At 32.6% G+C, this 144,179-nt stretch overlaps 10 protein-coding genes and 2 pseudogenes across 11 annotated transcripts; 6 read left to right on the forward strand and 6 right to left on the reverse strand.

The window, feature by feature from the left end:
• Positions 1 to 4,115: 4,115 nt before the first annotated feature.
• Positions 4,116 to 7,996, forward strand: LOC146932359 (serine/threonine/tyrosine-protein kinase HT1-like). Its single transcript, XM_085704017.1, has 4 exons — positions 4,116 to 4,234; positions 4,417 to 5,672; positions 6,126 to 6,581; positions 7,347 to 7,996. Exons 2-4 carry the CDS (start codon positions 4,878 to 4,880, stop codon positions 7,617 to 7,619), a joined length of 1,524 nt encoding a protein of 507 aa, XP_085560143.1. The 5' UTR covers positions 4,116 to 4,234; positions 4,417 to 4,877; the 3' UTR covers positions 7,620 to 7,996.
• Positions 7,997 to 15,311: 7,315 nt separating this feature from the next.
• LOC146932360 (serine/threonine/tyrosine-protein kinase HT1-like) lies at positions 15,312 to 17,532 on the forward strand. The gene is made up of 3 exons (XM_085704018.1): positions 15,312 to 15,791; positions 16,019 to 16,474; positions 17,102 to 17,532. The coding sequence occupies exons 1-3, from the start codon at positions 15,465 to 15,467 to the stop codon at positions 17,381 to 17,383; spliced, it is 1,065 nt and encodes a 354-aa protein (XP_085560144.1). The 5' UTR covers positions 15,312 to 15,464; the 3' UTR covers positions 17,384 to 17,532.
• Positions 17,533 to 19,281: 1,749 nt separating this feature from the next.
• Positions 19,282 to 21,424, reverse strand: LOC146932361 (uncharacterized). Its single transcript, XM_085704021.1, has 3 exons — positions 20,874 to 21,424; positions 20,350 to 20,581; positions 19,282 to 19,846 (listed from the first exon to the last, which is right to left on the reverse strand). The coding sequence occupies exons 1-3, from the start codon at positions 21,318 to 21,320 to the stop codon at positions 19,413 to 19,415; spliced, it is 1,113 nt and encodes a 370-aa protein (XP_085560147.1). The 5' UTR covers positions 21,321 to 21,424; the 3' UTR covers positions 19,282 to 19,412.
• A 7,039-nt stretch (positions 21,425 to 28,463) lies between these two features.
• LOC146932362 (uncharacterized) lies at positions 28,464 to 30,202 on the reverse strand. Its single transcript, XM_085704019.1, has 3 exons — positions 29,864 to 30,202; positions 29,541 to 29,772; positions 28,464 to 29,050 (listed from the first exon to the last, which is right to left on the reverse strand). The coding sequence occupies exons 1-3, from the start codon at positions 30,161 to 30,163 to the stop codon at positions 28,614 to 28,616; spliced, it is 969 nt and encodes a 322-aa protein (XP_085560145.1). The 5' UTR covers positions 30,164 to 30,202; the 3' UTR covers positions 28,464 to 28,613.
• Positions 30,203 to 47,076: 16,874 nt separating this feature from the next.
• LOC146932363 (putative hexosyltransferase MUCI70) lies at positions 47,077 to 50,961 on the forward strand (annotated as a pseudogene).
• A 6,266-nt stretch (positions 50,962 to 57,227) lies between these two features.
• On the forward strand, positions 57,228 to 60,915 carry LOC146932364 (putative hexosyltransferase MUCI70; annotated as a pseudogene). The gene is made up of 6 exons (XR_015008016.1): positions 57,228 to 57,499; positions 57,658 to 58,047; positions 58,406 to 58,509; positions 59,771 to 59,958; positions 60,041 to 60,240; positions 60,555 to 60,915. The product of XR_015008016.1 is annotated as a putative hexosyltransferase MUCI70 (transcript).
• A 2,530-nt stretch (positions 60,916 to 63,445) lies between these two features.
• Positions 63,446 to 65,572, forward strand: EMB2001 (P-loop containing nucleoside triphosphate hydrolases superfamily protein). Its single transcript, XM_085704023.1, has 4 exons — positions 63,446 to 63,899; positions 63,981 to 64,050; positions 64,761 to 64,923; positions 65,015 to 65,572. The coding sequence occupies exons 1-4, from the start codon at positions 63,470 to 63,472 to the stop codon at positions 65,222 to 65,224; spliced, it is 873 nt and encodes a 290-aa protein (XP_085560149.1). The 5' UTR covers positions 63,446 to 63,469; the 3' UTR covers positions 65,225 to 65,572.
• Positions 65,573 to 65,763: 191 nt separating this feature from the next.
• Positions 65,764 to 71,779, reverse strand: LOC146932366 (linoleate 13S-lipoxygenase 3-1, chloroplastic-like). Its single transcript, XM_085704022.1, has 9 exons — positions 71,366 to 71,779; positions 68,995 to 69,269; positions 68,630 to 68,876; positions 68,215 to 68,496; positions 67,985 to 68,070; positions 67,781 to 67,888; positions 67,237 to 67,538; positions 66,828 to 67,094; positions 65,764 to 66,737 (listed from the first exon to the last, which is right to left on the reverse strand). Exons 1-9 carry the CDS (start codon positions 71,727 to 71,729, stop codon positions 65,981 to 65,983), a joined length of 2,688 nt encoding a protein of 895 aa, XP_085560148.1. The 5' UTR covers positions 71,730 to 71,779; the 3' UTR covers positions 65,764 to 65,980.
• A 1,120-nt stretch (positions 71,780 to 72,899) lies between these two features.
• On the reverse strand, positions 72,900 to 81,381 carry LOC146932367 (linoleate 13S-lipoxygenase 3-1, chloroplastic-like). Its single transcript, XM_085704024.1, has 9 exons — positions 80,984 to 81,381; positions 79,062 to 79,333; positions 76,202 to 76,451; positions 75,500 to 75,784; positions 75,330 to 75,415; positions 74,917 to 75,024; positions 74,331 to 74,632; positions 73,960 to 74,226; positions 72,900 to 73,869 (listed from the first exon to the last, which is right to left on the reverse strand). Exons 1-9 carry the CDS (start codon positions 81,360 to 81,362, stop codon positions 73,113 to 73,115), a joined length of 2,706 nt encoding a protein of 901 aa, XP_085560150.1. The 5' UTR covers positions 81,363 to 81,381; the 3' UTR covers positions 72,900 to 73,112.
• A 43,973-nt stretch (positions 81,382 to 125,354) lies between these two features.
• Positions 125,355 to 126,733, reverse strand: LOC146932368 (uncharacterized). Its single transcript, XM_085707753.1, has one exon. It carries the CDS (start codon positions 126,417 to 126,419, stop codon positions 125,355 to 125,357), a length of 1,065 nt encoding a protein of 354 aa, XP_085563879.1. The 5' UTR covers positions 126,420 to 126,733.
• Positions 126,734 to 132,012: 5,279 nt separating this feature from the next.
• On the forward strand, positions 132,013 to 138,411 carry LOC146932369 (putative ubiquitin-conjugating enzyme E2 24). Its single transcript, XM_085704025.1, has 9 exons — positions 132,013 to 132,299; positions 132,815 to 133,662; positions 133,902 to 135,355; positions 135,614 to 135,724; positions 136,043 to 136,477; positions 136,552 to 136,615; positions 137,210 to 137,349; positions 137,503 to 137,814; positions 137,919 to 138,411. The coding sequence occupies exons 3-9, from the start codon at positions 133,913 to 133,915 to the stop codon at positions 138,150 to 138,152; spliced, it is 2,739 nt and encodes a 912-aa protein (XP_085560151.1). The 5' UTR covers positions 132,013 to 132,299; positions 132,815 to 133,662; positions 133,902 to 133,912; the 3' UTR covers positions 138,153 to 138,411.
• LOC146932370 (Pentatricopeptide repeat (PPR) superfamily protein) lies at positions 137,136 to 140,439 on the reverse strand. Its single transcript, XM_085704026.1, has one exon. The coding sequence runs from the start codon at positions 140,391 to 140,393 to the stop codon at positions 138,618 to 138,620; it is 1,776 nt and encodes a 591-aa protein (XP_085560152.1). The 5' UTR covers positions 140,394 to 140,439; the 3' UTR covers positions 137,136 to 138,617.
• Between the last annotated feature and the right edge of the window lie 3,740 nt (positions 140,440 to 144,179).

Here is a 144,179-nt window from a genome sequence, read left to right on the forward strand (position 1 = left end):
TTGTAAAATGGGGAAGAAACTTAGAGAGAAAAATAGAAGAAAAGATATGCAAGTGACAGAGGAGAGAGAAAATCATATGCAGAAAATGTTTTGATTGAGTGTGGAGAGATGTAGGTGTTCTCTTGCTGATGTGGAGAAGATCCAATCCATTTATTTAATCTTAAGGTTAAAAAAAAGCATCTTTGCTCCCTCACTAGATGAGGGACCTATTGGCTCCCTCATGTTAGCTTCCACCATTAACATTTATAGAAAATTAATGGTACAAGAAACTAAGATTAGAAGGTCAAGACATTCTATTGCTCAAAAATAAAAACGGTCAAGACATTCTAATATGTCGGTGGATCTAGTACAAATGTATAGGTTCTGCTATCCTAACTATTTACGAACAACCTTAAAAAGAAAGGACTATTCACAGTCTCCATTTCTCTTAAAATGTCATAAAACTTTAAAAATTTTAATCACTTAAAACTTTAAAACTTGTTATCATTATACAAAAAAAATGAGTTATTAACATAACTCATAAAACTTCATAATTTATTGATGTTGTTACCAAAAAAAACTTTCCAATAACATAATTGACATCAACAAATAACATTGGTAGCCAAGTTTGAGGTAAAATACAAACTTATGAGATAAATTCAACAAAATCAACAAATCCAACAACATAATTAACAAATTCATTAACATATTTAAAAACATGACAGTTTTTATAGTAAAAAATAGGCCGGTTGAGTCTGAATGTTTAATAGGTCGCTTCATTGTCCAATAAAAAAAGTAAAAAACTATAATTAGAGTCACATTCAGGGTTGAATTATATTATTATTAGTTTGTTTATTTTTACATGATTGTGATTATTCTATAGTTTGACAGTATTTTATTTATTGACTAAATTTAATCATATTTAATTACGTTTTGAAATATTTTAAGATAGAGGGTGTCACATGACCATCCCATAGCTAGCTTGATGGGAGCTCAAAGCCCTTGCTTAAATGTCACATTTATCATGTAAAACAACTTCTCGATGGAGAGTACAAATAAATTCATAGAGATTTCCTACTAAATCAATATTGTAGGGCATAATAAACTCATTCAAAACTTTGTCATTCCACAACATATTATATCTTCAATTTATAGGTTTCATATTTCATGGAAAAAATGTGAAAGAATACATTCATTCGATTTGATTGGATTGTGTATGAACTATTTGGAAACATCGAAATTTTGTGATTATTGGTCAATAAGATAGTTTAATAGGTTCTCTGATCAAAATGGTGAATCTATTGGTTTAGTCATGAATTAAATCCAAATTAAAGGACTTTTCTTACGGTTATTATCAGTGGTATATTTTTTCTTTGGTGGTGGCTGAAGTTTGAACCCCGAACCTTGCATATATTATGTATGTCTCTATCAACTGAGTTAAGTTCACGAGGATTATCGGTGGTACATTGATACACTATGCACAACCACTCAGATTTCTAGATGTGATTTTATCAGACGATTAAATCTTTATTTTGATTTGGTGGCATCGTTGTTGTGGATCCTTCTTTGTAATTGACATTTTTTTATCACAAAAATAAAACGATACTCGTTCAAATCGATAGAGTACATTATTTAACATTGCTAAAAACATAAAGGATGAATCTGCGAACAAATCACAACATCTAAGTTAATAGTATACAACAGAAAAAGGCTCACACATAATATGATAAAATTAAAGTGATTGAGATACCTAAGTTTTCGGATTTGTTGGCTTCCAAATCAAGTGGGTTGAAGCTATTGCATTTGTTGATTATGTGACTAGGTGGGTTGAAGTTATTACTTTTAAATGGCCAATTTGAAGATAACGTTGGATTACAAATGGTTGGCTTCAAGGTTTCAATTTTTGATGTGACCGGTGATTGAATAATCGATTATTCAATAGGAACAAATGAACATTGAGGCAAGACATGCATGAAACCAAACAATGTTATACAAGATGACAAACAACACATCGTCACACACAGTCGACGAAATCACGAAGAAAAAACTTAGATCTATGTGAAAATCATTTATTTAGATTGAAATAAAGCGAAAAAGATGAAGATGTGTGATTTCGGGTCAATTTACAACCCCATCGATGAAGAAAATAGAAGAGAAAAAACTAAGACCGGCTTATTAGAGAGAGAAGCGCTACACTCTAAAGTTCTAGTTGACTTTTGTATTTTGTTAATTTTAGCACTGTTTCAACACGATTTATGCTTTTATTAGGGTTAAATATGATTTTAGTCCATATAGAATTGATAACTTCCAAATTTAGTCCTTAATTTTAACAGTTTTTTAGTCCCTGCAAAAAAAAAAAAAAATTTACATGTCATTTTAATCCCGGCTAAAACAAAGTTTGTTTGATTATCCTTAAACTCTTAATTGTTTTGAACGATTTTTGAGTCAAGTTTAGAACATTACGAAAGGTTTATTTCCGAAAATTTAGAATTTTTTTAACATGTAATAAATTAAATATTAATTTTTTTAAACTCTGTACGTAGAAATCAAGTTCTGAGGTAATTTCTTGCGGAGGAACTTCTGTTAATATTCTTAACACGTCTGCAAAACATTGTTCAAAAACTTAAGAGTTTAAACAAAATTAAACAAATTTTGATTTAATAAGAATTAAAATTTAGTGCAGAAACTTTTATAAGGATTAATAAAACTATTAAAATTAAGTAATGACTAAATTTAAAAGGTCCCAATTTTAAAGAGAATAAAAACATAGTTAACCCCTTTTATTACAGGTTCATATATTTATGGCTAAATTGCATTTTTGGTCTTTAACTATTTAGGTAGTATCGTTTTGGTCCCTTAATTAAAATTCGATTTATTTTGGTCTCTTAACTTCTCTCCGTTACACATTTTGATCATTTTCGTTAGTTTTAATTCAAAAACGTTAGATTCATTTTCTTTTGGAATTTTTCTAGGATTCTTGTTGTTGAAGATTGATCGAGATGATTTGGAGATGAAAAAGAGGAGAAAAAGATGAAGAAAACCTAACGTTTTTGAATTAAAACTAACGGAAAAGACCGAAATGTGTAAAAGAGAGAAGTTAAGGGATCAAAATAAATCGAATTTTAATTAAGAGACCAAAACGATACTATCTAAATAGTTAAGGGACCAAAAGCAATTTAGCATATATTTATCATTGGTTGACCTTTAGAAAAAACAATTAGTAGACTTTTTTTGTTGAACAAGCTTATTCCCTGCCCTACCTTACCCCACCAGACTATCCGTTAGGGAGTCCCACAACACAAGAGGTACCCACCTCATCATTATCACCATGTGCATTATTGGAGAATCTACGGTCACCATTTCCAGCGTGTATGATACGACCAAGTAGGTAAGTACCACTTCTCATTCACATTCATTCATATTGACCATTTCCAATATTCTATATAATACTATAATAAAAATAATAATTTAAAAATAGACTAAAATAATCCATGAATTATACTTTAGTGGATAAGAAGTTGATTTATCTGTGAAGTCGTAGGTTTAACGCTCATTAAGCGTTCAAATCAGTTCTGATTCTAGTGAATTATTGAGCTTAACTCAATATAATTTTTTTATTAACAGAAAAAAGAAGGCTAGAACAATATCTTCATCTTCTCTTTATTAACTTATTTAAAAGGGATATTATTTATGCGGTCATCCACCATTCTTTTAGTACACTAACACATAACACATATAGATTATTTTTGTCAATGACACCGTATAACAAATATAATATAAATTATTATTTTTTACTCTTAGTTCTTTTTGATGAATTTTTTTTTTCAATTTTATAAATATTATCAATGATATAACATCCTTATAAAAAAGTTGTTTAGATATACTAAAATCCTCTTTCACCTTTATATATTTCTTTTTTGAAGAATTTCTCTAAATATTTATTTCTTTTTTTGAAGAATTTCTCTAAATATTTAATTTGTTCATATATCCTTTTTTTTAATTGTTTTAGTACTTTATCAAAACAAACATTAGGTGAAATAGTATAAATAAAGAATGAAAAATTCGCTACAAAAATTAAAAAATAAAGAATGAAAAGATATATACTTAAGCATAAAAATATCATATTTTAGTTCCCCACCATCTCTCCCTTTGTGGAAAATATTACTAAGCGCAGAATTTTTCCACCCACTTCTTAGTAGCACGCCGATTTGATTTTTCTCTTCCTCGGTGAAGCCCTCATGTCATGACTCTTGAGGTTAATTATTTATTCCTTTTACGTCATTCTTCAAATTATTATAATTCATTTATATAGTCAATGGATTCAATCATAACATTTTCTGCATTATCACTATCAATTATTATCATTTGATTTTGAAGTTAACATTTTTTTTATTATTATATAGTTTTTGATTAGTTTAATCTGTGTGTGATTTCAAGGTATTTACGGAAGGTGGTGTTTGACTTTGTTGCTAAGAAACAACCTGTTAGTTGTGGAGGTTACGGAAGGTCAAGTCTTTTGATTCAATTTATTCATCAAAATATATGTTTTTGTTACATCTACAAAAACACTTCATGTTTGTTGTCTTTTAATTTTCATTTTCTGGTGAATGGAATTGGATCTATTGTCTTTGATCAATTTATTTTTGCCTGTTTTTGATTGGTTTGAAAGTTTCTCTCATATTATGTGGGAAAAGTTTCATTTTTTATGATTTGAATTTTGTGTCCACCTAGTGTTTGTTGATGGGTCTGAACAAATTTGGTACTTGTCAAGAACATTGTTTGAGAATTGAGGATTACCCTTTTGGTTCTGAGTCTTGTTCTTAGAGAGTGGATTGATTAAGTGTCGTTTTTTATTTATTGCTGCAAGTTTTTTCTTTTGGGAGTTTTGTTCTGATAAGATGGATGAAACTAGTAATTCTTGGTTAAGAAGGACAAAATTCTCTCACACGGTTTGTCACCGATTGGATTATACGAGAATGGGCTCTTTCATTATTCAGCAAGATGCAGTGCTGAATTCGGGTCTGAAATCGAGGACAGGATCATTAACTTCATCAGCATCAGCACCAGCTTCAGCAACAGCAGCATCGGCACCAGCTTCAGCAACAGCAGCATCAGCACCTCCTGTTGTTTCTAAGGTTTCAAAGGTTCAGAAACATCCTTTAACAAATAAGCAGAGATCTTTGTCTCCTTTGCCTGAAACCTCTCTCTCTCAAACCTTTAAGGAAGCCAAGCATGAACAGAAGAGGTTCTCGACTCCTGGTCCAAGAAGGAAAGAGCAGGATACAAGAATCATGGGGAAACTACTGAACAAGGACTCTCAAGTTTCCAAATCTAAATCGCCGCAAAAAAGTCCAATTAGGCACTTTTCATCGATGAGATTCAGTGACAAGTCGAAGAACCGAAAGGACTTGGGATGGACAAAGTATTTTGATCACGGTGGAGGAAAGGTTACCGCAGTCGAAACGGCTGAGGAATGGAATGTTGACCTCTCTAAGCTCTTTGTTGGTCTTAGGTTTGCTTATGGGGCTCACAGTAGGCTTTACCATGGTATGTATGAGGAGGAACCTGTTGCTGTCAAAATAATCAGGGTACCAGATGATGACGAAAACGGAACAATGGCTGCTACATTAGAGAAACAATTCATCACAGAAGTCACACTTTTATCTCGCCTTCACCATCAAAATGTTCTTAAGGTAATCGAATCAAACCCTTTCTCTTTTTTTGTGTAGGCTATTTATTTGCTGTAGAAATAAAAATTAGATGAAGTACACTACCTGCTTGTTCTTATTGTTATTTTCAAGTTTTTTTCACCTCAACCATGATAAGGTTGGCCAAAACTTAATACACATGTCATAATTTTTATCAAAGAACATCACTACAAGCATTTAAAAAGTTTTGTCTTAAGCTTGGTGCGGAACTACTTATTCATGGCATAGTGTAGAATACTTTGTAATAATTATTGGACTTGATTCCTTAGCTTTGTTAAAATAATCGACTGTAAAAACAAAGATACTATTATGTACAGCCTTTGTTGTATATTTTGGTCTAATTATGCAGTTCATATTTCACATCATGTTGAGAAATCTACTATAACAAGGAAGGTATTTTATACATAATTTCTCATATATCTTGATCTGATTGCGCAGTTCGTAGCAGCATGCAGAAAGCCACCTGTTTATTGTGTTATCACAGAATATCTATCGGAAGGTTCATTGAGAGCATATTTGCATAAGTTGGAGGGGAAAACCATTTCTCTGCAGAAGCTAATTGCTTTTTCTCTGGATATTGCTCGTGGAATGGAATATATACACTCTCAAGGTGTCATTCATCGAGACCTTAAACCAGAGAATGTTCTCATTAATGGGGACTCTCATCTTAAAATTGCTGATTTTGGCATTGCTTGTGAGGAAGCATACTGCGACTTACTTGCTGATGACCCTGGTACTTACCGCTGGATGGCACCTGAGATGATCAGACGAAAGTCCTATGGGAGAAAGGTTGATGTGTATAGTTTTGGGCTTATCTTATGGGAAATGCTCACCGGTACAATACCATACGAGGATATGACTCCCATCCAGGCTGCTTTTGCTGTCGTAAATAAGGTATGTTCCTTTGCAATTAAGTCATGTGAATTTGCCATATGAATAGTGAAATCTCATTAATATTTATAACACTATTCTTCATTGCCAGTCAAAGCATTCTTTATAAAACTTACCAGTTTCTTTTGTGCAAAATGCATTGAAAACGTCCACAGCCTTTTTTTAGACATAACTCCATTGAAAAAAATGCTAGTTCATAACCATTTGATGTCATGAAAGAATGTATTTTATAGCAAAATCAAATGCTGTTTTGAGATTTAGCCAAATCCCTGGTGAGATATCTTCATTCCTTTGAAAACAACGCTGGAGTGATAGAATACTGAATAAATTTATAACTCCATACTTGGCATGTATGTATCAACTGATTGAGAAAGAAAAACAATTGTTTGTATAAGTTTATAAAAATTGTTTCTTAAACTAACATGAATTGGTTTATTTGAAATTTTTACTCTTTTTTCCTCGAGTGATGTAGCATTGTTGCTGATAGATTACCAAGAATGAAACTTAATGAATTCTTATGATCGTCAAATATCAGTAATTGTGGGAAAGGTTTAGCTGTTGAACGGTTCATGCCATTTCATTTTTCATTGGCAGTTTACGCATCTTCGTTTTTTGGATAAAAGGAGGGCCTAAACCCAAATTATGCATCTTATTTTGAATAAAAGTTGAAGTTTTTCAGCCATCTATATTATTTTTTTCTTTTGAAATTAAAATGACCCGTTTATGTTTACTTATGCAATTTTAATACTCTTGTGATGTGGTATTCAGAATTCAAGGCCTATTATTCCTTCAAACTGCCCACCAGCTATGCGAGCTTTAATTGAGCAATGTTGGTCCTTGAATCCGGACAAAAGGCCTGATTTCTGGCAGGTTGTTAAGGTGTTGGAACAATTTGAATCTTCGCTTGCTCGTGATGGAACATTGACCCTGCTACAAAACCCTTGTGGCCAAGATCATAAAAAAGGGCTTCTTCATTGGATTCAAAAGCTTAGTCATGCACATCATAGTAGTGGTCCTGTGCCTAAACCAAAATTTACATGAATCTTCTGAGTGTCCTGACTTTTGTAGTACACTAGGTCCATTGTAATTAATATTGAATGGTTTAAATACCAACCCCCTGCAGAAAAAGGTTGTTATAGGTGCAGTCTTTAGTTCTCTTTATAACATTCATATGAGAGTAAAAATGATATGTAGGCCTTGTACATTGAGGTGAAAGCATATTTTATTTTCTCGGTCATGCAAATAACTTACGACAAAGTTATTGCGCTGTGCCGGTAGTAGTAGTTCTTTTTGGGGCAATAGTTATCTGTTTTTATGTTATACAAGCCTATATGGTACTTTACCTTTTATACAGTTTAAGTTTTAATTCTATATTTGTAATGTTACATTCTTTTTATCTGATGCAATGACTGTTGTATTATTGTATACTCAACCCGTGACAGTTAGTTCATAACTGCTTATTTTGCTTTTTTAGTAGCAATCTATCAGAATGGCATAATCAACAATAACATCGATGTAAGACTAAGGTTTAGTTAAGGTTCATGGGTATTAAAGTAATTGGAGGATAATTGACCATGATTAATGCTTTATATTTTTATACTTTTTGAATGTTATGCATGTGACATTAAAGTTAATATTACTGGATTTTTCACTTTTGGGATATGCAGTGTACTTTGCCTCCAAGTTCCAACTACTTGTGGATTCAACCAACATGACAATAAGCTACTATTCTGTTAATCAATGCTAAAATATCATAAAATTCATTAGTTGGTTGTTGTTTTTTTGTTAAACTTTGTGAACGAGTCACATTCATTACGCTTTCCCTTTCACTATAAAGTGCCTGTAAGTGCCTGTATATGTTGTGATGGTATTGGTTTTAAACACTTTTACATGCTTGAGTTAAGTATGTGCAATGAATCTGCATGAGGTTGCATGTGACTTCCAAAATTCTTTCGGATAAAAAGATTTTCGACCAAAATATCATGTAAAGAAAACGAGCTGCTATGTATAATGTTTTATATGAATCTGTTGAAATAAAATTAGATAAAGTGCTCTACATGCTTGTTCTTATCATGTTATTTTTCAAGTTTTCTCACCTCAACTATGATAAGGACATAAGGTTGGCCAAAACATAATACACATGTGTGAGATGTCATGATTTTTATTGAAGAACATCGCCATAAGCATTTCAAATTTTTTGTCTTAAGCTATGTGCGCAACTATTTGTTATTCTTGTTTAATACAATTGGCATAGTATACAATATTTTGTAATAATTATTGGACTTATTATTTAGTTTTGATGAAATAATCAGCGATAAAAATGTGGATATTATTCTGTACATCCTTTGTTGTATATTTTAGTCTAATTATGCGGTTCATACTTCACATCATGTAGGGAAATTTACTATTATAAGGAAGGTGTTTTATAAACGATTTCTCATACATCTTGATCTGATTGTGCAGTTTGTAGCAGCATGCAGAAAACCATCTGTTTATTGTGTTATCACAGAATATCTATCGGAAGGTTCGTTTAGGGCATATATATTTGCACAAGCTGGATATTCCATTAGCTATTGTTAAGTATGATTTCTTTGTACTTATTTCTTTACACTATATTCATAGGTTGGATCGAAGAAAATCTTACCTAGACATAGCCTTCCTTGCATAGCGGGTCTCAAGCCTGGATGAAAGGAGATGATTGTGTTAGGCCTCGACAACCATCATAAAATTTTCTCGAATCTTTATGACATGGACCAAATATATAATAAGAACATAATCGCATGATTTTATCCAAGTACCTTATCCAATTGATTGGGAAAATGCTTGATTGTCGTTGTATATTCATAGTTTGGACTTTGGACAAGATTAAAACGTTAAGTAACAAAAGCAAGAGTTTCCTCTGATTTTACTTAGAGAAGTTATGACTATCGCAACTAAATACACCTTGAAAGTGGTAATTAATCCCTTGCTTTGTTGATCTTATTATAAGTTTCTTTTTTACATTCAAACCCAACAAGATTCTAGTCGATTGATTGGCGGAAACATTTGTTTATTTTTGTTGTTTTTTTTTTTTTTTATTTAAACCTGAATATGTTGCAGCTTCTAATAGAAGAGACCTTCTATCTTGCATGTTTACTTTTGCCTGCCCAAATTTTTCAGCTTTGTATCTTAGAATAGAAGCATGCTTAAATGTGGTGTTTTTTTTACATGTTGCTTCTGTATGATATAAAAGTACTATAAAGACCATGTCCCTAGGACAATTAGTAAACATCAATCTCAACTAGTTCTTTATCTCATCCATTATGTCCCTAGGTATACTGTTATTTTCTATTTGTAAAAATAATCAGTTGGTGCAAAAAGATGCTAAGCCAGCTTGAAGATTAAAATAGTGTATTCATTCCCATCTTGGTTAATAAACCAACAATTTGTTATTTAGCAAGGGAGTTGCAGAGCCCCCTTACATTTGTTTTGTTGCAATCTTATACAAAAGATTTGAATATGTTGGATGTCTCATTTATCCATAATCTTATACACATGATGTTATATCAATTATTTATACCTTGTAACTTTGTCATTTGTAGTTTGTGTTTCTACTTTGTTGAAATTATTTTTGGACTTACTACATGTGGTTCCAATTTTGGAATTTCTTTTTGCTGTGAAAAATGTTTTAAATGTTTTTATAAAAAAAATTTCATTAAAAATGAATCAATTAAAAATGATTATGTGTTGATTAAACAATTTTTTTTATAATAATTCTAATATAATGATTTTTAAATAAGCTAAAAATTTAATTTAAAATGAGTTAAAAATTTAATTATAATTTTGAAATAAAATGATTTTTTAAATAAAATATTAATCTACGTTTGACAGGGGCAATTCCATGTAAAACTTTGAAGTCAGACCGACCCCTGTCAAATCAAGAGAAAGTGTGTCACTCAATCCCAACCATTGCCTTTGACACGAGCAACCCTAGCAAATTGACAAGGCTTTTGACAAGAGTAAATCTCTCATAAATCTTTCAGGGGTTTAACCCCTCGCAAGTTGTGATGACCTTGTTTTGGAGGCATCATACCCCTCGTAAAATGTCTGTCAAATGTTTGTTTCTCAAGGGGTTTTGATGCTTTTCCCAAGGGTTCTGCTCTGCCAATTAACAAATTTTCTTCTAATGAATTATGGAAATGACATGTTGAATCCTGATGAATCTATGCATATACTACTTATAAATTACTATATACAATCTTTGTAGCGCCTCTGGTTATTATCTTGCGAGTTCTGTTGTGAAAAGTTATTTGGTTCATTGTTGTTCATAATTGTGGTCACCGTACAATCAAGGCATCAAATACAACAATCTTAGGAATTGATCATATCTGCGGCCGACAACAGCGATGACAATGTTACAAGCACCAAAGCAAGTAAGTCTTTTTTTCAAATTCAAATTTGAAAAGATTTAAATTGAATATTGAATGAGAGTAAAATTTAGATGATAATACAAATATTAATTAAAAAAATTAATTAAATTAAAATCTATACTATATATAAAGAAAACAACCCCTCTAAGCTCTTTTGGGCAGGATTTTTCTTTTCAAAAATGCTCTCAATTTTCAATACAAATAATACATGTAACAAATAGATAAGAATAAATGTAAATATTAAAATAAAAGTGTAACAAACACAAATGTTCAATTTTTTCCTTTATCATTTAAAAAGTGTAAGAAATTAGATGAGTGTATCTATATTTACCTTTTCATTATCCTGATTATACTCTTAAACAACAACTTTTTCTATAATAAAGATTTTTTTGAAGGAATAAAGATTGTTGGTGGTGTTACTAAAAAAATTTGAATTTAGATTATATTTTTGGTTATATTGTTGGTTTCATTGCAATATATAATCATGGTTAGTTTAATCTATTATAATTTGAAATAAAAAACATTTATATTTTTACTTTTAATCAAAATTAAAATTTCATAAAAAAATAGCGTTCATAATTTTCAAATGTTAGCGCAATAAAAAGAGAAAAAAGACGGGCACTCACATGTCCGTCTTTTCGCTGGTATATGATGAAAGGAAAATGCTATTTATCTAGAAAAATAGCATCAAGAATTTTTCAAGACACATGTGGCAAGTTTTAATTGCATTATTTATTTGTCTATTTCCTATTTTTCAGTCACACCTCCTTGAATTGTGGCAAATAGTGCATTGTGATTGGTTGCTCTTTATTCTTGAAGAATTCTTGATGTTTTTTTTCTAGATATATAGCATTGCTCATGATAAAATACATATACAATGAAATAAAAGAGAAAAAGAGCGGACGGGCATATGTAAGTATTAAAGTATTAAAAAAAGCTCAATATGTATAGATAAGTATTAATTATAGTAGGCATCGATAACTATCAAAATATTGTACCAAGAAAAAATATAAGTATAAAAAAAAAAACTCAATAGGTGAAAACAATAATTGGAAGATGCATGGGACTAACGTAAAATATATACCTGATGGCCTTACCCCTCCTAAAATAAATATCCTTCGATTAGATTTAAACTAGCGACAGACCCGTGCTAAGCACGGGGCCCGTGCTACGTACGGGCTGAGCGTTGAAGTGCAAGTTATGCGTCGAAGCACATTTGCAATGTTATATGCATTGAGAAATAAGAAACAAATTAACGATAAAGTTGACGTTAGTGATAAAAACATTGAAATAATTTTTATTAAATATTATAGCGTAGTAGAATAAAAATATGTCAAAATATTAAATATAGTAAAGATCTCATGTTTTTTATTATATCACTACCAACTAACCCGTGCTAAGCACAGGCCCGTGCTCCGCACAGGCTAATTCGAACCGGAGGTGTGCATCAAAGCACATTGCAATGTTATATGAATTGAGAGGATAAGAAAAAATTAATGATAAAGCCGACGTTAATGATAAAAGGGAAAATTATTTTGACTTCCCTTAAGATTTTCTTAAATAACACAGACACCCCTCCTAATTTTTGAAACACATCAATCTCCCTTCATTTTATCCATTTCAATCACTTTGTAAATATACAATTTAATCAGTCATTTTGGTTTGTTTGTATCAGCTTTCTCTTTTCACAAATAAGTTAAATCAAGTGTTTTTCTCGCAATGGAGAAACAATAACAACATTTATTTTTACCACCAAATAAAATCTAACATCGACAATTACAGAAGAGATCAAAAGAGAATATAGAAATGAGAAATGTTTTGGTGGATGGACATTGTGGTTGATCAATAAAAAGGAAATAATCTTCGATATATCCGTTTTATTACATTAGAGTTTAAAAATTAAACCACCTTGACCCAGGAACAATATGTTGGGGAAAATTACCTACATGAAAAATGGAAAGAAAAATGGTTGAAAATTAAATGAGTTTCATACTTGTATGAAGAAGTTAATTGCTCAAAATAATTGGAATTAACAAAGTTTAAACCATGTTATATTATAAGAGAAGTGCTTGTCAATTTGATAAAAAAAAAAAGGAGATTAGTATTTAGTTAAAAAATAGAGCGGGTGTTTGTATTATTTAAGAAGATCTTAAGGGAGGTTAGTGTAATTATATGTAAAAATATTTAAAATAGTAAATATTTCATTATTGATAAAGATATCGTTACGAGTCCTGTTTATAAATTGTAAAACTGTATTATTTACTGCGTTGACAGTCGATCCATTAATTTTTTTTCGTAGAGGTTCACTTTTCATATTTTTTTGTAACCTGGTTTCGCGCCCGTATATGGGTTTGCTAGGTTGCGCCCGTGATTAGTGAATTTTTGTTAGGATAGATTTGGGTCTATCCACTTGGTCTGATTTATTATGTTGTATCCCCATTTTGGGTTGTACCTAAGTCAGGTCTAATGCCCTCAGACTCTATCTATTTCTTTTTATTTAATATCATTTTTCTTTTGACTAAGTATTTTTAGAAAAGAAGCAATCTTGAAAATGTCTAATTTTTTGAAAATAGATATATGCCTTGTAATAAATATTTTGTAACTTTCTTGAAGTTATGTTATTTTTTTTTTAAGAATGAAGTTATGTTATTTTGTGATTATCAATCAGAAATTATTGAATGTTTTTTTTATTTTCTTAATAAAAATATTTTTCCAATGTTTTGTTAGTATCGAAGTTAACTGTCTCAACCGTATTTTGTTATTTTATTGATAAGTGAAATGTATTTATTAATGTTTTTTTATTAAAATTTATATTTATGAATATTTTTTTAGTCTAAATATGTAAACAATTGTTATTTTTTCATTGGATTATCTACAAAAGAAAAACTCATAGGAAGGTAGTTCTATTGCATCCTAAAAACTATAAAATCATAGGAAGTTAGTTATGTTGCATCGAATAAACTCAATGTCAGATAAAAGCACATGAACATCATAAAAAAGAATTGGTACAATCACAAAACTTATTTTTAGTAAATGTAAATTGAATATATGTTTCGTGTTTAATAAAATAAAAATATATTTTGATATTGAATAAAAAGTTATATATATTTTGATATTCAATCATTTAGAGATTATTTTTGAAAAAGTGGAAACAGTTTTGTGTTTGTTTATCATAATAACAATCAATTCTTTGAAAAAAAATTGTTTGGATACAATTATATAAAATGGATTTTGTGTTACAAAATTATCTTCTTGTTTAAAGTTTTTTTTAAGACTCATAGCAAACCCCGCAGGGCTTATTTGTTATAAATTAAAATAAAAATAATATTGACATTCATTAATTTAGTGATTTTTTAAAATTTTAATAAAAATATCATAATCTATTTTGTGTTTGTTTATGGTAATATAAAATCATTTTTAAAAAATAATATACTGTAGTTTGTTTAGATACATCAATATAAGTCCTCGTGAACTTAGCTCGTAGGAACAATGCATAATATATGCAAGGTGTGGGGTTCAAACCCCAGCCACCACCAAAAAAAGATACATCAATATAAAAGAAACTTTTTGTTGCAAAATCACATCAATTTTTTGAAATTTATGTTCTCTCTCAGCTAAATAGGTTCTTTTATTACAAAAGACACAAAAAGATAAATATAAGTTGAGATTTCAAAATATTAAGATGTGGCAAAATTGTGTTTTTACTGATCATTAACTTTCATAATTAGAGACAGATAATAGATTGTATTTGTTTTTTTAACTCTTTAGATATTTAAAAGTTGAATTATAATAAAATTTGTTTTGATTGGGATTAAGATTAAGTTTGTTTGTTGATTAAGTTAGTGTGTTTTATTGAGTGAATTTGTTTTAATTTGTTTTTAAAAGAGAAAAAATAGGGGGAAGTTGAAGCAAAAGACACAAAATGATATAATTTTGATGACGTGTCATAAGATTAAGAAGGGGTAAAATTGTATTTTTGGTAGACATTAAGTATCATGATTAGAGAATAGAAAATAGAAGATTGTAATTTTTTTAACTCTTTAGATATTTAAAAGTTGAATTATAGGAAAATTTGTTTTGATTGTGATTAAGATTAAGTTTGTTTTTTCTTTAAAAAAGATTTAGTTAGTGTGTTTTATCGAGTGAGTTTGTTTTAATTTTTTTTTAGTGAGAAAAAATAGGGGAAAGTTGAAGCAAAAGACACAAAAGGATATAATTTTGATGACATGTCAAAAAATTAAGAAGGGGTAAGATTGTATTTTTGGTAGACATTAAGTTTTATAACTAGAGAATAGATAGAAAATAAATATAACCTTTCAAAAAAAAAAAAAAGAGGATATATATTTAAGGGAAGTTTCATAGTTAGAGGGAAAGAAGGAATTTTGTTTCGGAAAAAAGTACGAGTATATATAGAGAAGTCTGTTGCACTCTTCAAAATTGTTTGGAATAGACTCTTTCATTGTTCAGCCGCACCAGTATGGCAACAACAATTAAGCACTTTCCATCGATGAGATTCAGCCACAAGTCAAAGTATTTTGATCACCATGGAGGAAAGGTTACTGCGGTTGAAACATCTGAGGATGAATGGAATGTTGACCTCTCTAAGCTCTTTCTTGGTCCTAAGTTTTCTCATGGAGCTCATAGCAGGCTTTACCATGGTTTGTATGACGACGAACCTGTTGCCGTCAAAAATATCAAGGTACCAGATGATGATGAAGACGGAACAATGGCTGCTACATTAGAGAAACAATTCATCACTGAAGTCACACTTTTATCTCGCCTCCACCATCCTAATGTTCTTAAGGTAATCAAATTCAACTGTTTCTCTTCTTTTGTATAGGTTTTTTTTTTTAAATAGAATATAAATATATAAAGAAACTTTGGTCTAATTAGGGATAATATTTTCTACATCCTTTGTTGTATCCTTTGGCTAATTATGCAGTTCATACTTCAGATCATGTAGAGAAATTTACTATTACAAGGAAGGTATTTTGTACATGATTTCTCATATATCTTCATCTGATTGTGCAGTTGGTAGCAGCATGCAGAAAGCCACCTGTTTATTGTGTTATCACAGAATATCTGTCAGAAGGTTCGTTGAGGGCATATTTGCATAAGTTGGAGGGGAAAACGGTTTCTCTACAGAAGCTAATTGCTTTTTCTCTGGATATCGCTCGTGGAATGGAATATATACACTCGCAAGGCGTCGTTCATAGAGACCTTAAACCAGAGAATGTCCTTGTTAATGGTGACTTTCACCTTAAAATTGCCGATTTTGGCATTGCTTGTGAGGAAGCACACTGCGAGTTACTTGCTGACGACCTTGGTACCTACCGTTGGATGGCACCTGAGATGATCAAAAGAAAATCCTATGGGAGAAAGGTTGATGTCTATAGTTTTGGGCTTATGTTATGGGAGATGCTCACCGGTAGAATGCCATTCGAGGATATGACTCCCGTCCAGGCTGCGTTTGCTGTCGTGAATAAGGTACGTTCCTTTGCAATTTTAAGTCATGTGAATCTGAATAACGAATCATCTTTGATATCTATAACATTATTCTTTGTTGCCGGTCAAATCATCATTCTTTATAAAAGTTACAAGTTTCTTTTCTACTCAATGCATTGAAAACGTCCACAGCCTCTTTTCAAACATAATTCCATTGAATAATTTGCTAGTTTGTAACCATTTGATGTCACAAAAGAATATATTTTATAGCAAACCAAATGATGTTTGGAGATTATTATGCCAAATCCTTGGTGAGATATCACCATTCATTAGATGGATAATAAGATAACCAAAGCTTCATGATCATTAGATTGAAAGGAGATATCTTCACCACCAAGGCATCCATATCTTCACCACCAAGGCATCCATACTTGGTATATATTGAGAAAGAAAAATAATTGTTTGTATAAGTTTATAAAATTTGTTTCTTAAACTAACATGAATTGGTTTATAATCATATGCACTTGTTTTCTTGAGTGGTGTAGCATTTTTAGTGATAGATTACTAAAAATATAGCTTAATAATGAATTCTTGTGATCATCAAATATCAGTAATTGTGGGAATGCTTTACATTTACCTATTCTAATAATCTTGTGATGTGGTTTTCAGAATTCAAGGCCTGTTATTCCTTCAAACTGCCCACCAGCTATGCGAGCTTTAATGGAGCAATGTTGGTCCTTGAATCCAGACAAAAGGCCTGAGTTCTGGCAGGTTGTTAAGGTGTTAGAGCAATTTGAATCTTCGCTTGCTCGTGATGGAACATTGACCGTGCTACAAAACCCTTGTGGACAAGATCATAAAAAAGGGCTTCTTCATTGGATTCACAAGCATAGTCATGCACACCATAGTAGTGGTTTTGTGCCTAAACCAAAATTTACATGTATATTCTGAGTGTCCTGAATTTTGTAGTACACTAGGTCCATTGTAATTAATATTGAATGGTTTGAATAGCAACCCAATGCAGAAATAGGTTGTTATAGGTTCATTCTTAGTTCTCTTTATACATTGAAGATATTCAAGTTGCTTACTACTTGAACCAACTCATATTTAGTCTTTTCTTGCATATTTACTACTGCAATTTGGAGGAACATAATTGAGTGGGTGGAGGTAGAAGGTTGATTTTAATTGGGAGGCCATCTACATCTCCTTTGGTTTAGGAAATTGTTAAAATTAGGAAAGAAATTTGATAGTGCAACTAGTCTAGTTTTTTTGGCTACAGTTTGAGATATTTGGTCTATGAGAAATAAGATCATTTAATTCAAGCTGAAATTATGAATGTTGAGATGCTTGTGTAGAGGATAAAAATCAACCACATTGCTATTTTTTTGCTATTTGGTGTAATAATCCCCTGCCATATATTCAATGTGGTTGATCTTCTTTTGTAATAATGAATTAAAGCATCTATTGTATTTGTAATTGATAAATTTTGATTATTAACAAAAAAAAAACTACGATTTTAACACCTTTGTGTTTGACATATAAAATAGACGATACTTAACATAGCAATTTATTTTAGATTTGTTACTGAAAGACTGAACAAAAGGAAAGTGATATATATCTTGAGTTTTACATGAGAAGGTAAAAACAAAGTAGAATAGAACAAAATAACAAACTGCTACTCCTTGTCAATTAACTTTATATTTCTCAAGTCAAATGCTACGTATCGATCAACAAAAATATTTACAGTATATGTCTTATTTGATCTTGAAAATTTGAGCAGCTTATAAGTCTATGTATTTCTTCTTGGCAGTGGAGGCTTAATTCTGGTCATCAGTACTCTGTGAAATATGCTTGTGAAGTCTCTGATGCGGGATGTGAGGTTAGAGGTGGACCCCGTCTAGGGGATTGTTCGGACTCTAGCTTGAGTGTGGAAGTCATGGGCTCCTTCCAAGGTGGTTGTCTTCTCTTGGAAGATCCTTCAAGATCGTGCTCCCACCAAACTTAATCTCCTTAGGAAAGGGGCTCTATTGAGCTCGGGAGGGTCAGCATGTGCTTTCTGGGGGGGGGGGGGGGGGGGAGTATACCGACCATTTGCTTGTGTCTTGCGCTCATCTTTTGTTGGTATGGTATTCTATAACTGGGTGTGGTTAGGGTTGGAGTGGGTTTCTCCTAGGGGTCTTGTTTAGGGTTTTGACTATTTTCTTGGTCCGGGAGTGGGTATGCGGGTGTGTCTGGGTTTGACTTTAGTTTGGTATGTTGTCGTGTGGTCTAGCTGGGACTGACGAAATGATATTATCATTGTTGGTGGCTCTACCTTAGTTGAGCTAGTGGTCGAGAGGGCGAAGGTCTTCTCCTGAAAATGGTTCCTTGAAAAATGCCCTGCTAGCCCGTGCTCCTTCTCCGAGTGGGAGATGCATCCCATCTTGTGATGCTGGTCGGTGGGTGGCGGAGGGGGCAGCGTTGCGGTTCTTCCTCATGTCGTCTAGCTATCCAGATGTTTTTTTTTTTTTTTTTGTGTTTCTCTCTTTTGCAGAGTGAAGCAGCTGCTAACTTGCTTGTTGGTGTTTTTGTGGTCTTTGTTTTTGGTGCATTTTCCAATCTTTTTGTCCTCTTTTTGGTGACCTTTATAATATATATTTACATATATTTTCCTTTAAAAAAATCTATGAATTGCTATAAAATATTTTTACACACTCGTGAAACCCTATTCGATTTAAATCTATTTCAGTAAAAAAAAATAAAAGCGTTGATATTTATCTAGAGAGTTTTTATCAAGAATTGATCAAGAAAAAGTTTCAGCCAATTAAATTTGTTATTGGCCGAAAATTAAAGGAGGCAATGGGGTGTAATTAAGGAAAGGTGTTGAATAATTATATTATCGGGATATTTTCATGATACTTTTCTCGCTACATCTATCAATTTCCAAAAAACAAAGAAAAAACCAATTAACTAAGTTTCCACCTTGACCAATAATAACAATTTACACAACTTTAACAGCAGTATGCACATTAGGAATATTCTCTAATAAATCAACGGTTAACATTGATGCCTTTGGCTTCTGCTTTGGACTAATATTCCTCTCAGAATATCCCAATGAAAGTGAATTTGTTAAAGTGTTCCTTTTAAATGGACCTAACCATTTAGCTTGCATGTATTTATGTTTTCTCCATGGTCCCATGTGCATTTTGTTTTCTTTCAAGCATCTTTTAGCTGCCATACACATAATCTTGATTATGTTGCTTAATCTCTCTGCTTTTCCTACATAAACCTCAGGCAGTTTCCTCACAAGACGGTTATAGTCTTCACTTGCTTTTCCCATCTCAAATTGTGCTCGAAAGTTTAGTTCTATTATCACCCTAATATCTCCTTTCTCTTTGCTTGTATTATACATCACATCCAAAAATGTATGCTCCCCTGCATAATTATAATAGTGTAATTGTTAGGTGTAAGTATATATTACTTAATTTCTTGAAGTTTTTTCTATTTAATTTCAAAATGTAAGGTCCGTTTGTTATAGATTATAAAAAAAATGATTTTGATATTAAGTTGATCACAAAAAGGTTATAACAAATTGATTCTAAATTTGTGCGCATGCGCATAAGTTTTATTTGTCTTGTATCTAAAACCCTAAAAAAATTCCTCTTGGTTGGAACCCACTTAATTACATGGTCAAAAAAACATAACATCTTAGAGTAACTTTTTTTAATAAGAGGTCCTGTTACTTTTGAAAAAAAAATATATACACCTAATACCTAATACATTATTATTAAAATAGCTAATGATCCTGATTAATGATAGGACTACAGAGAAAGGTAAAAATGCTTAGGGTTTTGAAAGGGACTTTAAGGTTAAAATATATCATATTATATGTTGAATGATTCTTTAAAGGTTATAAATTATTAATTAAATCAAATTACCTGATGGAAGATTATGTAAATTTGTCCATTTAGTATTACAAATGGCACTGTTAAAACCAGCATTTTGAAGCTGGCTAGAGACTTGTCTCATAAAACAATGTCGACATGAGCTGACTGCACCACTCTGTCCACTGCAAATGCACTCCAATTTCGATCCATTTATTTTTTCAATTGCTTCTTTCGTTGCATTCCTTATGCTTATTTCAACAGAACTTGTTCTGTATAGGTTGGTCTGCACTAAATCAAAATCAATTTGGTGAACAACTAACACCTCTCAAAAATAAAGCTAACAAATAAATTACGACCCTTTGTTCAAGTGGGAAATCACGAGTTCAAACTCATAACGTATAATATTGACACCTTTTTTATCATGAAGTTGTAAATAATAAAAGTAAAATTAAAGGTTACAAATGAATTATCACAAATCAAGGTTATAATTAATAAATAAAAACCTATTAGCACAAGAAGAAAATAAATAAAGACACAATTAAAAAATATAGATCATAAATCAATGGATCAATTACCTGCAAAAGCTGGAGTTGGTTGTCCCAAAAAAATTTATTCTTTTCATCATTGTTACCTTCATTAACCCTCTCACATTTATCATCATCTTCTTCAACATCCAACTCCATATGATTATCATGATGAAACTCATCACTACTAGAACTACTACCAAAACCCACATCACAATCATCAAGAAATTCAAATTCAACATCACCAAGACTTGTGTCTGCATATTGCTGCAGTTTTTGCCTAGACAATTCCCTACGAAAACCAACAGGCAAATACCTAGTAACACGGGACATAGAGGTTGCACCCATGATTATGTTTGATTCTAATGTTGTGTGTTGTGTGTGGAAAATAGAATGAACAATGAAACTCTTTTTATACAAGATTAGAAAAATCATCAAAGGGTGTGACAATATCTCTCTAATCACCGTGCACATGTAAGAGTGATTTTGGCACAACATGTGGTGATAGGGCCCAATTGGTTATTGATTAAGATTGTTAATTGAGATTTAGAGATTTTAAGATGAGAACATAATCAGCATATTCAAATGATTGATATAGATTAGAGAGAAAGCTAATATTATTATGGTAATATAATAACATACATGTTACAGCATGGATCCACGTCATTTGGTGTGCTATTATTTTTTCCAACCAAAACCATGCTAATCCTCTTGGATATTTGCAGAACCAACGTTGCAACCTTCTTTTAGTCTTATCCCGTTCAAATCGGTGGGGCTTAGTTCTTTTTGTCGTTTAATCCTAATCCAACATTAGTTAATTTCTATAAACAAACTTTTGGTAATAGTTTCTTAATACAAAGAAACGCTCATTCTTTGTACCTGACAGTTTATTCATCTCAAAATTTCGATTATTCCAAATTCTACTAGAAATAAAACGAATCATTGTTTACTTACGGAGTGATTAGTACTTACTTTTCTACATTTCTCATTAACTTTGTTTGAATAAATTATATTCATCTACTATTTTTAGACATTTTCTTTCTAATATTCTCTAACTATTGTTAATTTATTGAATAAAATCAATATACTCTATCTAAATTGAAATATAAGCAAAGATGGTAATTGAAAAAATTGATGCATAACTTGTTGGTTTTTCAAATATGGCTGTGTTTGGTAACAACAAGAAGCTAGCTTATAGCTTGTTGAATTAGCTTATAAGCTTGTTGGATCAAAATTTGACGTGTTTGGTAACAAGCTTTTTTCGTGAGCTTATAGCTTTTCTTGAAAAGCTATTTCAAGTAGCTTTTGAGCTTATAGCTTTTAGCTTCTTATAATTTCTTCCAATTTTAACCTTGTTAATTTAATTTTATTATTTTTAAATAAATAAAAAAACTACCCACTTCCCACGTTTCATGGCCTCCTACAGCAACCATGCTCACAGCTTGCTAGTCACTACATGGTATATTTTTCTCTATTTTTTGTTCACTTTTTTTATGACCTTGCTTGTAATTCATATAATATTTAATGTTAAATAAAATATATAATAAATAATAAATAAATAGTGAAACAAGTTTAGTTAAATAAAATTTGTCGAATAAAAAATGTCAATTGAATTCATAAAGCACATTTATCAGTGTGAAGATGGAAATAATTTCAAATTTCAAATAAATTTGAATATTTAAAAAAATACATTGAGTAAAAAAACTTACATATATAATTTATAAAAAATAAATAAACAAACATATCCTTTTAGTAAAAAAAAAAATATACCCACATTTTATAATTTGATGCAACCAGCATGTTGCACGTTATTACCTTGCTCTATTTTTCTTATTACCTCGTTTTCTTATTATCTTGCTCTTAATTCATATAATATAATTATAATTTTAAATGAAATATACAATAAATAGTGAAACAAATGTTTAATAAAAAAAATGTTAATTGAATTCATAAAACACATTTATTATTTTGGTGATGAAAGTAATTTGAAATAAATTTAAATATTTAAAAAGAAATAAATTAAGTAATTTTTTATGTATATTTATAAAATAAAATGAAAAACATGTCCTTTTATGTCATTTTATTACTTATCAACCACTTCAAAAGCTAATTTTACCAAACACATTATTTTTAATAAGCAAGCTTTTCAGCTATAAGCTATTAGCTATCAGTCATCAGCTATAAGCTAGCTTTTCAGCTATCAGCTAACTTATCAGCTAGCTTATAACTTCTTTTTACCAAACAGAGCCTATATCGTTCCAACATTGCAACATTGAAAAAACCACTTTTGAAAAAATATCAATTAAGGTGGTAAAAGAAGGTTGCAACGTTGGAAAATCACTTTTGAAAAAAAATAATGTACACCCTCCGGTCACTAATATAAGCAAAAATCCACTTTTTAGATACATTCAATTAATGATGTATGTGACATATAATAAAGACCACATACAACATTAATTGAATATATCTAAAAAGTGAATTTTTGCTTATATTAGTGACCGAATGGTGTATATATGGATAAAAATATATCAATTAGGTGGATAAAAATATATCCTTCCAATGTATATGTGGATAAAAATATATCAATTAGAGAGGTAAAAGAAGGTTGCAACGTTGGAAAACCACTTTTGAAAAAATTTAAACAAAAGTGGTATTTTGAAATATATCAATATATCCACTTGGATTGAAATATATTTTTATCCACATATACATTGATTTTTTAAATACCACTTTTGTTTAAATTTTATTTAAGAGAGAGTAGGTCTCATACTTTTTAGTTTAGCCATCTAAAAAAATTTAACGGCATAATTTGTTATCAATATTTTTTATGGTGGTTAAGGTTTGAACCTCGAACTTTACATAAATTATGCATTGTCCCTACTAATTGATTTAAAGGTTTTGTTGCCGCCTTCTAGTCATGTGTAGTTAATTCAAAGGGAAGTTAAAAAGAGAATTTTTATTTTTTTTTAAGTTAAAAAAGAGAGTGATATTAGTTGGACAACTTGACGATGGTGCGCCGCGTCTTACAAAAGAATCCAAATCTTTATCTAAACAATTTTTTTTGACTAATTCATCGACTCCTATACAATATTTCCCTTGTTTTTGTCATGTCTGGTTTAATTAACGATTTTTAATTTATTTCTGATCCATGTGGCTATTAATTAATATGATTCAGATGGCTGTCATAATCATTAATGTATTCTTTTAATCCATGAGTCTTCTTTGGTGGTTTAAACGTGATAGAGTAAGACTCATGAATCATGAAGTAGCCAGGGAAGTTTGTTTTTTAACTATGTTATTTGACCTACGGGTCCAATAAAACAACTTTTATTACGAGGTTTTTAAAATAAATAAAAAATTAATTATATAAAACTTTATAAAATAAAATAAAAAAATTTAATTTTTCTTCACGTTTACCATCTCAACTAGAAAAACATATATAACTTTGTTGTCATATTAATATTTTTAACTAAATTAAACTTTTTTTAGGTCTATTTTAATCTAGAATTTTGAAACTTAAAACTCTAATTTGGGCCGCTTAGTTCTTGGACCAGCTATGTTTTTTGAACAATCATTTTGAAACAATTACATAGGACAATCAACATATTCAAAAAATTTGAGTGTATGTACTGTTTTTAACTTATTTTTTAAGAAATCCAACATCACAAGCAGTTTTGAGAGTCGGCCGTGTACTCTTCCTCTCGCGGCTTAGGGTTTCTAAGATTCCCTAGAGCCGCCGTCTCCTCTACGTTGGTAGTGTTTTTAGATCTATGTGCTAGACATCATTCCCTTTTTCTCGTCATCTTCTTCTATTTGTGTCTGTATTTTCTGTCATGGTAAAATTGTTGTTAATACTTGCTGATCTGTCCAGCCAAATCCTCCTCTAGTGCATCGAAACCTCCTCTCTTTGTCTTCTCCCCATCTTTGTTGTTCTAATGTCGAAAACGTGGTTGTTGTTATTTTGGTCAGTTGTTCTTAGTCTCTTTACATGTTGTTATGTCATATTCTCATTTTTTGGAGTGATCTACTAGCTAAAACTGGTTTATTTGCTAGATCTGGTACTTCAATCTGGTTTGGGTCCATTTGTTAGTCCTTTTGTGTGCGGATCTGGTTTGATTTAGAAGATCCATTGGGGTTGCTGTTTGTTTGTGAGCTGGATTTCTTGTCTATTTTCAGTTTGCAGGTGGCTTGTTTTTGGAAGGAGATGTGTGGAATTCAAGCTTGGTTGTGCGGGTTCAAAGTTAGATGCTAGTCCATTGCTTAATTTCAAGAATTTCACTTTATGGTGGTGGTGTCTCCTTTGTTTCGGTGGTGTTTTTTGATTCTTTTATTTCAGTTGTATGTTTAGAATGTTGTACTGTAATGGGTTATTGCTACCCTCTCTTGTGGGTATTCATTCTTAGCTAGGCTATGTTACCATTATATGCGTGAGATGTACAAGTCAGGAGCAAATCATGTGCTTAAGTGATGTAATTGTAGGATTTTGCAGTAATTCTGTACTTTATCCCAATAGTGGATAGTTTTCTGCACATGTGTAATCCCTAGCTTTTTAGCTATCAATGAATGAAATATCCTCTTTTCGACCAAAAAAAAAATTTGAGTGTTAATACAAGGACCAAAGTTAGAAAGAAAAAAAAAATTGTGTATTCAAATTGTTTTGTATATTTTAATTGTCCCTTTTTTTTAACAGGCTAAAATGAATTATATTATCAAAACCCAAGAAGTCTTCTCGTACAAGAAATGCAAGAGAAGACTTTAAAAAGTTACAAAGTTATAATAGAAATAACAAAAACAAGAACATACGATCACTAGCACAAGGGAACATTAATTTACAACCTTAAGGCAATGAAGAGGATTAAACCTCCAATAAGTGTGGTCAAAATCAAACATAGTATATGTCGATTTTAACCACCTGAAAACATTTAGCCTTAAGAATTAATATCTTCCTCCTTATGTTGGGATATGTGTCTATTATTCTCTTTCCAAATAATCCACACGACAGAAAGCCATATAACGTTAAAAACCACACGTGCGTGTTTTGAGAAGTCTCCTAAACTTCCTCTACCCTTGTTTCTAGTTCTAGAGTGTTCAAGTCTTTGCACTTCATCCTCATAGAGGTCTCATCAAACATAACATCATTGCTTATCACGATTCTTGATCCTCCACCATATTCCAATTTCCACATCCTGTAACCCTTCACACCCTATGGATAACAAATGAAGATACATTTCACGTCCCCACATGAGGCGTCAATTGTTGTGAATTCGGTAACTTCAAATCTCACATCAATGAAATTTAGATTCGTGGGGCAAGTATCCATAACAACCAATAACAAAAATAACCACAAGCAACAACAACAACAATTCTAGATCTAATATAGAAACCAACTGTAAAGCAAAACCACAATCGAACCAAATAATAGACAAGATAAAGAGAGTGGATAAAAGAAAGCAACACCAAGAAATGTTTACCTAGTTTGGTCCAACAATGACCTACTATGGGGGATATGGATTGATCTCTTCAATCCATTATCATTGAGTTCTTTACAAAGAGATACAAAAGAGTTTTAAGAAATTAGCTTCATCAAGCTCACCAAGAACAAACATAATTTCTACTCATTTCCCAATCTCTTCCAATGAACAAGACACTCAATGATTTTCACTCTTCCAAGGTGTTTCCCAATTGTTTCCCAACTCTAGAATCTAACCCCAAAAGAGAAGCAACCTTTAGCCTTTGATTTCCTAAAGATCTTCTATTTTTGTATCCCAAGACTATCCCAAGACTCACCCAAGTTTCTTTCATAGACTCTTCTTTGATGTGCTTCCCAACCTCATGAATCTCTCTCGAAAAGGCACCAACCCTCTCCCAAGAACCCCCTCTTTTAGGTTCTCCAAGATTCACATCTTAAAGCTTTGAACCCCATCCAAAGACCCTCAACCTTTAGTATCTAAATACCTTAAAAGTTCACTCCTTTGATTTCCATGAGATTCACCAAGCTTACTCAACAGATGGGTCAAATGGTGCTTAAATAAGGTATCTAAATTTGTGCCACGATTTTCCAGTTCGTACACAGTACAGCTGAACATTATCCAAAATCGTGCCTTGATTTTTGTCGATCCAAAATTGTGCCACGATTTCTCCATATCGTGCCACGGTTTTTTCTAAAACACAAACATCAAATTTTGAGTCAAACTCAACAATTATCCACCTTGACTCTAAATTTATGGTGATGCCAATTTAATCATCAACCAACTTGCTCTTTAATCATGCCTTGAACTATTCCTCAAGACAAAACCAATCAATTCGAAATTCTCGCTTGAACCTTGATCCACACACTGTCTTTCACTTGCATCCAACCACCCTCGGTAGTTCCACAAGCTTCCAAGTCTTATTTTTCACCTTCCATCCAACTTAACTTTGTAGTTTCGTAAGTTTTTTCACCTTTACCTCTTCAAACTTCAGAATGTCTTCCGTCCTCTTGAAGATCTTTGCACCCAACTATACTAGGACTTTTAGGTAGTTCAACAAGTTTACACCATAACATCTTCAGCTTCTCATAGTGATCAAATCCATCCTCTTGAAGATTCACTAATCTTCAATTACCATTGGTCTTTTCAAGTAATCCTAGAAGACGTGTCATACATTCTTCAAATCCCAAAATGTCTTTCGTCCTATTGAAGAATTCCCTTGCTCACAACTAGAGCATAGCACTCATGGTTTCCATAGTCGTACCATTACGATGTCTTCAACTTGTCTTCTCTCAGTCTCATTAGTGGAAGACTCCACCTCCAGCTGAGTTTTCTCTACCTCAACTTCCAAACACGTACATCCATTATGACTTTCACCTTTGCCACTCCACCTCTAAGGTTGATCATGAATATTGTTACATCTGCCTCTCCTGACCAAACTTGACCTTGGGAACACACACATCACCTCCATTACATCACCGTCATGACCTAAACGTGCTAGGTTGCCCGTCATCACCGCCTCACCCTTCAATGCTTCCATTCACTTCCGTTGAACCATGCTTGCTTCCATCTCCAAGATATCAACTTTGATACTCATGGTGCACACTTGACAAACTTCCTCTATTGTTTCACATGTTGCACGCTTGACAAAATTCTTCCCTTGTCCCATAGTGGAAGCCAATTGGTTTCATAACTAACTCTAGGAAGAGTGTAACTACACCATGCTGACTTAGCAATTCAGTTAGGGTGATGATGGCTCAACACTCTCACCTTAACCAACTTTAGGTGTATACAATGTAAAATCAGACAATGTACTCATTTATTTATTTATTTTCATGTGAAATATACAAAAGTTTTATATCAAATTCTCTACATCTTGTGACTGTTATCTCTACCTTGTTTCAATTTAAGACCTTGAACTTAAGAAAAACAATCTTTATTAGGTGGTATTGACTTGAGACATAGGAGTATGCTCCTCTCCTTAAGGTCTCAGGTTCAATTCTCTCCAGTACCAATTTAGTTTCTTAAAAAAAAAATCTTTATTTTTACCTAAAAAGGTACAAATAGTAGAGTTGAACAACATAACAAACTGCCACATTCTATACCGTTCTCAAGTCAAATGCTACCTTATCAATCAACACCAATATGTGTATATCTTATTTGATCTTGGGAATTCAAAGCAGGTTCAAACGGCCTATGTATTGCTATAAATAATTCTTACATGCTTATGAAACGATATTCGATCACACCTTTCTCACTAGAAATATAAAAAAAAAATACTACAAAAAAACCTATCTACCAAAAAACAAAAAATAGTATCAATCTACACAACTTCAATAGCAGTACAATGCATATCAGGAAACTTCTCTAGCAAATCCACAGTTAACATCGATGCCTTTGGCTTCTGCTTTGGATTAATATTCTTCTCAGAATATCCCAATGAAAGTGAATTAGTTGAAGTGTTCCTTTTAAATGGACCTAACCACTTAGCTTGCATGTATTTATGTTTTCTCCATGGTCCCATGTGCATTTTGTTTTCCTTCAAACACCTTTTAGCTGCCATACACATAATCTTGATTATGTTGCTTAATCTCTCTGCTTTTCCTACATAAACTTCAGGGAGTTTCCTCACAAGACGGTTATAGTCCTCACTTGCTTTTCCCATTTCAAATTGTGCTCGAAAGTTTAGTTCTATGATCACCCTAATATCTCCTTTCTCTTTGTTTGTACTATGTATCACATCCAAAAATGTATGTTCCCCTGCATAGTTACAATGGCATATATAATGTTAGCTTTTGATCAGTACATATTAATTTCTTGAAGCTTAAAATCTTAATTTTATTTGTTATAAATGGGTTTTACATATGCAGAAATTTGATTTCAATTTTAATTTTTTGTTATTGTTGATAGCAACCACACAACATAACACCTTAATTTTTTAATTAAAAATCCTGTTGCTTTTCAAACACACACATACACACCTAATACCTAATACATTCTTCTCAATATAGCTAATGATCCTGATTAATAATAGTGCTACAAAAAAAGGTAAAATAGATTAGTGATTTAAAAAGGACTATAAGGTCAAAATATATCATATGGGACAAGTTTCTTAATTATTAAAAGAAAAAGTGTTACAGTTTCAAAAAAAGAGAAAAAGATGCATGCATTTGTAGGACATATTATATCATATAATAAATTGAATAATTGTTTAAAGTGTAAAAATTACTAATTAAATAAAATTACGTACCTGATGGAAGATTATGTGAACTTGTCCATTTAGTATTACAAATTGCACTGTTAAAACCACCATTTTGAAGCCGGCTAGAGACTTGTCTCATAAAACAGTTTGGACATGATCTGGCTTCACCACTCTGTCTACTACAACTACACTCTAATTTTGATCTATCTATTTCCTCAATTGCTTCTTTTGTTGCATTCCTTATGCTTATTTCAACAGAACTTGTTCTATATAAGTTTGTCTGCACAAAATCAAAACCAATTTTGTTAACACAACACAAAACTAAACCTCAAAATTAATACATATAGATTATGAATAAATTGATTAATTACCTGCAAAAGCTGAAGTTGGTTGTCCCAAAAATTTCTATTCTCCTCATTGTTACAACCTTCATTAACTCTCTCAGTAGATTTATCTTCATCATCTTCAATATCTAACTCCTTATGATTATCATGATGAAACTCATCACTACTAGAACTACTACCAAAACCCACATCACAATCATCAAGAAAATCAAATTCAACATCACCAAGATTTGTGTCTGCATATTGCTGCAGTTTTTGCCTAGACAATTCCCTACGAAAACCAGCTGGCAAATACCTAGTCACTCGTGCTAAAGAGGTTGCACCCATGATTATGTTATGTTTTGACTCTAACGTTGTGTTGTGTGTGGAAAATAGAATGAAGAATGAATGTCTTTTTATACAAGAAGGTGGGACAATCTCTCTCTCTAATCGCCGCGCATATGTAAGAAGAGTGAGTGATTTCGATACTACATGTGTTAGTGAGGGCCCATTTGGTTGTTGATTAAGATTTATAATAATTGAGATATAAGATGAGAACATAATGAGCTAGAATGCAATTATTTGTTCCAACCACAATCCACTTGTGTGGACTTGGATTTTGAGGAACCAGCTTTACATCCTCATTTAGTCTTATCTCTCATTCAAAACGGTGGGGCTTAATTCCTTTTGTCGTTTTGTCTTAATCCAATATTAATGTTAATTAATTTCTATAATTAAATTTTTGGTAAAATTTCTTAGTATAAAAAAGTGCTCTTTGTACGATTTATTCATTTCAATATTCGGGAATATTCCAATACTTTTTGTTTGAGGGAAATTATTTGTAGCAGATACAGTGATTGATTTACGTTTCTAGATTTCTCGTGAATTTTGCATAAATTTGTAAAAGAAGTTATATTATATTTAGTTAAAACAAATTCTCTCAAAAAAAAAAAAAATTCTAGTTAAAACAAATAAAATGACAAGAAAATAGCGATTCAAAAGTAAAGCATATCTATTTATGTTTTTTTTTTTATATTCTAAGCATATTTTTCTTTTGATAGGAGCCAAAATTCACTTACATATAGAAACGTCGGGGTTCGAACCTCGGTAAACCTGACAGTTTGGCCTAACAATTTTGAAATTTTTGTTTGTTAAACTAAAAATTATGGACTTATATTGTAAGCATATTTATTATTATAAGGGTATATATATATATATATATATATATATATATATATACCGAACCTCTAAAAAAAGATATATATTCTAAAGTAAAAAAAACTTTACGATTAATATATATTTTATTAAGTGAAATACATCTTGCAGTTCATTTAATTATTCTAGAAGTATTTTTTGTTATTTTTATTAGTCTTTTGAATCACATAACATTTATATTGGTATTTCTTTTAGCATATTCCATTTTAAAATTACACGAGCATTTATTAGGATAAAGCTTGGACAAAACTTAGGTGCATTATTTTAACTGGTTTTTGTGTGATTTTTCGCATAAAATCCATATTTTATATGTATAATAACAAATTTTAAACATTTTATGGATTTGAGAAATATTTAGTATTTATGAATATTTTATGTCAAAAATCACACGAAAAAACTTAAAAAAATACACCTAAATATTCTAATATTTATCATGTTTCTGATATGGTATAACAAGGTTAGCCGTCTACACTTCAAATTTGAGAAATTTTTGACACATGTATTATTTTTCGTCCACAAATTAGCCATTATGGTGAAAGTGAACAAAACATTATCCATCATACTTGTTGGACCCAACAACCAATCTCACTAAATAAATAAATAAGCATGTATGATGATATGTGATCAACTTCATTTCTATCTCATGATTAGTAATGTTACAAAGTATTATATTTTTTATCTGACTTTACTTATCTTGAAATTAAACCCTAGATTACGAAGGTTTTTTATCCTGATAATTTGAGATTTAACATAATAAACAAAAAAAATAAGCATGTATGATATGTGATCAACTTCATTCCTTTCTCGTTATCAGTAACATAACAATGCAAAAACTTATATTCTTTGGTAGATTTTACTCATCTTTCTACCGAACTTCAAATTAACATCATGTGAGAACAGGAGGATAAATATAAAAAGAAACTTATATGTTTATGCAAATAAAAGGTAGTGGTGTACACATACGTTTAGTGATTTAATACAAGAGTGTATTCTTATATTCTTTGAATAACGTAAAAGAGTGTATTTTGTCTATATTTTAACATATGTTTAGTGATTTAATACAAGATTTAATACAACAAAACATCTCTTTTTACAATCATAAAACTATTATTATAATTATAGGATATAATCGAACGACCTTATAAAACTAATTGAATGATCTTGTAAATCTTTTTAAGTATTAGTGTTTGTGCATTATGCATTATTTATTTTTTCTCAAGGCAGAGAGTGTGGACTTTTTTTGAGGGGGAGAGAGTGTGGACTTCTTCATTAGTTGGACAAGTTGACGATGGCGCACCGCGTATTCACAAAAGGGTCCAACATTTATCTACTATACTACATTGTTTTCCTTGTTTTTGTCATGTTTGATTTGATTAATGATTTATAATTTATATCTGATCCATGTGGCTATTAATTAATAATTATACAGTTCAGATGGCTGTCAAAATCAATATTTTAGTCTTATTCTTAATCTTTGAGTCGTGTTCACTTGAGGCTTGAAACTTGAAACGTGGAAGAATGGGACTCTCAAGAATCATGCCAGGGTAGTTTTCTGTTAGAGGATGAAGTTTCTGGCGTTTGATGAGCAGAGTCCCTCGTGTTAGTTTAAAATATTTGTATGCAGTTTGCACCATTTGGTCCAATTTTTGCTGTAAATCAGGTATCTTTCACGCGCATCTACTAGATTAATCTCTCAATTATTGTGGGGTTCAAATGGATGACAAGTTCTCCTAAGAGTTTTAATGTTGCTGCATGCCTAATGCTGGATATTAATTCAAAATCTTGGTTAAATTAGAAGAGACTCGTGTCATCTCATCTAAGCGTTCTTGGGTCAGCTTTTGGTCAAATGTGGCATATAGTTGATAACATAGGTGATGGCGGATAAATTAGTTGATACCCATAGTAGATAAACTTGTAATTAAATTTATAGTGTTTGATAAAATTAACGGAAGAATTATCGAATAAATATAAAATGACATTTTTAATTAATATTAAACTTTTCCAAGATCATAAAAATAAAATTGATATTGACATAACAAATTATAAGATTTTTTTTTGTTGTTGAAAGAATAAGAAATTATAAGCTATAAGTTCAAACATAGTGTTTACTAAAAATCGCTATAAGCTATTAAAATAATGTTATAAACTGATCATCAAAAATATTGTTACCAAAATGTATCTATCTATTTGGTCATATAAACTTATAATTTATATAAACTTTAAATTAATATTCACTATTAATTTAAAGTTGATCTCACCGAACAAAGCCTTAATAGAAAATTATGAATAAAAAATATTACCAAATGTGAATAGGAGCTGATTTTTTTCTCCTACAGAACAAAATAGAAATATGGGGCCTATCTCCCGAAAAGTCATTTGATTGTAAAGTTTATCTTACGATCTTGAGAAACTTGGTTAAGAGATCTAAATCTATTTTTATCTGGATCAATGCAATATTAATTTGACAGTTTGTTGGCACTTAACATGAATCACAAGGCTTACCCCATACGAGGCAAAAAATGACTTCTAATATTGTGTACTCAAAGAAGAAGAATGTGGTTCAGGAAGAAAACCACATTCATACACATATTATAGTTTTTGTTGCGAATTCGATGAAAAACTCACACCAATAACAACTTGATGTGTGGAGCAAGGGATAATTAAGCAACCAAAATCAAAGTGTATGGAACAATTATAATCACAAGCCAAAAGTAGAAAACAACAGCGAGAGAAAAGGAAGAGAGAACACAAAGAATTTGTTGACCCAGTTCGGTCCAAATTGACCTAATCTGGGGAGAGAGCAGCCCTCCGTTCCACTATATGATGAGTAACGTTACAAAAGAGATATCAATGGGTTACAAGAATAAGTCTCCCGCCTAATTCTACCCAAATCCCAGCCTCTTCCCGTAACTAAGAGACTCAATCCTAATAGTGTTTCCCAAGGTGAATCAACCCTCAAAACCTAGTGTTTGTTCCAAAGAGACAAACTCTATACAAACCCTAGTTTTGTTGTTGCCTTTCTAAACCCTTGTTTCAGCCCCCTCTATCTCCAGGTTTACACTGATACAATGCCTATATTTATAGTAAAAGTAACTCCCATAAAATTGTACCAAATATGGCCCAAAAAATACGTTTCTGAAAAATAACAGCACGTAAAATCGGGCCCTGATTTTTACCATTCGGCCGCCGATTTTTCAAGCACCAAACTGCTCCCAAAGACAGCCAAAATCGGGCCCCGATTTTGCCATTCGGGCCCCGATTTGTACTTTCAGCAAACATCAATTTTGGCCTCCAAACTCCAATTTTGAGTCACTTTCACAACAATCTCCACCTTGACTCTAAATTAGTGATGATGCCCATTTAACATCAACACCTTGCTGCTCTTTCCCTTGCTTCCCACTACACCAAGTAGCTCCACAAGTTTACACCCTAATCCCTTTAACCATCGGAATGTCTTCCGCCTTCTCGAAGGTACTTGCAGTCCAACTACGCTAGGAATTTTAGGTAGTTCCACAAGCCTTTACCTCAACCTCTTCAGCCATCGGAACGTCTTCCGTCTTCTCGAAGAGTCCTTGCAGTCCAACTACACTAGGAGTTTTAGGTAGTTCCACAAGCATTCACCATGACATCTTCAACACAGGACATCTCCTATTTCCTTGAAGGCCTCCTTGCATCCAATCACCCTTGGCCTTTTTTTTTTAGAGTAATCCCGCAAGTCGTGCTATACATTCTTCAACCTCCGGAATGACTTCCGTCTTCATGAAGAAATCCATTGCTCACCATAGAACATAGCACCCAAGGTCCTCCATAGTCGTACCATTACCGGTGTGTTCAACTCCACCTCAAGCTGAGCGTACTCTACCTCAACTAGCAAATGCGTACATCCAACTATGCCTTCAACCTTGAAACTCCACCTCAACAGGTAGATCATGAGTATTGTTGCCTCCGCCTCTCCAGATTGATCATGAGTATTATTACCACCGCCTCTCCAGGCTGATGTTGAGTGTTTAACGTCTCTCCAGACGGACACTGCTCCACTAGGCATCAATCCCAAGGTGACCAACATCACTTTCATCCTCCAAACAACACCACACCATCAGAACACCTGCATCCTCATAACCCTCAGTGACAATTTGTGCGGAGTTACCATTAATCTCCGGATAATCCTTCATGAAGTGACCCATCTTGTGACAGTTAAAGCATTCAGACTTTGACTTCTTACCACTCTTTCTCCGGTTACCTCTACCTCCACCATTCCCTCTTGAGACACTTAGGCCTTCACCGTTTTCATGAACTCTCAAGTCCTTAGACTTGGTCAACTCCTTGGTTCTCAAAGCCGCTTGAACTTCTTCCAAGGTAACAGTGCCTTCTTTGCCATAGAGCATGGTATCTTTGAACGATTCATAAGATTTTGGTAGAGCACACAACAAGAGTATAACTTTATCTTCATCCTCAAGTTGCACCTCAATATTCTCCAAGTCATCAAGGATTTTGTTGAACTCCGTAAGTTGCTCCATGATGGCCTTTGACTCCACCATCTTGAACAAGTAGAGTTGTTGCTTTAGGAATTGCCGATGAGCCAAAGACTTTGTCATATACAAAGATTCCAACTTTGCCCACATTGATGCCGCGGTTGGTTCCTTTGCTACTTCTCTCAAAACTTTATCCCCGAGGCACAAGACAATGGCACTCTTGACCTTGTCCACCATCTCGGTCTTCTCCGCTCGTATGGTGACCGGTAACGAACCTTCACCCTTCAAAGCTTTCTCACACTTCTGCTGTATTAACACCGCTTCCATCTTTACCTTCCATAACCCAAAATAGTTATCTCCGGAAAGCATCTCAATATCCCACTTCGAACCCATGGTACTAGATTATCCTTTGACCCTTGCCCCACGGTGGGCGCCAATTGTTGCGAATTCGATGAAAAACTCACACCAATAACAACTTGATGTGTGGAGCAGGGGATAATTAAGCAACCAAAATCAAAGTGTATGGAACAATTATAATGACAAGCCAAAAGTAGAAAACAACATCGAGAGAAAAGAAAGAGAGAACACAAAGAATTTGTTGACCCAGTTCGGTCCAAATTGACCTAGTATAGGGAAGAGAGCAGCCCTCCGTTCCACTATATGATGAGTAACGTTACAAAAGAGATATCAATGGGTTACAAGAATAAGTCTCCCGCCTAATTCTACCCAAATCCCAGCTTCTTCCCGTAACCAAGAGACTCAATCCTAATAGTGTTTCCCAAGGTGAATCAACCCTCAAAACCTAGTGTTTGTTCCAAAGAGACAAACTCTATACAAACCCTAGTTTTGTTGTTGCCTTTCTAAACCCTTGTTTCAGCCCCCTCTATCTCCAGGTTTACACTGATACAATGCCTATATTTATAGTAAAAGTAAGTCCCATAAAGTTGTACCAAATCTGGCCCAAAAAATACGTTTCAGAAAAATAACAGCACGCAAAATCGGGCCCCAATTTTTACCATTCGGGCGCCGATTTTTCCAGCACCAAACTGCTCCCAAAGACAGCCAAAATCGGGCCCCGATTTTTGCCATTCGGGCCCCGATTTATACTTTCAGCAAACATCAATTTTGGCCTCCAAACTCCAATTTTGTGTCACTTTCACAACAATCTTCACCTTGGCTCTAAATTAGTGATGATGCCCATTTAACATCAACACCTTGCTGCTCTTTCCCTTGCTTCCCACTACACCAAGTAGCTCCTCAAGTTTACACCCTAATCCCTTCAGCCATCAGAATGTCCTCCGCCTTCTCGAAGGTACTTGCAGTCCAACTACGCTAGGAATTTTAGGTAGTTCCACAAGCCTTTACCTCAACCTCTTCAGCCATCGGAACGTCTTCCGTCTTCTCGAAGAGTCCTTGCAGTCCAACTACACTAGGAGTTTTAGGTAGTTCCACAAGCATTCACCATGACATCTTCAACACAGGACATCTCCTGTTTCCTTGAAGGTCTCCTTGCATCCAATCACCCTTGGCCTTTTTTTTTTAGAGTAATCCCGCAAGTCGTGCTATACATTCTTCAACCTCCGGAATGACTTCCGTCTTCATGAAGAAATCCATTGCTCACCATAGAGCATAGCACCCAAGGTCCTCCATAGTCGTACCATTACTTGTGTGTTCAACTCCACATCAAGATGAGCGTACTCTACCTCAACTAGCAAATGCGTACATCCCACTATGCCTTCATCCTTGAAACTCCACCTCAACAGGTAGATCATGAGTATTGTTGCCTCCGCCTCTCCAGACTGATCATGAGTATTATTACCACCACCTCTCCAGGCTGATGTTGAGTGTTTAACGTCTCTCCAGACGGACACCGCTCCACTAGGCATCAATCCCAAGGTGACCAACATCACCTTCATCCTCCAAACAACACCACACCATCAGAGCACCTGCATCCTCATAACCCTCAGTGACAATTTGTGCGGAGTTACCATTAATCTCCGGATAATCCTTCCTGAAGTGACCCATCTTGTGACAGTTAAAGCATTCAGACTTTGACTTCTTACCACTCTTTCTCCGGTTACCTCTACCTCCACCATTCCCTCTTGAGACACTTAGGCCTTCACCGTTTTCATGAACTCTCAAGTCCTTAGACTTGGTCAACTCCTTGGTTCTCAAAGCCGCTTGAACTTCTTCCAAGGTAACAGTGCCTTCATTGTCATAGAGCATGGTATCTTTGAACGATTCATAAGATTTCGGTAGAGCACACAACAAGAGTATAACTTTATCTTCATCCTCAAGTTGCACCTCAATATTCTCCATGTCATCAAGGATTTTGTTGAACTCCGTAAGTTGCTCCATGATGGCCTTTGACTCCACCATCTTGAACGAGTAGAGTTGTTGCTTTAGGAATTGCCGATGAGCCAAAGACTTTGTCATATACAAAGATTCCAACTTTGCCCACATTGATGTCGCGGTTGGTTCCTTTGCTACTTCTCTCAAAACTTTATCCACGAGGCACAAGACAATGGCACTCCTGACCTTGTCCACCATCTCGGTCTTCTCCGCTGGTGACATGGTGACTGGTAACGAACCTTCACCCTTCAAAGCTTTCTCACACTTCTGTTGTATTAACACCGCTTCCATCTTTACCTTCCATAACCCAAAATAGTTATCTCCGTAAAGCTTCTTAATATCCCACTTCGAACCCATGGTACTAGATTATCCTTTGACCCTTGCCCCACGGTGGGCGCCAATTGTTGCGAATTCGATGAAAAACTCACACCAATAACAACTTGATGTGTGGAGCAAGGTATAATTAAGCAACCAAAATCAAAGTGTATGGAACTATTATAATCACAAGCCAAAAGTAGAAAACAACAGCGAGAGAAAAGGAAGAGAGAACACAAAGAATTTGTTGACCCAGTTCGGTCCAAATTGACCTAGTCTGGGGGAGAGAGCAGCCCTCCGTTCCACTATATGATGAGTAACGTTACAAAAGAGATATCAATGGGTTACAAGAATAAGTCTCCCGCCTAATTCTACCCAAATCCCAGCCTCTTCCCGTAACCAAGAGACTTAATCCTAATAGTGTTTCCCAAGGTGAATCAACCCTCAAAACCTAGTGTTTGTTCCAAAGAGACAAACTTTATACAAACCCTAGTTTTGTTGTTGCCTTTCTAAACCCTTGTTTCAGCCCCCTCTATCTCCAGGTTTACACTGATACAATGCCTATATTTATAGTAAAAGTAACTCCCATAAAATTGTACTAAATCTGGCCCAAAAAATACGTTTATGAAAAATAACAGCACGCAAAATCGGGCCCCGATTTTTACCATTCGTGCGCCAATTTTTCCAGCACCAAACTGCTCCCAAAGACAGCCAAAATCGGGCCCCGATTTTGCCATTCGGGCCCCGATTTGTACTTTCAGCAAACATCAATTTTGGTCTCCAAACTCCAATTTTGAGTCACTTTCACAACAGTTTTCATTATTGGGTGTGTACTTGAAGAAATTAAAAACTATGTTTACATTAATATATTGCTTGAGACAAGAATGCTTAACACCAACTTATAAATCCATAAACGTTCCTAGGAATCCTCAAAATTTGAGATGCATGATGAGGTATCACATTTGTCTTAATGCAATAGAAGGGTAATAATTCATTAAAACTTTTTTCCCAAGATTGAACCATTTGAAAACATTTCTTATTCACCTTGTCATTTTGGTACCAGCGAATTGTTCTCTCATTAGGATCACTTAAATATTTACCTCATTCTTATTTTCTCTTGGCTTTTAGGCACCGCTTGAAATCAACGGGTGAGGATAATGTCATTTAAGCATCTCTCATAAAAAGTAATGAAACCAATTGTTGGTCATATTCTAGTAATTTCCCGATTAAACTGTGTATTATTGTCCCCATTTTTTTTGGAGAGAACAAAAAGAAATACAAAAAACTTGGGGGACGGGGTTGTAATCAATTTATAGATAAATTCAATGATTTTACAAAGTCAAAGAGGTATACTGTTCAATACTAAGAGTCTGACTATATAACCTCAATAAATATGATTCAAATATCACTTAACACATTTGTAAAATAGCTACTAGCATCACCGAGTTAATATTTACTTACCCTCCCCATTTTTTTTTTTTTTAATGTTTAGCTAAAAATCCTAGAAATGATAAACTACTCTTTGTCAAGACATGCACCAATCACCACATGATTGTACTATATAAACTAATAATCATTTTCTTATGCACCAATCACCACATGATTGTACTATATAAACTAATAATCATTTTCTTTAATTACTATTATTTGTAAGAGTAAATTACACTCTCATCTCTTAATAGAAACTTAAATTACACCCCCCATCCCTTTTAAGTTAAATTATACACTCCCCTCCCTTGAAAAATAAAACTTTTACTCCCCTCCCTCATGAGATGCTTGAATTACAACCCCTCCCTTAAAAATTAAATATGCACTACAATTTAATATATTTAACATAAATAAATATTTTTACGATATCTACTAATTTTAAAACACCATTTAAGAAGAAAAAATCATTTATTTGTAATTTAAATGTCAATGATGATTAAATTTAAATATTTATTATTAATTTTATAACTTAGAATATAAAATTAATTTTTAAATAATCATATTTTATCGACTTTAGTAATTTTCACTCATTTTAATTTTATTTTGTGTTGTTTTTTATTTTGTAATTTATAATAGGGTTTAAAACTAGATGTTAATGAAATTGTGAATAAAAAATAGAGAAAAATATGAATTTTAATTTTAATTATATTAAAGTGGACCCACAATACTATTTTTCTTCGGAGTGTGTTTGATTTTATTTTTTGATAAATTACTAGTAATAAAAAAAAACTTATTAAGGGAGGAAATTGTAGATTTTAACATAAGAGGGGTGGAGAATGTAATTCAAACTTCTCTCAGGGGTTGGGAGTGAAATATTTTCTAATATATTTTGCATAAGAGGGGGAGGGTAGTGTATATTTTAACATAAGAGATGAGGGGGGTGTAATTCAAACATCTTTTAAAGATGTGGAGTGTAATTTAATTATACTTGTAATCCTAACATTGAATCAAATTGACATATTCCTAATTATTAGCTCATATACCCTGTCCATATATTTCATATTTAAATTGTGCAATTAGTTAATAAGCTTTCACTAATGTTGAATATACGTCTTTATTTTTTTAAATAATCTTTTGTTTTTTTTTTCATTGATAAGAATGTTTCTCTTGGTTATAGAGATGTGATTTGCTGTCCTTGTAAGCTTAGTTCAGTTGGTATGAACAATACATAATATACGTAAGGTTCGGGATTCAAATCCCGACCACCACAAAAAAAAGATGTGATTGCTATTTAAATTGTATTGAACCTAATTCTTAGGAGTGATATTGACTTGCATCCCCATGTGTCTCGTATTAAAAGTATCAAGGATCACATTCCAGAGGCTGGAATCTTCAAATTGTGCACACCGTTAGGGGCCGTTTGGTGCATAGGATAGGAAAACAGGATATGATAAGACTATCATATCCTGTTTCAATCTGCTGTTTGGTGCACCAACATGAAAGGATAACTTAAACCTGTTTTTAATCCTATCCTACTCCTCCTTTGTTATTTTTATCCTTAGTTTTTCGTGGGTTGGCAACATGATAGCATAAAATCAAACACGCGTACCATCTATTTTCACAATACGTCCTTCGACTCCCAGTGCTTCTACCTTTCTTCATGTTTTTTTCTTTTTTCACTTTTTTACTGATTTTCTTCCCAATTGATGTCAACTCCAACGAACGAGATATGTTGTTGCTTTGCTTTCAACATGATTTTCTTCTTCTCTTCAATTCGTGGTCTTCTTCTTCTACCCAATTCAATTTTTCGCTGATAATTTAAAGGGTTAATTATGTTTCTAGTCCCTATAAAATAGCGACCTTGTAAGTTTAGTCCCTACTTAATTTTAATAGCATTTTTAGTCCCTATAAAAAAAATTTACTTATAATTTTAGTCCCTGCTAAAACAAAGTTTGATTAATTATCCTTAAACTCTTAAATTTTTGAACGATTTTTTTGAGACAAGATTAGAACACTATGAAAGGTTCGTTTACTAAAATTTAGAATTTTCTGACATGAAATGAATTAAATATGAATTTTTTAAAATGAGAAAAGTTAAAGATAAAAAGTAATAAAATCTGGATGTAGAAATCAAATTTTGCGATAATTTTTTGCGGACGAACTTTTAGTAATGTTCTAAACATGTCTGCAAAAAATTGTTCAAAAATTTAAGAGTTTAAGCATAAATTAAACAAATTTGAATTGAGTAGGGACTAATACTCAGTGCAGAAAAACAAAATTAGGGACTAAAAATGCTATTAAAATTAAGTAGGGACTAAACTTACAAGGTCGCTATTTTATAGGGACTAGAAACATAATTAACCCTAATTTAAACCTTTTTTATCCTTAGTTTTCATTTCGTGATCTTCTTCTTCTCTTCAATTTAATTTTTTGTTTTCAATTTTTTATTTCAATTCAATTCCTCATAATGATTTCGACATGCAGTACTATTGAGTTTTTTTATTTCAATTTCAATTCTTTCTTCAAGCAGCTGAGTTGGGGATTCATTATTGATTTAAATTAATATCAATTCCAATCAATTCAATTTCGATTCAATTCCCAAAATATTCAATAAAGTTCAATTCCTCATAATTTTAATTAAACCATATGAATTTTTTGTTCTCAATCATCTTTCTTATCATATGTGTGCACCAAACGCATGATAGGATAAGTGTCTATCATGTCACTATCCTATCCTTTCGTTATCCATTTTCTAATCCTTTCATGTCTCTAGCATATCATGTGCACCAAACAGGCCCTTAGAGAAAGTAAATATTGTGCTAATTTTTAATTTTTTTTGTCAATACGAGAGTTTCTATAAATTTCCTCCACGAGCCTCCTATTTTTTTCTTTTTTTAGGAGTGCCTCCTACAGATCATATTAGTTTTCTCAAAGCCAATGTAACAAGATTTTTATTGAGAAAGTATATTAATGGTCTTTTCCATCCGGATTGTGTTGATTCATCCATTACCATCTAAATTCATCTAATCCATTCATTTTGTCATCCTTAATCTTAAGTGACGTGCAAAGAGTTGTGTTAAACAAACAACCACATCAATAAAATTATGTGTTTGAATGTTTAAATTAATGTCTTTAGACTTTTTTTAGGAGTTTGGAGGAAAGGAGATGAGAGAATCTTAAGGATAAATGAAAGATATAGAGAAAGCATAACTTTTTTTTTTCTTACTTGGATCAAAACCCTAGTATGGACTATGGAAGACTAAAAAATAATAACATTGAGGTAGGACTTTGAAGGATGTTGAGGGCTTTAAATGAACTTTCAAATTTTCCCTGTCTCTTCATACTATTCTCAAATCAAATATTAGCTATATGTATCCCCTTAGTTTCTTCTAAACAAACCTTAATGAATATGTAATTAGGCTTTAGAGACTTCTAATTTGATTTTTATTTTTTTTAAATGTTTTTTTAAGAAGTTAAAATAGAATATATTACCAACAAAGAGTGTCATTCCTAGCACAAGGTGTACTTAGGAAGAAACAAGGTCCAAACAATATTTACAAGAGAAACAGTACAAAAAAAAGAGTTAGACCAGAAATAACAATTAGTCTACGTCCAGCATGGTGAACGGACTAAGCCACCAACTATCGAAGTTGAATGGAAGAGTATTAAATGTTAAATACTGTTGAGATGAATATTATGAATTGAGATGAATACTAGAGGTTTCAGTACTAATTTTCTTTTACAACGATGTTGGTACATGACAGTAAAAGTTCAAATCATATGTGCATTCAATAACCATATGATAATGAAATAACATAACATGCATTGAATCAAACCATGCTAGAATCTGAGCTCCATGATAATCAAAAAAATCTGTTCATCAAAAACTTAAAAAGTCTATACCGTAACTGAAATTAAGGCTCAAGTAAAAAAATTGAATGCAATAATTGAAAAATAAAATGCAGCTCCATGATAATCAAAAAAATCTGTTCATCAAAAACTTAAAAACACTGAAATTAAGGCTCAAGTAAAAAAATTGAATGCAATAATTGAAAAAAGTCTATACCGTAACTGAAATTAAGGCTCAAGTAAAAAAATTGAATGCAATAAAAATTGAATGCAATAATTGAAAAATAAAATGCACCAGCCAGGAATCGAACCTGGGTCTGTATTGTCCTACCGCAGTAGTGTACTATTCTGCCACTAAACCACTGGTGCTCCACATTTACCAAAGTCCAATGTAAAAATTATTTACTTCTGATATTCTTTTTTTTTTTTTTTTTGAAGGAGTATTTCTGATACTCTATTGTCAACCAGCTTTTCTAATATGAATATCCTTTTTACATTTTTCTCTTTAGAACCAATTTTAAATATGAATTTAAATGTATGTAGTTCTCTCAAATCTCATAAGTTTCTCATTTTTTTTTTCTTCCAAGCTAATAGTTAACGACATCTTTTGCACTGATTAGATCCCAAACGTCAAGTTGTGTGCATGGTGTTAAGACTATTTTTCATGTCGTGTGAGATATTTGTGTCTTAAATAAAGATAAGGGTTAATATGTGTTTACCCCTTGTAATATATGTCATTTCCGGTTTTACCCCCTGTAAAATATTTTTTTTGGATTTCGTCCTCGTAATTTTAAGATTTTTGGTTTTGGACCTTCATGAGTTTTGACAGTACAAAATCAAAGATATGGCAGGGGGTAAACCGAAATTTGCTCAAATGAACAGGGGGGTAAACCAAATTTTTTTCAAATTACAAGAGGGGTAAACCTAAATTTGCTCAAATTACAGGGGGTGAAATATTCAATGAAGGTCTAAAACCAAAATATTTTCAAATTTCAAGGATGAAATTCAAAAAAAAATATTTTACAGGGGGAAAAACCGGAAATGACCTATATTACAGGGGGGTAAACACATATTAACCCTAAAGATAACAATGAGTTTACATGTAGCCTATTATAATATTTGTTCCTAAATAAAAATATTTGTCATTTTTTTTTATAGATTTGCTCATATATTGTATTTAGAAAATATATAACCATCCGGTCATTATTATAAGCAAAATTTAACATTTTAGGTTCATTCAATAAATGATGTATGTGGTCTATATTAAAGACCGAATACATCATTTATTGAATGAACCTAAGATGTCAATTTTTACTTATAATAGTGATCAAATGGTGTATATCAAAGTATGTGGTCTTACCGTGTAACTAGTGACTTCATTATCTATACTTGTACTTACTGAGTAGTGAATACGAAGTATCCGTTACCCCTATTTTCACTATAACGAATTGATAAATAACAAACAAATATCAACGATTTACAAATAAGAGATTTAGTTGTGCTTGGTAAACACACTCTTTAAGTTAGAATCTTATGATTGAATCAAAGTTTTACCTTTAAGAGTTTGGCTATGGCACGGTGAATGAACACCGTCCCATTTTTTGAAACACATTCTCATAACTTAGTAAAGAAAGGAGTCAGACATACTTTGTTATCAAAGTAAGTCTCATCATCAGCTAATGTTACCTCTATGTTTTGAATCAATTCTATTGGGTGGGTCTTGGAAATTTAGGGTGTGATTGGATGAGGGATTTAGGAGGGAAAGAGAATGGAGGACTTACTTTTCTATTTAAAATCCCGAACAACATAAAATGTTTTTTTTAGAATAAACTAAGTGTCTTTGATCTTCTTATTTTAAAAACCGATTTTTGGTTTCCAATTTCCCCTTCTTCAGAATTTTGGTCTCGTCACATTTCCGGGTCATTTCTATGATGATGCAGTCTATTTATTTGTTTATTTATGATGTGACAATATTTAATGGACATATTTTTATAGAAATAGATATTTAATGTAGTTTAATAGTGTTGACACGTCATGAATGAACTTTTTTTTTTTGAAATATCATGAACGAATATGTTACATCATAAAATATGAGAGAAGGAATCAAAATTAAGAAGAAAAAAAATAAACTGAAAAAAAAACAGTTTTTAAAACAAAACTTATTTTTAAAGAACATGTGGAACAAAAGTACATTTAAACTTTTAATTTTTTATGTAAGTAAAAAAAACAACTATTAATCTTGCCCTCTGGATTGTATAGGTCGATCAAATAAAGAACGATTGTCTACGCCTTAACAGGCTTGATGCTTGGTGGACTGTGGACTAGCATGGAGGAACCATACCATGTGACTTGTAATATTTTACTTGACTGACTAACAAGATCTCCACTCAGCACTGGTTTGACTGTTCAAGTCATGCCAGCTTAGCTCGTCTCCTCTCAGCACTGGTTAGACTGTTCAAGTCATGACAGCTCAGCTCGTCTCTATTCAGCAGTGGTTTGACTGTTCAAGTCATGTCAGCACAACTTGTCTTCATTCAGCACCGGTTCGACTATTCAAGTGATATGATCTACAACAAGTTCACCACAAAGTAAGTTGTGCAGATAAACTTGTGGTCCCATCTCAAGAATACACATGCTCTGATTCCACGTGTCTTGTACAAACGGTCAACGTCTTTAAAAGGGCGTCTTAACTTAACGCGTTCTGTACAGACAGAGTGCAGCCTAGATCATGTGCAGGCGTACTCGTACCAGATAACCAATGTGAGGTTCTAGATCACAAATTAATGAGCCTGAGTGACCAAAGAAAGGCCCGTTAAGTCAACAAATCCAAGGTTATAAAAGGGGGCACTTAGGAGGCACCAGAGGGGAATCATTATCTTGAACATTGTATTTTTCATCCAAGTCTTGTTTAGAGTGCTCTTGAAATTCCAACTAAGACATTTCATATAACCGCTCATCTGTTGTAATTAACTTGTGTTTACATACGTGAACACCCTCCTAATTTGATAATTTTCCCTCATATAAAATAAATGTCTTTCTAACTAGTGTTCTAGGAACATTTGTGAAAGAATCAATAAATAAATATTTTATTTGTTTTAGAAATATATTTTTTTGAAGGAGTTTATTTCAGAAATATAAGATGTTATTTTTGATCAAATAATAATTACACAACTATGACAGAGACATGCATTGTTATATACAAGGATCGGGGTTCGAACCCAGTACACCCCCACTTATTCACCTTGAAAAAGGTGAATTTTAACACTAGACTACCTCACAAAAAAAAAAATACACAACTATTTATGAAAATTTACTTGTTTTAACTGTTTAACCGATGCAGATTTCAGTGAATATGTTTTCCTGCGACAACATCATATCATGCCTAATTTTTAGGAGTACTAGTTGAATTGAAATTTGTGATCCCTGGATTTCTTACACCTCTTAGATTTCAGAAAACCCTAGATTATGCATCCTCCAATTCATGAAAATAAATATAATTTTCTTGGGACCCACTTTCTGTTTAAGTATAATATAACTGTATTTCAGTTAATTTGGCCCACACCTCTTATTTTTTTCAGTCACTCTTAATTTTCCAAAACATTGTTGAGTTTAGAGTGAGAGAGTGTGAAATTGAAAAAGATGCTTAAGGAGAAAGAGAAAGAACAATTTTTTCTTTGGATCTTCAAGTTTGCTGGTCGTAAGAAGGTTGGAATGCTTTTCCTCTGTCTCATCTCTGCTGCTGTTTTCATATGGGTTTTCTACGTTGGAAAAGGTTCCTCATTTCTCCTCTTATTATCATATTATGATAATTGCAATTTGATTAATGATATTTTAAAGTATACTAGTATTTCATGTTGTTGCAAGTGCAACTATCTTATTATTATAACCACGAGTTCAAGTAGTTAATGAACTTCAGCCGAAGTTGAATCGATTGTGAGTACTAAGTTCAATTCCTGTTTGAAAAAAATCCTTGGCCGAACTCCGTTTAATTAGGTGATAATGTGATTCCTGTGATATGGTGTGATATCAGGTGAAGATTCTCGGGAAGGAAACACCATGCAGAGTATTAGAGCTAATGAAAGCATGCCTACGAGTGACTCTCCGTCTGAAGTATCGACGGAAAAATTTGCATTACTTCCTTCTCCACCTAACTATTTTTTGGGCTACCATCTTCCTATAGGGCATCCGTGTAATAGTTTCACATTGCCTCCCCCACCGGCTGATAAAAAGCGCACTGGGCCACGTCGTAAGTTTTAGTTTACTATCTTTTTAATCTAAGGTTTCTTGGCGAAGTTAGACTACTTAATTTGTATGGTATTCCAATAATTTCTTCAAATTTTGTGGTTTCTGTTGATATTGAGGATCAGGGATAATGTTGGACTACTTAATGACATTAAGTTAATGTGTATGACATTTCTTCAGTTTTCTGAATATTTGGTCTTGTTTACATATCTTGTAGCATGCCCAGTATGTTACCTTCCGGTGGAAGAAGCCATTGCACGGATGCCAACATTGCCCTTCCCTTCTCCGGTTCTTCAGAATTTAGCATATGTCTATGAAGAAAATTTAAGTAGAGGTGCAGAATTTGGTGGTTCGGAGTTTGGTGGATATCCTACTTTGAAGCAGAGAAACGAGTCGTTTGATGTACAAGAGTCAATGAGTGTGCACTGTGGGTATGTTTTGCTTTTTTTTAGGAATTCCTCCCTTATATCTATACTTACCTAGGGAAGTCCTTGGTGACAACCGTGTGTATAATGAAGCACTGATGCGTACATTTTTACTGATATGAATCATTCCCCCATCGTCAATTATGTGTGTGCGCATCAATCAGATTTGTAAGAGGAACTAAACCTGGCCGCAACACAGGATTTGACATTGATGAAGACGACCTTCTTGAAATGGATCAGTGTAATGGAGTGGTTGTTGCATCAGCTGTATTTGGCTTGTATTATGTGATTTCTGCCTTTATTTACTTGTTTTTACGCTAGTTACTGATCGTTATAATTATATATACCATTCAGGAAATTTTGACGAGATAAATGAGCCCAAAAATATAAGTGATTATTCAGGGAAGACTGTATGCTTCCTTATGTTTGTAGATGAAGAAACAGAAAAATACCTGAGGGGTTCTGGCAGGCTGGGAATCAGCAAGAAGATTGGTTTGTGGAGAGTTATTGTTGCTCGCAATCTTCCTTACACAGATGCAAGACGGACATGAAAGGTTGGAATTACATATTTGGCAAGCACCATCAGGATTGACATAAAATTATTCTGAGTTGTTAGCCATTTTTGTTACTGAAGTTTTTTTCCGTAGTTATGTTTTTCTATATGATCTGATTGTTGCTAGGATAAAATTGAATAATCATATTGTTGGCCGTTTTTTTTTTCTTTCTATACTCTATCCTGAAGGAGTTAATTTGTCTCGTTTTACTGATTGTTCCTCAAGGCACAGAATGAAGAAGGGGAAATTCTTAGAAACACTTCGCTTCCCCCATCAGTGTGAAAAACTTAAATTTCACCATATTTTCTAATTCATATAGTAGTACTATTATTTATTACCTTTTACCACTTTTTTCATATATTCCAAAGCTTCTGTTGCATAGATTGGTTCCAAATGCTCGCTACTCTATATGGGCTGATGGAAAGCTTGAGCTTGTTGCTGATCCATATCAAATTCTTGAAAGGTACGTATGAGAGAATCTCTTCGAAGCTATATGCTTATTTGTTCAACAGTATACCTATTCCATTAGCCTATTTACTCTACTTGTGAGAGTGATGTTAAGATTTTCATTTCAGACCCTTTACCATTTGATACTTATTTTGGCATGTGATTCACCTTTCTATCTACTTCTGTTTATGATAGATACGTTAATCACAATGGGAACTACTTGTTGCTCTACTGGGCCCCTGCATACTGTCAGATTATTTTTTTGATTCCCATATTAAACATCTGCTTTATTGTTAGCTATATTGTTTTATCGGTATAAACCTGTAGTTCTACGTGTTGTATAAACAACAAACAGTTTTATCGTTATAAACTTGTAGCACTACATGCTAAATGTGAACCCCTGATCTAATTATTTTTGGGACAAAATACAACCTGATTGTGTTGTATGTAGTGAAGCACACTGCTCCCCTTCCACCCCTAGTGAATGGCTCCGCCCTTACTGATAATCCTGCATGTTTAGAATTAACACTTGCAATATCTTGTTTTCAATCTACATATGACATGGCTTTAGATGATATAAGAGGTTGATATTACCAATGTGCATCTCTTGGTTTTACAAGAGAAGTTGTTCACACATTGTCATGTTTGTTCTAAATTGTATATTGTATATGTTTATGCTATACTGCTTTTGACAATCTATGTAATTAGTCTGCCAAGACATAAGGAGCAGCTTTCACTCTCGTCCCCATGTCGCGTGCTTGGCGATCCATAAATATCCTTGTGTTTTTCATAGCCAAACATAATGAAGTTTTGAAGCCCAAGTACACAATGTCTCTCCACATTGTCTATGAATACAGTACTCGATGTATTTACAAGTTTTAAAGAAGACAACTGAATGATATTTCCAAAGAGCTTTTTACCTTACGAATTGACTCTTCTAAAGTGAGCCCTTGCTTTAGAGGGAAAAGTAAGACATCTTTACCATTGATGATAAACTAATGGTTGATATTATATATACAAGTATAACAAAACACATATGCGTTGAAATTTCTACCATATTTTCTCATCAGCAGTTGAGATGTCTTATTCCTCCTTCCAAAGTGGGCACCTAAATTTTTTTATATGTTGATCCGGAGTCGGTCCCGAAATGCAATTCATTTGGGATGATATTTCACGCCTAATGTGTTTTCTGACTTTGAACAAGCTTTATTTTGCTTTCAGTTACCACAATGCATATCTTTTTGGTGCCTAAACTGCTTATGTTCACACTTATGTAGGTTTCTGTGGAGGAAGAATGCAACTTTTGCTATATCAAAGCATTATAGACGCTTTGATGTATTTGTCGAGGCAGAAGCCAATAAAGCTGCTGGAAAGTACGAGAATGCCTCTATTGACTCCCAGATCGAGTTTTACAAGAAGGAGGGGTTGACACCATATACAGAGGCCAAACTTCCTCTTATAAGCGGTAGGTGAAACTTCCTCTATATATTTGGGAATAGATGCACCTGTGTAATGTATTTTTCTCAAACTTAATGGTGGTGTTCCAGATGTTCCTGAAGGATGTGTAATAGTAAGAGAGCATGTTCCTATTAGCAATCTCTTTACTTGTCTTTGGTTCAATGAAGTTGACCGATTTACTTCAAGGGACCGGCTTAGTTTTTCAACTGTCAGGGACAAAATTTTGTCACGGGTAGATTTTCATTTCAATATGTTCTTGGATTGTGAAAGGCGAAACTTTGTAATTCAGGTAACTGTTTTATCTTGTTTGTATATCTGGCTATAATAACTTTTGGCAGTATAATCACTTTTTTGACTTTTTTGACCGTTAGGGGCCGTTTGGTGCATAGGATAGGAAAACAGGATATGATAAGACTATCATATCCTGTTTCAATCTGCTGTTTGGTGCACCAACAAGAAAGGATAACTTAAACCTGTTTTTAATCCTATCCTACTCCTCCTTTGTTATTTTTATCCTTAGTTTTTCGTGGGTTGGCAACATGATAGCATAAAATCAAACACGCGTACCATCTATTTTCACAATACGTCCTTCGACTCCCAGTGCTTCTACCTTTCTTCATGTTTTTTTCTTTTTTCACTTTTTTACTGATTTTCTTCCCAATTGATGTCAACTCCAACGAACGAGATATGTTGTTGCTTTGCTTTCAACATGATTTTCTTCTTCTCTTCAATTCGTGGTCTTCTTCTTCTACCCAATTCAATTTTTCGCTGATAATTTAAACCTTTTTTATCCTTAGTTTTCATTTCGTGATCTTCTTCTTCTCTTCAATTTAATTTTTTGTTTTCAATTTTTTATTTCAATTCAATTCCTCATAATGATTTCGACATGCAGTACTATTGAGTTTTTTTATTTCAATTTCAATTCTTTCTTCAAGCAGCTGAGTTGGGGATTCATTATTGATTTAAATTAATATCAATTCCAATCAATTCAATTTCGATTCAATTCCCAAAATATTCAATAAAGTTCAATTCCTCATAATTTTAATTAAACCATATGAATTTTTTGTTCTCAATCATCTTTCTTATCATATGTGTGCACCAAACGCATGATAGGATAAGTGTCTATCATGTCACTATCCTATCCTTTCGTTATCCATTTTCTAATCCTTTCATGTCTCTAGCATATCATGTGCACCAAACAGGCCCTTAGAGAAAGTAAATATTGTGCTAATTTTTAATTTTTTTTGTCAATACGAGAGTTTCTATAAATTTCCTCCACGAGCCTCCTATTTTTTTCTTTTTTTAGGAGTGCCTCCTACAGATCATATTAGTTTTCTCAAAGCCAATGTAACAAGATTTTTATTGAGAAAGTATATTAATGGTCTTTTCCATCCGGATTGTGTTGATTCATCCATTACCATCTAAATTCATCTAATCCATTCATTTTGTCATCCTTAATCTTAAGTGACGTGCAAAGAGTTGTGTTAAACAAACAACCACATCAATAAAATTATGTGTTTGAATGTTTAAATTAATGTCTTTAGACTTTTTTTAGGAGTTTGGAGGAAAGGAGATGAGAGAATCTTAAGGATAAATGAAAGATATAGAGAAAGCATAACTTTTTTTTTTCTTACTTGGATCAAAACCCTAGTATGGACTATGGAAGACTAAAAAATAATAACATTGAGGTAGGACTTTGAAGGATGTTGAGGGCTTTAAATGAACTTTCAAATTTTCCCTGTCTCTTCATACTATTCTCAAATCAAATATTAGCTATATGTATCCCCTTAGTTTCTTCTAAACAAACCTTAATGAATATGTAATTAGGCTTTAGAGACTTCTAATTTGATTTTTATTTTTTTTAAATGTTTTTTTAAGAAGTTAAAATAGAATATATTACCAACAAAGAGTGTCATTCCTAGCACAAGGTGTACTTAGGAAGAAACAAGGTCCAAACAATATTTACAAGAGAAACAGTACAAAAAAAAGAGTTAGACCAGAAATAACAATTAGTCTACGTCCAGCATGGTGAACGGACTAAGCCACCAACTATCGAAGTTGAATGGAAGAGTATTAAATGTTAAATACTGTTGAGATGAATATTATGAATTGAGATGAATACTAGAGGTTTCAGTACTAATTTTCTTTTACAACGATGTTGGTACATGACAGTAAAAGTTCAAATCATATGTGCATTCAATAACCATATGATAATGAAATAACATAACATGCATTGAATCAAACCATGCTAGAATCTGAGCTCCATGATAATCAAAAAAATCTGTTCATCAAAAACTTAAAAAGTCTATACCGTAACTGAAATTAAGGCTCAAGTAAAAAAATTGAATGCAATAATTGAAAAATAAAATGCAGCTCCATGATAATCAAAAAAATCTGTTCATCAAAAACTTAAAAACACTGAAATTAAGGCTCAAGTAAAAAAATTGAATGCAATAATTGAAAAAAGTCTATACCGTAACTGAAATTAAGGCTCAAGTAAAAAAATTGAATGCAATAAAAATTGAATGCAATAATTGAAAAATAAAATGCACCAGCCAGGAATCGAACCTGGGTCTGTATTGTCCTACCGCAGTAGTGTACTATTCTGCCACTAAACCACTGGTGCTCCACATTTACCAAAGTCCAATGTAAAAATTATTTACTTCTGATATTCTTTTTTTTTTTTTTTTTGAAGGAGTATTTCTGATACTCTATTGTCAACCAGCTTTTCTAATATGAATATCCTTTTTACATTTTTCTCTTTAGAACCAATTTTAAATATGAATTTAAATGTATGTAGTTCTCTCAAATCTCATAAGTTTCTCATTTTTTTTTTCTTCCAAGCTAATAGTTAACGACATCTTTTGCACTGGTTAGATCCCAAACGTCAAGTTGTGTGCATGGTGTTAAGACTATTTTTCATGTCGTGTGAGATATTTGTGTCTTAAATAAAGATAAGGGTTAATATGTGTTTACCCCTTGTAATATATGTCATTTCCGGTTTTACCCCCTGTAAAATATTTTTTTTGGATTTCGTCCTCGTAATTTTAAGATTTTTGGTTTTGGACCTTCATGAGTTTTGACAGTACAAAATCAAAGATATGGCAGGGGGTAAACCGAAATTTGCTCAAATGAACAGGGGGGTAAACCAAATTTTTTTCAAATTACAAGAGGGGTAAACCTAAATTTGCTCAAATTACAGGGGGTGAAATATTCAATGAAGGTCTAAAACCAAAATATTTTCAAATTTCAAGGATGAAATTCAAAAAAAAATATTTTACAGGGGGAAAAACCGGAAATGACCTATATTACAGGGGGGTAAACACATATTAACCCTAAAGATAACAATGAGTTTACATGTAGCCTATTATAATATTTGTTCCTAAATAAAAATATTTGTCATTTTTTTTATAGATTTGCTCATATATTGTATTTAGAAAATATATAACCATCCGGTCATTATTATAAGCAAAATTTAACATTTTAGGTTCATTCAATAAATGATGTATGTGGTCTATATTAAAGACCGAATACATCATTTATTGAATGAACCTAAGATGTCAATTTTTACTTATAATAGTGATCAAATGGTGTATATCAAAGTCTGTGGTCTTACCGTGTAACTAGTGACTTCATTATCTATACTTGTACTTACTGAGTAGTGAATACGAAGTATCCGTTACCCCTATTTTCACTATAACGAATTGATAAATAACAAACAAATATCAACGATTTACAAATAAGAGATTTAGTTGTGCTTGGTAAACACACTCTTTAAGTTAGAATCTTATGATTGAATCAAAGTTTTACCTTTAAGAGTTTGGCTATGGCACGGTGAATGAACACCGTCCCATTTTTTGAAACACATTCTCATAACTTAGTAAAGAAAGGAGTCAGACATACTTTGTTATCAAAGTAAGTCTCATCATCAGCTAATGTTACCTCTATGTTTTGAATCAATTCTATTGGGTGGGTCTTGGAAATTTAGGGTGTGATTGGATGAGGGATTTAGGAGGGAAAGAGAATGGAGGACTTACTTTTCTATTTAAAATCCCGAACAACATAAAATGTTTTTTTTAGAATAAACTAAGTGTCTTTGATCTTCTTATTTTAAAAACCGATTTTTGGTTTCCAATTTCCCCTTCTTCAGAATTTTGGTCTCGTCACATTTCCGGGTCATTTCTATGATGATGCAGTCTATTTATTTGTTTATTTATGATGTGACAATATTTAATGGACATATTTTTATAGAAATAGATATTTAATGTAGTTTAATAGTGTTGACACGTCATGAATGAACTTTTTTTTTTTGAAATATCATGAACGAATATGTTACATCATAAAATATGAGAGAAGGAATCAAAATTAAGAAGAAAAAAAATAAACTGAAAAAAAAACAGTTTTTAAAACAAAACTTATTTTTAAAGAACATGTGGAACAAAAGTACATTTAAACTTTTAATTTTTTATGTAAGTAAAAAAAACAACTATTAATCTTGCCCTCTGGATTGTATAGGTCGATCAAATAAAGAACGATTGTCTACGCCTTAACAGGCTTGATGCTTGGTGGACTGTGGACTAGCATGGAGGAACCATACCATGTGACTTGTAATATTTTACTTGACTGACTAACAAGATCTCCACTCAGCACTGGTTTGACTGTTCAAGTCATGCCAGCTTAGCTCGTCTCCTCTCAGCACTGGTTAGACTGTTCAAGTCATGACAGCTCAGCTCGTCTCTATTCAGCAGTGGTTTGACTGTTCAAGTCATGTCAGCACAACTTGTCTTCATTCAGCACCGGTTCGACTATTCAAGTGATATGATCTACAACAAGTTCACCACAAAGTAAGTTGTGCAGATAAACTTGTGGTCCCATCTCAAGAATACACATGCTCTGATTCCACGTGTCTTGTACAAACGGTCAACGTCTTTAAAAGGGCGTCTTAACTTAACGCGTTCTGTACAGACAGAGTGCAGCCTAGATCACGTGCAGGCGTACTCGTACCAGATAACCAATGTGAGGTTCTAGATCACAAATTAATGAGCCTGAGTGACCAAAGAAAGGCCCGTTAAGTCAACAAATCCAAGGTTATAAAAGGGGGCACTTAGGAGGCACCAGAGGGGAATCATTATCTTGAACATTGTATTTTTCATCCAAGTCTTGTTTAGAGTGCTCTTGAAATTCCAACTAAGACATTTCATATAACCGCTCATCTGTTGTAATTAACTTGTGTTTACATACGTGAACACCCTCCTAATTTGATAATTTTCCCTCATATAAAATAAATGTCTTTCTAACTAGTGTTCTAGGAACATTTGTGAAAGAATCAATAAATAAATATTTTATTTGTTTTAGAAATATATTTTTTTGAAGGAGTTTATTTCAGAAATATAAGATGTTATTTTTGATCAAATAATAATTACACAACTATGACAGAGACATGCATTGTTATATACAAGGATCGGGGTTCGAACCCAGTACACCCCCACTTATTCACCTTGAAAAAGGTGAATTTTAACACTAGACTACCTCACAAAAAAAAATACACAACTATTTATGAAAATTTACTTGTTTTAACTGTTTAACCGATGCAGATTTCAGTGAATATGTTTTCCTGCGACAACATCATATCATGCCTAATTTTTAGGAGTACTAGTTGAATTGAAATTTGTGATCCCTGGATTTCTTACACCTCTTAGATTTCAGAAAACCCTAGATTATGCATCCTCCAATTCATGAAAATAAATATAATTTTCTTGGGACCCACTTTCTGTTTAAGTATAATATAACTGTATTTCAGTTAATTTGGCCCACACCTCTTATTTTTTTCAGTCACTCTTAATTTTCCAAAACATTGTTGAGTTTAGAGTGAGAGAGTGTGAAATTGAAAAAGATGCTTAAGGAGAAAGAGAAAGAACAATTTTTTCTTTGGATCTTCAAGTTTGCTGGTCGTAAGAAGGTTGGAATGCTTTTCCTCTGTCTCATCTCTGCTGCTGTTTTCATATGGGTTTTCTACGTTGGAAAAGGTTCCTCATTTCTCCTCTTATTATCATATTATGATAATTGCAATTTGATTAATGATATTTTAAAGTATACTAGTATTTCATGTTGTTGCAAGTGCAACTATCTTATTATTATAACCACGAGTTCAAGTAGTTAATGAACTTCAGCCGAAGTTGAATCGATTGTGAGTACTAAGTTCAATTCCTGTTTGAAAAAAATCCTTGGCCGAACTCCGTTTAATTAGGTGATAATGTGATTCCTGTGATATGGTGTGATATCAGGTGAAGATTCTCGGGAAGGAAACACCATGCAGAGTATTAGAGCTAATGAAAGCATGCCTACGAGTGACTCTCCGTCTGAAGTATCGACGGAAAAATTTGCATTACTTCCTTCTCCACCTAACTATTTTTTGGGCTACCATCTTCCTATAGGGCATCCGTGTAATAGTTTCACATTGCCTCCCCCACCGGCTGATAAAAAGCGCACTGGGCCACGTCGTAAGTTTTAGTTTACTATCTTTTTAATCTAAGGTTTCTTGGCGAAGTTAGACTACTTAATTTGTATGGTATTCCAATAATTTCTTCAAATTTTGTGGTTTCTGTTGATATTGAGGATCAGGGATAATGTTGGACTACTTAATGACATTAAGTTAATGTGTATGACATTTCTTCAGTTTTCTGAATATTTGGTCTTGTTTACATATCTTGTAGCATGCCCAGTATGTTACCTTCCGGTGGAAGAAGCCATTGCACGGATGCCAACATTGCCCTTCCCTTCTCCGGTTCTTCAGAATTTAGCATATGTCTATGAAGAAAATTTAAGTAGAGGTGCAGAATTTGGTGGTTCGGAGTTTGGTGGATATCCTACTTTGAAGCAGAGAAACGAGTCGTTTGATGTACAAGAGTCAATGAGTGTGCACTGTGGGTATGTTTTGCTTTTTTTTAGGAATTCCTCCCTTATATCTATACTTACCTAGGGAAGTCCTTGGTGACAACCGTGTGTATAATGAAGCACTGATGCGTACATTTTTACTGATATGAATCATTCCCCCATCGTCAATTATGTGTGTGCGCATCAATCAGATTTGTAAGAGGAACTAAACCTGGCCGCAACACAGGATTTGACATTGATGAAGACGACCTTCTTGAAATGGATCAGTGTAATGGAGTGGTTGTTGCATCAGCTGTATTTGGCTTGTATTATGTGATTTCTGCCTTTATTTACTTGTTTTTACGCTAGTTACTGATCGTTATAATTATATATACCATTCAGGAAATTTTGACGAGATAAATGAGCCCAAAAATATAAGTGATTATTCAGGGAAGACTGTATGCTTCCTTATGTTTGTAGATGAAGAAACAGAAAAATACCTGAGGGGTTCTGGCAGGCTGGGAATCAGCAAGAAGATTGGTTTGTGGAGAGTTATTGTTGCTCGCAATCTTCCTTACACAGATGCAAGACGGACATGAAAGGTTGGAATTACATATTTGGCAAGCACCATCAGGATTGACATAAAATTATTCTGAGTTGTTAGCCATTTTTGTTACTGAAGTTTTTTTCCGTAGTTATGTTTTTCTATATGATCTGATTGTTGCTAGGATAAAATTGAATAATCATATTGTTGGCCGTTTTTTTTTCTTTCTATACTCTATCCTGAAGGAGTTAATTTGTCTCGTTTTACTGATTGTTCCTCAAGGCACAGAATGAAGAAGGGGAAATTCTTAGAAACACTTCGCTTCCCCCATCAGTGTGAAAAACTTAAATTTCACCATATTTTCTAATTCATATAGTAGTACTATTATTTATTACCTTTTACCACTTTTTTCATATATTCCAAAGCTTCTGTTGCATAGATTGGTTCCAAATGCTCGCTACTCTATATGGGCTGATGGAAAGCTTGAGCTTGTTGCTGATCCATATCAAATTCTTGAAAGGTACGTATGAGAGAATCTCTTCGAAGCTATATGCTTATTTGTTCAACAGTATACCTATTCCATTAGCCTATTTACTCTACTTGTGAGAGTGATGTTAAGATTTTCATTTCAGACCCTTTACCATTTGATACTTATTTTGGCATGTGATTCACCTTTCTATCTACTTCTGTTTATGATAGATACGTTAATCACAATGGGAACTACTTGTTGCTCTACTGGGCCCCTGCATACTGTCAGATTATTTTTTTGATTCCCATATTAAACATCTGCTTTATTGTTAGCTATATTGTTTTATCGGTATAAACCTGTAGTTCTACGTGTTGTATAAACAACAAACAGTTTTATCGTTATAAACTTGTAGCACTACATGCTAAATGTGAACCCCTGATCTAATTATTTTTGGGACAAAATACAACCTGATTGTGTTGTATGTAGTGAAGCACACTGCTCCCCTTCCACCCCTAGTGAATGGCTCCGCCCTTACTGATAATCCTGCATGTTTAGAATTAACACTTGCAATATCTTGTTTTCAATCTACATATGACATGGCTTTAGATGATATAAGAGGTTGATATTACCAATGTGCATCTCTTGGTTTTACAAGAGAAGTTGTTCACACATTGTCATGTTTGTTCTAAATTGTATATTGTATATGTTTATGCTATACTGCTTTTGACAATCTATGTAATTAGTCTGCCAAGACATAAGGAGCAGCTTTCACTCTCGTCCCCATGTCGCGTGCTTGGCGATCCATAAATATCCTTGTGTTTTTCATAGCCAAACATAATGAAGTTTTGAAGCCCAAGTACACAATGTCTCTCCACATTGTCTATGAATACAGTACTCGATGTATTTACAAGTTTTAAAGAAGACAACTGAATGATATTTCCAAAGAGCTTTTTACCTTACGAATTGACTCTTCTAAAGTGAGCCCTTGCTTTAGAGGGAAAAGTAAGACATCTTTACCATTGATGATAAACTAATGGTTGATATTATATATACAAGTATAACAAAACACATATGCGTTGAAATTTCTACCATATTTTCTCATCAGCAGTTGAGATGTCTTATTCCTCCTTCCAAAGTGGGCACCTAAATTTTTTTATATGTTGATCCGGAGTCGGTCCCGAAATGCAATTCATTTGGGATGATATTTCACGCCTAATGTGTTTTCTGACTTTGAACAAGCTTTATTTTGCTTTCAGTTACCACAATGCATATCTTTTTGGTGCCTAAACTGCTTATGTTCACACTTATGTAGGTTTCTGTGGAGGAAGAATGCAACTTTTGCTATATCAAAGCATTATAGACGCTTTGATGTATTTGTCGAGGCAGAAGCCAATAAAGCTGCTGGAAAGTACGAGAATGCCTCTATTGACTCCCAGATCGAGTTTTACAAGAAGGAGGGGTTGACACCATATACAGAGGCCAAACTTCCTCTTATAAGCGGTAGGTGAAACTTCCTCTATATATTTGGGAATAGATGCACCTGTGTAATGTATTTTTCTCAAACTTAATGGTGGTGTTCCAGATGTTCCTGAAGGATGTGTAATAGTAAGAGAGCATGTTCCTATTAGCAATCTCTTTACTTGTCTTTGGTTCAATGAAGTTGACCGATTTACTTCAAGGGACCGGCTTAGTTTTTCAACTGTCAGGGACAAAATTTTGTCACGGGTAGATTTTCATTTCAATATGTTCTTGGATTGTGAAAGGCGAAACTTTGTAATTCAGGTAACTGTTTTATCTTGTTTGTATATCTGGCTATAATAACTTTTGGCAGTATAATCACTTTTTTGACATTTTCCAGCATTATGATCATAGAATTGTATTTGTTTTAGTTCACAACTTCAATTACGTGTTATGAAAGTTGCACTGTGACCAATGTGGTTCAGAATTTTCTTGAAACCTCTTGTGTCAATGGTTATTATTGTTTCTCTTGAGGGTAGATTATTTATCTAAACCTTGTTCATTGCTCATTTACTTTCATGGTCACTTTCCTCTCTCCTTTGCTTATTGTAGCTTCTTTTTTTGGGGGGTGTTCACAGAAATACCACAGGGATTTACTGCTGCGTCTAGCTCCACCAGTGACCACTGCTCAAATTCCTCTGTCATCTCCCCCACCTCCATTGCCTATGCTTGAAACGTCTCCCGAAAAGGTTGTAGCTTCACCGGTTGGAAGAGGCCCTGGAAGGCGTGGAAAAGATAAAAGATCTGGTGCCAAGCGCCACCGCAAAGTTGTTGCTGGAAGTACTGAGAACGAAGCAAGTTAAGAAGTTTTTTTAAGATATACTCCCACCAATCTTAAATATAAGCAAAAAAGTACATAGTACATGTATTTAAGGTCGGCTGGAGTATAAGTTCCACTGCAGAAGTCATTCATTGCAGAGGTGGAGGGAAAATGTGCAAGAAAAGTGTTGTATCATTTCCACATGGGCGCTCTCATTCTTTTCTTTATTTTGTGCAATTGTTCATTTTTGTTAATTGTTTTTGCTGTATATAGGGTAAAATCTTAATCTTAATTCTTAATATATATATATATATATATATATATATATATATATATATATATATATATATAAATGTTAAACAGTGCTGATTAACCCTAATCCCGCCACTGTTTAACCTAATCCCGCCTTTTTTGAGGGTTTGGTTTAAAAAATCTTTATGAAAAAACTCTTTGCAAGGATTCGAACCCACATGGGCGCTCTCATTCTTTTCTTTATTTTGTGCAATTGTTCATTTTTGTTAATTGTTTTTGTTGTATATAGGGTAAAATCTTAATATATATAAATGTTAAACAGTGCTGATTAACCCTAATCCCGCCTTTTTTGAGGGTTTGGTTTAAAAAATCTTTATGAAAAAACTCTTTGCAAGGATTCAAACCTACAACATTATGGTTCCATTTATGGTTCCATGTAAGCACTCCAACCACTAAACCAATAATTGTTTTTGTGATATAATTTTGATTCCACTACCTCATATCCAATACCAAACACCCTCATTAAAAAAACTAATTAATCCCTTTTTCTTTCTTTACAGAATTGAACATTGAACGGTTCTGAACCGTTATTCCTTTTATCTCAACCCAGAAGGCAACGGTTTCCATCCATTTCTTCCCTTTTTTCCTTCGATTTCTCCTAAAAATTGTGACTGTAATGCAGATTTCGTCCATACTAACTTATTAATGGTATGATCACTAAAATAATTTTGATATAAATCCTATTTTATTCATTTTGATTTTGTGGATTATGATTGTGTCAGTTTTGATGAAAGTTGATGCTTGAAATCCTATTATGATTGTATTGATTATATTGATTGTGATTGTGTCAATTTCCTTGGTTGTCAATGCTTTAAATAATAAGACACTTAAGGCTTTAAGTAATAAAACACTCATGCTTTAAATTGTAATGGTTACTATTGACACTTTCAAATCCAAATCATCCTACTATATGGAGACACTGGAATGGTGTCGTACTAGGACTGCTGCCATGGTTAATGATGAATGTTTCTATGTAGTTTACAAAGAAGTATTTTCGAATGTTTAATAGTTACTTATCTACTCTTTTTAGACTGAAAGAAACTTGATTTGTGATATTGAAAATGATTTTAATTTGAATTATTCAATAATATAATTGTAGTATTTATTGAAATCTAATACAAAATACATTTATCTAATTTGATGTTTATATTGTCAAAAAAAATTGAAACAAACAAGAAATACCCGTGCATCGCACGGGTCAGGGTCTAGTTTTCAGTAATGCCACTAAATTCCTCACGTCCTAAACCCATTCTTCTTTTCAATTATGATAGTGATAGAGAAAATGCACTTCCTCTGAATTACACTCCACAAAAGATGTATTCAGGATCTTCGTTTTCTTATTAATGAAGCAACCGAGTTATCTATTTTTCCTTGTGCAGCACTCTTTCACCTTAATTAGCTTGGGTTCAATCTTTCATCTTGATTTGATTAGTAATTATGTTTTAGCTTTGTTTATGATTTACAAGATTGACTATCACATGTGTGTCTACTACTCCAACTCGCCGAGATCAGTGAAAGGCCACCAGCTAGATTCATTCCCAAGCATTGGAATGGAAACTAGTAACAACATGACGGCCTCAAACAATAACTTCCTCCACAAGCACCAAGTATTGACAACTTTGTCATGCATGCACATCAAATATTAACTATTAACATATTATGTGTTTGAATAATTTTTCAAAGGATGTAAATATTTCACCTAAGTTTTAGAATATGACACTGATTGACAAATTAAGAAATGATTTTGGTTATTTTTAAATATATTAAAATTTTGCATTCACCCTTAAAAGAAACTGCTGCATTCATCAAATCTGGTTGACATAAATGGTTAGACTTTCCATTCACACCAAATGTGACTTGAGTTCTAGTATGAAATTCTGTGATTGAGAAATTAAGAAATGACTTTGGTTACTTTCATATATATTAAAAGCTATTGCATTCACCAAATGTCATTGACACAAATGGTTAGACATTCCGCTCACACTAACTACCTGTGATTTGAATTCTACTATGATGTTCTACAATTGAAAAGTTATACATAAATTTCATTGGACTACTATGAAATGATCTTCTACAACTGGAAGGTGGTTATACTAAATTCCATTGGAAATCCTCAATGAGTTGGATGGTTATTCATGACCTGACCTTAAAGTATATTTTATCATAAAAAAGTATTTCATTCACAACTCATTTTTTGTTTGACCGCCACTGGTCCACTACCACCGGATAACGGAAAATACTTGGGTGACATAATGTCACCGTGACATTAAATCTGGGTCACACAAAGGTGTTGTGTTGTGTGGCCCAGATTTAATGTGACGGTGACATTATGTTACCTAAGTGCTTCCCCCGGATAACCCTTCGTTGCTAAAACCCTATTACTCTACCATTGCTAGTAGAACTCTCTGCTCCTAATCCACCATGACAATGGCGCTAAGAAGAGCATCAATAACACTCACATTCCTCTTCCAAACCCCTTCTCCTTCTTTCACCCACACCTTCTCTCTCTCCATTCCAAAACGAACCACCACCCTTTCTCTCCGCTACTCTTCCAAAACCCTAACCCCACCCCCCTCCGAAAAACCCTTCCTATTCATCCCTCCCGGAGTTGAACCCACCGAAATCAACGACTCCATGATTCTCCCCTTCTCCAATATCGTCATCGGACCCTACGCCGGTGATTCCAGAATCAAGGATGTTGAATTTGTTAAGAGTAGTCCTAAGGCTAAGGATTGCCCTAAAGATCATCGACCTGAATTCGCTATTCTTGGTCGTTCTAATGTTGGCAAATCTTCTCTTATTAATTCACTTGTTCGTAAGAAAGAGCTTGCTCTCACTTCTAAGAAACCGGGTAAGTTTTTAATTTTTTTAAATTTATTAGTTCGTTTGAGATTTTGATTTTGATTTTTATTTTGTGTGTAACTTGTTGCAGGGAAGACACAGCTTATTAATCACTTCTTGGTTAACAAAAAATGGTACCTTGTGGATTTGCCTGGTTATGGGTGAGTCACTCACACTTACTACAAACATCCCAATATTATAAAATGTCAACTAATTGAATTGAGCCATGTTGAAGGGCCCGTTTTGGATTGACTTATTTTTGAGCTTATGCAAAACAGCTTATACAAATAACTAAGCTTTTATGTATTATACTTAAGCTTGTCAAGACAGTTTATGAAAAAACAGCTTATGAAGATAGAATTTTCGTTGGTGAGGCCTATTAATTAACATAAAAGCTTATTTATTTGCATAAGCTATTTTTCATAAGCTAAAAAATAAGCCAAATCAAACAGGCCCTAAATAAACCGCTTATTTAAGTGCTTCTGTATAAGTTATTTCTCTTACAAATGATAAAAAAAAATCAAACTGTTGATATAAACTATAGGTTGTTTTCAAAAGTTGTTCTGGAGAGCTTATGGAAGTAAGCTTAAAACAGCTTATGAACATTTTTTAAGCTCAACTAAACAGTCTCTCAAGTATTTGTGCTTGTAGATAAGTTTAAATAAGACATCAATAATTTCACAAGCTTGGTTACAATGTTGTGTGCTTACCTTGGTAGGTCTCATCACTCTCAAGTGTTTTGTTTAATGATGTTATTTCCTGTGTTTCATTTGGTTGTTTTTCATTTGGTTAGCGTATTAAATGTCAGTGATTAGAGGTGTTACTGTTAATCACTTGTCATATGTAAAACTGTTTCTCATGCGTTATGCAGCTTTGCTAAAGCATCTGAAGCTGCTAAAGTGGATTGGTCCTCGTTTACGAAAGGTTACTTTTTAAATAGAGATACTCTGGTGGCTGTCTTGCTTCTCATTGATGCAAGTGTTCCACCTCAAAGGATTGACTTTGATTGTGCAAATTGGCTTGGGCGCAATAACGTAAGATGTTTTTTTGTGTTTCAGTTTAGAATGTAATGTTGTTAGGGTACTGAATTAAGTCTGAATTCTGTTAGATTTTTGTGGATTGCAGATACCGGTTACCTTTGTTTTCACAAAATGCGATAAAATGAAGGTGGCGAAGGGGAAAATACCTGAGGAAAACATAAGGGATTTTCAAGAGATAATTAAACAAAACTACAAACAACATCCCCCGTGGATTATGACCAGCAGTGTTACTGGATTAGGCAGAGATGATCTTCTCTTGCATGTATCTCAGCTAAGGAACTACTGGGATCAATAGGAGAACAGCTTAAAATTAAGCAAAATGTGACTATCTATTTGAAGGGCATTCCACGCAGGACCCAAGGTGAAATTACAAAAGATACAACCAGTGTCACATAGAAGAGTCGAGTGGAAAGGCTATGACTTGACTTGTATATCAGCTGGATCATTGTTCCCCTCAAACCACAACATGTTTGTTATATACCGTATCTTAATCTTACACATGGGTCGAGTTTGAGTTGTTTATGTATACTGGAATTTTATGTGCTGTCATGTTATACTTGTATGGGAGTAATACAGCATAGGAAATACTGTATACTTTGAACAGTGAAAGTTATTATATATATTTATCTTTTTGATTCCGGAATACATGTTTCTGCATACCAGTTCCTTGGCTTTTGTTGGCTGGATGAAAAGGAAAATTTTGCATACTTAAACATTATTGATGTTTTGCTGTATTTAATAGGTTACTGCCATTATTGATGCAGCCCACGAGGATCTCATCTCCTTGCTTACCATCATTATTGTATATAAGTTGGGTATTAAGGCTCAGACATGTATTCACAACTTTTAATGGGTAGTACTAAATAAAACCAAAGTGCTATTTTATTTAGGTACAAATGACTTCATCCCTACAGTGACCTTTTATTTTTATGTTATTATATTTTCAGTGTTCATAGGGATGAATTTTGTATCCAATTAATCTACCTAATATGAAGAGTAACAGAATACAGATTCAGTGGCTAGTTTGTCCACAACTCCACATATCGAACTATTAGGCTGTTGTACTATTTGGCACACCTCGTCCAGTGGCCCCACATCCTGAGCTTGCTATCAGTAGTTCATATGGTGAAACTCCATCGCCACATCGATTCCTAAGTTTTGGATCAGTATTTCTTCTAGCAATCTCCTTCTCAATATTCTTCATGTCCATTGAAAATTGGTTGAATGCATTAATGATCTCAGATTCACCCAACCAAGCAGACTTGTCATTTCTATCTCCTATATATTCCTCATCAGACGAATGTGCAGAACCTACGTTGATCACAGCCATGTACCTTGTTGCCTGAAATAAACTTGGCAGTGATGATAGAAAGTATCTTTCTGGATCCTTGACAAAATCCTCATAGTCAAAATCCTCCTCACTGGGAATTAGCCTTCTCATTAATTGTGGTCGGAATGGAACATACCCGTCATATGGGTATTGACTAAAGTTCAAGACAGCATGTTGTGCTGATACAATCCAGATAATGGTTGTAAGCAAGGAGATGAGATCCTCAGGGGTGTTAAGTTTGGGCCACCAGGTAGCATTTTTTTGATCAGGGTGCCCCATGTTGATGAATTCTTTGTACCAGGATTGGAGTTCGTTGTCAGAAGAAATGGCATTCAAATCTTTGTAGTAATGGTTCACATAGGTCCTAACCAACTTCTCAATACTAGACCATATGAGGAGTCCATCAGCTGCATAAGGATAATCTTCAATAAGTAGTCTAATACCATGTGTTTGTGTTGAATCTGGCACTGCCAAACCTCTATATCAGAAATCAAAATGAAATAATTAGATCTTATCAACTTCACTTTGTGCAGAAAATTTTGTTAAAGGAAACAAGTTTTTTTTTTACCTTCTTATAAGATCAGCAGGAAGACCTTCCATGTCGAACCGCCACCAATCTTTATAGGCAGCACAAGTAATTTCCATACAGTATCTCCCGGGAGTGTAGTAGGTCTCTGTGGTACCTCCGGCATTGATGAGTACCTCGCGGGTTATTGCATTTGACTTGAGTGTATATCGCATATGGGGATCCAGAATCTTGAATATAGGATGCATCACACTTAATTGCCTATGAGCAGCAATTATTAATGGTTCTATGCATGCGTGTATTCTTAACCTGTTCGATTATCACAGGTCAGATGTCATGACTTATTTCTTTTTGAAGCCAATTTTTATTGTGATGGATTGAGTAAGAACTTCACTTATTTTCTAAAACTGAAATTTTGGGCAACTATTTGCATGGAAATGAAAATTCATACCAGTGGTGCACTAGGGTATGAACACCAGCATCATTAGCACAAACGTGGGCTTTGCCAAGCTGCCAGCGCCATTTGGAAGTTACATCTACAGGAGGATTGAGAACCTGCTTGCATACAGTATTTGGATTACCTGTTGGGAGAGCAAGCTGAATAGCAATAGGCTTTAGAGTTCCCACTTTGGTGAGGAAGAAAATTGTGGTTGTTGCATAAGCTTTGCGCTCATCAAGAGCATTAATCCGATCCAGGAATGGCAAGTACATATCATGGCAGTCCAGTACGAACAATTTATTCTCTTCCAATGCCTGAATTTTGAAAGCAAAGAACATTTTATGGATTGTCATTTCCATGGAACTTAGTCTAAGTAAAGGAAAATGGATTCTATGCAGTTGTAATCTCATCCTTGCATTGAAGATCGGACGATTATGATTTTAAAATGTAATGTAAACCAAATTTTAGAAGTTAAAACACAAAGTGACCGATCTCCGTCTAACGGTTGACATTGATTGACTTTGGTCAATCTGGATAAGATGACCAATGTTTGTACCTGTTGGATAGACATCCCTTCGATGTGGTCAATAATGTGTTCTTCTCTCATTGCCGACTCTACTGAACCATAAATAGAGGAATCCAGTTTGCTCACAGGTGGGAAAACCTATTGAGGGTAAAAAAATGACAGTGAAAGAACAGAATGGTTCATGAACTACAATACTCAATGTTAACAGGAAAATGATCCTCTCATTATGACTACCTTTAACCTTTCAATGCTTAAAGGGTTTATCCCAGCTAACACTTGACGTCCAAACTCATCATCAAGTAAGAAATGTGATTTAACACCTGAAAATTATTCCCCTTCATTTGAATAATTTGTTTGTCTAAATTAAAATCACACTTACACACACACACACACACACAAACACTCTTTGACATGGAGAAAATTAATTTGGTTTACACAGAGACACTCTTTACATTTTCACTTACTTGAAAATATCTTTGGAGGCTCAAATTTAAAAAGTTCTTGTATCACTCTTAAATTGAGCAGGGACTTGGTTTCAGAGTGCTCTCTAGGCTCTTGAATGAAGCGATCAATGTTTGAAATATCTTCACTGCCCATGATTTTATCTCTAAAAGCAGGTACAATGTTACGAAGCAGTCCTATCAATTTTCCTTTATTAATATTTTGTTGCTTTATGTCCTCATATTCTTCATCCCTTGGTACATATATTAGATCTGAGTCACTTGGTTGTGACTCCGCTTTCGCATCTGTTCATAATATGAGAGTATATCTTAGTCCTTAATTATAAATCTCCATTGTAAATTTCAAGTATTTTAAAAAAGATGATATTATAGCTTGTTGTCAGTTCTATAAGATTGTTTACAAACTAATGAAACTGACCAGACTTAGAAGGAGCATGCCCAGTACGACAACGTCTGGGATAAGGGTTATGCTGGCCACCAAGAGTTGGCCTTGCATATTCATTTCCTTTGTCTGGATCACCCAAATCATTGTACACATCGTACTCATAAATCCTATCGCATAAGGATCTCATGCGTCCTCTTGCACTACTATCACCCCTCAATTGCTTTAGCTCCCTTCCTCTCAGTTCTTTCAGCCCATTTGGTGTTCCACAAGGTAGATAGACCTAGTTAAATGTAATATATGCATGGTGTACACCAAAAATAATTAGTGTAAAGCAATATGTAGCTATAAGCATTCTCACACAACATTTTCCACAAGTGTATTGTATTTAAGGACGGTACCTTGTTGACGAAGAAAACTCTCTTGTCTGGATAAAGTCTATTTGGTTGAACCCAAGACTTGCATGTGAAACTAATATTTTGTACGATGTTTATGCTTTCTAAGAAGAACTCATTGTCGTAGCAGTTAGCCATGGTAATAGCTCCTGGGACACCAAAATTTGGGTCCACTATGAACTCCACTTTGTAGGTGTTGATCATTCTTCCCTTATCTTCTGATTTGTGATCTTTGGACAACTCCAACACACTTTCTTTGCTCAACATCGGCTCCATACTTGCTTTTATTTAACATATACACAACAAAAGAAGTTTAGCATCCTCTCCATTTATAAAAATAATTAGCATTATTGTCTTAAAATGAATGTTGTTAGCATTATTATTTATTTTTAAGTATTGTCTCTGACAAATTATAATATTGAAAAAGCTTGCTGACCTATAGTTGTTATAAAGCTAAGATTGAAGGTGTCAAACCAAGACAAATAATAAATCTAATGTTTTATAAATTAACTTATTTAATTAAAATAGTTAAATATATATTATTGAGATAGTTAAATTAAAATACAACAACAATCGGAGACGATTGTCCAAAATTTCATAAAGTACTTTTAATAAAAAAATATATCAAGTCATAAATCATAAACAAATAAATAAACTATACCATTATATATCTTAAAAGTTGAAAACATTGGAACGTCTAAAAATTATAACTGTTCTCTGAATATTTTTATATTTCAAAATGGGGTAATAGTCACTTTGGTCCCTGAAATTGTAATGAGTAGTCAAAATAGTCATTCAATGTATCACAACTTCAAAGTAGTCTCTGATTGTGCATTTTATTAGTCAAAATAGTCCTTAATGTTAAATATTTCATTAATATTGTCAGATTAATCCTTCAATATACTTACTTATTGTCATATTAGTGTCAAGACCTATTTTGACTAACAGAATGCACAATCAGAGACTATTTTGAAATTTTGATACAATGAAAGACTAAAATGACTAATCATTACATAAAGTGACTATTACCCCATTTCAAAATTATTGAATAATTTTTATTATTTTAAACACTTTCAAAAATACATCTCTATGTATGTGTGATAAAATAATCATATATTCAACACTTTTTTTTTTTGGTTACTCATATATTCAACACTTTAGTTGTAAAGGCTTGCACGTTTTATTATTTACATATAAAATTATTCATAATTACATTGACACAATACTGTAGAAACTCTTTAATTTAATACTCGGTAAATTAATAAACTCTCTAAAATAATAAATTTGTCCGGTCCCGACTTGGGCCAATGTAAAAAATTGAAAAACTCGATAAAATAATAAGATAATAATTTTTCGGGAGATCCCTTTATAATTTTCGGTCCCAAAAAAATCATAAATTAATAATTCATAGAAACTGAAAAAAATATATTAAGAATACATTGAACACATTTGTTCCTCTTGTATACATTTACTGTACTTCAAAAGTCATTATTGATTTCCAATGCATATGAACAAAGTAGTTACTAATTTACGTTGAGTCCCAAGATTCGCTGCAACGTAATTCTAAGAGGCATAGACTAATTTGCCTTTTTGTTTGGTATGTACAGTATAATTACTTAAAAACTCTTTAAATTAATAATTATTAATTTAGCGATAAATTAATAACTCTCTAAATTAATTGCCTTTTTGTTTGGTATGTACAGTATAATTACTTAAAAACTCTTTAAATTAATAATTATTAATTTAGCGATAAATTAATAACTCTCTAAATTAATAAATTTCTCCAGTCCCGACGTTATTAATTTATAGAGTTTTAACTGTAGTTCTTGTAGTTGAAAAAAGTGACATGAAAGTTACTACTTCCTCCAATTTAGAAAGAAAAAAAAAATTTGTTTTAAAATGAATGTTATTTTCATTTTTTTAATGTAGAATCAATTTTTATTTTTAAATATACCCTCTATTATTACTAGTATACTACTCTCAATACAATATTTTTCAAGTACTTTACATTTATGATGAATAGATACATGTCAATAATTGATAGAGTTAGTTTAGTAAAAATCATGTCTTTTTGACTAATTTATCGTATTTCTTAATCTATGTGGTAAGAAATTTTCACGCCAACAGTATAGTTAAACTTACATCTCTGTGGGGTACGAGTCCATTAGCTTAGCAACTGAATCAATATTTATTCACGGTTACTCTCAATTTGAAGTGTTGACAAATGATATAGAGATGTTGACAATATTAATATGGTTTTAGATATTTTCTTGAAACCATGCTCTCTCCTCATGACCGATGTATACACTCAACAATGTCAAAAATCACGTATCCAAATTACACAAGCAAAAGAAAAAAGAATGAGAGAAAGTCTTACTAGGATCAAGTTTTGTGCTAACCAGCTGCAGAACAACACAACCTTTGTTATGGCTTTGTGGCATGAAAATATTTTGGACAATCTCATTCACATATCCCTTGTTGTTATTCTTTCTAACAGCAACCAGCGCCGTAAGCTTAGTGCTTGTGATGTCCTCATTATCCATGCTTTCTTCATACTCAATAATGCTTTGTGGTGCAATTTGCTTCACCTTCTGATCATTCACTCTGAATTTCGTCTTACTCCTACCATTCGAATTCATATTCCAAAAATTGCTAAGACTAAGACGGGTTCTTCCTTGAAACCCATGAATTTTGTTTTGAGGCATCCAATTCATGGCCATCACAATTTTCGTCCCAGCCATTTCTTTGATTTCCCTACGTACCAAACCTCATCAATGTCCCAATAAATATATAATCAACCTCACAAAGTCAATGTGATTAACATATAGTTTCAGTTTATTTTTTTATGTGACAACCAGCATGTAACATTTCTATTAAAAAATAAATAAATAAATAATAATAATAATAATAGCATGTAACATGTGCGGCGTATTGTATAATTAGTTGGCGTGCAATCTATCTGTCTAAAGAAAAAGTCAACTTGTAATATTTTCCCACTATTTTTTCATGGATCAAACTGGATGAAGGTGTGATGAATCCGCGTAGAAATCAGAAAACGAAGATCACAAGAATAATGATCATTCTGAAAAGTGAAGAATGACAGGATTCACAAAGAAAATCGCAAACAGGAGAAGATATTAACGAGAGAAACATGTTGTAATCGAAAAAGCGTGATGAACAAGCTTCAACATCAATGGAAGATGAAGAACAAGAGTGAGAATGCAACGGAAAAAACGGCTAGGATTGTAACAAACTCTCTCGAAGAGAGAAAAGAAAGGAAACAGATACCATCTTATGAAGTGGATGAAAATAGTGAATTCGTTGATCGATAATGATTGTACAATCTCTATTTATACACAAATGCAGTTCTATGCTAGCTTATTGTGTAAGTAACCACATAAGACCCCTATAACTAACAACTTAGCAAGGTAGCTTGTTGTCTAAGTAATCTAGTTCTAACTAATCTATTCATTATCATCTTCATGATGCAATAATAGCATTTTCACTGAAACACCGAAATTTTGCGGGATAATAAGGTGAACGATTATTTGGTTTGTTAAATATTTTGGGTGTTAATTTTTATTTAAAAGTATCACCCAAGATCAAGAAATTTTTTTACTTCAATTTAGATGATCTGGGATGTTATATACTTATGTGATACTGTATCTTAATAAGTTTGATGTTGTAATAAATTTAGTAATAAAACGTCATGCAGGTGGGACTTTTGTAGCTGAATGCCAATTACCACAATGATGCTGAACTCCTTATAAAAAGAAGTATGTATAATTGGATTTAATTCTTTGTATATGCACTCAATTCTGCTCATTATGATAACATGAAAACAATAAAGTAAAGAAAACAAAAAACTGTTAATTGTATTTTGCAGTTTTTTGTTAAACTGATTTCAGGTCTTGAGCAATTTCAAATTTTATTCTTAGTCATTGTGCCGATTTCTGACTGAATTTAAGTATGCAAACTTCATCATCAAATAATTTCTACACGGCATACATGTCTTGACCTACTAGTAAGTAGTAAAGTTTCTGTGACATAAAAAAAATGATGGAAATTAAACAAAGGCACGATATTCCGTGGCTGGTCTTTCCACAACTCCACATAACAAACTGTTAGGCTGTTGCACTATTTGGCACTCCTCGTCCAGTGGCGCCACATCCTGAGCTTGGTATAAGCAATTCATATGGTGAAACTCCATGGCCACATCGGTTTCTAAGTTTTGGATCGGCATTTCTTCTGTCAATCTCCTTCTCAATAACTTTCATGTCATTTGAAAATTGATTGAATGCATCAATGATCTCAGATTCTTCCAACCAAGAAGTCTTGTCATTTCTATGTCCTATATATTCCTCATCAGGCGAATGTGCAGAACCTATGTTAATCACAGCCATGAACTTTGTTGCCTGAAATAAGCTTGGCAGTGATGATAGAAAGTATCTCTGTGGATCCTTGACAAAGTCCGTGAACTCTTGATCCTCGTCATTGGGAATTAGTTTTCTCAATAATTGTGGCCGGATTGGAACATATCCACCATAGGGGTATTGACTGAAGTTCAAGACAGCATGTTGCGCTGATACAATCCAGATAATGGTGGTAAGCAAGGAGATGAGATCCTCGGGCGTGTTAAGTTTTGGCCACCAGGTAGCATTTTTATGATCAGGGTGCCCCATATTGATGAATTCTTTGTACCAGGATTGGAGTTCGTTGTCAAAAGAAATGGCATTCAAATCTTTGTAGTAATGGTTCACATAGGTCCTAACCAACTTCTCAATACTAGACCATATGAGGAGTCCATCAGCTGCATAAGGATAATCTTCAATAAGTAGTCTAATACCATGTGTTTGTGTTGAATCTGGCACTGCCAAACCTCTATATCAGAAATCAAAATGAAATAATTAGATCTTGTCTACTTCACTTTGTGCAGAAAATTTTGTTAAAGGAAACAAGTTTTTTTTTTACCTTCTTATAAGATCAGCAGGAAGACCTTCCATGTCGAACCGCCACCAATCTTTATAGGCAGCACAAGTAATTTCCATACAGTATCTCCCGGGAGTGTAGTAGGTCTCTGTGGTACCTCCGGCATTGATGAGTACCTCACGGGCTGTTGCATTTGACTTGACTGTGTATCGCATATGGGGATGCAAAAGCTTGAATACAGGATGCATCACACTTAATTGCCGATGAGCTGCAATTATTAATGGTTCCATGCATGCGTGTATTCTTAACCTGTTCGATTATCATAAGCCAAATGTCAGTACTAATTTTCTAAAACAGAAGTTTTGGGCAATTATTTTCTCAAATACTATTTGCATGGAAATAATAATTCATACCAGTGGTGCACAAGTGTATGAACACCAGCATCATTAGCACAAACATGAGCTTTGCCTAGTTGCCAGAGCCATTTAGAGGTTTCATCTAGAGGAGGGGTTAGAACCTGCTTGCATGCTGTATTTGGATCCCCTGTTGGGAGAGCAAGCTGAATTGCAATGGGCTTCAGAGTTCCGATTTTGGTGAGGAAGAAAATTGTGGTTGTTGCATAAGCTTTGCGCTCATCAAGAACATTAATCCGATCAAGAAATGGCAAGTAAACATCATGATAGTCCAATATAAACAACCTGTTTTCTTCCAATGCCTAAAAGTTGAAAGCAAATAACATTTCATGGATATATTCTATATGTTTGGATTGACTAATCTCTTGGCATAATATTTTTGAGACTATTTAAAAAAGTTTATAAAAACAACTTATGCTATCTCTATAAGCTGATTTTAGCTTATTTTCATAAACTATCAATGATTGCTTATGAAAACAGTTTATGGCTTTATGAAAACAATTCGTCTTAATTTTACAGTTTATAGCTCATTTCATTGTCATTTTTGTCGAAAGTTAGCTTAATGAAAGATAACTAATTGTTGTACCTGTGGTATGGACATCCCTTCAATGTGGCCTATAATGTGTTCTTCTTTCAATGCTGACTCTACTGAACCATATATAGAGGGATCCAGTTTGCTCACTGGTGGGAAAACCTAATGAGAAAAAAATGTCAAAGTGAAAGAACAGAATTCTGCATTAACTATAGTTCTCACTTTTTTTTAGCTGATGAAAAGTTTAGTTTAGTTTAGTTATGCTTGGTTTCAAAGGCTCACTAGGGCTTATAAAACTCTTACGAATGTACTTAAATATTATTCACCAACGAAATCCTCACATCGACAGCGGGATTCAAACACAAGTCTTTGTAGGTTCTGAGTTGAATCCTTACCATTCCATCAACCTAAGTTGGCAACTATAATACTCAATGCTAATCAAATGATGTTGTCATTATTATGATTACCTTTAGCCTTTCAATACTTAAAGGGTTTATCCCAGCTAGCACTTGACATCCAAATTCATCATCAAGTAAGAGATGTGATCCCCCACCTGAAAATTATTCCACTTCATTTCAATAGTTTGTTTGTCTAAATCAAAACCACATGATGTTATCCAAGAAAATTCATGTCTTACTTGAAAATATCTTTGGAGGTTCAAATTTAAAAATTCCTTCCATGGCCACTCTTAAATTGAGAAGAGACTTGGGTTCAGAGTGCCCTTTAGGCTCTTGAATGAAGCTATCAATGTTTGAAATATTTTCACTGCCCTTGATTTTATCCATTAAAGCTGGAACAAGATTACGAAGCAGTGCTATCAATTTTCCTTGATCAATATTTTGTCGCTTAACGTCCTCATATTCTTCATCCCTTGGCACGTATATTAACTCTGATTTACTTGGTCGTGACTCCGCCTTCGAATCTGTCCACGTAAAGAAAACTGTTAGTAGTAGTTCATGTGCATGTTCCTAGCTATCACTTCACTATTACTCGGATAAACGTATCTTAAACTTGATTATCCGTAGAAATAATATATAGTTTTTTGAACAAGCTTAGTAATAATATATTTAGATTGTTATCTTTGTTTAAAATGCTATGAATATTGTGACACTGTTTAATCCATACTATGTTAGTGAGATTCATACTATGGTTTTTTAGTTCATAACATTAGGAGTGGTAGCTATAGCACTTTACTTAAGTTTTATCCATGATAAACATATAACAACTACTGCACCGTGCAACTATCATTTTCTGCATTATTGTTATGTCATTTTGTGTTCTTTAATTGGCAGTGCTTGTATACTGGACTGCATTTATGCAGGGTGCAATGAAAACTGACCAGACTTAGTAGGAGGACGGCCGGTACGACATCGTGTGGGGTGAGGGTTGTGTTGTCCACCAAGGACTGGCCTTGCATAATCATTTCCTTTGTCTGGATCACCCAAATCATTGTACACATCGTACTCATAAATCCTGTCCCATGATGATCTCATGCGTCCTTTCTCACTACCATCATCACCTCTCAGTTGCTTTAGCTCCCTTTCTCTCAAGTCTTTTATCCCATTTGGTGTCTCACAAGGTAGATATACCTATCATCATGGTGTAGACCAAAGTTAATATAAAACAATTCATGTAAATATTAGGTTTTGCAAGGCTAATTTTCGAGTTTACATAAAGATATAAGCTTATATGATAGGTTAAAGGAAAATGCAAGTGATCTTAGTGCATTGTTTAAGCATACAAAAGTAATCACTTTAATCTTGGAAATTGTATAGTTATGATTTTTAAATGTGTTTGACTTGTATTTTCAAGACAAAAAAAAAATAGATTCTTTAAACAATGTTCTTAGGGAACTTGTTACAAAGACGTTACGTTAAAAATGACATTCCTTTTAAAATTTTAAGGAGTGATCGATCATACAACTTCAAATACAAGGCTACTATATTTTATGTCATAACAAGGGTCTCATGAGCATTTGTTAACATAACCCTTAAAAAAAAAAACTAGAATTAGACTCGCGAGCTGCACGGATGTCTTGAATTTTAACTTTAATTGAAAAAATATTGAGAATTTATTCTTAACTTACTGCGCATACAAATTTTTTGTGATGTTGTAAAGTATGGATTACTCATACTCTTCAAAGATATAATCATGTTTTTGAAAAAGTTATGATATGATCAAAGAACTTGTGACTTCAAAGATATAATTTTATCCATTACTACAGCCTACTCAAATTTCTCTTTCCCCTTCTCTGCAATTTGCAATAGAGATGCACATATTTACAAAGATGAGTCAACATGATAAAAATGAAAAGATGAGTCAACATGCACATATATTGTTCGATTTTAAAAAATGCATGTATTGACAAAGATCATTAGTGATACATATAACAAAATACGTAACAGATCAAGTTCTACTGCAAAGGAGCTTATTTCAACTTACCAATGAAATCACAACTAATTTGAATTGACATAGGTAGCTAAAAATGTTGCATGTGAAGAATAAAATGTTGTGTTAGTGTTTTGTTAAGAGGTGTAAAAGTATAACGCATGTGTCTAGGGAGAAGTATACATACAAAAGAGAGTTTGAGGAGTGAGACAAATTTTTTAGCAAATGAATTTAACATTGGTGGCAATATAAAGTAATAAAGTAGTCAAAATATTTTTGGATCAACATCAAAGATAATAGAAGAGGAGGAAAAGGAAGAAAGGGTAGCCGGAAAATTACCTTGAGAGAGAAAGGATGATTATAAAAGCAAGAGGAAACATAGTAAGTTTACCATGAGATTATATCTAAGTGAGCCAAGAATATATTTCTATAAGATGCATCAAATTATATTAATGTGTTTTGCATTGCTAAAGAAATGAAGGTGAAATACCAATAATAATGGAGAAACAATGAATTTTGAGTATACTTTAATTTGTAAAGTTATATTACATTGCAACTCAAATGGCACATAAATAGTAGTTAATAACATTCTATGCAAAAATGTGTTCATATAAGAGAATGGGAGGAGAGTCCTCTTAAAGGTGCCACATCAAAATATTTACGATGTGGCATGGAGATTTGATTTATCGTCAACACAATTTAGGGGTCTAAATTAATAAATATAATAGATAGATAATTAAAGGCTTAAATATGTTATTCGTCCCTGCAAATAGGGGTCGCTTAAAATTTCGTCCCTGCAATCGCTAATCCCTTTTTTTTGCCCCTGCAAAGTTTAATCAGTTAAAAATTCGTCCCTTGACCCAGTTAATGACTGCCACGTCATCAAAATTACCATAATGGCATGGGAATTGACGAAAATACCCCTGGGCTAATTTTTTTTCCTTCAAAAAAAAAATTTCAAAATTTTGAAAATTCTTTTTTAAATTAAAAAAATCTGAAAAAATAATTAAAAGTCAAAAAAAAATTCGGAAAAAAACTGTTAAAATTAAAGCTGAAAAATTTTCGGGAAAAAACTGAATTTTTTTTTGAAGAAAAAAAAAACAAAAAAAAAATAAGCCAGGGGTATTTTCGTCAATTCCCATGCCATTTTGTTAATTTGATGACGTGGCAGTCATTAACTTGGTCAAGGGACGAATTTTTAACTGATTAAACTTTGCAGGGGCAAAAAAAAAGGATTAGCGATTGCAGGGATGAAATTTTAAGCGACCCCTATTTGCAGGGACGAATAACATATTTAAGCCATAATTAAATAGATAGATAGATGCTAACAAATAACAAGTGTAATTCATTACACTTGTTAATGAATCAAATACACTAAAAAAAACTATTTTAGAATAAATGTTTTTTTTTCTTTCGCACCGGTTTCCGACCCACCAATATAGTGGGCGACTAATCCGGCTCATGCGTAGAGGTAATCCGGCTCATGCATGGAGGTATACGCACTGGCCAAGCGTTGTTCTCCCTGAGAATCGAACCCGGTATTCCCCAGGTACGCCCGAGCTCCTTGCCACCGGAGCCCAAGCAACTTGGTTAGAATAAATATGTTTTAGTAAACTTCCTTTTTCTCTTATGAGCTTACAGCAACGTTATTTGATAAATTACTTTAAATAGCATTTAAGATTACTCCGTAAAAAAAACTTATACCAAACAAATACTAATTCTCACACAACATTTTCTATGATGGCCAATTACAACTTAATTAATCAAAAGATTTGAGAGTCTAAACATGAATTTCAGCCCTATAAGTTTACCTTGTTGGCGAAGAAGATTCTCTTGTTTGGGTTAAGCCTATTTGGTTGGACCCAAGACTTGCATGTGAAACAACTACTTTGTCTGATGTTTATGCTTTCCAAGAAGAATTCATTGTCATAATAGTTAACAACTGTGACAGCTCCAGGAATACCAAAATCTGGGTCCACAATAAACTCCACTTTGTAGGTCTTTGTTCTTCCCTTGTTTTCAAATTTGTGATCTTTGGAAAATTCCAACACAGTTTCCAAGCTTAACTTTGGTTCCATACTCCCTTTTGTTCAACATATACAGCAAAATAAGTTAAATATACGTGTACGTTTTCTTTTCATGATGAACTTAAATGATTTCGGGAAATCCTCCATGATTTCAAATATGTGTTGAATTTATGTTTGTATATATACTTTTGACTAAAAATAAATTTTCTCTAATGTGATTTATGTTTGAAAATACATCATTGTTTCAACTTTCAAATAAATGTTTTACAGAATAAATTATTTGTTTAGATTATTATATTAAGGGTCATGTTAACTTGTGCCCTTAGGGCATATGTTAAGCAACCTAAATAGAGCAATTTTGCATTGGAAAACACAATATAATAACTTTTAAGAAGTTGAATGCACGTCTTTTGATATGTGTATTTCTATAATGAGTAACTTAACATGTGTCTTGAGGGCACAAGTTAACATTAGCCTTATATTAACTAGAACTACTTTTAAATACGTATTTACCATAAAGAGTATGTAATTTGATACATATATAGGTGTGTCAACCAACAGTTTTACAGTGAAAGAATGATTGCAGATGGAAACAAGACAATTTTTCAATATTAACAAATTTTGCAAGAATTAAAACAAAATACCAACGACAAAAAAAGGCAAAATTTGGTATTATGCAAGAACTAAAAATAAAAAATTATTTTTATAAGGATTAATATAAAAAATGAAATATTTGTAGGACTAAAAACATATTGAAAGCTTTTTATATATCTCTAAATTTCTTTCTCTCAATATTTTCCTTTTTTCCCTTCTCTTTTGTTCTACATTCATTTTTTGTGTGGAAAAGGAAAGTATTAGTTGGAGAGGATCATTCTACCAACCTTTGCTAAAATTTAGGTTTTGTTTGTCATTTTGTCAATGAGATGCTAGCTCACTAATAGAAGTGCTTAATTTTGTTACATCAAATGATGAAGTTCAACTTTCATACAAAACAATTGTAAAATAATTAAGTTTAATCATAGTTTGATACCCTTATTTTCACTCGTCCTTCGATTTTAAAATCATTCAGTTTTGGCCATTCCATCATATTTTTGTATTTTAAACATGATGAAGTCGGAGCTTATAATGAATTTTCTTATAATTTTATAGATATTGATAACTCAACATCATCATGTTGTATGTTAAATCATTTAAAATATGTGTCATCGTCATTTTTAACTACAAAAATCTAATCAAAAGATCAAAACTATGTGATTTTGAAATGGGAGGATCAACTTGGTGAGTGTGTGAAAATATGGAGAACAAAGCTGAATCACATCACATTATTTGTACTTAAATTATTGTAACCGTTATTAATAGAATGGTTATGTACCAAAAAAAAAGGGGTTAAATATGTTTTTAGTTCCTACGAAATTATGAATTTTCAAGTTTAGTACTCCATAATATTGTAGTTTGTAAGAATAGTCACTATTTCGAAAACCTTTTGCAAAATATGGAGACTTTTAGTCCTCGTGAATAGTCCATATAAAATGCAAATAAGGACTAAAAATAAATAAAAAAAATTAAGGACTAAACTTAAAAGCTTGTAATTTTGTAGGGATTAGAAAGATATTTAACTCTTAATAGAATGTTCTCTTTTCTCCTCAAAAAGAAAAAATATAATGTTCTCTTTTCACAATTTAAAAAAGAAAAGGAGAGAGTCTTACTAGGATCAAGTTTTGTGCTAACTAGCTGCAGAACAACACAACCACTACTATGGTTTTGAGACATGAAAGTACTTAGGAAACTGTTCACAAATGCCTTATCATTATTATTTCTCACGGCAACCAGCGCAGTTAGCTTGGTGTTGGTGATGTCCCCATGATCCACGGTTTCTTCATGCTCAATAATGGTTTGTGATGCAATTTGCTTCCCTTTCTGATTCACTCTGAATTTCATCTTACTCTTACCATTAATACTCCAAGAATAAACTAATTTGTGCTCCTTAATGGAATGGCTGAGACTAAGAGGGGTGCGTCCTTGAAACCCATGAATTTTGTTATGTGGCATGCAGTTCACGCCCATCACAATTTTTGTCCCAGCCATTTCTTTGATTTGCCTACTTACCAAACCTCCTCGATGTCCCAATATATAGCCCCACAAAATGTTTAACTGTATAGTACTATGCTATTGTACTATTGTGATTAGGGTACAATTGGCATCCTATATATACAATTTGTATATAATATTGAGTTTTATGGTGGTAGTTTGACCGTTTAAAACAACTTTATACATGCAATCAATCAAAACATTCTAATTTGCCACGTAAATTAAAACATTAATTGATGCGGCGGTTCTAAATGTTGTAATTGGTTGTAGGTGCAAAGTTGTTTTGAATCGTCAACCCTTTTGTTATGGAGACCAATGCAAGTTTCATAATCTTATTATTACTTTGACAAGTGCTCTTATACTGTGTTTGGTAGAGGAGAAATAAGAAAGAGAGAAAGAGAGAAGTTGGATAGAGAGAAGCAACTTCTCCTGTTTGGTTTAGAAGAGAGATTGAAGAAAGAGGCCAAATATTGTGGGACCCATGCCTGTTTTATTTCTCTCATGAGGTGCGAAGAAATGGAGTGTAGAGATGTGAACTTTTTTCTCTTTTCCAAAATTGTCCCTGGTGTTATAGCTGATATACATTCTTGTCCTGTTTTATTTTGTTGCTACTATTGTACTATTTTCAAGTTTTTTGTTGTAACGAAAAGAAACTAAAATGCAACCATATGCCTTTACCTCTTTGAACCCTCTTTTATTATAATAATTTATAATTAATAAAATTAAACTACTATTTAGTTAACTAATGAAATAGTTTAACCAACTAAATTATAAAATTGTAAATAAATAATTAATTAAGCAAGTAAGTAATTAAATTTCTTTGTGAAAAAATTACTTAATTTCTTAATTAAATTAATGTAAAAAATTATATCAATTATTATAAGAAATTAATTCAAATATAATAAAATTGTATATTAAAGTTTAGAATAAGGATATTTTGGTCTTTTCAAAAATTTAACACGCTTCTTTCTTCTCTATTTCTCTCATGTCTCTCTTCTACCAAACAATAGGTCAAATCTACTCTATTTCTCACATATTTCTCTCTTCCTATACTCTCTCTTACATACTTTTCTCTTCACAACTTCTCTCCTACACCAAACACACCATTAGAGACTCCTTCCATATTTTATTATAATTCATAGTGCTCTTCCTCATACCCTATAGGCACCTTAGTGTCCATACGCGCACTTTAACTAAGAAAATACAATAAAAATATCACAATTAAAATAAAACCATGGTTCAAAATTTTTCAGATCAACTCATAAAATAGTACGAATCGTAGTATTTAACAAAGTAAAAAACATCCAAAACAACCCTAAAAATTTAGTTTTTAGGTTTAGGCTTAGACTTAAATAGCTAAAACAATTAATTAATTATACACCAAAAATAAATAAATTATTTATTATTTTATATAAATATGTATATGCGGGTTGCGAGGCTGGGCAGTATAATACCCTTATCCGTACCCATTTAAATTTGCGGGTAATACTCGTACCCAAGCCCAGACTCATGAAAGCGGAGTTTTATCCTACCCATTATAGGTATTTTTTTACGGGTACTCATCGGTCATGGGTCCAATTGTGTCATTCCTATATAAGGTCTAAAAGTAATTTTCCGTAAAAGTATGTTGGTAGGGGTCAATGTAGCCTCAATAGTAATGAATTAGAAAATTGGGTGTCTTCCTTTTGATATTTGGGGTCGTCTATTCGTGGTGATTCGTGTAAGCTGAATTTCTGGTATCCTTTGGTTGATCGTATTGAAAATAGGTTATCAGGTTAGAAGAGTTGTAATATATCTTTTGGGAGTCTTTTGATTCCTCTGAAGTTTGTCTTATCCTCCATAGCATTCCATTTTCTTTCCTTCTTCAATGTCCATGCAGGTATCATCTCTTATATTTAATCTATTTTTAATTTTTTTTATGAGGATATTAGGATATTTTCTTGGTTAAAATGGGACATCATTTGTTTGAAAAAAGAAAATAGTGGTTTGAGGGTTAGGAGGTCGAAAAAGTTCAATCTAGCATTGCTTGGTAAATGATGTTTGAGGGTGTTGGAGGAAAAGAAAGACTTTATTTTATAGGATGCTAGTTTCTCGTTATGGTGAGGAGGGTGCGCCTAAGGTACGGAGGGGGAATATGTTTTGTTTGGTGGAAGAATTTTAATAGTGTGAGAGAGGGCGTTGGTTTATAGGTGCGAAGTTGTTGGTTTGTTGATAATATTTGGCATAAGATGGATGATAGGTCTTCTACTCTTTTTTTGAGGGATTCTTGGTTGGAAGGAGAACCTTTAAATACTAGATTCAGTAGGATATATGAGTTAATTGATAATAAGTTGGCAAAAGTAGTTGATATACACTCTTTAGGTTAGGGGCGAATGGAGAAACGTGGAAGTGGAGAAAGAGATTGTTTGCTCCTGAGGAGGATCATGAGGGAAAATTTTGTGAGTTTTAACATATATTGTTTTGTAGGTTCATATGGATGACTTATGGGTTTAGAAGCTACACTCTTCCAAATGCTACTCAGTGAGTAGTGTTTATAACTACTTAGAACGGTGGACATAACCAATGCTTCCGACAACAATCACATTTTTTTGCTTAAGACGGAGCCGCTCAAAGTAACTCTATTTTTCTGGAGGTTGCTTCTCAATTGCATCCCGACTAAGGAAAATCTAATAAGGAGAGGTGATCTTTCAATCAATGACCAAAATTGTACCGAAAGGTATGGTATGAATGAAGACATGGATCACTTACTTGTTAGAATGTGACATTTTCGTAGACTTTGACCATTTGTTTCAAACTGGTTAGGATTTGTTAGAGTGACTAAGATTAATTTTTTAGACCATATCGTCTATTTTGGTAGTCTATCGGGAGATTCGATGAATTTTCAATGGCTTTGAAGGTTACATGGCAAATTTGGTGCATTGGAAGGAAAGAAATATACAAGTTTTTCAGCACAAGGAAGAACAAATACAAAGTTCATGTGAAAAAATTAAGTTTCGAACATTTTGATGGTTGAAATTGACATATGTTAACAGAGTCTGACAATTGTTACTTAGCTTTTTTCTTTCTTTTTTATTTCTTCATTTTGTTATATAACATTGTAACTCTTTTGAAGTCTTGTCTAGATAGAAGGACTTATTGGTTTGAGTAATATATTCTATTTTAGATAGAAGGACTTTATTGGATAGAAAAGTGAGCAATAAATAATAAACAATATGATAGAAAAACTATATTAATATTTTAATTATATTATAAATGGATATATGTCACAATTTTTTTTTCTTCCAAAATGACATACAATAAAATATGGAGGTTTTTTCTATTATCCTTGTCAGTAGGTACTTGTTTCAAGCAGGAGATATATGTGTTAAATTTGTATTTGGTCCAATGGTAGACACATGAGTATGAAATCTCATGTTAATAAGATAACATGACACATCATTAAATATGACTCGTCAGTTATTGCAATCTTGGCAAACCATGGGGTAATAGTTTTAGATAGTGATATATGAACAATAAATTAAGATAATTTTTGCGACAATTTTTCTTTTCTCTTTTTTTATTGGTAGAAAACAATAAAAGAGGGATGGGGAAGGAGAGGGAGAAGTAAAACTATTGAAAAAATATGTTAATGGAACAATTTGAAACTAAAAACGTTTGTCGAACACACTTCCACCATCAAAATCTCAACAAAAATAAAAAATAAAAAATTATCTTCACTTAGGCTAGCTACCTTAATTTTGTTTTCTTCTGACTCGTGCATCACATAGCGTTCCCTTGTTTGTATGTACACAAGTGCTTTCTGAATTCACTCAACCCTTGCTTTTCACGTGGCCACATTTCTCACATTTAGCACTTTGGGATTTATCTCCTTTGGTATCACACCACACACAAAAGTTGCTCTTCTCACAACAAAAATTGATCATTCATACTTAAAAAAGACACTAATACCCTCAACGTAGTTAACTGTCACTCGCTAAATATACCTGCGATAGTTAACGGCTACTGACAACCAACAACAGTTAACTCCTCTTAAAAAAAAAAATGTAATAGTTCAACGGTTGCCATTCACACTTTCTCTAGCAATTGAGAATTCAGAATTGAGATCAAGGGAGTAATTGTGTGGCTAGGATTCAACAAGTTGACCACATGGCATAAAAAGAAAGGATCACATCTATGAAATAATTGGCAGCGGAGTCATTGTGGAATGTTCATATCTTCTGAATTGCAAATCTCAATTAGGTGGGTGAACTGCACTTTAAGTATTGTTGAACTATTACAAAAAAAAAAAAAAAAAATCAACGCTAGTTAAATGTCGTTGGTTATCAGCCAGTGGCGGAGCTTGAAAAAAAAATTAGGATGGGCCACTAAAATTAACCGTTGAAAAATTGTTTAAAGCCTCGCAAAATAGACCTATAATTGACACTTTGTGGGAATTTGGATCAACCGAAACCTAAAAATAACATAAAATTGTATAAAATCTCGCAAAATAGACCTATAATTGAATTATTTAAATTTTTTGGGTGAACCACTACACCACTTTACTGGAATTTGTATCAACCGAAACCTAAAACCGACAAAAAATTGTATAAAATCTCATAAAATAGACATATAATCGTTGATTTTTTAATTTTTCCGGGTGGGCCGTGGCCCACCCCCAGCCCATGAAGGGCTCCGCCACTGTTATCAGCGTTAAAGATATTATTAGTGTATTTTTTAGGTGTGAATAAGCAATTTTTGTTGTGAGAAGAGCAACTTTCACCACACACGGGCTTGACCCATTCACACACGTTTTTTTTCCTTCTTTTTTTCTTTTCTTTAATTTGTGTGTTGACTTCCCTTTGAGAGGACCCAGCCAATAATTTTGAAACCGGATTCCGCTTTGTGTTCTTCTTAGAAATTGGTCCCTCCTTAACTGGGGCATATGGACCAGTGTTTCACTTTTACGGAGTATAACAACCAAAATTGTTTTCCAAAAATTGACAATTTATTTTGACATATTTAGTTGTTTTTAAGTAAAATTGATTTTATCTTTATAATTGATTCTATTTGAAACTAAAATTTATAACTTTTTCCTTAAAAAAAATTATAACTTTTGACTCTAGTTGAAACTAAAATTTATAACTTTTTCCTTAAAAAAAAATTATAACTTTTGACTCTATAATTATTTTTTATAAAACCTTCAAACTCAATTTTAAAGAGAGACTTGAGCATGATTTGGAAACAAATGAGTTTGTTTAGCTAAAACAAAAGTCAGGCTATTTTTTTTCTTTTATGAAAAATAATGTATTCATCAAATCGATATATTACATTGAATGCAACATGAATTCCATGTCACTAAAACTGAAAACGATGAATACGCAAACAAATTCAAAACATTCAAATTAATAGCGCATAACGATAAAATGTATCTAAAGGTGACAACATTAAAGTGTTTGGAGTACTGATATCTCCATATTTGTAGCTTTGATGGTCAAGTTATCATTGTTTGATTATGTAATGAGTTGAAGTTGATATGCCAATTTGAACAAAATAAACATCGCGACAAGATGGAAAAATCAAATCATACCGCACAAAACGACAAACAAAACGAAAGTGCCGCATTTAGATGATGAAAGAAAAAAAAACTCAAATATTTAGAAGATGAGAAATTAGAGAGAAAATAAAGTTTCTGTCAGTTAAAAAAAAAACTAGGACCGGCTGCCGTTAATAAAAAGAACAAAAATTTAAATAAGTCATTAGTGAAATTTTTCAATACTTCATGATCCACACTTGTCTAGTCTGATCTCACAATTATTTTATTTTTTTGACAAATATCTCACAATTATTAAAATGTTCCTTTCGTTGTAAAATGAGTATCGTTTTAGGTGTTTACACTCATATTAAGAAATGCAATGATTAAAAGAAAGAGAATGATTATTTTACCAAATTATCCTTATTAACTATTGGTTAGTTTTAAAAGTAATACTTTGGAAGTAGTGTGCAGAGTATTAATTGGAGGGTACAATTGAAAAGAAAAAGTTATTATTGTATTGAAAACTGAAAATGACATTTATTTTGAAACAATTTTTTTTTACTAAAGCGACACTCATTTTGAAAAGGAGTATTTTGGAATACAAAATGTTGAAGACAAGTATATCTCTGTTCATTCACATGAGTTTCCAGCAAAAAGACACGACTCTTTCTCTCGCCTCATTTTTCTCAAAAGACACGACTCTGTCCCTCCATTTCAAAATGAGTGTCGCTTTAGCAAAAAAAAATTGTTTCAAAATGAATGTCACTTTCAGTTTTCAATGCAATAATAACTTTTTCTTTTCAATTGTACCCTCCAATTAATACTCAGCACACTATTTCCAAAGTATTACTTTTAAAACTAACCAATAGTTAATAAGGATAATTTGGTAAAATTATCATTCTCTTTCTTTTAATCATTACATTTCTTAATATGTGTGTAAACATCTAAAACGACACTCATTTTAAAACGGATGGAGTAGTTTATAAGCTTGTTCAATAAAAATAGATGTATTTGGTAACAAACTTTTTTACTTATTTTAGATGCTATTTCAAGTAGTGCTTACCTATAACTTATAGGTTTTCATATCTTCTTCCAATTTTATCCTTGTTGTTTTTATTTTATTATTTTCTTAATCTATTTACAAAGGAAAAACTGCCGACACTCCAGTAAGTACAAATAGCATCTTATTATTTTCATATCTCAACTTCTCTGCAACTTCTTCAAATGTAAGTGCAAAGCTAGTAATCATTCAACACACATATAACGTACACTTTATAGAACCAGTAAAACAAACAAAAATGGCAACCAAAGAATTTGTTTTGAGAGAGATGAGGACAGTTTTCTAAGTGAAACTATTTGTTCTTTTGATTTTTCTTTTAATGATGTGAGTGAATATATAATTTTTAAACATAAAATTAAACAAAATTAAAATTAAATAAATATGTACTTTTGCGTTATTTTATGATCTACAACAATTAAATTTACTAAATACTTTAATTTCAATTAGCTAGTTTTTTGCTATAAGTTATAGTGTTTGTCTAACACGTGTAATATTGTACATGTTAAAGCTACTAAAAGTAATAATTTTTTATTAAAAACAACGATTATTTATTAAAAAATTATAGTTTTAATATAAAATGTACAAATTATAGTTTTAACATGAGCAAGTTTGCACATGATAGAAGGGTGATTCATAATTATTAAAACTAGTGTCAAGACGGACACTACCGTGCACGTATTTCCGTTTTTCTATTGCGCATAGTTGTATGTTTATTTCCTCTAGAGCATCCACAATGGTAGTTGATGACAGTCAATTATGCGCTATTTTTAGTGTCATTTTCATCACATTTTGGAGTTCACAAGGCAACTTAAGCAGCAAGAAAAGCAAGAAAAGCATGAAAAGATGATAAAGTGCTAAAAAGAGGAAAAATTGAAGATGCTGGAAAAACGCCAAAAACGTGTCACGATTTGCCAAAACGTGACACGATTTTACCAGACCAGAAAAACATGCTTTCGACATTGGGACAAAACGTGTCACGATTGCAAAAACGTGACACGATTTCTTCAGCTGTTTTTAAAAACGTGTCACGATTTACTTAAAACGTGACACGAGTTTAGGCGAATTTCTGTGCCTATTTATGCTGAAGTCTATTCCAAAAACAGGGGTTACGAATTCTGGAGAGAGAAAGTGCGATTTGCAGACCTGGAGACTGAAGAACGGGGCGATTTCCTCCATTCTTTACCAGTTTATGTATGTTTTAATTCTTCCATTGATTATGCTATTTGTAAACTCAATTATGAGTAGCTAAATCTCTTAGAGATTAGGTCTGAGATGATTCTTTGTAACCCTAATTGATACATGATGCTGTGAAACTCTATTTATTGTGAATGACAATCTAGTTTTTATTCAATTCAATTGTTCTTAATGCTTTTTATATATTGACACCATATAAACATGATTTAGTGAGAACGAATTACTACTGACCATAGCTTTCGACTTAGACTTAATTGAATTGTTCTAATAAACATGGTTAGTCTAGGAATGGATAATCGTTTGTTAGTGATGTTAGGTTAACGTGCTTAAACCTTCAAATATTATTAGACCACCTAAGGAATTAGGGGCTGTAGTTTGAGAAGAGGGTCCTAACTCAAGGGATTGATTAGGACTATTTTGTTAACTATCGTGGAACTAGAAAATCATTCATAAGAATAAGTGCAGTATACCAATTAGGGGAACATAGATGATTCGAAAGACCTGATCTCATCTCTCTATTATTTTCTAACCAAATCTTTATTTTATGTTATTTAATTTTATGCAATCAAATCTACTGCCTAGTGGCAAACCAAAAATAACTTTTACGCATCCTAAATATTTTACCTAATTGCTGAATTGAGATTAACACAGTCCTCGTGGGATCGATATTTTACTACTTCGATAGTATTTGGTGCACTTGCCAAACGTCTATCAAGTTTTTGGCGCCGTTGCCGGGGACTGTTAAGTCATTTTAGTTTGGCAATTTTGTTTTTATTTAGGATTTCTGTCATTTATATTTTTGTATATATATATAAAAAAAAAAAAAAAATTCACTCTTGTTGCTTTTAATTTATCTTGTGCGGTGCTATGATGGTATGTTTTTCTTTTTGTTGTTTCTGCAAGGTCAAGCAAAATACTATTTGATTTAAGATGGGAGATAATCCATCTAGACGCACCTTAGGGGACTATGGTATAGGAACACACCGATGTCTTATCACTCATGGGTTTCAACCGGCGAACCCAGTTGCCTTCAACATAAAAAATTCAGTTCTTGCGGGTCTTCGAGAAAATCAGTATGATGGAGGATCACTTCAAGACCCATACGAACACTTGAGTTATTTTATGAATCTTGTTTGTTCTGCTGCCCTGATGGAGTGACTGAAGATCAAAAGAAGTTGCAATTGTTCGCTTTAACATTAACTGGAAGAGCAAAAGATTGGTTGCATGCCCTGCCTAATGGTACAATTCAAAAATGGGATGAGTTAGAGGAGAAGTTTTTGAAGCGGTTCTTTCCATTATCGAAGTTGTTGAAGAAGAGGGCAGAAATTAGTGGTTTCAAACAAGGTGATACAGAATCTCTCTATGATGCTTGGGAGAGGTTTAGACTGTTATTGAAGAGGTGTCCACCACATGGTTTTGATTTACTGGAACAGATGCAAATATTTACAAATGGGATGAATGTTCAAACTAGGATGCTCCTTGATGCTTCAGCTGGGGGTAGTATAAGAGAAAAAACAGACCTTGAGGTTCAAACTCTAATTGAGATCATGGCTCAGAATGAGTGTTGTGTTGAGATTGAGCAAAGTGAGATAGGAGTGCTTGGAGTGAATGAGAATAGTATTATCTTAGCTAGTCAGGCCTTGATGAGTAAACAAATAGAAGCACTTTCCAAACAGGTACAAGACATAAGTATAAGACAAGTTCAACAGACTCAACAAGCGCAAGTTTTGAGGTGCGAATTTTGTGGTGAAGGACATGCTAATGGTGAGTGTGTACCCGAGGGAGTGAGTGAGAAAGCCATCGATATGAGAATTTATCAAGAAGAGAACCCTTACTCAAACACATATAATATGGGGTGGACACAAAATATTGACCTCAAATATTCAAACAACAACACCTTAAACCCAATTACCTACCCATCCCAACAACAACCACAAACAAAACCAATCGCACTTGAAGAAGCCTTGACTAGTTTCATCAAATTAACCCAAACCAACTTCCAAGAGATAAAGTCATATCAAGAAAGAGTGCAAAGGGACAATGAAGCTTACTTTAAGAACCTTGAAACTCAAATTGGGCAGTTGTCAAAGCTAATGGCAACACAATCAAGGGGAGGTTTTGGTGGCAATACTTCCAACAATCAAAAGAATGATGCATGCAATATGATTGGAATGAGCGATGGGAGAGTAGCAGCTATCCTTATGAGAGTGGATAAGAGTAAGAAAAAGAAAGTTGAGTGTGAATCCAAGAAGGAGGGAGATAAAATAGAGAAACTCATAGATGCAAGCTCCATTTTGAGAAAGTCTAAAAGTCAGCTCCTCAAGGATGGTGATAAGCCTCAAGTGATTCCATACTATGTAAAGTTGCCTTATCCCCATTTCAGTAAAAATAAGGAGAATGTTGAATATTCAAAGAATAAAAATGGCAAAGGCATTGAATTGAGAACCAGAAAAGTGCTCAAGCCGGTGAATCTTGAGAGTACCAACAGAAAGGTTGACGAAGCGGATAGTGAAGATGAAGTTGGAAATGAACAACAAGAAAAAAATAAAAGTGGAAAAAGGATGCTTGTTGAATCAAAGTGGAAATATCCACCTTGACTAGGGTGTTGAAGTGTCAAGCTCAATGACGTAAAAGAAAGCGCTTGGTGGGAGGCAACCCATCCTTTTTATTATGTTTTTATTTTCAGTATTTTATTTCTATTGTTAGTCAGACAATTGTCAGTGTGTTAGAATAACTCAGTTGTACCCCCTGTTATGTGATTGAATCTGAACTTGTTTATTATTGATGAATTTGCTTGTTTGTTGACTTTTTACAGTTTAGTAACAAATGTTTGTTCAAGTGGTATTCCAAAAGTTCAAAAGGAGGAGTGACTTGTGTTTCAAAGGCGAAGTGTACGGCATTAAGGATAGGTAGTCACAACTCCCAGATATCATAACTGTAAGGATTCATGGCCAAATTTTATTTTTCCAATTTACTTATATAGAGTGTTCCATGCTTTTACATTTCTAGAACTTGCATTGTTTCTCTATTGTTGATTGATCTTTGTCATTAGCACGCTGAGGCAAAAGTGCTTGGTCATGTGAGCCTTTTGAAGCCTACCCTGATTTTAATTGTTAAATTTTATCCTTTTCTTAGCCAATTTGAGCCGGTAGGATTAGAACTTTTTGTTCGGTGACAAACTACATTACAAGCTTAGAGACTTTTAGGATTTGTCCCATATTGCTTTTCTGAGTTAGGCATTGTAGAATGTTGCTAAATAATTAAGTTTGGGGTTGCTATTGGAATTTGCAACCAACTAAGTTTGGGGCTGGGGGTACTAGAGAACAAAGAACATTATCATGAAAAATACACACAAAAATGGTGTATCAAAAAAAAAATGGAAGAAAAGAATAGAATGAAAAAAGGGACAAAACATTGAAAATTCGAGTAACTTTAAACTCGATTGTCCCAATAGTTACAAGTGTTCTCTAGTACCTTTGCAAGAATTGTTGTTCCATAAGGTGAATGAATGATGGATTGAATTTTGTGCTTAACTTCCGTAGGAATGCCTAACTCAAATTTTGTGTAGCCTACTTATCCAAATATTATCCCACCTTCACCTAAGCCCCGTTATAACCCTTAAAGACCTCAAAGTGTGCATTGACATGGATTTTGATTGACGTTTAGAAACTTTTCAAGCGTATGGTAATATGTAGATTGCATGTCGACTGTGTGTGAACCCTTTCATATTTTTGCGTGGAGTTGTGAATTGGTGGATGCGTACAAGTCAAACTAGCTCATCTTTAGCTAGTAAGGTGTTGAACTTTTAGGTACTATCGCTTGATCAGGTAATTGTTATTTTACTGTCGATTGTCAATATTGCAAGTAGATTCCTTGAGGACAAGGAATGGTTCAAGTTTGGGGCTGTGATGACAGTCAATTATGCGCTATTTTTAGTGTCATTTTCATCACATTTTGGAGTTCACAAGGCAACTTAAGCAGCAAGAAAAGCAAGAAAAGCATGAAAAGATGATAAAGTGCTAAAAAGAGGAAAAATTGAAGATGCTGGAAAAACGCCAAAAACGTGTCACGATTTGCCAAAACGTGACACGATTTTACCAGACCAGAAAAACATGCTTTCGACATTGGGACAAAACGTGTCACGATTGCAAAAACGTGACACGATTTCTTCAGCTGTTTTTAAAAACGTGTCACGATTTACTTAAAACGTGACACGAGTTTAGGCGAATTTCTGTGCCTATTTATGCTGAAGTCTATTCCAAAAACAGGGGTTACGAATTCTGGAGAGAGAAAGTGCGATTTGCAGACCTGGAGACTGAAGAACGGGGCGATTTCCTCCATTCTTTACCAGTTTATGTATGTTTTAATTCTTCCATTGATTATGCTATTTGTAAACTCAATTATGAGTAGCTAAATCTCTTAGAGATTAGGTCTGAGATGATTCTTTGTAACCCTAATTGATACATGATGCTGTGAAACTCTATTTATTGTGAATGACAATCTAGTTTTTATTCAATTCAATTGTTCTTAATGCTTTTTATATATTGACACCATATAAACATGATTTAGTGAGAACGAATTACTACTGACCATAGCTTTCGACTTAGACTTAATTGAATTGTTCTAATAAACATGGTTAGTCTAGGAATGGATAATCGTTTGTTAGTGATGTTAGGTTAACGTGCTTAAACCTTCAAATATTATTAGACCACCTAAGGAATTAGGGGCTGTAGTTTGAGAAGAGGGTCCTAACTCAAGGGATTGATTAGGACTATTTTGTTAACTATCGTGGAACTAGAAAATCATTCATAAGAATAAGTGCAGTATACCAATTAGGGGAACATAGATGATTCGAAAGACCTGATCTCATCTCTCTATTATTTTCTAACCAAATCTTTATTTTATGTTATTTAATTTTATGCAATCAAATCTACTGCCTAGTGGCAAACCAAAAATAACTTTTACGCATCCTAAATATTTTACCTAATTGCTGAATTGAGATTAACACAGTCCTCGTGGGATCGATATTTTACTACTTCGATAGTATTTGGTGCACTTGCCAAACGTCTATCAGTAGTCCCCTAAGAGGATCTTCTTAAATGGACCATGTGTACACATCACTTATTTATAATTTTTTAATGGCTTAAATATGTTTTTGGTCCCTATAAATATGTCAACTTTTCGTTTTAGTCCCTCTAAAATTTTCCTTCAACATTTAGTCCCTATAAAATTTTCAATCACTACTTTTGGTCCCTATTTTTAATTTAATTTTTGTATTTTTTAATGAAATTGGGCAGAAATGTGTAAAATATTCTAAAAAAAATTTCTAAAAAAAATAATTTTTTTTAACAAAACACAAATTAAATATGAATTTTTAACCGTAAAAAATATAAAAATTCATATTAAATTCATGTTTTGTTAAAAAATTCTGAATTTTTTTTAGAGTGATTCTTATAATATTTTGAATTTTTCTGAAATTTTTTATTAAATAATATGAATTCTACATATGAGTTTACTTTAAAAGATGGACCAAAAGTGAAGATTGAAAATTTTATAGGGACTAAAAGTTGAAGGAAAATTTTAGAGGGACTAAAATGAAAAGTTGACATATTTATAGGGACCAAAAACATATTTAACCCTTTTTTAATAAAAGTACCTATTAAGGACTCAATGACTCCAATGGCAATACACTAACAAGGACTCCAATGAAAAGTACTTAAATATGTCTCATTAACTTTACATCATTAAACAAAAATTTATTACTTCTTTTAAACGTGGAACCCGTTAGTTACCCAGGAGAGAGGTGGTCTTTATATAGTGGTTTGTTACTTAATAGAGACTCATTTTTTCTTCCTTTAATGGGGGTACTTAACAATGAGTGATCCTTGTTAAGTAAAGGACCCCCATTGGAGATGCTCTTATGACCCTCTTTAAATAGTAAATTCTTATAGAAATTGATGCATTCAATGTATTGAAAATTGAATTATTTAACTTTTCATACAAATGAAGTATTTTCTTAATTAAGAATCCTTAAAAAGTGTATTAGACACTCGTTAGCAAGAAAAAAAATTACCACGATTTTTACACAAGTAACTTTGATTAGTCTCTTAATCTCCCTAATTTCATCGATTTAAATGTCATTCTCCATTAACTTATTATCGAATAACGAGTCATTAATTATTTTTTCGACTTTTCCTTCGGTTCCCAATAACTTCCTCTCAAAAGTTGTACTCCCTCCGGTGCTTAATATAAGAAGAAAAACCAAAAAAAACATCAAATCAATACACTCATTAATTAGTGTAACTTTTTGAATATTTTTACAAATATACCCTCATAAAAAATTGTGAAGCATTAAATACACCCACTGGGTAGAAAAATCTTTTAAGCAATAACTACACTTTAAAAATTGTGATATTTTCTTATAAATAGGACCAACAATTTTTTTGAAAATTTTCTTATATGTAGGACCGGAGGGATTATTTGTTTTTTCAAAGATATACGAAAAGTCAAAATATCTACCATATCTTTCATACCTCCCCCTTTGTTATGTCATGTCTAGCATTGGCTTCTTCCTTGGCTCTATACTTTTTAACATGATTTTCACTTAAAATGTTTTCAAGCCAAATGATTTGTTTTCTTTCTATTTTGTAAGTCTTTAATAGCTCTTTTAAAAAATACAATATACAAAAGTCTTCTATCATTTTATATGACGTTTGTTTTTGTTTTCTTTTTATTTATGTATTTCACATTCTCTGATACTTGTATTTGTTTATTTAAATAGTTGTTTAATATTGTATTTTATTTGATTAATACTTCAATATAAATTTAAGTAATTATCTAAAATTATATATATATATATATATATATATATATATATATATTCAACAGACCGCATCGGTTGTAATTCTAATCGTGAAGATCTTTCCCATATTGTTTTTTTAATGTTTTTTTGTGACACAAGTGTGGAAAGTGGGTGGCCTTTGGAATGTGGTAAATCATGCTTGCAATCTTTTCTTTATTGTAAAATTTATCTCAGGAACATGCTCAGCGTATGGCAACCATATGTTGGAGCATATGGAAGCATCTAAATCTTCAACTTTGAAAGAATGATAATGAACTTTGTGCCAACGTTGTTGATAGAACACATCATCTAATAGAAGATTGGCAATCTACTAATACCCCTCAAAGTACAAACATCCATTAGCTAGTTCATTTGGCCTCACTTTCGCGAAGTTCTTTGTCATCAAGCTCCTCTTCAGGTGCAGCCTCTGAAGTGTGATGGCAAAGGCCGCAACAAGGTAGACTTAAATGCAACGTTGACGCTTCTTTTCCATAGTCTTGAAATCGCACAGGTATTGGTAATTGTGTGCAAGATGATAATGAAGCTTTTGTTTTGGCAAAAATTAGGAGTTTTTCTCCTTTATGTCATGTTTCTATAGGTGAAACTTTGGGTTTGTTTTATGTTGTAGAATGGTTAAGCGATATGCAGATGGATATTGTCGACTTTGTGTTGGATTTCAAAACAACCAGTGATGTCTTTCATTCTCGCAGGTCTGGTGTCTCCGAATTTGATCGTATTATTTCAAAGTTCAGAAGACTCTTTTACTCGCAGTTTACAAACTATTGGGTGGAGTTCAACCGACAACAAACAAATGAATAGTTTACGCTCTAGCAAGAGAAGTCCCATTATCAGTTAGTCCCACCATTTATTTTAATACCCCTATTTGTATTAACAATATTATTACTAATGAAATGCTCTTAGCATTCTTTCTTTAAAACAAAAAACCGAGGTAAAAATCACATATTTATATTGTGAAATGTTTAGAGAAATGAAATAAAAATTAACAGCATTAATGTAATGTTTTTATTAAATAATTTTTTATTTCATATGTAAAATTCATTAAATATTTGCACCGCATCCATTGCGGACTTTATTTGTTTATATCAACATAATCAAATTTTTATATACATGTATGATCAACAAAATCAAATTTTTATATACATATATGAGAAAATCGATATGATAAAATTTTGAAAATTCACAACTATGCTCAAAATAGGGATAGCACGATGGAAAATATGATTATGTGATCATGTCAAACTTCACTCCAAAGTCAGAAAGCGGTTTTTAAGAAAGCAACAATTATTTTTTTTTTTATAAATTAAAATAGCCCACTAAAATTAACATTGGGGGAGAATCGAAACTGAAACTTTGAGAAAAGCACACTTCAAAATTTCAATCTAACATCATCAGATCAACTCAAGTGTGTTAAAAAAATGAATTTAAGTTGCACAAGAGATTTGTATACAAAAATACATATTTTGGTATAATAATTTAAATGCAAAAATACATATTTTGGTATAATAATTTAAAACATATTTAATATTTCAATGCAAAAAATACACACTTTTGAATCTAAAATTTATAGATATTAATTATATATTGAGTATATATTTTTGGTGTAATAATTTAAAATAAAAGTTTTTTATTTTTACCAAAAATACATATTTTTATGGTTATTTATCAAAAAAGTGTTAAAAATAATTATATGTATTTAAAGAATAATATTTAAACAATTATTTAAAGAAGAGTGTTAATTTTTACTCAGGGTATTAAATAAATTAACCAATTATTTTTTTAAGCAATATTTAAATAAATATTTAATTAATCCATTTTTTTAAAATAAAATTCTAGTAAATGAACTTTTTATAATTTTCAATACATTCCCGCAAAAAATCATTTAAAAATATAAGAGTTTGAGGATAATTAAACAAGTTTGGTTTTAGCATGGACAAAAAATGCTTAGAGGATAATTTTGTAGGATTGAAATCATATTTAACATTTTTGTTTATGTAGAAAGAATTTAGTCAAGGTTCGACTTATGTCCTGAACTATAAATTCTTTTTATTCAAGTGATTAACGTTGAGGGAGGAACTTTGTCCCTCGGTTGTGGCTTCTCTTACATTTTTAGTAGAAAGATAGGTGCGGTTGTTTTTTAGTTTTTGAACTACACTAAAAAATGCATTAAAAAGAGAAAAAAAAAGGTTGCACTAATAAAAGAGATAAAAATTGTGAAATAAGTTTGTGTTTGATTGGATGTGTATAATTACATCTTACAAAATGAGTATTAATATACAAAAAAAAAAGTTCTATTAGCCAAACGATATGACATACGGTGCTAAGCCTCTACTTAGTTGATTTCATGGGTGGTGCATGTATTATCCTCGTTAAGGGGATTGTGGCACCCCATGTTCGACTACGAGACTCCTTCAGGATGTGATCTGTTGACACAATATTTGATGTGCAACTCCATTATGAATGAACTTCTCCCCTATTCTCCCTTTGCGGTTATAGGTACTATGGTGTCTCCCAAAACACTATGATTATTTTCAGATGGAAAGACTAAATGCAAGTATACACTGTCCAAGTTATATTATAAAAAGATATTGATCCCACATGGATTGTGGAGCTATAGCTTCACGTAGCTTTTCAATAGAAAACTTGTTTGTAAGAAAATAAAATAAAAACATTTGTCACAACAGTGAAAGTAAAAGGTTAAGTTTGGGATGTACAAAGCCATAGCTTAGGTATAGCTTCCTGTGTTGCTCAGAGCTATAGCTGGTTCAAAGAATCTGAGATACACATGGCTATATCCTTATATAGCTTCATATGACTCATAGAGATGCTACTGTTTATTAGCTTCTCGCAACTATGTGGTTCCTAGAGTTATATCTCTTAATGACTGGCTTCCTGACAATCCAATTTGTCTTAGGGATTGTTACCTCATCCATCGTGTTAAGGGCGTAATGGCACTCATTTTTGGGCTCGACTATGAGACTTAACAGTTTATTAGAGTAAAGCACGGCACTACAACTTTATATATCGCAAGTAAATAAACAAATCATAACCTCACCATGCTTAAACCACTAGAAGGGGTTTAGCTCATGGTGAGCTAGACCATGGAAATGGAAATGTAGATGAACATAAATGAAAACATAGAAAAATAAATTGATAGATTAAATAGAGTTGTCACACGATTACAATCCTTGAAGGAGAATGGTGATCTAAAGTATCACCAAGTAATCTAACTCTAAAAACTTTAGAATCTAGCTACCATGCTCATCTGTGGAAGAGATGAGATGGAATGAGATCTCTAAAACTACTAACCCTAGCCATAACCTGGCCTCTCTAATTCTAAGGTGAATTTTCAGACTCTTGGCACTAACACATGGGTGTCCTTTTATAGTACAAGGCCACCCACTACAAGTTGTACCCTTGGTCATTTTACATGGGATGTCCTTATCCATCCGTCCTTATCCAATCCTACCTACCCACTGGCATATTCTTTTATTCTTCCTAGGATTCCAATCATTGGGAACAACTCATATTCTTCCTCATTAAGCAATGGACAGACTGGACCCATGTACTCGTACTACATACGACCTGGCTAGAGTCACAAGACGTTGCAACTTTCCAAATCTTCAGCGACACATCCTCAATCCACGTTGCAGCTTCCAACATCTTTAGGGTCATTCCTTAACCTACAACATCAAACATCAAAAACAAGAATTACTAGTTCCAAAGTACTAAAAACACTTAAACCTATAAAATCTTAAAATAGGCAATGATTAAATGTTTATGGCATTGTAATCACTCAATTACGTGTTCATTATGGGGGCTAAGTGCAACGTGATAACCAACTTATTTGCCGGTTATCATACTACAAACATGGTACATGAGTTTTGTGCACCATTGTACAATCACACTTAGTCTTGACTTAGTCTAGTGCCTTTACGACCCTTGTACTCAATTTGAAGCTTAATTGAATGAATCAGCTTCCATCACTAGACTTTTTCAGCATGCACCAAACCTTGCATTGCCTGGAAGGTTTCTTCACCTAAACTTCAATCTTCAATCAGTCGATGTCGACTAACATGATATTTATTTTTATGTGTAAACACCTTTAAAATTTGAAGGACAACTAAACATGTTTCGTCTCAGCATGCTCGTGTGGACTAAAATTGATTACATTGTGATTTTGTAGAACTAAAAAGTGTAATCTTTTTATCGGGACAAAAACAAAACTTTGTAATTTTATAGGGCTAAAAACATAGATAAACTTTTTTCCATACTATCTAATTTATTTTAGGAAAATGCTTGATTTCCCGAAAAAAAAATTCACGAGATTATCCCGATAGTACAAAGTAACAATGTGGGCACCACTTTTGTTTATCAATAACCCATGTATTCTATTAAAGAAAACGAATCCAACGGTTGTCAGATATTCTTGAATTCATCGGGATGAATTGTTTCGCTCTAAATAGCATCGTTCTTTAATTTAATATATTATGTATTTTAAAAATATGAAATAAAATTGAGCCTAAGTTATGAAATCAAGGATAATTTTGAAGTCACTATTTAAAAAAACTATTTTTCAATATTTGAAGTCACTATGAATTCAAGGATAATTTTGTAAATTTTGATCAAATTGGGTGTAGATTAGCAAGGTGGTGTAAATTAAGGTGGATATTTATAATTGTATGCATGTTTTGTTCTTTGTTTTTGATTATGAGTCAACTTATATTATGTTTGTTTTTTTTTGGATTTGAATTTTTATAGGTGCGTTTGATTTGCTAAAATATGAAGGATAAGACATGACAACTCTAGTTGTACAATTTTTGATTTGTAAACCTGTTTATGGGACATGACAAACTGGAGGCAAGGAACAGGAGAAAAACATAAATTTTTGTCCTTCACTAAACCACAACACAACTTTTTGTCCGACGTAGAAGTTATCTGAAATACAAAAATAGTATTTTGTCCACCAAAAAACATGTAAGACCGCAAATTATTCAATACCATAAAAGTTTTTCATGTGTTGTTCTGTCTGGTATTGTGTTGTTATGTCTTATGTTTGATATTCCAGCGCACTTGTTTTAATATGTTCTGTAAGATGTTTTAACGTTTGCGATGTTCTGTTCAATGTTCCAACATCACGAAATAAACAGAAATAAAAACAAGAAAATAAATGAGAAGAAAGTAAAGAACACAGTGAGTTTGTTGACCCAGTTCGGTGACAAACACACCTACTCTGGGGGCTACCAATCCAGGAAGGAAATCCACTAGTGTAGTCCTTATTATATAGCTCTCAGCAAACTCCTCGCTTACACTAAAGACCTAGGACCTATCCGTATAGACTTCAACCTAGGAACTCCTAGATCTGAGATCCCATCTCACTATCCTAATGGTCAGTCACAGCCCCTGTGACCTATCAGACCTAAACACAAACTCAACGATGAAGTTGCCTTCAAACACAAATAACTAACATCTTGTTTCACAACTTTGGTGTAGTACACAAGAGTATCAAACTCACACACAGTCCTAAACAAGTATCACAAACGATACAAGAAAGGCTCACAATAAAGGTTCTAAACTTGCATCAATATGATACAAGAGTAGAGCACATGTAGACTCAAAACCCTAAAAATCTGAACTTTTTAGTATGACGGCTTGAATGATCAATTAGGTCTTGAAGTCTTGTTTATATACTGAAGCAGCTTGGGCCAAATACTTAGTTGGGCTTCAGAACAAAGCAGATCGGTTCAGCTAATCTGCAAAACAGAAATCAGAAACAAATATGGAAAGTCCTAAAATATCGGAACATCTTTAGGATCGTCCAAAACAATAACAAATATTTCCTAAAACATAAATACTACTTTAGAAATATTCCACAACTGATTATGTAAAGATATGCGTGTTGCTTGGTCAATAAGATAAGGAAATATTGTTTTCTTAAACAATAAAGGACGCGCGTACAAATAGGCATGAACCCAGGCACACTGAACCGTTCCAGGATGTTGAAACATCGTATCCAACATCTTACAGAGATGCCTAAACACATGTTGGAACATTGGTTTCAACTTACACAAACAAGGATATTTGTTTTAGCAACAATGCAGCCAATACAAATACCCAACAGTGTTGTTCTATTCGGTACATATTGTTTAACAAATCAAACAACCCATAATGTGTTTATAGTAAAGTGAGTGTAAATTAGCAAAGAGGGTGCAAATTAACAAATATTTTTAATGAAAATCACAAAAACTAACCCTCAAGTTATTAGTTTTAAATAATAAAGATGAAAATAGTTTTTACATTGGCAGTCAATCGTTATCGTTTAACCGTTGAAAGAACCATTTCATATCTAACAAGTCCGGTCAAAATAAAATATCTTATCAAGTAAGTTTTTACATTAAATTTCTTTTATATTGCGCATGAATTAATTTTTAAAAGAGAAATTCAACGAATCGGCACACATAGATACATATATACGTACATAAAAACTATATTTGCAAAGTTCAACGGTCAAACGATAACGATTGATTGCCTATAAAATTGAATAACCGTGTTATTTATTCATCAAATTTTAAGTTTAGTGCTACACCAATCTCATCCTTATTCCTTTCTTCGTTGTTTTCTATTGTCTCTTTACCAATGGCCAGATCCGAAACCCAAAACCGAATAGTTGAAGAAAAGAAAAGAAAAATTAATTCACCTGGTCATCTTCCAGATGATATCATTCATACCATCTTCACTTTGTTACCAATCAAAAATGCAATTGTAGCTTCATCAACTGTATCCCCGAGGTACCAAAGATCATGGTGTCATAATCGTCGATTCTTATTTGGTAGAGAATTCCATTTACAATATGGTCAACAAAATTTGGTTGCGATTGTTGATCACTTATTAGATTCACACGAAGGTAATGAAATTAAAACGTTTAAGTTACATATCGATTCTGTTGGGATCGAAGCTTTGCTTAACAGCTGGTTACAAATTTGCACCCGAAAGGATCTTGAAGATCTTGAGTTGCATTTTTCCATACCTAATTTCACAGTAGAGTCTAGTGTTTTTAACGCACTACATAAGTTAAAAACACTAAAATTGGTTAAATGTCAGATCCAGTTACCAGAGGTTCTGAGTGGCTTGCAATTTCTGCAAACACTAAGTCTGTGTAAACTCCATATCACTGAAGGTATGTTTCATGTGTTGATTGAGCATTGTAAAATGCTTAAAATGATTGATTTGATTAAATGCTCTACAATTAAGAAGCTGATCTTAATTGCTAGAGAAAACAAGCATTTCACAAAATTAAGAATCGCTAGCTGTCGGGATTTGAAAGAGATTGAAATTGATTCACCAACTCTTCATTCAATTTTTTATCATGGAAAATTTTCAATAATTCAAACTAGTTACAAACCCGTGCTTCGCACGGGTTCAATAACATATTCGATAAAAAAATTCTTCGAAAGAAGAGATGTTAAAACGATGGAACACTGCGATTCATCATAAAATATGTATGGGCTGATTATGAGAGCATATAATCAGTTTATGAGATTAGGAATTGACATAATGTTTAGGATGAAAACAATTGGAACCAATAAAGGAACCAATTATGTGTGAATTATGATTACATATTATCAAAATTTATAAAAAAGAGTTTTGTTGTTAGAGAGTTACCAAAAAAGGATTGATACTCATATTTACATCAGATGAAATCAAGCAAAGAAGTAGCATCGGTCAGTGAAGATAATCTAGTCTAGGATTAAAGTTAAGGTGATCTGTTGAAAGTGCAGATCAAGAACACCAAATCTTTATTTGGGAACGATTTGAACGTACATATTTTTAGGTGACTTCTCTAGATCAAAAATTAGCTTATCACCTACCTCTAACGTATGTTCTCTGCAAAAGTTGAACCATTGGCCGCCTAAGTATTTTTCTTAACTTGCTCTCTTTGTCGTTATCAAGCGACACTTATACCTTTTTTGAGTTTGTTTGTCAATGAGTGTGATTGTTTTCCGTGTTCCTTTTAGAAATGTCCTTGATATCTCATTTGGGAATTGCTAGGTACAAAACAGATTGCAATGTTAATTAGATGTTATATATATGTATATATATGTGTGTGTGTGTGTGTGTGTGTGTACATTTTTAAAACATTTACCAAAGCATTATAAAGATTTACTGTAGGAAAAGAGCATGTTCTATTTTGTTCAAGAGATTAGTAAAACATTATAATTAACATGATACTAATTGGAACCAATGAAGGAACCAACAATGTGCAGATTCACTTTACATAATAGTTAGGTTTATAAAAGAGACTACAAGTGTCATAGACTAACCAAAAAGGGACTTTTGCCAATATTTACATCAGACAAAATGAAACGAACAAATGGCATCCCAAAGTCAAGATAGTTTACGATTACAGTCCAAAGCGATACGTCAAAATAGTAGAAGTTCAAATAGTTTAGTAGAAAAGATCTACTTTGGAACAACTCGAACGTGCAAGTTCTTCGGTGACTTTTCGAGATCAAAGATGAGCTTACCACCTTCTTCCATCACACGTTCTCTGCAAAAATTGAACCACTGCCCAACCAAGCATTTTTCATAGCTTGCTCTTTCGGCGGTAATGAGGCGACACTTATACTTTCTTTGTGTCTGGTCATCAATGAGAGTGATTGTTTTGCGCTTTCCTTTCAAAATTATTCTTGACACCTCGTTTGGGAAATGCTAAACAGGGAAATAACTGCAATATTAGTCTAATGCATATTAACATGGATAAGATGTATGCGAATATAGTTACATATAATTTATAAAATAAAGGTAGCATAACTGATTTTAAGCTAAAGAAAATGTACCATGACTTCTAATTTATCTTCCTATTATCTTCCTATAAAGTCTAGATAAATGCATGCATGTGCATTATATGTACCCCGTTAACCAATTAACATTGTTTAAGCAAATGGAAATTAACCATCACTCCCGCATGTGCATCTATAGTTAGCACCTTTGACATTGATGTCTTCAAACATTTGGTGCAACTCTCATAATACCATCCAAACGGGTTAGGATTGAATTTAGTTGTTTTCCAAATAGTGATGCAGTATGTATCCTAACACAAATTATGCACATGAAATAAAGAATAATGCAATATGTATTTTTAATTTGTGCGTAAAAAAAACTCAAAGCATGTTTATGCATAAAAAAAGCAGACCTTGACTAAGTTTATGAATTCAGAAATTGGCCTAACCTGAGACAGATTGGAAAAATCGTTGTATGAAGTACGTTGAGAAGAAGGCGAACTCTGACTTAAGTTCTGACTAAAGTTTTGACTATGAGCTTGAGAAGTGTTAAGGTCACGACAACAATTCAAGAAACATGGTCAAAAAACTATCAAATCAGATTGTGAAATAATAAGTTACTCTAACACTGTATTGTGAAATCATAATGCAAACTTACTAAGTCTTAAACTTCTAAAAATTGAATGATGTAGGTTGATGAGCATCCTCGAACCTAACCAATTGTTTTATATATTTTGGTTGTCATTGACTACAAAATGGAAGCAAAGAACTCAAGGTAAATAGATGGTAAATAATAAAGCTACGGAGTATTTTTCCCATAGTGTTACATCAACTATATTCCCACTGCATAAGGAAAGACATCTTTCAGGTCATTATCAAACTTATACAAAATCCTATCATCTGATGCTGACAAATTAGAAAATAATACCTTTTATCTTTCACACAATGTTCGTACACGGTTTCTTTTCAGTCCCAATTGGCGTTGTCTTGACAATCACATGAAGAAGCCCGATGATTTCTTAATTTTTTTTTTACTTCTATCGGAGAAAACACATAAATAAATTAAAGCACATAACTATACCATATAAAACGTCAATTTTGAATTTTCCATCTTGAATTTTCTTAAATGACTTAAAGCGAAATTCATGAGTAAGAACGTTAGTTAACTTTCATACTTCTGCACCTTTGTACCAGAACCAAAAACAACCTTAAAGGGATTAAATGCAATGTCATTATCAAACACATGACAATTATAAAAAGTATAAGTTGTGTTTTCCTCGATCAAAGTCTTCCAATGCTCCAATTCTCTATATCGAGTTATTACATGAACTCGATCACCCTAAATCCGAGAAAGAAACCTAAAAATATAAATGAATCAAAATGTACACTAATAAGTAACATTGATAAATCATAAAGGAAATTACAACAAATCTTAACTAACTTATCTAACCTTTGCATCACAAATATTGAGCTTCATATGTTGATTCTTATTACTACCAGTCACAATCCAAGAATCCAGCACTCCAAATCCTATTTTCCAATGTCCAAATCATTTTTTAGATCCTTAATGTAGTCATAATCCCTTGACATTGAAAGTTCTATATAGAAATACAATAATACATCATTTAATTTTATTCCCTTTGTTCATTCTGATATCGAAAGAATCTAACATATTTCTATGTGATCAATTTTTGTATCATCAAATCAACATGATCTTAAATGCACAAATTTTTGTATCATCAACTTTCTGGACCTCAATGATATGACCAATGCAAATTTACACCGATCAACTTTCGTACGGCTCAATGATATAGGAAAAAATAAACCAAATATGGAAACTGTTACAGCTTTGGGATTACTCACAAAAACTAAAATAACTCACATGCATCAATTTTTTTGCAACTACAGTACCAGAAGCTAAAATAACAATTGTGTCAAAACCTTACCATGAGCTAAAATTCAATCATCATGGCCTCTACTATACTCCACACCACAAAGGAAGATTTTTCTACAACCATTCAACATAACAATTTCTTGTACATAATCCACTAACAATTGAAAAAAAAACCTTAAAATGCAGAATCGTGAAAAAAGGAAGAAAACCACCTACGATGAAGCAAAAACTAAAACAATGTCGAAAAATGAACCACTCAAGCCATAAAAATCAGTCAATTCAAGTCATGCATGGTCTCAGAACCATGAAAAAAGGAAGAAAATGATCTCTTATGAAGAAGAAAATGAAACAGTGTTCCAAGCTGAACTTAGATATCGTTTGGCCAAGGTTTTTTTACTGTCTAATAGTTACTTCAAAACAAAGTTAAAATAAAGGCCTTTAAGAAAGAAGCTAAACATTTCTTTGATTTTTTAGTTTTAAAGCTATTTTTAAGTTAAATGTTGTTTGACAAAATATTGTACAAACTTTGATTTTTTTTATGGTGTCCGGGGTTCGAACCCCGGACTTGGCATATATTTATGCATTGTTCCTACCATCTGAGCCAAACTCACAAGGACAAAACTTTGAAACATATATGTTTAGTTTTTTTGAATAAGAAAAAGATATGCATAGTTTGTTACAATATAAAGGTGATATATATATATATATATATATATATATATATATATAAACAGACACAAATAAAGTATTACTCTAAACGTTAATGTGTGTGTGTGTGTGTATTTGCGAGGTTGAAGAAAGAAAATAAAAATATTTGCTATCATTAAACAACAGCTTGAATAAAAATATTTGTGAGGTTGTGATGATTAAACGATATTGAAATTAAATATATAAGTGATAAAAAGATAATAAAATTCCTTTGAAAAAAGCTAATAAAATTAAATGGAACGGTTCAAAAAAAATTAAATGGAAGAAAAAAACATATTGAAATATAATATTAAAGAATAAAAGAAAAGGTTCCCAACATGAATTGAAGAAAGATGCTTGTGAAATAAATTGTCGAGAAGTAGTTTTTTGAAGTAGCATTCAACAACTTTTGGCCAAAGCTCGTTCCATTCAATTTTATGCATTAAAAAAAGTACCTTTTTTAGTAAGTACTTAATTGATATTGTATTTGACCTAACTTCTCCTTAAAAATATAGAGAAGTTGAAAAAAAAGGGTCAAATGGTATCTTAATCTTCCACAACGGCAGTGTAGAAGCAACTGAATTTAGGAGAAAAAAATTGGAAAATAGTTAAAAATAAAAAAATTGAAAAATAGTTAAAAGTTTTTAAAAATATAAAAATTGGAAAATAGTTAATAAAATTGGTGAGGTAGCACTCAACCAAGCAACACTAAAAAAAATTATATGCATTAGCGTAACAAAAAAACAGACAGACGGACATAAAATATTACTCTAAACGTTAATGTGTGTGTGTGTATTTGTGAGGTTGAAGAAAGGAAATAAAAATATTTGGTATCATTAAATGACAGTGTGAATAAAAATATTTGTAAGGTTGTGATGATTAAACGATATTGAAATTAAATATATAAGTGATAAAAAGATAATAAAATTTCTTTGAAAAAAAGATAATAAAATTAAATGGAACCTCCTTAAAAAATTAAATGGAACGGTTAAAAAAATAAAATAAAATAAAGTTAAATGGAACAAAAAAAACATATTTAAATATAATATTAAATAATAAAAGAAAAGGTTCCCAGCGTGAGTTGAAAAGAGGTGCTTGTGAAATAAATTGTCGAGAAGTAGTTTTTTAAAGTAACATTCAACAGCTTTTGGCCAAAGCTCATTCCATTCAATTTTATTCATTCAAAAAAAATTACTTTCTTTTAGTAAGTACTTAATTGATACTGTGTTTGGCCTAACTTTTCCTTAAAAATGTAGAGAATTTGGAAAAAAAAACGGGTCAAACAATACCTTAATCTTCCACAACGGCAATGTAGATGAAACTGAATTTGGAAGAAAAAATCGAAAAATAGTTGAAAACATAAAAATTGGAAAATAGTTAAAAGTTATTAAAAATATAAAAATTATAAAATAATTATTAAAAAATTAGTGAGGGCAAAATGGAGAATTCACCCATATCATGAGGTGGCAACAACCAAATTCCACTAATTAGAAAATTACAAAAATACCCCTAAGAGGGGCAAAATGGTAAAATCATATGGATTAATATTTAATATATAGTAAGTAGATTGTTCAAGGGATGCAATTGTATGAGGCTTTCTTTTACTTTACACCTACCATAAAGTATATGCAGTATAGTAAGCTGGTAGCTCTGGTCAAAGATCTCTCTCATGTCTCCATTCTCACCATCACACCTCTACTTATTGAGGTATATGTACAAATTATAGTTTTCTATATGTGTATATACATTTACTAATATTATTATTATTATTATTATTATTATTATTATTATTACCAATTGATATATTTATTAATATGTAAAATTAATAAACCTTGTAATTTCAGAGTATGGCCGCAAGGATTCATGATGGGGAATTTCAAGAAGTCCAACATTGCTTTATGAATCTGAGGGAACTTCAATTGTTTATGCATGGGGGAAAATTTTGCAATCCATATGATATAACCATGTTTCTGAAAAATAGCCCATCCTTGGTAACACTATTCATTGATGTGAGTACTACTAATTCATTCTCAATTAATTAGTTAACAATAACTATTTATTAATTATTGATTGATACAAATATAAAATTTTAAAGTATATGTAATTTTTTCTAAGATTTATATATATTAGATCTCAACCAATTCACAAAATTGTATTATGGTGTAAGAGAAATCCTCTGACATTCAATGACTAATTGAGTAATACTAACTAGGTAAAACCGCTTGCAATCTTGAATAAACACACACACACAAAACTAAAATAAATAAATAAAATGAATATATAATGCATGCACAAACTTTAATCTCTCGAGTAATTTATGTTTTTTTTTTGTCTTTAAACTATATGTGCAGCTAAATAATTATCAATTTGACCTTGGAATGTATTGGCAAGAGCACCAGAAACCTCAACTTGATAATTGTAATCACAAATTTATTCAACTCAAAGTTGCAGTGTTTAGAAATTTTAAGTATCTACCTTCTGAACTTGAGTTGGTTAAGATAGTTTTGCAAAGAGCAGTAAATTTGGAGAGGTTAGTGCTAATTCCACCAAAGGATTAATGGTCACTGCAAGTTCAAAAGAGAAGATACACCAAAATATGAAAAACTTTTCTGTTCTTGGAAAGCATCAAAGATGGCTATAGTAGAGTTACATGAAAAGTATGTTAAGAAGAGTTGCACCAATCCAACCCATCCAAAATGTTGGCTCAATACCAATGCAAGTTGAGTTTTGAATTATGTTAAAGGATGTGTTTATTTATTAGAAGTTTATGTTTCTTTTATGATGATGTGATTTTGTAACAACAATGTGGCAATTTTGCATTATATGCCCTTGTTTCTTTCATTTGTCTTTAGTATTACAAACAATTTTATATTTCAATGTTAAATTTCTCTGTGTATTCTCCTTAACTATACTTTTATGACTTACTTTTTTGGCTTAATTACACTTTTGGTCCTCGCATTTTGACCAGCTCACGAAAATGATCATGCCTTTTTTAAATCAAACATAACCGTCCCTAAACTATAATGTTTTTGCAGTTTTAGTCATACCTCTTATTTTCTTCTCCAAAAACGCTGATGTGTCCAATTTTTAAGTGATGTGGCCAAAATAACACCTATGTGGCAATGCCAACTTGGAAAATGTCATTAACATGTCAACAAATCATCTTTTTTTAATTGGAAAAATAAATAAATAAATAATTATTTAAAATTACAATTCAACTAAAAAATAAATAAAACTTGAATTACTATATTAAAAAATAGCAATAATTTCCAGAATTGTGAAGCATACACCAAAAAGGAAGAAAAAGACTCTCTAAAACTCACGTCCTGGATTGTGAAGAACATAACTTCATCCAAAATGTGAATGGTTGCAACTGTTATGCTTCTTCAAAACAACACTCATTCATCGTTCATGTTTCACAATCATTGTTCTAAAAGGTTTCACTAAAAAAAACCTTCCTCAAACCATTTTTCTCACACCAAAACCCTTCCTTATTCCTCTTTGGATTCTTCCTCCTTTCTTCTCAAACCCCCAACCTTCCACTGTTCCAAATCCATCGATGTTCCCTCTCTTTCTTCATAAACTCATTCATCCTTTTTTGGTTTTGATTTAAGTGGATCTGGAGAGTTTCACAATTAAATCACAAACCCTCAATTACCAAAAGAAGAACAAGAGAAGATGATGAGGAATTATGGTGTATGGTGTTCGATTGTGATGAAAGGATAACAGGAGAAGAAAATGAGATTTTTCTCAAGTTGAACAAAAGCATAAAGACACATATGGGGTACTAGATGTGTTGGTTATGAGAAGAGAAATGGGTAGGTGAAAGAACACTGAAGGATGAACATAATTTTAATTTTTAGGTGTTATAATTTTTGATAATTTTAGTTATAGTTTTTTTAAACATTTATTTGCTTTTTATACTTATTATTAATTTCAGATTTTTATTTTATTAATATTGTAACTATTATTTTTGTTTTTTAAAATTTGAATTTGTTGACATGTTAATGTGTTTTCCATTGATGATTTGCGAAGTAAGCACTTTTTTTACCAAATCACTTAAAAATTGGACACATCAGCGTTTTTGGAGGAGAAAATGGGAGGTATGACTAAAACTGCAAAAACATTATAGTTTACGGACAATTATGTTCGATTTAAAAAAGGCAGGACCATTTTCATAAACTGGTCAAAATGCAAGGACCAAAAGTGTAATTAAGCCTACTATTTTTTATCAATAATTTCCCCCATTTGAGGCTACAATGATGAAACAAAAGTCACTAAGATATATAATGGCTTAAGACTCGTTAGCAGAAGGCGTATTTATAAATTCACTAATGTACACATATACAACACTCTTTTTAACTAAGCATTTGAACTAAAATGATTAATAAAATTAAGGTCAAATCATTATCTAAAATTACACACACGCGCGCGCACACACACAAAGGCACATATATATCGACTACATTAATGTTGATATTTTGAAAATATTCATGAATTTTCAAAAAAAATTATCATATCAACTTTATTATATCTTGACATAAAATTCATTTCTGTATATATAAACATATAAAATCTAAATGTGGTGCACATATTTATCACCTCTACTACTACAATAAAAAAAAAATTAATTACCACCATTTTCCCATAATTAATCTTGATAACTCTCCTGATCACCCTAATTTGATCGGTTTAAATGTCATTATCCATTAAATTATTATTGAATAACATTAGTAATTAGTTTTTCGGATTTTTCTTCGGTTCCCAAACTTCCTCTCAAAAGCTGTGTTTGTTTTTTCTAAAGATATAGCAAAAGTCAAAACATCTACCATACTCCATCCATATCAAAATATAAGCAAAATTCAACTATCTTGACTTCTTTCCTCATATTTTAATATAGTATACCAAATATGCCCTTGGTTTAATTCTCCAATTTGCATGCGTGCAGTTTTCCACACACTACACTTTTCCAAACATGTATTAATTGAAGTAGCTTCTTGAAATATGAAGTGCCTCTTTGAATACTCCCTCTCCCTATGTAACTTCGCGAATCAATTAATTCCACAAGCCCCCAAATGCTTTCTTATAAAAAGGTTGTTTTAGTGTTTCTATTCTTCTGCATAATTAAAAAAAAATGGCTATAGAAGGAACAATATTGAGAGGCTCATTTGAGTGGTGGTTAGATGTGTTCAAGTTATTCAAAGGGATGTTCAAATCAATATCAAGAGTCATCTTGAAGTAACAATGTGAAGCTTCAATTTTCTTGCATTTTTTACTTTCAATTTATAGAAATCAAAGTGACTAGAAATTTTGAAATTTAAATTTTAGAAGAATTAGTTTGTCAAATTTTGTTACCGCCAATTTTTTAATAAAATGAAAGTAGGTTTGAAAAAATTTGAGCCGAAATGGAAAGGTTTGGAAAGTGGAAGATTGCAAAGCAATTGAATTCTCTGTTGCATTCTGCAACGCCATTCTTTAATGAAATAACATGAAAAATGTAAAACTAGGCACTTTATTTAATGAAAGAACATGAATAGGTTGGGCAATAAGAATTGTCATGAGGGCAAATTAGGTATTGTAGTTTAAATTAAGGCTAAAATATGGTATTGGTCCCTGCAATATAGGCCAGTTTTGGTTTTAGTCCCTGCAATTTTTTTTTTATAGTTTTTGGTCCCTGCAAAAATAGGTCAGTTTTGGTTTTAGTCCCTGCAAATTTTTTTTTTTATAGTTTTTGGTCCCTGCAATTTTTTTTTTTTTTTTTATAGTTTTTGGTCCATGCAAAAAATTTTGTTTTTGAAAATAGTCCCTGACCCCAATTATGTGATGATTTGTCACTTTTGTGCATATGTGCTTACTTAATAAAAAGAATATTATTTTTTATAATTTATATAACAATAATTATTTTTTAATTAAAAAATAATAATAAAACAGATACAATAATTATTTTTTAATTTATAAAAGTGACAAATCATCACATAACTGGGGTCAGGGACTATTTCCAAAAACAAAATTTTTTGCAGGGACCAAAAACTATAAAAAAAATTTGCAGGGACTAAAACCAAAACTGACCTATTTTGCAGGGACCAAAAACTATAAAAAAAAATTGCAGGGACTAAAACCAAAACTGGCCTATTTTGCAGGGACCAATACCATATTTTAGCCTTAAATTAAATAACAATGATCACATTCCTTAAAAAGTGTGAAATGTGAAATGATCACACCTCCCCCTTTATTATTTCATGTCTAGCAAAGGCTTATTCTTTTGCTTTGTTTTTTAACGTGTTTTTCTCACTTAAAATTAAAATGGATTTAAGCTGATTGTTTCTTTTTTCTTTCTTCCAGCTGAACTCATCTTATATAAAAACATACGGATCATATTCTTGCTGAACATAGTGCTGCTTGGTAGGATTTTATCCATCGTCAACAGGTGTCGGATCAACTACATGTGACTGAACCATTTGTGAGCTCTCTACACCTATCATCTGGTTCCTACGTCTACGGGGCTTAAGAACATGTGGGTTAGTCACAACCTTCTCCTTACGATGGCTAGCGGTACTAGCCATTTTTCCTACGCATCCTACCCTCTCTAATCAAACGCTGATGCTGCTCCTCGTCCTCCTCCCTGCGCAAGAACAAAAGTCAAGTTTAATGGACTTAGAAAAAAAATCCAAATTAGGTCACAATGACATCTGAAAGTATATACATTACAACCTCGGTTTTATTTGCCAAAATAAACGCCAAAAAAAAAAGATTTATTCACGTAGGCATTTCAACAAACACCTTGAGTGCATTTCATAAAACTAGCACAGTTAGTCTTAATTGAAGTTCTAAAAACCACATTGTACCTAAACCTACTCTAAACAACAACGCTAGCATCAACATACAATTACAACATCCTTATCTAACAAATAAATGACATTTTCAAACTAACCTAAACACTAACATTTTCCTAAATTTAAAAAAAAAACCTATACTAACTACATTGCATGCTAATAGAATGAAAATCACTTACTTGTGTTATTGTTGAATAAATTTGCCTGAATTTCGTGTATTTTGGCTTTGGGTGATTTTGGGAGAGTGGTTTTTGTGTTTTGAAATGGAAAGGAACTGCAGAAAATGAAGTTTCTGTTATGATTAAGTTACAGGTATTTTCGTCTTAATTACCGCTGAGTGCCGAGTTTTTAAGTCTTAATTACCGATGGAGGTATTTTCGTCTTTTCAATGTAATTTTATGAAGTTTTTGTTGTTAGAAAAGCAATCTTCATCATGATATGGTTGATGGACTTTGCATTGACTTGTTCTTTAGTGGGCTTAGGCCCAAATGCAAAGAAAGCAGATACAGCGGCACCTAGGGGATACATAAACTACTTTCCTCACCCTCCAACAAAGAACAATTACTATCAAGGGTCAACACCCAAGGGGATACATATTCATCTTTAAGCACTCATTGCAACCTTGTATTATTCCTTCTTAGCTGTTTTTGAAGGATTTTCAGCCAATTCGTTAAGTGGTTTCATCTTTAAGCAGTAATTGTTCTTTTCTGTCTCAATGAATTAATGTATATTGACATTATAATTTTTTATAACGAGAATACAATATAGACTGGTTTAGCAACTGAATGGAGGACCAATTCTAGCAACCTATAACAGAAAACTTACTACTCCGTCCCTAATTATAAGCAAATTTGACTTTTTTGGTTCATTCAATTATTGATGTACTCCCTCCGTTTTAAAATATAAGCAAAATTCACTTTTTAGATTCATTCATTTAATGATGTATGTGGTTAATAATATGGACCACACACATCATTAAATGAATGAACCTAAAAAGTGAATTTTGCTTATATTTTGAAACGGAGGGAGTATGTGGTTATGAACCACATACATCAATAATTGAATGAACCAAAAAAGTCAAATTTGCTTATAATTAAGGACGGAGGGAGTACAAGGGAAGAGCTAACATACACTAATAGAATGACTTTAAAACGGGTGGAAAACAAAGGCGTGATATCCATTCATGTGTCATAAAGAAAAAACTTTTTTTAAAATAAGTAAGAAAAGTACTAACGAATGTCTTCGGGACACTTTTAAATACCCTAAATAGTAAGTTTTTATGAAAAGTTGTGCATTCAAAATCCTATATATGATCAATTTGGTCCTCCAACTTATTTTTTTATTGGTGAATTTAACGAAATTCAAAAGAATGAGAGGAATAAAATGGAATTATTTGATGACGTGAGTGCACCATAAACTTTTGTGTGCTCTTCAAATTCAACCCTTAATCATCAATCATAAATGAAATGTGGATAGAGTTAACATTTTTGTACAAAAACTAACGGAATGGACTAACTCGACTGACGGAATAAGACATAACCAAAAAGGAAAAATTTAGAGTTATGAGACCAAATTGAAAACAACAAATAAGTTGGGGGATCAAATGTTCAATTAAGCCTAAAAAAACAATGTACACCTTGCTATCCCCTTCTCACACTGTTATTGACTTTGCAACTTCATCATAAGCATTATTACGAGCATTTATTTTCCCCCTTAAGGTGATGGAGTCCACAATCCAAGTCATATGTTATTCATGGCTGGTCCTTTGAATTTGAATGCCTTGGGCGAATCATGAGATGATATCTTATAAAAAAATTAACAAAAAATACACAAGGATAAAAGAAAGAACCGGAAAGATTATTGCATATTTTCAATTGACATTGTACGAAAAGAATACAAATATGGATCTTTGAAATGTGAACCAACCGACTCTATACTAGGATCCATGCTCCAAAGTATGCACTCGACACTCGAGAATTTATTAACTAAAGAAAGCATGTTTTACACAATAGCACACATGGATCATAATTCAATGTTTATATTCATAAACCACTATAAAGAGACGTCTTCTTCCTCCTCCTCCACGAAATCGTTTGAATTTTTACTATTATATCTATAAAAAAATATGACTATTAAATAAATAAACGGGTCATTTGGTACCTACCCTTAAGAAACTATTATATCTATACGGCATCAACACTTATGCTTTTGGTTGTTGTTGAATGTCAATTACTTGTGTTCTGGTGTTAGCAGAATTGAGATAGAGAGATTAGAGATTGTGAATTAGAAAGAAAGGATACACATAAACTCCGGTAAAATTATATGACTTTTGAATGTTAATATGTAAGAGCTAAAAATTTAGCTCTTAAATTATTCATACTCACCATATCATTTTTTTAAGAAGGAAAAATGAATTATATTAACCTTCTCAAGCACAAGGTGTGCTAGGGAAAAATCAAGCGATTACAAAAAGAAGTTACAACAGAAACAGAGTCCAAAAACAAAACGAAAAACAACATAATTAACATATGCCCATACACAATAGGTGGCATTTATGGTGGGAGAACTCTTTAATTTTCCCATGATGGGAAAAGCTCTAATCCACCATTGATATATTATTAAAATATTTTATGGCTATGATTGAAGAATGGGTACCTTCTGAACCAAACTTTGTGCTTATTTATACACCTGTCCCTACAACTTAGACAATTTTATTTTGTGCCAAATATACTTGTGATAAAATGCCCAGCATATGTACATTACAATTTCAACATTTCTCTCGAAAAGATATATCTTATAAATATGATTGAATTTTTCCACATACCTATTTTACAAAAGAAAATGCCTAATCCATAAAATAAAATAAAAAAGCCTTCCTTCAAAAAAATAATAAAAAAGCCTAAGAATATGATTGCGTTTTTTCAGATGCCCTGCCCTTATCTAGTCTAAACCAATAACAAATGAGTTTTATCGATCTAAATTTAATAATTAGTTTTGTAGAAATAAATTTAATAGTGTTAGTAAATAATTAAGTAACCACGAAATTTTAGTAGATTAATAATTCATAATACTGTATCTAATATTTCAATACGAAGTGATAAATTGATTTGCAATATTTCCTTTTCATAGTTTTTCACCATGCAATAGTTATATTTGAGGCACATTAGATAATTCTTCAACTTAATATTTAAAAATTGGTTCACTATATTGTTCGAATCTAGTCCATTCATTAGAGTCAATTGTTGTTTTTTAACAACAAATGTTAATAACTAGTTTGTTAGATTACTTCTTTATCCGGGTTTGAGCTCATGACTTCAAGCTCATTTTTAGGTCAAACTAATTGAGATACCCACCTCATACTCAATTTATGTTGATAAACTATTTTGACATTTAAAAAAAATAATATTCAGTTCACTTTTAAAGTAACATAATATTTAGCCTTAAAAAAAAGTAACGTAATATTTAGAGAAGGTTTTTTTTCTAAAAAAAAATATTTAGAGAAGGTTTTGCATATATTTAATTAAATAATGAACTTTTTAAAATGTGTATATGTGTATTTAAAAAGTTTAAGCGCAGTTCATTTTATTTTTTTTGAAAGGAGTTTAAGCGCAATTCATATTTAATACAATAATTGGATAATACATTATATTTAGTTTTGTGGGGTACAAGTGTAAAAATGAAAAAACTGGAAGTACTGGCTATGACAAGTCAATGTGGCTTCTCCCATCATGGGAAAATTAACAAGCCTTCCCACCATAACCTGCACCTACACAATAAAGGGATAAGCCACCACCTATGATAATCAAAAGCAATGTTAGTAATTTTTTCCTTTAACCACCAAAACGAAAGAAGCTTAACATTGTCAATTAGTTGAAGCGTGAAGGCCGGTTTGTCTGGAAAAAAAAATTGTTGTTCATATCCTTCCAAATAATTCAAATGCAAGCACACAAAATCATTACCAACCAAAATCGATGAGATTTAGAAATACCAACAAAATAACCGAACTGTGGATGCAATTAATTGATTTTATTCAATATTTTATTTAATCACATGCATTTATTAATTTTGACTTTTGTAGTATCCCAATAACTTTGTTAGCAAGTATTTAACATTTTTTTTAAAGAAGCATTTTACATAATTTAAATTATATAAAATTCTCCTTTAAGATATACGTAAAAAAATAAAATTGTGGTTTCCCTGAAAATAGTGTTCTGGGCTACCGCCCCCTCGGCCATGCTCAAGAGCACCCCTGTTACTCTTATGAAACGTTCAAGATGTTGAACTCCCAGTACCACGATGAGAATGACAGAAGAGGAATGCATAGCCAAACAATTCAAGATGGAGGATATGAGAAATGGGTAAGAAAGAGTGTATAGAGTATGGTTCATAGGAACAAAAGAATGACAAGGGAACCAAGCTAGGGTAGCATTGTGAAGCTCCTCCGCCTATAATATGTTTGTAGCACTTTAATCATAACTCATTCAAGTAATATACTGAACTACAACTGCTCTCAGTTGTAGAGATGTGGAGATAGACATACTTTTGCCGAACTGCGCAAATAAAAATTGTGTTCATTGTCTTGTGATTTACATTTCTCTTTCTTTTTTTGCTAGTTATTGTCCTAACAAGGGTGTTATGTAATTAAAAGAAGGAAGATGGAGTTATTAAAATATAAATCAATGGAAGCTTTTCTTATTTAAGAAAATAAAATGGTGGCTACATGTTAAGATAAATGTTGAATCTCCCTAAAAAAAAAAAAGATAAATGTTGAATCGGTCAAAATTAGGTAGGTCAATTTTTTTTTTTTTTTTTAGGGTGGGGGAAGAAATTGTAATTGGAGATTATATAGGCTAAAAATTCAATACATTTGTTTAAAACATATATGACCAAAGTCGCTAAATCATACTCCCTCCGTCCCGGAATAACTGACCCATTTTCTAAAAAAAAGTGTCCCAAAATAACTGACCCATTTCAATTTTCAATACAACTTTCATCATTCCCAATACAATATAACACTAAATAATACTACTTTTATCATTCCCAATACAATATATTCCACTTTCCCCTTCATTTATACACTTTTCTTAATCTGTGTGAAAAACCAAAGTAGGTCAATTATACCGGGACAGAGGGAGTAGTAATTGAGATATTAAGGTGTTATACGATGTTTGATGAATAAAAAGTTATTTTGCTATTTTAAAAAATTTGTACGCGAGACAAAAAAGTTAAAACTTTTGTTGAGAAGCTATGTTGAAGTGCACTCGGGGACAAGAATTTAAGTTTTGTCAAGTCCTTTACCCCCTCTATTTGTTTTATCTATGGAACAGTTTTACAATTAAACACAATATAACTAGAGTTGCTTAAAACCTTATTTTGTTAGCATATCAAACACAATTAAAAGTTAAAACTATAGTTAAGCCTAACTATTTTACCAATAGCTTTAATTTTTCTTGTCCTTCTGATTTCCAACTGATAGGTAACTTTTTTATGTGCTGTATATTGCTCGTTCCATCGAAGGGTTAAAGAGAATGATGAATGAAAGAATATCTCCTTCCATTCAAAGTGGTTCTAAGTGGACTCGCTTTCTTTGTCCCATACCTGTCTCTTCTATGTACTAAGGAGTTGGCATATCGTAAAGCACTTTCTTAGCTCCCACTTTCGGTTTAATTAATTATATGTATAATTATGTTAATGAATTCTTCCTTACAACAGCTATTCCACTTCTTGCCACTATAATGTCTTATATAATTATAAAACTTTTTAAAGACTTGATGTTATCTGATTTAGTATAATTGTCTGAGGTTGAGATTAACTTGCTGCATGTGACCATTATTATGCTTTCACTGTGCACAAAGTGGTGAAATCTTTCGCTTCTTAATTTGATGGTGCTGGATGGATTTGGATTAGACTTGTATCACTCATTCCTCTTTTTCATATGACGTGTATATTTTTTTATGATTAAATAAAGTGTTCAAATCTTTGTGTCCATTCAAAAATTATCATAAAAGATTAGGGCACTTTAGGTTTATGTCCTTAAGGACATATAGCTCTTTTATATCTTTTTTATCATCAAAATTCAAATATGAATTCTTACTTAAGGAGAAATAAGATCGTTACTGCTTAGACCAACAAATGTTGCCGATTGGTATCCTAAACCATATAATTTTCAAGCTAAAACGTTTTTTATGAGCAGAAGAGTAAATTATTGGAGCCTAGTCCTTTCAAGAAATACCGCGTGAAGCTTCAACTACTCCATTTGTCCCTTATTACCAATTTTTTAGATTACCTAGTTCTTCAGTATAAGTTTTTTCCCTCAAAATTTTACATGTATTGATGATATTTTCTACAAAATTTCTCTATTTATTTTACCACTGAAATTTGTAAAAAAAAAAAAAAAAACTCTTCTATGATATTAATAATTATGAAAAATTATAACTAATTTTCTTAATATATCCATTTATAAATGAGTTTTATAGTAAAGACAGGGAGCATATTACCAGATGAGTAATGATATTTTGACATCCATTTGATGACAACTTTGTTGACAACCTTGTTTTTCTCACTTCTTATTGGTCAAAAACAATGGAGAGAGAAAAAGGAAGAGAGAGAATAACAACATCATGTGAGTATGAGAGAGAAAGTTATCCAAAAGTTGTCAAAAAGTGGTTGTCAAAATATCATTTCTCTTACCAGATTTATGCAACTTTACTCTAAAGAACTATTTCTTCCTGTTGCATCAGAGTGGCTTTAGATGGTATCAACCATCATGAAGAGACTTTGGTATCCAACTTGAATGTAAATTCTGTTCACTATATGATGATTATGGACAAGAAACAACAAAAGCTAGACGTTTTTGCAACAGTTTTAGTATAGACCATGTTTTTTTTTTATCTCATATAAGAAAGAAACTTGGCTTTTGTTCTCAACCATGGAATTACAATGTTACTGTTAAAGATTTAGATATTTAAATACTTATTTTATGATATTAGTGAACTAGTAAGATAATATAAGTTACTACTTTATAAACTAAGTAAATCAAGAGAGAAAGAAGTAGGATGATATATTTTGATTTCTCAAAAATGGTGTATTTTTACATGAACCAAAGTGTGGTATTTATACTACTAAATTTATCACTATTACATGTGTGAAATTATTTGTTTCACTATTCTAATTTGACATTTACCTAGATAATAGATAATTATCACTTACTATTGTAAGTTGACAATTTGGATAGATATTTCAACTATAATAATTATGTCTATATTTCAACTATAATAATTATGTCTATATAATTTATTATAACACTCCCCCTTTGAAATATCTATCATGGTGCTCCATTGAAGTCTTGTTGAGGATAATTTGATTGAAACATATGTTGCCTCGTTAAAAACCTTATTAGGAAAAACCCATTGGGATAAAAACCTTAATAAGGGAAAAAGAGTACAACAGTATGCTCCCCCTCAACTAAACACATGTTGTTCCTTTTTAAAGAACTCGAAGATGACGCATTCCAATATTTCGTATGTGCTTCTTGAAAACTGATGTAGGGAGCGCCTTTGTGAAGAGGTCTGCCACATTATCACTCGAACGAATATATTGAATATCCACTTCTTTGTTTCTTTCAAGTTCTTGTGTGAATGAGAAGAACTTAGGAGGGATATGTTTGGTTCTATCACTTTTGATGTAACCTTCTTTCATTTGAGTAACACATGCAGCATTGTCTTCATACAAGATTGTTGGATTTTTATCAACTGTTAAACCAGACGCTCCTTGGATATGTTGCAAAACCGAACGTAACCATCTACACTCTTTGCTTGCTTCATGAAGGGCTATTACTTCAGCATGATTTGAAGAAGTTGCTACAAGCGTTTGCTTTTGAGATCTCCATGATATTGTAGTGCCACCATATGTGAACACATATCCTGTTTGTGATTTAGCATTATGTGGATCTGACAAATATCCTGCATCTGCATAGCCAAGCAAAACTGGTTTTGTATTGTTAGAATAAAACAAACCAAGATCAGATGTACCTCGTATATATCGAAATATATGTTTTATTCCTTTCCAATGTCTATTTGTAGGATATGAACTGAATCTCGCCAGTAAATTTACTGCAAAAGCTATATCAGGTCTTGTACAGTTAGCAAGGTACATGAGTGCCCCAATGGCACTTAGATATGGCACTTCAGAGCCAAGATCCTTTTCATTATCTTCCTTAGGTCTAAAAGGATCCTTTTCTATGTTAAGTGTTCTTCCCATCATTGGAGTACTCAAAGGGTTCGACTTGTCCATGTTAAACCTTTTTAACACTCTTTCTGTATAATTTGATTGATGTACCAATATACCATTTTTAGTATACTCAATTTGTAAACCAAGGCAGAACCTAGTTTTCCCCATATCTTTCATTTCAAATTCTTTCTTTAAGTACTCTCTTGCTTCTTTAATTTCTTTAGTAGTTCCAATGATATTTAAATCATCAACATAAACAGCAATTATTACAAAACCGGATATTGTTTTTCTTATAAAAACACAAGGGCAAATTGGATTATTCTCGTATCCTTCTTTAAGCAAATATTCACTTAGCCTATTGTACCACATACGCCCGGATTGTTTTAATCCATATAATGATCTTTGCAACTTAATTGCATACATTTCTCTTGGTTTTGATGTATCATGCATCTTAAGTCCTTCCGGTATTTTCATGTATATATCATTATCAAGTGAGCCATATAAATAAGCAGTAACAACATCCATAAGATACATATCAAGATTATTAAATACTGATAAACCAATTAAATAATGAAAAGTAATGGTATCCATAACAGGAGAATATGTTACATCATAATCAATACCTGGTCGTTGGGAAAAACCTTGTGCAACAAGACGGGCCTTGTATCTTACAATTTCATTTTTCTCATTTCGTTTTCTTACAAAAACCCACTTATACCCAACAGGTTTCATACCTTCAGGTATAGCCACAATAGGTCCAAATACTTTTCGATTTTTAAGAGACTTTAATTCAGTATCTATTGCATCTTTCCAGTTTTTCCAATCATGTCTATTTTGACATTCATTGACAGATCTGGGTTCGGGATCATCATTTTCATTTGTAATTTCACATGCAATGGAAAATGAAAATATTTCATCAATATTTATGTCTTTTCGGCTCCACAAATTTCCCGTATTAACATAATTAATTGAAATCTCGAGATCATTCTTATTTTCAGTTTCATTATCAATGATCTCATTATCATCATCTTGTGTTTTTTCGAGAGCACACTTTTCATTGTCAGATTTATCACTATCTAGTGTCTTTTCAAGATCACTTTCGATCATATTCACCTATTCTGTTCCTTTTCTTTTTCGGGGATTTTTGTCTTTGGAACCTACAGGTCGACCACGCTTTAAGCGTGCCTTAGATGTACTTGCTACATCATTTAGTTTTGATATATCAATCCGAGATGGGACATTTACAGCTGGTACATGTGACTTTGTCACCCTTTTTAAATCAGTAAATGAATCTGGTAGTTGATTTGCTAAATCTTGTAATTGTACTATTTTCTTTACATTTTCTTCCCATGATTTATTATATGGGTCCAGATGTAATAAATGTGGTACATGCCATGTTATTTCATTTTCCAATGGTTTATTTTCTCCTCCTAGTGTTGGAAAATTTGTTTCGTCAAAATGACAATCAGCAAATCTTGCCTGAAAAACATCAGCTGTTAAAGGTTCAAGATATCTAATAATCGATGGTGATTCATACCCCACATATATTCCTAACCTTCTTTGAGGTCCCATTTTTGTTCTTTGTGGTGGAGCTATTGGTACATATACTGCACAACCAAAAATTCTTAAATGAGAGATATTTGGTTCTTTACCAATTGCAAGTTGATAAGGGGTATGTTTATGATCAGCACTTGGCCTTAGACGTATGAGTGCTGCAACATGTAAAATTGCATGACCCCAAACTGTAACTAGTAGCTTAGTTCTCATTATTAAAGGTCTAGCAATATATTGAAGACGTTTGATTAATGACTCAGCTAAACCATTTTGTGTATGTACATGAGGAACAGGATGCTCAACAGTAATTCCAATCGACATGCAATAATTATTAAATGATTCAGATGAAAATTCACCGGCATTGTCAAGTCTAATTTTCTTTATAGTATAATCAGGAAATTGTGCCCTTAATTTAATTATTTGTGCAAGAAATTTTGCAAATGCCATATCACGACTTGACAGTAAACAGACATGTGACCATCTACTAGATGCATCAATTAATACCATAAAGTACCTTAATGGTCCCGACGGTGGATGGATGTGTCCACATATATCTCCTTGGATTCTTTCAAGAAATGCGGGTGATTCTGTCTGAATCTTGCCTGGTGAATGTTTTGTTATTAATTTTCCAAGAGAACAAGCTTCACATGGTCTATCTCCTTTTGTAAGCTTTAAACCTTTCAATGAATGACCATGAGTACTTTCAACTATTTTACGCATCATCGTTGAACCAGGGTGACCTAAGCGGTCATGCCATAAAGTCATAGTTTTGGGATCTTCTTTTACCATTAAATTACATTCAATTTCATGTATATATGTATAATGTAATCCAGAAGGTAATTTTGGTAGTTTTTCTAAAATTTTCTTCTTTCCCAAAATATTAGTAGTAATATTAATGTATTTCATATTACCTTCGGTTGTAGTTTCAGTATCATATCCTTGACTATATATGTCATTAAAACTCAACAAATTTCTCTTTGATTTCGGAGAGTATAGAGCATTATTAATGACAAACTTCGTCCCATTTGGTAATATGAACATAGTATTACCTGTTCCTTTAATTAAATCTGCTGGACCTGAGATTGTGTTTATTACACCTTTAGTAGGAAATATTTTGGTGAAATATTTCTTACTTTTGAGGATCGTATGGGTAGTTCCACTGTCTGGAATGCAAATATCTTTGTCATGATCCATTTCTATCCTTCTTAAAATAAAAATAAGATTAAATAAAAGAGAGGGTAAGATAATACAACATATTCAACAATATTATTTTATTTAGATCATGAAAATATTAGATAGTCACACAACATGCAAATTCTTAAAAATATACACAACACACATTACATATATATATATATATATATATATATATATATTAATTCATTAGTTAATCCATATTAATATCTTCTCCTATGAAATCAGCAACCTCAAGACATGTAGTATTATTCTTGGGTTCAATTTCATTAAAATTAACCTCCTTTTCCTTTCCATCAACAGATTCTTTGTATCTTTTACACAGGTACTCTGGTGTCCTACATGCTTTAGACCAATGACCTTTCTTTCCGCATCTATAACAACGATCATCATGATTTCTAGAGGGACCTTCCTGGATGCTTTTACCTTTACCTTGATGATTCTTGTTGGTTTGGTCATATTTGAGAGGCCTGTAATTCATATAACCTCTTCCACGGCCTCCACCACGAAAATGGTTTCGACCATGACTTCTGCCTCGACCACGACCACCAAAACGAGCATAGCCACCACGTCCTCTTTGGCGATTATAACCAACACGCCCTTGATTAAAAGTTGTGGCGTTTATTTCAGGATATGTCATTGTTCCTGTAGGACGCAACTGGTGGTTTTTAATGAGCAGCTCATTATTTTGTTCAGCCACTAGAAGAGCTGTAACCAAATCAGAGTATTCAGTAAATTCCCTCATTCTATATTGTTGTTGCAATATCACTTGAGATGCATGGAAAGTTGAGAATGTTTTCTCCAACTTTTCCTTTTCAGTTATAGTTTTGCCACAAAATTCTAATTGTGCAATAATTTGATGCATAACAGAGTTATATGCAACAACAGTTTTATAATCTTGGAACCTTAATTTGTTCCATTGATCCATTAATGAGGGCAATAAGACTTTCTTCTGATGCCCAAATCTTGCCTTAATTTTGTCCCATAAAATCTTGGGATCTTTTGCATTCGAATACTCTGTTTGTAATCCATCATCAATGTGGTGCTTGATTATACGATTTACTTTTGATTTTTTCTTTGCCAATTCCTCTGGGACATCTCCCAAATCGTCTCTCTCAAGAATCTTGTCGAGTCCCTCACATGCAAGATACTCAATTAAGTTGTTGTTCCAGGTTATGTAGTTGTCTCCAGTTATGTTTAAAATTTTGAATTGGTGCTTAACATTTGACATGATTATATCTAAAATACAGAAGAACATAATCAAGATTTAATATATATATATATTATGACGAAAATAGAAATATCATTTTATTTAATAGCAACGATTACAAGAACATGATAATATTTTAATCTAAGCCTCCACGAAAATAAAAAGTAATCACACAAGCTAAGACTAATAATGGTAAAACGCTAATTATAGCTAATCCTACAAAATCTTTTCCTAATTCTTCAATATGGGTGAAAAAGAAGAAGAACACAATAACCACAAGTAGAGTGATGCATAGTAAAAGGATTTTAGCCATTTTGTAAGTATGGGTAAATATTTTGAGATGTAAAAATTATGAATGAATGTGATGTATTTATAGAATGAGTTTTGTAAAAATGACCGTTACTGTTACCGTTAAATACACTGTTCATAGCCGTTGAAATCACTGTTCATGACCGTTGATTTCACTGTTCATAACCGTTGAAATCACTGTTCATGACCATTGATTTTACTATTCATTAACGTTGGATAATGAGAAAAATATTTTAAGTGTTTAAATATCATCTAAGTTATGACACATGAGTAGTATAGAAAATCACAAGACAACATATATGGTAAATGAATATATATGATAATCATATTAAATTTATTTATTTATATTTAATAATGTCTCATGAATCAATATTATAAATGGGGTTTTAGACCTCCATTAAATATAAAAGTTAGATGGGGTTTTAGACCTCCATTAAGCATGAAAGTAAAAATTATATTAGATGGGGTTTTTAGACCTCCATTAAGCATGAAAGTAAAAATTATATTAGATGAGGTTTTTAGACCTCCATTAAGCATGAAAATAAAAATTAGATTAGATGAGGTTTTTAGACCTCCATAATAATAATAATAATAATAGCCACTCTAGTTATAAATCACTTGACAAATTGCCAGTTTTCTATAACCGGGGCAGATAATAATAATATTAATATGATAAAGATAAATGATATACATAGCAATATTAAGTAATGATTTTAATGTGATCAGAATAGATAACATACCTAGCAGTAGTGTAAACTTCCGGTAGAAACGATCGTGCTGATAACGTGTTAAAGATTTAGATATTTAAATACTTATTTTATGATATTAGTGAAATAATAAGATAATATAAGTTACTACTTTATAAACTAAGTAAATCAAGAGAGAAAGAAGTAGGATGATATATTTTGATTTCTCAAAAATGGTGTATTTTTACATGAATCAAAGTGTGGTATTTATACTACTAAATTTACCACTATTACATGTGTGAAATTATTTGTTTCACTATTCTAATTTGACATTTACCTAGATAATAGATAATTATCACTTACTATTGTAAGTTGACAATTTGGATAGATATTTCAACTATAATAATTATGTCTATATTTCAACTATAATAATTATGTCTATATAATTTATTATAACAGTTACAATATTTTTGCTGGCCACTGACTTGTTTTATTTTTTTTTTTTTTTTTATAGAAAGTGCTCATAATATAATATTACAATAAAACGAGTGGAGGTAGTAGTTAATTGTAAATTGTAATGGTGCACAGGTGGCTCAAATTGTGATGTAGTAAAGCCCAATTTGGAGCTTTCACCAAATTTCATGAAAACTGACATCATTTAATTATGCCGATTTATTACTATACCCGTTTCAAAATGAGCGTCGTTTTAGTCAAAAAAATTGTTTTAAAATGAATGTCACTTTACATTTCCAATACAACTTTAATTTTTTTTCCTTCAACTTTACCTTCAATAAATACTCCAACTTTTTTCTCACACAATTTTCAATGCAACTTTAAGTTTGTCTTTTTCATATAAAACAAGGGCAGTTTAGTAAAAGTGTTATATCTAATGATTATTTTATTCTATTCCTTAATCTGTGTGCAAATGGCTAAAGCGACACTCATTTTGAAACGGAGGGATTATATTGCATGACCTAAAAAAGTACCATACCGAAGGAGGAATGAATATGTGAATATTCGAACTTGTACCCTTTGAGGGATTTCTTGCATTTTATTTTTGTGTGTATGTAAGTGATCCACTAATAAGTAAATATTTCATAATACGCCTCAGCCAAATTGGGAAAGAAATTAATTAAGAGCATTAGCAATGACATATTCTTAGTAGATCCTTGAGCATGTATATCATTTTGTTTTAATAATGGCCAATAGCACAAATGAACAAAAGCAAATTAAAATTGCACTAATACTTGGTTAGTGACCTTACTTTGACTAGCACCATTTATACAAAATTAAATTAAGAAATCTCTTATACATTCTTAAAATAACCTTATAGAACACTCTAAACATTGTTGTTGACTGATGGTCATTCCAGCGTCTTGAAAGAAAATTGTAACTTTCCTTGCATAGACAAAGATAGGGTAAATGATGTAAACTCCAAGATACCAAGTTCGATTTCTATTGATTAAAAAAGACCAAGGTAGAGGTTTTTCACTCTTGGCTGTTTAACAAGAAAACTAGAGCATTATTGGGTAGGGTTTGAAAATTTGAAGTCCAAAACATTTCAACAAGTGCTACTTTTAAATGCTTGACCAATGACTATTAGAGAAGAACCTTCATATCCCTATAACTTAGTCTCATAGTAATAATCAAAGGTCGCTGGAATTTGGAATCAAATCTTGGGCACATGCATAACATAAGAAAGTGCAAAAGCACTCTCAATATGGAGTCCACCCAACAAAAAAAAAAGGTTAAAAATTCTATATGGTTATAAGAATTGAGAAAAGTTTTTAGGAGTTGGTCATTTTCAGTTAGTGGCATAATGTTCTACCTTTCCAACTAGACATTAGTGTCTTAGTGCTTTCCTCAAAAAAAAAAAATGTGTAGTGCTTAGTGACATTCTTTAAAATTGACAAATATGTAAATAAATTCTTCTAGTTTTTGGTTTGTCCTAAACATAAAATTCTCTGCTTTTTCCTGTCTACTATAGGGAAAAAAAGATATAGAATCACTTACCTGTCTCTACAGACATTCTTAATATAGTGTCCCTTTGTCTTTAGATCAAAAACATTCCACTAAGTTTCAAAGCATCGAGGATATTCTTTGTATTGGGTAGACACGTAACATATGTAAACAAGTATATCCAGAAGAATAAACTTGAGAAAACCTTGCTTAATGGCAAGAAATTATCAATTTTGATGGACAAATTTAATGTTTTTATCACTAAAAGCATATAAAGAGATAGAATGATGATGGTATTATGACAACAAATGTTATTGTCTTTAAATACTTTAAATTACTTTTTTAAAAATTTTAACAAAGTTTCAACAAAAAGAAAATGAGGATTAAAACTTTCTTCTACTTTAAATTATTGAGATTAATGCATATCATATGAAATAGACCTACGTATTGGGTATCAATTGTTAAGGACCACTTTGATAAAGTAAAGCAGAAAATGAAAAAACATCAATATGAATGTTTCCCAAGGCAATATGGAAACTTCATCTTGTCTTTATATCTGGAAGGAGAATAATCTGTCCTGCATGAAAAAGTCCCTCAGCATTATTGACATGAAAATGGGAGGAAAGGAAAGACACGTTTAATTTTCTATTTCTCTTTGTTACATTTTATTTCTATTTGGAACATATTATAGATCATCTTCTTACTTGATGTACAATCAAATAAGAGAGAATTTTTTTTTCTTTTTTATTTTGTTATTCTATCAAACAATTGACAATCATTTCATAATTTTACTTTTTTCTTCTCTTTTTTTTTTTATTTCTATTTGGAACATATTATAGATCATCTTCTTACTTGTGTACAATCAAATAAGAGAGAATTTTTTTTCTTTTTTATTTTGTTATTCTATCAAACAATTGACAATCATTTCATAATTTTACTTTTTTCTTCTTTTTTTTTTTTGAAGAAGCTAAATAGTCCACCCAAATTGGCACCGGAGAGAATTGAACCTGAGACCTTGCGGAGGAGCACACTCCCAAGACCCAAGTCAATACCACCAGGCCAACCCAAGTGGATTTTCTTCTCTTTTTTCTTAATTCATTCTTTTCAAAATCCAAAACAAATGAAATATCACAATATAATATACTTTTTTTTTGACAAAACAATATAATATACATATAACCTGAAAAAGATTGATTTAACCTAAAAAAGATTGATTTAAAAAAGTCGTGACTAGAAGTTTTACCCAAATAGAAATTAATAAAGGAAACAGCAAAACATCTTTGAATTAATCCACAAAACGCCACATCATGGTTTGATACGACTCAAGTAGAGTTTATTGTGACTTGACTTTTTTTTGAGCAAACAATTTCTCGGTTCAATGAGTTAATGATTATGTATTGGATTTAATTGAAATCAAGCCACATCGTAAAAAGAACTACACTATCAATTAAGTTATGATGGACCACTATAATACTTTCTTGACCAAAAAATATAAGGTTTAATTGCACTTTTCCCCCCTATCTTTTGTTAATTGTGCGATTTTGCACCCTCTCTTTTTTTTGAGCGATTTTGCACACCATCTTTTACCAATTGTGTTTTGTTCAAAATCATCATTAAAAGAGGGGAAATGGGGCAAAAGATGAGGTGCAAAATCGCTCAAAAAAAAGAAGAGGGAGTGCAAAATTGCACAATTGGCAAAAAGATAGGGGGGCAAAAGTACAATTAAACACAAGAAGGTTCATCAAACTAGAAAGGGGGCAAAAAGATGGGGTGCAAAATCGCTCAAAAAAAAAGAGAGGGTGCAAAATCGCACAATTAGAAAAAGATAGGCCAAAATATAAATATATACAATAGTTTAATTATATATAGACATACTGTAAATGTCATTTGAATGGTAATTGTGATAAGTTGACAATGTTAAAAGTTTTTAAATAGTATACCAAAATTAATTTCTTTTTGTTAATTATGCTATTGGTGCGTAGAATTTAAGCGATGATTAATCTCTATTAGAAATCTGACTTGCTATTTTTAACGAGATTCCCTATTTTTTTTCATTCAACTCAAATATGAGGCATTGCAACAAATATCTGATCCAATTCCACTTCGACCAACTTAATGTTGTTAAGTTAATAATTATATATGAAACAACTGCATGAGATAGAAAAAGAAAACTATTATTATCAAAAGGAAATTTCATTTCAAAATTGACAAGTATTACTCCCGTCAGAATAAATTATAAGTAAAATCAACTCATATTTGTCGAAGGGGGTTGCGTAGCTCAACTAGTTTAAGCAGAGGGATTAAAGGAGTTTAAGAGTTAAAAGTTCAAGTCAATGTTCAAGTCTTAACAATGAAAAAAAAAATACTAACATAATAATTAAGATACTAACGCATCTTAAAAGACTATTCAAGCACTTCACTCTTACAAAACCTCGTGCTTGGGAGGCTATGGACATGATGGGTCGCTCGGCCTTGGGCAAGGTTTGAGGAACAATTAGCCGCCCACAATTATAGAATACAGCTAGACTAAATTACGCATTGAAAATTAGGACACTTTGTGTGAAAGTTAAGGAGGGCAAAAGGGTAAATATACACTAACTGTCTCCTAGTTTTTTGAGTCAGATACTATGTAGTATATTCTTTTCTGTTGGTAGGTTTAAATAGTCACCCTATTTATGAGTAAGTGTAAGAAAAAGGCTTCATTCACTATACAAACACTGAAGCCTTAGCATTTCGAAAAGAGTGTCTCCTCCTTGCAATGGTTCCAAAGCTTGGTGGTGATGTGGAAGAAGATGGTGGAACTGGAATTGGAACTAAGCCTATTTGAACAACACCTACCTCTTCCCTCTTCAAATATTTACCCTTAACAAATTCTTGGTAGTTTTTTTTTTATTTTTTTTGAAGCTGACAGCAAATAATGGAGTTTCTTTGGTGCATACCTTTACTAGCTTATGCTGGTCCAACCATTTCAAAGGTGTATATCATATGGTTCTTGCTTTCCCTTCCACTGCAAATTTATCCTGTTTTCTTTTAACTTTGGTTTATTTGTTTTAGAGATTAATAGATTCTTTCTAATGCTATGTATGGTTTGGTACTTGATAGTTGTGGATTCAACAAAGTTGATTTCCATATAAGATGATTATGTTAGAAGAGGTGATTTCATAAGAATTCCAAGGTTGAATAAAATCTAAAGGCATGTTTTTGGGATTTTGCTTCCAATTAAAGCAACAAAGTTGTGATTAATTTGACAAGCAAAAAAAAAATGTTTTCTATCAACAAGTTTTACTCCTTGTTTCCCTCTGTCCTTTTTCATATATCAACTAGGGACTGTGGAAATTTTGTTTTTATCAATCTTTTTCATGAAAATTGTGGTGCAAAACACCTATTAGTTCTTCACAATGATGTCCCAACAAAGCTGGTTTCTAGAATAGATTTGTATTAAATTATAATATTGATCTGCATGCATCTTAATTTGTTCTTTTGTTTCAGGTTCAATAGAAATGATGTGGTTATTGAAGCCCTTTTGCCTACTTGCTGTGAATCAAGAAGCAGAATATATTTCTGTTGAATGGCTAAGAATTCCTGATTAAATATTGACCATTCTCCCTTGGTACCAAATAAACCTGATAGAGAATTTTAGGCTTTGAGTGCGGGCAAATTTCCTTTGGCAATCTCGGAAAAGAAAATTTTCATTCCTTTCTGCTATTCATGTATGTTTGAAGATTCCTGTGTACTGGACAAATCTCCTTTGGCAAAAGTTACTGAACTTCCTTTGGTTGGATTCAGGTAGTAAAAGTATATGAGAAACATTTTTTCCTTATCTTATAAAATATTACCATTCAGAAGTCACTCTTAGAACTCCACCTATTCTGGAGGCAAATCTCCTTTGGCATCTTGTAACTATCTTCTACTGCTTCATCTAGCACTAGAACTTTTCCTTCCAACAAGCTACCCTGCGAAACCGAGAAAAAATAGACAAAAAAATCATCTGATAATTGTAGCTACTAGCTAGTTTATATTTGTTGTTTGAAGTGTTTCGTTCTGTGAAATATTTCATTCGCAATTGGGCATATCTCCTTTGGCACTTTGGAGTCCTTGATTGGTTCCTATTATCCTGGCGGGCAAATCTTCTTTGGCATCAGATCTCTGGTTTCAGTAGTCGTCTAGTCGAGATAATCTTTCGGGGATACTGACTATCTGTGACAAAAAAAAAAAAAAAATCAATCAGAAATATATATATATTTTCATTATACACATCTATCCATTGAAGCTATCATCAGCATACTTGCAATTACAGTGCAGACACTGCAGTTTGATGCTTCAATTTGCTTGAGAAGGTTAGCATGTTCTCGAATCCTTATTTACTTCTAATGTTCATCTATATGTATGTTAAAATTTTGTCACCCATTCTAAACTATGCATATCATCAATTTCAAATAAGGAAAATAGATTACTAATTTACTTGTTTCACGCATAGCTCTCATTCACTGTACTTGGACTAGTTTCCTCTCTATTGTTGCGTCGGCATGATACTTTACTGTATTTTTATGACTTTAGTATCAAAATATTGTGACAGGCATATAATTGATGGATGCTATGAGTAGTGATTCGGAATGGGAGAGTTCCAGTGACAGCAGCAGTAGTGAGGATCAAGAAGAAATTGATTTTCAATATGGTGGTCAAGCTCAGAGCATATTATCAAGTTTAGAGGAAAGCATTGGGAAGATTGATGATTTTCTCTCATTTGAGAGAACTTTTGTTCATGGTGATGTGGTCTGCTCCGTGTCAGATCCAAGTGGACAGATGGGAAGGGTGACAAGTGTTGATTTGTTTGTGGACTTGGAAAATGTTAAAGGAAAGGTATTAAAAAATGTAAACTCGGACAAACTTTCGAAGATTCGGTCCATTTCAGAAGGTGATTATGTAACTAAGGGGCCATGGCTCGGTCGGGCTCAAAGGGTTGTGGACAAAGTTACTGTATTGTTTGACGATGGAGCTAAATCCGATATCATTGCCTTAGAAAGAGAAAAGGTTTTGCCATTGACTCGTAAATTTCCAGAAGATTCGCAGTGTCCATACTATCCAGGGCAGAGAGTAAAGGTTAAGTCCTACAACGCTTCTAAATCAGCAGGATGGCTATGTGGAACTTGGAGAGACAATCAAGATGAAGGAACTGTTTGTGCTGTCGATGCAAGTTTGGTGTGTGTTAACTGGCTCGCTTCTGTTCTTTCGGATAGCAATTTGACTGTGGATGCTCCACCATGCTGGCAAGATTCCAAAAACCTGACCGTGTTGTCGTGCTTTTCACACGCAAACTGGCAGCTTGGTGACTGGTGCATGGTTGCAGACCAAGAGGAACAGACTGTTCAACATGCACCCACACGAAGTCTTACTATGAGTATGACAAGAGGGTGTAAGAGTCAGGGAAGAAACCTTGTTAACTCTTGTATTGGGGAATTTTTTATAATTGGGAAGATAAAGACCAAAGTTGACATTTTGTGGCAAAATGGTGAACATAGTTTGGGATTAAATCCAGAGAGTTTACTCCCAGTGAATGTTATAAACACACATGAATTTTGGCCTCATCAGTTTGTACTGGAAAAAGGTGTTTCTTACGATCCTCTTAAGCCTGGCAGTAAAAGATGGGGTGTTGTCCAGTGTGTGGATGCGAAGGAGCATACTGTAAAGGTACAATGGAAAACTGTTTCCATGTCCAAACCGAATAGTTTGGATGGAGACGAAATGGAGGAAACTGTGAGTGCCTACGAACTAGTTGAGCACCCAGATTACTCCTGTTTTTTTGGTGATATTATGTTCAAGGCGGCTCAAAAACAGTTTGGTTACCAAGCTGATAAAGATACAGAAAAGTCGGGTAATGACATGAATGCGGAGGCTGCTCTTAAAAATGGGAACCAAATGAATTATCAAGATGACTTCCCTGATGACTGTTACCTGCGCTGTGTTGGCACTGTTATTGGTTTCAAAGATGGTGATGTGGAGGTGAAATTGGCTACTGGTTTCACAACCAAGGTATGCCATGATTTTCTGTAAATATAGTGCAGTTATGTAAATATGTGTCCACATATAGTCAAAGTATGGATTTGATGGTAATGGTAACATAATATTAGAACCATGGAACTTGCATTGCGTATTGTACATTCATATTGAATGATCCTACTGAACTTGGATTGCGCCAATGTTGTATCTTATTTTCTATTGTGTTTTCTGCATTAATTTGTATCTTTTCATATGAAGTAATGCATGAATGATATTTGTTTTTCCAAACAGGTTCCGCCTTATGAAATTTTTCGGATTGATAAACACGAAGGTGCAACTGTAACCCCTGCTCCTCAAGAGATGATTGAACGCGGAAGTCTACCTTCTGATAAGAAGGGAAAGGTAAGAGCAATATCTTTTCTGTCTGTTCTGTATCTCAGTGTACATTCATATGTGATTCGTGTGTATACATGTATATTATTTAACTGCTATATGTCAGACATAGAAATCTCAGCTTGGAAACTATAATCAAAAGACAGGTTAATATATATAGAGAAAATGTACTAATATAGGAACTTCCAAATTCATTTTCAATTTTAAATGAGGAAATTATCAGCATTCTTATCATCCTAAATCCGTTTTTTTCAAAGATTAATTTCTGAGTAGAGCTTACCAAATGCATGTGCCCAATATAAACTGAATGTGATGTTTAATGTTCAGGACTTGTTAAGTGGTGATGGTAGAAAAGAGAATTTGGAACAGAATCTTGAGTGTAGTTCCTTTTTCCTTCCTCGAGCGGCCTTTGAACTTTTTTCCAGTATTAAATCCAGCATATTCCAAACACTTGGTGGAACTTCCATTTCAGGAGCATTTTCCTCAGTGCCTAAATTTGAAATGGATAACGAATCAGATTATCCTGATAAGAAAGATTTGGAAACTTGTAATTTCTGCATTGAACCACATCCAACGGATGAGTTGCAATCTACTGAAGACAGAACTTCATATCCAGAAGTTATTAGGATCCATGACAAGAATGATTTTCTGCTTTCTTTAGAAAGCAACAGTTCAAACCAGTTTAAGCAGTTTGATGTTATAGAAAGTTGTTCTGAGGACCACCATTTTTTTGATGAGGGAAAAGAATTGTCAACATTGCAGGTTAAAAATCGATCCTATAATGTGACATACTACATTGATATATTAGTAGGCTAACGGTTTTCTTTGATTTATAGGTAAAAAAAGGTTGGGTGAAAAAGGTTCAACAAGAATGGAGCATCCTTGAGAGAAGTCTTCCGGGTACATACTTTATCTTTCTTTTTTTTTTTATTAATCACCCTGTTTTATATACTTATTTCTCCATGAGAAGCCTTTCTGTAGCAGTCGTTATTGTTATATGATGCTTAAACTCGAATTAGGAAATTACATGAGTCACCGTCACCGGAGACACGGGTCTCTTAGCCATTTTAAAAAGGAAATCCATTTTGAGTGAGAATGTATATGGCAAGATGGCATGGTATATGTTGTTATATTTTTTATCCATTGCCACAGCACAAGCCTAAATAATAAAGATGAAATTAGAAACCAGAATTTGATTTTGGGGATATTAGGATTGAAAAATATAAACAAAATTGGTGGTAGTTGGAAATAGAAATGGAAAATTGTCAAAGCTCAATCTTTTAAAAGTGAGAGTTCACAAGTTTAATTGATGTAAAATGTATGCATGTTTGTACCGAGGGCCATTTAAGATTTTATCTGGAAACAATCTTTAAATAAGTAACCTAAGCGTTAATTATTTGATATACTAATGAAAATGGAATTTGTTAAAGAAAGCTTTAAATTGTTCATAACAATTTCTGTAAATGCACTTACAGTCTCTATTGACCCAAACAGACTCTATTTATGTTCGTGTGTTTGAAGAAAGAATGGATCTCATGCGAGCAGTAATTGTTGGTGCAACTGGAACTCCGTATCATGACGGGTTGTTCTTCTTTGATATATGTTTCCCTCCGGAGTATCCTAACGAACCACCTGTAAGCTTTTAAGTGTAGTTTGCAGTGCTTGTAGTTTTTTTTTTTTCCAGCACCATTGTTTATAAGGCCCTTCGCTTATGTTCAAAGATCACTAGATAAAAACTCTAACTCTGAAACAAACCCTGATGTTGTCAACGTGATGGTTGAATGCAGATGGTGCACTACAATTCTGGCGGGCTCCGCTTAAATCCTAATTTATATGAATCAGGGAAAATCTGTCTGAGTCTCCTAAATACTTGGACAGGCGCAGGCTCTGAAGTGTGGAATCCTGGAACCTCCACTATTCTTCAAGTTCTTCTCTCTCTACAGGCTCTTGTCCTTAATGAGAAGCCTTACTTTAATGAGGCTGGTTATGACCAACAAATAGGTAGAGCTGAGGGAGAGAAAAATTCTGTGAGCTATAATGAGAATGCTTTCCTTGTCACAGCCAAATCTATGTTGTATCTATTACGAAAGCCACCCAAGGTAAAATTACCACATCTATACTTTAGTTCCTCCCATGAAAATAAGGTTTATTTTGAATACAATTGTATGAATGAACTTGTAACTGATAATGATGTCTGATGCAGCATTTTGAGGCACTGGTGGAAGAGCACTTCGAAAAGCGCTCCAAACATATACTTTTGGCTTGTAAAGCATATCTTGAAGGCGCTTCCATTGGATGTGGAAAAACTGAACATGAAAACCAGAAGGGGACTTCTGCAGGATTTAAAATAATGCTTGCTAAGCTCTTCCCCAAGCTTGTAGAAGCCTTTTGTGACAAGGGAATTGATTCCAGTCAGTTTGTTGAGCTGCAAGAATAACTTATCTACTACATTGAGAGTAACTTTAAAGTTTCCCGACCAATATATTCCAAACTTATGTGTGATATCAATATGTTTACATGTGTCTGTATCATATCAATTTTAAGCTTGTTGGAACACCAATCTCTTGATTTTGTACTTCTATGATTAGACGTTGTGGTGTGATTATGTATCATATAAAGGCTTGTCCATGTAACATATGAAATAAGAGATACATTGATTGGAATGATATGACTGATGTGTCTTTCCATCTGTTTAACGATGATGTCTGTTTTATGACATTTAAAGTAGTGTTGGAGAGTTTAGTGAAGCATGATTCGGTAACTATTCGTAACACATATATGTTAACCACTCTTGCAACCTTTGTTTCACATGTGATGTTATAATATTCCCCACGCATGCTTATTCATTCTCTTCAGAGATTGTTTTCAAAATTATCTCTGATTAATCAGATTAATGCACCCATCACCAATAATCTAAACAAGAACACGAGCCTTCTCTGAAATGATGAAAACGAAGCTTATCACGGATAATTATCTCTCTATTTGTCACAACAGAGATGAACTTAATTGCTGAATGACAGTCTTCACATATCCTAAGGTTCTTGACAATCTTGAGCGCCGTTCCATGACTAGTTTTCATCAGCCCAAATGCTACTGCAAGCTTCTCACTATGGTACCTGAGGGCATACTCCCTCTCTTCTTCTTCCAACTCGTGCATAGCTGATTCAGGAATCGGTGCATAACCCGCTTCCTTGCACCTCCACATCAGCTCGTCCAAATACTGATAAATCTCATTGGTCTCAGGATGAGCCTTGTCACCCATTCTAAAAAGATAAGTTTTATTGTTGACATCGATAGAGCTATAACCCGCTTGCTTTTTAATACCTCTTTGGATCATTACATTTCTAACAGATTCCACTCTATCCATTCTTCCAGCCAATGCATACATATTAGAAAGCAATACATAATTGCTAGGATTCTCTGGCTCTAAGGAAATGAGATGCTGAGCAGCTTGCACCCCAAGATCGTAATTCTTATGCATCTTGCAAGCACCAAGCATTGCAGTCCACACTGCCGGAACATGCTCCACAAGACTAAGTTCCTTAATGAATTGATATGCTTCAGTTAGCAACCCAGCCTTCCCAAGCATATCAACCATACAAACATGATGCTCCAGTCCAGGAACCACGCCATACTCTTGTCTCATGCTTGCAAAAACTTGCCTCCCTTCACGTATTAGCCCTGCATGAGCACATGCAGATAAAACAGCGACAAAAGTAACAGTATTAGGAGCAAGCCCCCTTGCTTTTTTCATTTTGTAGAAAAGCTCCATTGCTTCAACACCATAACCATGCATACCATACCCAGATATCATAGCCGTCCAAGCTATAACATTCCCTTCACTAATCGAATCAAAAACTGCACGCGCTCTTCTTACATCACCACACCTCGAAAACATGTTTATCAATGACGTACCAAGAATCACATTGACAGGAATCCCATTACTAACAATACTATCATACACCCAACACCCCAATTCAAGAGACCCAATCTGAGAACAAGCCGATGACACAGAAACAAAAGTTGCAGAGTCCGGACGAACCCCGAATTCATTCATCTTCCTAAACAGTGCCATCGCTTCATTCACAAGCCCGTTTTGTTCATAACCCGAAATCATCGTGTTCCAAGCAACAACACTCCGTTGAGGCATTTTATCAAACACCTTACGTGCAACACACAATGCACTTGATTTAGCATAAAAAGCAACAATTGCAGCTTGTACAAATGGATTAGAACCAAACCCAGAAACGAAAACATGAGAATGAAGAACGGTTCCGAGTTTAAGAGCGGAAAGATGAGCACATGCTTTGAAAACGGAAGTGAAAGTGTAGGAAGAAGGTTTGTGAGGGGAAGAAAGCATGCGACGGTAGAAAAGAACGGTGTCGAGGGAGAAACCGTGCTGGGAAGAGGCTTTGATGAGGGAATTAAAGAGAAAGGAATCGGGGTCGGTGACGGAGAGGAAGAGACGGCGGGTGTAGGCGATGGAACCGGCGGCGCAAGAGAGAGTGAGGAGTTTGGTGAGGAGGGCACGACTACGGTGACGACCGGAGACAAGGAGATGAGCATGAGCTTGTTGGAGAGGTCGAATGTGTGGGCCAGCACGTATCACTGCTTCGTATTCCGCAGATTTTGATCTTTGTCTTTGTTTTTGCTCTTCCCGCTCTTTGTATTCTTCCATTGAAGAAGAAGAAGAAGAAAAGAAGAAAAGCAAAGAAAAACATGGTTCTTTGTTTTAACATGTGAAGCCAGGATACAGATATACATTTTAACATGTGAAGCCAGGATACAGATATACAATACGGATATGATACTGCATACGGAAATTTTCTTGAAAATCAAGATACGATACGGCTGGGATAAGTTAATAAAAAAAATAAAAATTATAATTAAATGTACAATACAATTGTAACCATTTTTTCCCTCAAAAAAATACAATTGTAACCATTTTTTTAATATGCAAATATATTAACAAACAAAAGAAACCAGTCATAGGCTCGTAGCACATCAACATAAATATAAATAATATTGACGATTAAGAGAGTGATGATTAGTCAATTACATATACAATATATCCCAAAAAGAGCACCATCAATGCTATACTATATCCGTTAGTGTTATACTTTATCGATCCAAAAAAGAAGTACTATATCCAAAAAAGAACGCATCAGTACCCAAGAGTTAAATTATTTTAGTTAACATTAATTGGGAAATATCGGGGGCAGGTATCGGTACAGGATACGCAGGGGATACGATACGTCGTCCATTTTGAAGTATCGAGGCTTCATAGGTTTAACACAAACTATGTGGAAGATTTTGTTGGAATTGGAATTAAAGCCAAAGTTTCCTAGAGAAATTCTTCTGTAGAAACGCACTTAACACTTGTCATTTACAAACGATGAATAAGAGTGTGACACATAATTATTCATTGTTTGTAAATGACAAGTGTTAAGTGCGTTTCTACACAAGAATTTATCTGTTTGGTCGTAGGAGGAGATGTGTTAATGGGAAACATTTATTATAAAACGCTAGCGAAAACACGGTCATGTGCCCGTCTTTCCACTCTTTTTATTGCGCTAACGTTTGAAAATTATTAATAGTTTTTTTTATGAAATTTTGATTTGGAACGTGAAAATTATTAATGGTGTTTTTTTTATGAAATTTTGATTTGAGTTAAAATTAATAATATAAATGTTTGTTGTTTTCAAGTTATAACAAATTGCTTTCAAATTAATTATATTTTTTTATTTTTGTCCTTATGAGTTTAGCTCAGTTGGTTGGACAATGCATAAAATATGCAAGGTCAGGGTTCAAACCCCGACCACCACCAACCACCACCAAAAAAACCAAACTATTTTTGTCAAAAAAAAAAAACAAATAAAGCTAATCATGATTATTTATTTCAATGACACCAACAATAGAACAAAAAAATATATAATTTAATTTTTTTTAATGACACCAACAACGATCTTTAATATAGAAAAAGTTGTTTAAGGGTATAATTGGGATAATGAAAAAGTAAGTATAAATATACTCATTTAGTTTGTTACATTTTTTAAATGAAAAAAGAAAGAAAAAAATCAAACATATATATTTATATTGTGTTTGTTACATTTTTTTAATATTTAAATGTATTTTTATCTATTTGTTACATGTGTTATTTGTATTGAAAATTGTGGGTATTTTTGGAAAGAGAAAAAGTCAGCCCAAAAGAGTTAAAAGCAGTTATTTTCTTTATATATAACTAGTGAACCGTCTTTCCGTTCTTTTTATTGTATTAAGATTTGAAAATTATGAACAGTGTTTTTTTATGAAATTTTTATTTGGATTAAAATTAAAAATATAAATGTTTGTTGCTTTTAAGTTATAAGAAACCAAACTAACCATGATTATCTATTTCAATGACATGATTGTCAAAAAAAAAATCTATTTCAATGACATAAACAATATAACAAAATATAATATAATATTGTTAATGACACCAAGAACAATTTTTATTATAGAAAAAATTATTTAAGGGTATAATTGAGAAAATGAAAAAGTAAGTATAAATATTCTATCTAGTTTGTTACACTTTTTAAATTATAAAGGGAAGAAAGAAAAAAAAAACAGACATATATATATATATATATAGGGGTTTGCTAGAACACACCCACTAGTTTTTATGTGGGAGTGTTTTAGCAAGTTATAACTAAAAAGTTAATAAATACACCTTAAGGTGTATGTTGCTATAACACACCTTTTAACAAAAACAAGTGGGTGTGTTCTAGCAAATCCTATAGGGGTTTGCTAGGATACACCCACTTACTTTTTAGAAGGAGTATTTTAGCAAATGAATAACTAAAAAGTGGTTAAATACACCCTAAGGTGTAGCTTTGCTAAAACACTCCCACATAAAAACTAGTGGGTGTGTTCTAGCAAATCCCATATATATATATATATATATATATATATATATATATATATATATATTCATATCGTGTTTGTTTGTTACATTTTTTTAATATTTAAATTTATGTTTATCTATTTGTTACATGTGTTATTTATATTGAAAATTAAGGGCATTTTTTGAAAGTGAAAATGCAGCCCAAAAGAGCTGAAATGAGCTTTTTTTTATATATATAGTATAGATATAGATTATGTGTATATGAATTTAATCCTTAATAATTTATTGAATTTAATCCTTAATAATTTATTTGGGTCAAATAATTCTTTGATTAAAATATTATAATTTTGTTGAAAAGTAGTTGTAAGAAACGTATTTTCTCATCTCTCCTATTTAATATTTTTGTCGTTTTTTGAGAATTCTGGTCTATAAATTCAAATAAGTAGATGTTGTTCACTCATCGTATTTTAAGTTTAGCGGTATGCACTTGAAATTCAATTGTGTCATGTTCCTTTCTTCATTGTTTTTTATTGTCTCTTTACTAATGGCCAGTTTCGAAACTCAAAACCCAATAGTTGAAGCAAAAAAAACCAAAATCGATTCACCTGATTATCTTCCAGGCGATATCATTTATACCATTTTCACTTTGTTACCAATCAAAAATGCAATTGTAGCTGCATCAACTGGATCCCCGAGGTGCAAAGGATCATGGCGTCATAATCGTCGATTCTTGTTTGGTAGAGACTTCCATTTACAATACGGTCAACAAAATTTGGTTGCGATTGTTGATCACTTATTTAATTCGCATGAAGGTAATGAAATTAAAACGTTTATGTTACATATCGATCCTGTTGGGATCAAAGCTTTGCTTAACAAATGGCTGCAAATATGCACCCAAAAGGATCTAGAAGATCTTGAGTTGCATTTTTTCCTACCTAGTTTCACAATAGAATCTAGTGTTTTTAACGCACTACACAAGTTAAAAACACTAAAATTGATTAAATGTAAGATTCAGTTACCAGAGGTTCTGAGTGGCTTGCAATTTCTGCATACTCTAAGTCTGTGTAAGATCCCCATCACTGAAGGTATGTTTCATGCGCTGATTGAGCATTGTAAAATGCTTGAAAGTATTGATTTGATTAAATGCTCTACAGTTAAAAAACTGAACTTAATTGCTAGAGAAAACAGACATTTCAAAAAATTAAGAATTGCTAGCTGCGGAGATTTGAAAGAGATTGAAATTGATTCACCAACTCTTCATTCAATTTTTTATCATGGAAAATTTTCAACAATTCGAATTGTTCAAGGGGTGCAATTGTACGAGGCTTTCTTTTACTTTACACCTTCCAAAAAGTACATACAACCTAGTATGGTGGAAGCTCTGGTCAAAGATCTCTCTCATGTCTCCATTCTTACCATCACACCTGTGATTATTGAGGTATATGTATAAATTATAGAATGTTGTATGTCTATATACATTTATTATTATTATTACCAATTAATATATTTATTAATATGTAAAATTATTGTACCTTGTAATTTCAGGGCGTAGCTGCAAGGATTCCTCATGGGGTATTTCAA

Source organism: Medicago sativa, chromosome 4 (assembly GCF_051527215.1).
Source record: "Medicago sativa cultivar Bolivia chromosome 4, Bolivia_mono, whole genome shotgun sequence".
Taxonomy (NCBI): Eukaryota; Viridiplantae; Streptophyta; class Magnoliopsida; order Fabales; family Fabaceae; genus Medicago; species Medicago sativa.

What these genes read in the sequence shown, in the direction of transcription:
- LOC146932359 (XM_085704017.1), top strand. Translation starts at nt 4,878, where the DNA reads ATGGATGAAACTAGTAATTCTTGGTTAAGAAGGACAAAATTCTCTCAC. An exon ending in ACCATCAAAATGTTCTTAAG is followed by an intron (nt 5,673 to 6,125) that starts GTAATCGAATCA and finishes CTGATTGCGCAG; the next exon opens with TTCGTAGCAGCATGCAGAAA. An exon ending in CTTTTGCTGTCGTAAATAAG is followed by an intron (nt 6,582 to 7,346) that starts GTATGTTCCTTT and finishes TGTGGTATTCAG; the next exon opens with AATTCAAGGCCTATTATTCC.
- LOC146932360 (XM_085704018.1), top strand. Translation starts at nt 15,465, where the DNA reads ATGGCAACAACAATTAAGCACTTTCCATCGATGAGATTCAGCCACAAG. An exon ending in ACCATCCTAATGTTCTTAAG is followed by an intron (nt 15,792 to 16,018) that starts GTAATCAAATTC and finishes CTGATTGTGCAG; the next exon opens with TTGGTAGCAGCATGCAGAAA. An exon ending in CGTTTGCTGTCGTGAATAAG is followed by an intron (nt 16,475 to 17,101) that starts GTACGTTCCTTT and finishes TGTGGTTTTCAG; the next exon opens with AATTCAAGGCCTGTTATTCC.
- LOC146932361 (XM_085704021.1), bottom strand. Translation starts at nt 21,320, where the DNA reads ATGTTGTGCCAAAATCACTCTTACATGTGCACGGTGATTAGAGAGATA. An exon ending in ACCAACTCCAGCTTTTGCAG is followed by an intron (nt 20,582 to 20,873) that starts GTAATTGATCCA and finishes GATTTAGTGCAG; the next exon opens with ACCAACCTATACAGAACAAG. An exon ending in TTTACATAATCTTCCATCAG is followed by an intron (nt 19,847 to 20,349) that starts GTAATTTGATTT and finishes ATAATTATGCAG; the next exon opens with GGGAGCATACATTTTTGGAT.
- LOC146932362 (XM_085704019.1), bottom strand. Translation starts at nt 30,163, where the DNA reads ATGGGTGCAACCTCTTTAGCACGAGTGACTAGGTATTTGCCAGCTGGT. An exon ending in ACCAACTTCAGCTTTTGCAG is followed by an intron (nt 29,773 to 29,863) that starts GTAATTAATCAA and finishes GATTTTGTGCAG; the next exon opens with ACAAACTTATATAGAACAAG. An exon ending in TTCACATAATCTTCCATCAG is followed by an intron (nt 29,051 to 29,540) that starts GTACGTAATTTT and finishes GTAACTATGCAG; the next exon opens with GGGAACATACATTTTTGGAT.
- EMB2001 (XM_085704023.1), top strand. Translation starts at nt 63,470, where the DNA reads ATGACAATGGCGCTAAGAAGAGCATCAATAACACTCACATTCCTCTTC. An exon ending in TCTCACTTCTAAGAAACCGG is followed by an intron (nt 63,900 to 63,980) that starts GTAAGTTTTTAA and finishes AACTTGTTGCAG; the next exon opens with GGAAGACACAGCTTATTAAT. An exon ending in ATTGGCTTGGGCGCAATAAC is followed by an intron (nt 64,924 to 65,014) that starts GTAAGATGTTTT and finishes TGTGGATTGCAG; the next exon opens with ATACCGGTTACCTTTGTTTT.
- LOC146932366 (XM_085704022.1), bottom strand. Translation starts at nt 71,729, where the DNA reads ATGGCTGGGACGAAAATTGTGATGGCCATGAATTGGATGCCTCAAAAC. An exon ending in TAAGCATTGAAAGGTTAAAG is followed by an intron (nt 67,889 to 67,984) that starts GTAGTCATAATG and finishes TACCCTCAATAG; the next exon opens with GTTTTCCCACCTGTGAGCAA. An exon ending in AAGGGATGTCTATCCAACAG is followed by an intron (nt 67,539 to 67,780) that starts GTACAAACATTG and finishes TTCAAAATTCAG; the next exon opens with GCATTGGAAGAGAATAAATT.
- LOC146932367 (XM_085704024.1), bottom strand. Translation starts at nt 81,362, where the DNA reads ATGGCTGGGACAAAAATTGTGATGGGCGTGAACTGCATGCCACATAAC. An exon ending in TAGCACAAAACTTGATCCTA is followed by an intron (nt 79,334 to 80,983) that starts GTAAGACTCTCT and finishes GTTGAACAAAAG; the next exon opens with GGAGTATGGAACCAAAGTTA. An exon ending in CCTGCTGATCTTATAAGAAG is followed by an intron (nt 73,870 to 73,959) that starts GTAAAAAAAAAA and finishes TTTCTGATATAG; the next exon opens with AGGTTTGGCAGTGCCAGATT.
- LOC146932368 (XM_085707753.1), bottom strand. Translation starts at nt 126,419, where the DNA reads ATGTTCTTCTGTATTTTAGATATAATCATGTCAAATGTTAAGCACCAA.
- LOC146932369 (XM_085704025.1), top strand. Translation starts at nt 133,913, where the DNA reads ATGGATGCTATGAGTAGTGATTCGGAATGGGAGAGTTCCAGTGACAGC. An exon ending in AAGAATTGTCAACATTGCAG is followed by an intron (nt 136,478 to 136,551) that starts GTTAAAAATCGA and finishes TTTGATTTATAG; the next exon opens with GTAAAAAAAGGTTGGGTGAA. An exon ending in AGTATCCTAACGAACCACCT is followed by an intron (nt 137,350 to 137,502) that starts GTAAGCTTTTAA and finishes GGTTGAATGCAG; the next exon opens with ATGGTGCACTACAATTCTGG.
- LOC146932370 (XM_085704026.1), bottom strand. Translation starts at nt 140,393, where the DNA reads ATGGAAGAATACAAAGAGCGGGAAGAGCAAAAACAAAGACAAAGATCA.